The sequence below is a fragment of the Henckelia pumila genome, chromosome 2, assembly GCF_033568475.1.
Source record: "Henckelia pumila isolate YLH828 chromosome 2, ASM3356847v2, whole genome shotgun sequence".
Taxonomy (NCBI): Eukaryota; Viridiplantae; Streptophyta; class Magnoliopsida; order Lamiales; family Gesneriaceae; genus Henckelia; species Henckelia pumila.
Genome location: NC_133121.1, coordinates 8,155,004 through 8,299,182, shown reverse-complemented (window position 1 = coordinate 8,299,182; position 144,179 = coordinate 8,155,004). Strand labels below are relative to the sequence as shown.

The 144,179-nt window shown below is 32.5% G+C and overlaps 14 protein-coding genes, 1 long non-coding RNA gene and 1 pseudogene across 18 annotated transcripts; 7 read left to right on the top strand and 9 right to left on the bottom strand.

Moving 5' to 3' along the window:
- The first annotated feature begins 641 nt into the window (after nucleotides 1-641).
- On the top strand, nucleotides 642-1,530 carry LOC140877166 (uncharacterized). The gene is made up of 2 exons (XM_073280693.1): nucleotides 642-1,209; nucleotides 1,496-1,530. The coding sequence occupies exons 1-2, from the start codon at nucleotides 642-644 to the stop codon at nucleotides 1,528-1,530; spliced, it is 603 nt and encodes a 200-aa protein (XP_073136794.1).
- Nucleotides 1,531-15,268: 13,738 nt separating this feature from the next.
- On the top strand, nucleotides 15,269-17,370 carry LOC140882105 (calcium uniporter protein 2, mitochondrial-like). The gene is made up of 2 exons (XM_073287869.1): nucleotides 15,269-15,934; nucleotides 16,571-17,370. Exons 1-2 carry the CDS (start codon nucleotides 15,374-15,376, stop codon nucleotides 17,057-17,059), a joined length of 1,050 nt encoding a protein of 349 aa, XP_073143970.1. The 5' UTR covers nucleotides 15,269-15,373; the 3' UTR covers nucleotides 17,060-17,370.
- A 4,300-nt stretch (nucleotides 17,371-21,670) lies between these two features.
- On the bottom strand, nucleotides 21,671-22,914 carry LOC140883264 (fatty acid elongase 3-like). Its single transcript, XM_073289664.1, has one exon. The coding sequence runs from the start codon at nucleotides 22,732-22,734 to the stop codon at nucleotides 21,826-21,828; it is 909 nt and encodes a 302-aa protein (XP_073145765.1). The 5' UTR covers nucleotides 22,735-22,914; the 3' UTR covers nucleotides 21,671-21,825.
- An 8,531-nt stretch (nucleotides 22,915-31,445) lies between these two features.
- On the bottom strand, nucleotides 31,446-32,171 carry LOC140877165 (uncharacterized). The gene has a single exon (XM_073280692.1). The coding sequence runs from the start codon at nucleotides 32,169-32,171 to the stop codon at nucleotides 31,446-31,448; it is 726 nt and encodes a 241-aa protein (XP_073136793.1).
- Nucleotides 32,172-33,253: 1,082 nt separating this feature from the next.
- Nucleotides 33,254-35,887, bottom strand: LOC140884378 (vacuolar histidine transporter YPQ3). Its single transcript, XM_073291119.1, has 12 exons — nucleotides 35,581-35,887; nucleotides 35,460-35,502; nucleotides 35,339-35,365; nucleotides 35,150-35,248; nucleotides 34,972-35,078; nucleotides 34,725-34,896; nucleotides 34,085-34,186; nucleotides 33,918-34,010; nucleotides 33,807-33,827; nucleotides 33,665-33,723; nucleotides 33,476-33,566; nucleotides 33,254-33,388 (listed from the first exon to the last, which is right to left on the bottom strand). Exons 1-12 carry the CDS (start codon nucleotides 35,799-35,801, stop codon nucleotides 33,311-33,313), a joined length of 1,113 nt encoding a protein of 370 aa, XP_073147220.1. The 5' UTR covers nucleotides 35,802-35,887; the 3' UTR covers nucleotides 33,254-33,310.
- A 5,809-nt stretch (nucleotides 35,888-41,696) lies between these two features.
- Nucleotides 41,697-43,223, top strand: LOC140884314 (putative B3 domain-containing protein At5g66980). Its single transcript, XM_073291032.1, has 4 exons — nucleotides 41,697-41,830; nucleotides 41,926-42,229; nucleotides 42,449-42,594; nucleotides 42,688-43,223. The coding sequence occupies exons 1-4, from the start codon at nucleotides 41,759-41,761 to the stop codon at nucleotides 43,054-43,056; spliced, it is 891 nt and encodes a 296-aa protein (XP_073147133.1). The 5' UTR covers nucleotides 41,697-41,758; the 3' UTR covers nucleotides 43,057-43,223.
- A 981-nt stretch (nucleotides 43,224-44,204) lies between these two features.
- Nucleotides 44,205-46,031, bottom strand: LOC140877164 (serine/threonine receptor-like kinase NFP). Its single transcript, XM_073280690.1, has one exon. The coding sequence runs from the start codon at nucleotides 46,029-46,031 to the stop codon at nucleotides 44,205-44,207; it is 1,827 nt and encodes a 608-aa protein (XP_073136791.1).
- Nucleotides 46,032-52,584: 6,553 nt separating this feature from the next.
- Nucleotides 52,585-58,622, top strand: LOC140881327 (BEL1-like homeodomain protein 2). Its single transcript, XM_073286534.1, has 5 exons — nucleotides 52,585-52,926; nucleotides 53,034-54,237; nucleotides 55,077-55,465; nucleotides 56,657-56,717; nucleotides 58,017-58,622. The coding sequence occupies exons 2-5, from the start codon at nucleotides 53,173-53,175 to the stop codon at nucleotides 58,500-58,502; spliced, it is 2,001 nt and encodes a 666-aa protein (XP_073142635.1). The 5' UTR covers nucleotides 52,585-52,926; nucleotides 53,034-53,172; the 3' UTR covers nucleotides 58,503-58,622.
- A 3,699-nt stretch (nucleotides 58,623-62,321) lies between these two features.
- On the top strand, nucleotides 62,322-66,026 carry LOC140880558 (uncharacterized). The gene is made up of 11 exons (XM_073285115.1): nucleotides 62,322-62,841; nucleotides 63,179-63,239; nucleotides 63,489-63,572; nucleotides 63,663-63,776; nucleotides 63,865-64,242; nucleotides 64,349-64,752; nucleotides 64,842-64,941; nucleotides 65,031-65,090; nucleotides 65,179-65,265; nucleotides 65,371-65,499; nucleotides 65,588-66,026. The coding sequence occupies exons 1-11, from the start codon at nucleotides 62,777-62,779 to the stop codon at nucleotides 65,894-65,896; spliced, it is 1,791 nt and encodes a 596-aa protein (XP_073141216.1). The 5' UTR covers nucleotides 62,322-62,776; the 3' UTR covers nucleotides 65,897-66,026.
- Nucleotides 66,027-66,086: 60 nt separating this feature from the next.
- Nucleotides 66,087-66,794, bottom strand: LOC140880559 (STS14 protein). The gene has a single exon (XM_073285117.1). It carries the CDS (start codon nucleotides 66,750-66,752, stop codon nucleotides 66,207-66,209), a length of 546 nt encoding a protein of 181 aa, XP_073141218.1. The 5' UTR covers nucleotides 66,753-66,794; the 3' UTR covers nucleotides 66,087-66,206.
- Nucleotides 66,795-72,568: 5,774 nt separating this feature from the next.
- LOC140884868 (uncharacterized) lies at nucleotides 72,569-73,233 on the bottom strand. Its single transcript, XM_073291750.1, has one exon. It carries the CDS (start codon nucleotides 73,159-73,161, stop codon nucleotides 72,685-72,687), a length of 477 nt encoding a protein of 158 aa, XP_073147851.1. The 5' UTR covers nucleotides 73,162-73,233; the 3' UTR covers nucleotides 72,569-72,684.
- A 7,688-nt stretch (nucleotides 73,234-80,921) lies between these two features.
- On the bottom strand, nucleotides 80,922-86,622 carry LOC140881109 (pentatricopeptide repeat-containing protein At2g22410, mitochondrial-like). Of its 4 annotated transcripts, none has more exons than XM_073286155.1 (4): nucleotides 86,308-86,622; nucleotides 85,578-85,693; nucleotides 84,251-84,324; nucleotides 80,922-83,001 (listed from the first exon to the last, which is right to left on the bottom strand). In XM_073286155.1, the coding sequence occupies exon 4, from the start codon at nucleotides 82,957-82,959 to the stop codon at nucleotides 81,115-81,117; it is 1,845 nt and encodes a 614-aa protein (XP_073142256.1). In that variant the 5' UTR covers nucleotides 82,960-83,001; nucleotides 84,251-84,324; nucleotides 85,578-85,693; nucleotides 86,308-86,622; the 3' UTR covers nucleotides 80,922-81,114. The 4 variants fall into 4 exon arrangements, with proteins under 4 accessions (XP_073142256.1, XP_073142257.1, XP_073142255.1 ...); XM_073286156.1 differs by lacking the exon at nucleotides 85,578-85,693 and adding an exon at nucleotides 83,157-83,291; XM_073286154.1 differs by having other exon boundaries at nucleotides 85,578-86,622.
- Nucleotides 86,623-88,269: 1,647 nt separating this feature from the next.
- On the bottom strand, nucleotides 88,270-90,605 carry LOC140883542 (CASP-like protein ARALYDRAFT_485429). Its single transcript, XM_073290056.1, has 3 exons — nucleotides 90,155-90,605; nucleotides 88,859-88,991; nucleotides 88,270-88,777 (listed from the first exon to the last, which is right to left on the bottom strand). The coding sequence occupies exons 1-3, from the start codon at nucleotides 90,283-90,285 to the stop codon at nucleotides 88,586-88,588; spliced, it is 456 nt and encodes a 151-aa protein (XP_073146157.1). The 5' UTR covers nucleotides 90,286-90,605; the 3' UTR covers nucleotides 88,270-88,585.
- A 2,943-nt stretch (nucleotides 90,606-93,548) lies between these two features.
- Nucleotides 93,549-95,027, bottom strand: LOC140880851 (oxygen-evolving enhancer protein 1, chloroplastic). The gene is made up of 2 exons (XM_073285682.1): nucleotides 94,717-95,027; nucleotides 93,549-94,449 (listed from the first exon to the last, which is right to left on the bottom strand). Exons 1-2 carry the CDS (start codon nucleotides 94,948-94,950, stop codon nucleotides 93,694-93,696), a joined length of 990 nt encoding a protein of 329 aa, XP_073141783.1. The 5' UTR covers nucleotides 94,951-95,027; the 3' UTR covers nucleotides 93,549-93,693.
- Nucleotides 95,028-102,551: 7,524 nt separating this feature from the next.
- Nucleotides 102,552-106,788, top strand: LOC140882414 (probable F-box protein At4g22030; annotated as a pseudogene).
- Nucleotides 106,789-131,702: 24,914 nt separating this feature from the next.
- LOC140885525 (uncharacterized) lies at nucleotides 131,703-133,926 on the top strand. The gene is made up of 3 exons (XR_012150980.1): nucleotides 131,703-131,799; nucleotides 132,783-133,014; nucleotides 133,786-133,926. It is a non-coding gene; the product is annotated as an uncharacterized lncRNA (long non-coding RNA).
- Nucleotides 133,927-144,179: the final 10,253 nt, after the last annotated feature.

Genomic DNA, 144,179 nt, shown 5'->3' with positions numbered 1-144,179 from the left:
CCTGATGAACGTTGCTCTGTCTAAGAAGATAGGTTTTTAAAGAGGCCTCGCCCTACCTATCAACTGGAAGCACTCTTAGAAAGTGTCGATTATGTTACTAAGTAATTATTATTATAAAACATTAAGTGAAGCCAAAAATTTTTGTCCGGTGAACCGTATAATTTTAAATAATTAAGGTTTAGCCTCAGCACCTTTAATTATGCAAAATTATGCATTAAGTTGATTTGGATCACATAATGGACATAAATTGTAATTAATTGCATAAATATGATGAATTTTACCCCACAGGGATATTTATTATATTTATGTGATTAATTAGAATAAAATATCAAAATTATATTTTAGTTAATTTACCCACAGGAGTTAAGAAAAATTATTTTTGATAGTTTTATTATAAAGTTACAGAAAAATCTTATTGAATTAAAACTTTAGCCCACAGGCAAGTTTTATGTCACTAGATTTTTATGACATGTTTTTTAAACATGAAATTTACCTCAAAAAATTTTTAAGTTAATAAGCATGTATATTTTTATGCAGTTATGCAACCTGCGAGTTTTTCTGATATGAAATGTGATATTTCCGAACTAAAGGGCGATAATTATAAAATATAAAAAGAAATAATTCTTTTTCAATTAGTGTGGATGGATATTGATTATGCTATTTGGAAAGACGAATCACCTGCTATTACTGAAAAAAGAATTCCCGATGATGTTGATCTTTATGAAAAGTGGGAGCGATCTAATCGACTCTGTGTAATGTTCATAAAGACCAAGATCTCTGCTGGTATGCGTGGTTCTGTCGATCAGCATAATAATGTCAAAGAATTATTGAAGGCTCTTGATGAAAAATTTCAGTCTTCAGATAAGGCACTTGCCAACACCCTAATTATGGAATTCTCTTCATTAAGGTTCACCAATGTGAGAGGTGTGCGAGAGCACATCATGAAAATGCGGGATATAGCGGCTCGACTGAAGATACTTGAGGTGGATATATCTGAAACTTTCTTGGTGCATTACATTTTGAATACCCTTCCACAACAATACGGTCCTTTCAAAATTTCTTATAACACGCATAAAGATAAATGGTCAATTAATGAACTTATGACCATGTGTGTTCAAGAAGAAGGGAGATTGTTAATGAAATCGGGTGAAAATGCACTACTGACGATAAAAGAAAAGAATCAGAATCAGGCCAATAAGAAAGGGAAAGGTAAAATAACCCCCCCCCCCCCCCCCCCCCCGCCCCCGCCCCCCCCCCACCCCCCCCCCCCCCCCCGCGCAACCCAAATGAGGAATTAAAAAGGAATCCAAGTGTTTTTTCTGTAAAAAAAAAAAAAGGGCACATGAGGAAGGATTACTCTAAATTCCAGAAATGGCTTGAGAATAAAGGTATTTCAATCTCATTTGTCTGTTATGAATCTAATATGGTTGATATGATTTATAATACTTGGTGGATTGATTCTGGTTCTACAATTCATGTTACAAATACCTTGCAGGATATGCAAAACCTAATGAAACCTCTGGAAAATGAGCAGAACATCTATTTAGGAAACAAGATGTCTTCGCTTGTTGAGGCTATTGGGACTTGCTGCCTAGTTTTGGATAGTGGTTATATTTTGAAATTGGAAAAGACATTTTATGTTCCTGGTTTCTCTAGGAATTTAATTTTTGTTTCAAGACTTGTACCATTCGGTTATCCTTTCAGTTTTTTAATAACTCAATAAATTTATTTTATAAATCCAATCTTGTTGGGAATGGTACAATTATTGATGGTCTTTTCTATCTTTCTTTACAAAATAATACAAATACCACTATGCATATTCAGGAAGGTATTAAAAGATGTGTTATAAATGAAGATTCCTCTATATTATGGCATCGAAGATTGGGACATATCTCCATTGAAAGAGTAAAAAGATTAGTAAAAGATGAAGTACTTAGTACTTTAGATTTTGCTGATTTTGAAACTTGTATGGATTGCATTAAAGGAAAGCAAACCAACAAGTCTAAAAAAGGTGCCAAGAGGAGTACAGACATATTAAAAATCATACATTCAGATATATGTTGTTCAGACATGGACATGCAAAATCCGAAATATTTCATCTCTTTCATTGATGATTACTCACGATACATGTATATCTACTTGCTTCATCATAAAAACGAAGCTTTGGATGCCTTTAAGGTTTTCAAGGCCGAAGTGGAGAAGCAATGTGGAAAACATATTAAATTTGTGAGGACTGATAGAGGTGGAGAATATTATGGTAGATACACCGAGAATGGACAAGCACCTATTCCGTTTGCAAAGTTTCTTCAAGAACATGGGATTTTTGCCCAATATACTATGCCTGGTTCTCCAGACCAAAATGGCGTAGCGGAAAGGAGAAACCGAATATTATTGGACATGGTGCGGAGCATGTTTAGTAGCTCCAAACTTTCTAAATCTTTGTGGACTGAAGCTCTTAAGACAGCTGTGTATATATTAAACCGTGTTCCAACTAAGGCTGTTTCAAAAACTCCATTTGAATTGTTTAAAGGTTGGAAACCGAGTTTGCGACATATACGCATTTGGGGTTGTCCTTCTGAAGTAAGAGTTTACAACCCACAAGAAAAGAAGCTGGACCCAAGAACTATTAGTGGATATTTCATTGGATATGCCGAAAAATCCAAAGGGTACAGATTTTATTGTCCTTCTCATAGCACTAGAATTGTGGAATCAAGAAATGCAAAGTTTCTTGAAAATGACTTGAATAGTGGGAGTGATCCCTTTAATGACATATTTTTTAAAGAAGATCACATTAATGTGTAACCCTCTTATTCAGGTGAAAGAATGATTGTTGTTCACATCCCTCAAGCACAAACGGGTGTTAGACAACCGATCACTGAAGTTCCACAAATCGCTGATGATATTCCAATAGATCAAGTTGTTAATGAGGATCAACAAGAAATTGTTGATCAACCAGTTACTCAAAATAACAACCTAAGGAGATCTACTAGAATAAGAAGGTCGGCGATATCGAGTGATTATATTGTGTATCTACAAGAATCGGATTTTAACATCGGAGCCGAAAATGATCCTGAAACGTTTTCACAAGCCATGAGTTGTAACGAGTCAAAATTATGGTATGATGCTATGAAAGAAGAGATGAATTCTATGGCATTTAATGGAGTCTGGGATCTTGTTCAGTTGCCTGATGGTGTAAAAGTCATTGGATGTAAATGGATTTTCAAAACAAAGAAAGACTCATTGGGCAACATTGAAAGATATAAAGCAAGACTCGTCGCCAAAGGATTCAATCAAAGGGAAGGAATCGATTACAAGGAGACATTTTCTCCTATATCTAAGAAAGATTCTCTCTGTATCATTCTAGTATTAGTTGCACACTTTGACTTGGAATTACAACAAATGGATGTGAAAACAGCATTTCTCAATGGAAATCTAGAGGAAGAGGTTTATATGAAACAACCTGAAGGATTTTTCTCTAGTGGTGGTGAGCAATTGGTTTACAAATTAAAGAAATCTATATATGGATTGAAACAAGTTTCTTGCCAATGGTAGTTAAAATTTCATGATGTTATCTCTTCATTTGGATTCGTCGGGAACATCATGGATAATTGTATAAACCAGAAAGTCAGTGGGAGTAAGATTTGTTTCATTATTCTATATGTGGATGATATATTGCTTGAAACCAATGATATGGGTTTGTTGTATGAGGTGAAACAATTCCTCTCTAAACACTTTGATATGAAGGGTATGGGTGATGCATCTTATGTCATTGGCATTATTATACATAGAGACAGAATTCGAGGAATTCTAGGTCTGTCTCAAGAAACCTATATCAACAAGGTTTTAGAGAGATATCAGTTGAAAAATTGTTCACCAAGTGTAGCTCCCATTGTAAAATGTGACAGGTTCAATTTGAACCAATGCCCAAAGAATGATCTTGAACGGGAACAAATGAAAAACATTCCTTATGCTTCTGCTGTTGGAAGCTTAATGTATGCTCAGGTTTGTACTAGACCTGACATTGCATTTGTTGTTGGGATGTTAGGAAGATATCAGAGTAATCCAGGTTTAGACCACTGGAAAGCTGCAAAGAAAGTGATGAGGTACCTTCAAGGGACCAAAGACTATATGTTTATGTTCAGACGAACTGAGAATTTGGAATTAATTGGCTACTCTGATTCAGACTACGCTGGCTACATTGACTCTCAAAAATCCATTTTAGGATATATTTTCATGCTAGCTAGTGGAGCTGCATCTTGGAGAAGTGCAAAGCAGACATTGACTGCTACTTCCACTATGGAGGCTGAGTTCATATCTTATTTTGAGGCCACCTCACAAGGTGTTTGGTTGAAGAGTTTCATATCGGGGCTTAGAATTTTTGATTCTATATTTAGGCCATTACGGATATATTGTGACAATTCAACTGCTGTCTTTATGGCTAAAAATAACAAAAGTGGTAGTCGAAGTAAACACATCGACATTAAGTATTTAGCCATAAAAGAACGTGTTAAAGATAAAATAGTGGTTATCGAACACATTAGCACTGAATTGATGATTGCCGATTCTTTGACTAAAGACATGCCACCATTGAAATTTAAGGATCATACTGAAAGCATGGGACTTGGTTCCTATATGTAAATTTGTTGTAAAAACAAATTAATGAAACTCTGTTGAGATATTTTCTCATATTTGTTGTGTACACATTCATTGATTTGAGAAAAATATCAATAACGTTGGACCTCGAATAAACATACAGTAAAAGTTTATTCATAAAGCTTGAGAGACATAATACATTGTGATACATGAAAGATAATACTCGCTTATCAGAGGACTTATTGTCATGATTCATGTATTTTGTTTTCTTATATATATTGGCTTGTATGTGCCAAGTTCCTGTAAGAAAATATGGCACATAATTAAACGAGATATCTTCGATGACGGAAGCGGTGACGATCAATGCCGACATACTTGAACACTGTGCATATGGTGTCTCACATTCAGAAAAGTGAGACACGCAAAGCACACTTAGTTTGAATCTCGTGCTCCCGAACACTCATTGATGGTATGAGAATTTGCCTATAAATACCGAGGCTCTTGAGGTCCCTAAACACACAACTCATAACAACACAAATACACCATCTACGAGAGAGTTGGAGTGTTTAGAAGGCTTCAACTGGAGAGGAAAGCAGCACACTTACAAATTATTCCGATCAGACCGATCGAGGCCGCTTCCACCTCCCGACATGGCAGCTAGCGTGCTCTGGCATGAATTGAGTTGATTCATCCCACTTTCTAGATGCTTGGAGAACACGGCCACCCGCGGTCTCCGACGTGAGTGTGACAGCAGGCTCTGGCGATAATGGCGTCGTCGTAGGTTATAAGTTCGAAACAATTCGCATTGGAGGAAGTCGACGAATCCCAGGGCCTAACAGCACAACTTGTCCGATATGTTTGGAAGAATACAATCCAGCGGAGACCATGAAATTAAGCATTGTTAAGTGTGGGCATTGCTTCCACGAGAGCTGCGTAGACACATGGATGAGGAATCACGGTTCTTGGCCTTGAACGTACGTACATGTTATCTCACATTTTTTCTGTTCTTTCGTTTGTAATAAATGATACTTTTTTTTTTTACACTATTAAATAATCAGCATTTTTAATTTTTATTGCTTACTACTCATTTTTCTTATTTTATAATACTTCAGCATCTCATTATTTAAAAAATTAAAATAAAAATGATAGATGTACACCTTAGAGCATGTTTGATACGAGGGAATGAGGTGGGAATCGAACGAGCATTCTCATCTGATTCCCTATAGTACCCATGTTTGGTTTGGCATTGGAATGGAAATGCTCATTCCCATCGGAATGACTATTCTCATGTTATTTAAAATAATTTCATTACATTTTTTATTCATTTCGTTGGAATGGAATAAAACAACCATTTCATTCTCAATTTCATTCCATTCCAAAGTTAATTATATTCCTACTTTATTCTTTTTCAACGAACCAACCATGACCTTAGTGTACACTTTGGCTTACATTTTTCTTTGTTAATTACAAAACTTTTCTTGACCAACGAGATATTTATTTCTTATCATGAGTAGTTTTGTATTTAATGAAGAGATTGTAAATTAAGTGTACACTACAAGATGTACATATAGTATTTTTTCTTTCTAATTTAGTTACTCATTATAAATTGGTGATGATAAAATAGGCATCCACACAAAATAAAATCCAAAATTGAATTTGCCCCGAAGCTGATAGATAGAAATTAATTACATCACTTAATTAAGTTCTACTTTTTAAGATATCAACATACAAACAACAGGAGTGTTTTTCCAACAGTACCTAAGTCATTTTTTAGATGTTTTACTCGAATATACTAACATCAGCAATATAATATTTTATCTGCATATCATTGTCATTGTGCTTCACTCATTGAAGAATATATCCATTGTTGCTTTTTCATATGAAGAGATTTTACATAAATAAAGTGATTATATAGAGAAATGCATTCTGCATGCACAACCATGCAGCAGCCTGGCAACTTATAAAGATAGAATAAGAGCATAAGAAGAAACAATATTATTTTTGGTCATGTAATTTTGTCAGTTTATGAGTTTGGTTTTCCATGTTTTCAATTTTCAATTTTAATTCTGTATCTTACGATTTTTTTGTAATTTTGGTATTTTTCTATTGGGAATACTGATGTAGCACAGTAAACTCCACATCATTATTAATATTACATCGGTATCACATCAATGTCACGTTAGAAAAAAAAAAAAAAAAAAAAGACAAAAATTGCACACACACGAAAAAAAACATAACGAATTAAAACTAAAATCTCACAACACAGAGTATCGAAATTACAAATAGACAAACATATATACAAAATCGCAAAACTCAATTTTTCCGATGGAAAAATATATTTATATTTGAAATGCATGTTATCTTGTAAATACAATTTGCGTCCCACGACAAATTAATAAGGAAAAATTACAATTTTAGTTATGTTAATTCGCTTGATTTTTTTTTTTAGTTTTATATCTTTTGAAAGTTTGGTCTTAATAATTAGTCAAGTAACGTGATTTTTTTTTTTGGGGTTTTGGTCTTTTTTCAATCGGAATTCACTAAATTAAATTAATCGAATATTATTTATTTGACGTTAATGTTTTACTATTAGACTCTTGTAGTTAGAATTAAGCTCATATTATACATATTAAAATATACCTAATTAAAATTAAACAAAACGACATGTTTTTCCTCCGATTTGTGAATATATTGGGTGTCGTTTTTTTTATTATTTCTGCGTAATGTATTTTAATTTTTATAACATATGATTAATTCTTATCAAATGATTCATATAAAAAAGTATCGGTGTCAAATAAGCAATATTCGATTCATTTAGTAACTTATGGACCAACTTACAGGATTACAATTTTTCCAATTAATAATGATGGAGACATATACAATGAGAAGGTACAATATATGCGATATCACTTATAAGAATCAATTCACTTTCAACATATAGACGTGTCACGTGCGTACGAGGTTAATGGAACAAATTCTGGGATCAATCATGTTTCATATAATTCACTCTTTTAGATCAATCACTTATAAGAATCAATTCACTTTCAACATATAGACATATCGAATCGATCGATTTGCTGCGCACCATGGATCGGAGTCTAAAGTTCTTATCAATAATCCAAGTCCGGATAGAGTCGTATACTAAAGTGAGATCATATAATTCACTCTTTTAGATCAGTAACGGGTTCTTTGGAATTCGAACAACATCCTTTTAAAATCGAGCAAACACCTTAGCACGTATTTAAATCTATCGGACAGGTGCTTAGAGGAAACAATCCAACGTTAAATAATCGATTATTAGAAAAAAATATATATATATATTCTTTCCGTTAACCTATTGAATCGCTTATTGGAAAAAATAAATACTTTTCATTCGAGGTGATTACGATGCGATTTTGCGATTTTTTCTTTTAAAAAAACGAATTGCCCTTTGCGGGTCGGTTATATTTTATTTTTTCGATTAAGGTTTTACATATAAAATTGGTTTCACAGTTTTGAGCCGCTGCGGTCGGTTTGTTGTTTTTTTTGGAATGATAAGTTGAATGAAAAAAATACTCTAATTATTTAAAACAATAATAGAATAAAATAAAATAATAAATAGCGTATTTAAAGATAAAATACCATCCAAATAGGACAAAATATAATTAGATAAAATTAAAAAATCAAGCATCAAAATAATGTTGAAATAGATATTTACGTCAAAAAAATGTTGAAATAGATAAAATAGGATGTTTTAACTTTCATTTTTAGTCATGATTAATTGATTATAAAACCACTTTAAAAAATATTTATAGTATTAAGAAAGAAAAAAAGAGAAAGTATGTATCAAAAGAAGGTTGCGAGAGAAAGTGACTGAGTGTAAGAGAATATATTAAGGTACAGTTAATAACATTATTTATAACAACAAAATATACAAGAAAAAGCGGCGCGATGCGTGCGGTTTTGGGTAAAAAAAAATTTTAAAAAAAATCGCATCGTAGAAGCGGTGCGGTTTCATTTTAAAAAAAACGGTGGTTATTTATTTAAAAAATGAAAAAAAAACATGTAGTGCGGTGCGGTATGATCAGTTCGGACGGTTATTGAAAAATTTTGATCAGTTCTACTTTTTATTCTATTAAAATCAAAATTTGAACAATTAATATATATATATATGTATGTATGTATGTATGCGAACTCATATTTGTTGTTTAGAATTTTCCCTAAATTATAGCATTTATAAGACAAATATATCATGTAAATTAAGACTTAAGAGCGAGAGTGCGTGGGAGAAAGAAAATTTTGAAATAGTTAAGCATAGAATATAGTTAGGCATAGAATATTTCGAATATTGATCAATGGAATTTAATGTGGAAACAACATTAAGAATAATATAATAATTTCAACCGATTAATTAAAAATATACAACATTTAGATAATATAATAATTGGAACATATTTTTAAATAAAATATACGACATTAAGAATAATATAATAATTGGAATAGATTAAATCCAACTTTTATGCTCTTGCATAGTAGATTTACTGCCTTCTAAAATATAAAGTTGAATAAATCTATCGCCACACCATTGATTGAGCCATCAATGTTTGAAGTTAATTTTTAATATATCACTAGACTAATTTATTTTAAAAAATTCCGAATTTTTATGATATTGTGAGGAAGTTCGGGATAAAAAAATATTATACATAGGATAGGTTCAACCCGTGATTGAGTCATATTGGATGTGTGCCGATTTTTTGTGAAACAGTCTAATAGATCTTTATTCATTATATAAGTTGATATTGACCATACTCATATTTATAATAAAAAGTAATATTTTATCATAAAAAGTCGTATGTTTTCATGGATAACTCAAATAAGAAACTCATTTTATCAATTAACTCATGAAACCGTCTTACAAGAGTTTTTTTTTTTTTTTTTTGACATTGGATATATGGATTTGGGAGAGTAACTCAATACCAAATTGAATTGGGTTGGAACCAAATGTCAATCAATATATATAAAATGTCAATCAATTAATTATATATATATATGTATATGAGTTTTGTTATGCTGTCCAACAACTATGCCCAATTTCGTGCTCACCATGTACAAGTCAACTCACCTATTGTACTGGTCAACTCAGTTATTATACATGGTGGGCACGGAGTTGGGCATAGTTGTTGGGCAGCATAATAAAACTCTATATATATATATATATAGAGTTTTGATCACATGGGCAACCACCATGGGCAACTACGTGATCAACAGCTGACGTGACACCTTGAACATCCAATGAGTGATTGTCATGTAAGTTGTTGCTCACGTAGTTGCTCATGGTGGTTGCCCATGTGATCAAAACTCTATATATATATATATATATATATATATATATATATATATATAAAGACACACACGGAGGGATTATATAATATAGAGGGATGCTTATCGTATAATATCAATTTGTAAGAGGTCCAATGTAATCTGATCCGATCGAATCCAGTCAAATCTGTTTTGTTATGAACCAATCTAGCATCGATCTTGGATCAAAATTCAGTTGCTTGAAAATGGATCGGTTTATATATATATATATATATTATCAGTTTTATTATGCTATCCACCAACCGTGCCCACCATTGAAGTGTCACTCAACTATTGGATGTACAATTCATCACGTCCAATAGGTGAGTATCAGCACAATGGTAGGCACATTGGGTAGGCACAGTGAGTGGACAATATAACAAAATTATATATATATATATATATATATATATAAATAATTTTGTTCCCCTGCACACCAGTGTGCAGAGATTTTATGTACATCCTGTGATGTTCGCGAGAACATCTGAGATGTTCCCGCGAACATCTGATTTTTTTTTCAGATGTTCGCGCGAACATCACGCGGTGCACACAAAATTCCTGCACACTGGTATGCAGTGGATCATGACTATATATATATGTATTTGTATGTGTGTGTTGTGTGTGTCTAACAAAACGGATTTGGCAGTTTCGACCAGACCAGATTAAACTGGACCTATTACAGATTGATATTGTACGATAAGCATCTCTCTATATTATATATTCCCCCCGTCTCAATTATATAGGTCACATTTTCTTTTTTGTTTGTCTCAAATATATAGACATATACCATATTTAATAATATTTTTGTACACTTCTTTACTAATAATATACATCTATTAACTACGCTTTGAAAATTATACAATCATTTTTGAATATATTGAATATGATAAAATAGGAAGTTTGTACGAAATTCGTTTTCTCAATCATTTTTCTTAATCATGTGTTTTAAAAAAAACAGAACTATATAATCGAGACTGAGATAGAAGTATATTTAACGCAAGGATTTGGTAGATTTGTTTATTAAAAAATGGAAGAAAATTCTTTTAGTGTGCGGGTCAAATCCCCATTTATACGCCCCGAACTTCTTTCAACAGCAAAAGAATCCAAATAGTGAATGATAATTATAATAAAAAATAATAAAACCCATTTAAATACAACGGATTTCGTTCGGGTTTCGGATATATTTCGCCCCAATTGTGATGTGGCGACACGATTACGTTTACCCATTAATCGGACAACTTTTGCGACAACTGTCGAGTCAAAGCCTCTTTATTTAGATTGTGTTTTGGAAAGCTTTTACTTATTTAAAAGTGATTTTAATAGAAATTATTTTGAATTTGGTGAAAAACTAAAGTATGAAGTATTTGAAAATAGAAGGTGAAAGCTAATATAAGCTAAAATTTAGTGTTTGAATAATAATTGCGTTCAAGCTTAATTTTTTAACTAAATATCAATCAAACCCTCATTTGATTATTTAATTTTTGATACTCACGCTATAAAAAGTGAATTTATATATTATTATAACATTATGAATTTTATATCAAAAATATTTTATTTTTTATAATATGAATACTTGAAAAAATATATAAGATTAATAAAAATAAAAATATAAAAAATGGCAAAATTTGAATAAATATACAAGATATGTACAAAAAATTATAAAAATGCAATATTTATATATTTATTTAAATAAATGCTTGTAATAATAATGTAAAATTTTAAAATATATTTTTTTTTTTAAAATGCTTGTAATAATATATTAATAATGTAAAATTAAATAATATTTTTTTTAAAACGCTTGTAATAATAATGTAAAATGAAAATATATATATTTTTTAAAATAAAATCATACGTAATATGATAAGTTTATTAAGGGTATAAATGTCAACTTGTAATTTTATATTTTAAACAAAAAAACAGAAGTCAAAAAAATATCAAATTTTACTTTTTTATTTTGAGTAAAAGTTGTAGAAACTAAAGCAGAATAAAAAATTTACAAACACTCAAATACATTTCTATGTTGCTAGAAGCTAAAAAGTACTTTGTAGAAGTTCTACCAAACACTCCTTATTTATTAAGACTAAAATAGTTTAATTTGTATTTTTTGACTTACGTTTAAGTCTTGAGTAGGAGGAATAATATAATAATTAGAACATATATATCATGTAATTAAGACTTAAGAGCAAGAGTGCGTGGGTGAAAGAAAATTTTGAAATAGTTATGCATAGAATATTTCGAATATTGATTGGAACTTAATGTGGATACAACACTAAGAATAATATAATAATTAGAACAGATTAATTAAAATATACAACATTTAGATAATATAATAATTGGAACATATTTTTAAATAAAATATACAACATTAAGAATAATATAATTATTGGAATAGTTTAAATCCAACTTGAAAGGCTCTTGCATAGTAGATAAGTGATAACTGCCTTCTAATGTATAAAGTTGAATAAATATATCGCCGCACCATTGATTTAGCCATCAATGTGAATATTGAGTTGCCGTCCAAAAAAAATTGTTAATATTGAGTTTGAAATTAATTTTTAATATATCACTGGACTAATTTATTTTTAAAAAAATCCGAATTTTATGATATTGTGAGGAAGTTCGGCGGATAAAAAAAAATTATAGATAGGATAGGTTCAACCCTTAATTGAGTCATATTGGATATGCGCAATTTTTTTTGAAACGGTCTCACGAATATTTATTCATGAGATAAGTTAACCTTACTTATATTTATAATATGAAGTAATACTTTGCTATAAAAAGTCATATGTTTTCATGATTAACCCAAATAAGAGATTCGTTTCATCAAATTAACCCGTTAAACCGTCTCAAAAGAATTTTTTTTTTTGACATTGGATATGAATTTGGGAGAGTAACTCAAACACGGAGGGAGTATATAATATAGAGGGATGCTTATCGTATAATATCAATCTGTAATAGGTCTAATTTAATTTGATCCGATCGAAACCAATCAAACCCGTTTTGTTATGAACCAATCTAGCATCGATCTTGGATCAAAATTTAGTTGCTTGAAAATGGATATGTTTATATATATATATATATATATATATATATATATATATATATGACAGTGTTGATATGTTGCCCACCAACCATGCCCACTGTTGAGGTGTCATTCAACTATTGGATGTACAATCATCACATCGAATAGGTGAGTGTCACCTCAATGGTGGGCACATTAGGTAGGCACAGTGGGTGAGCTGGATAACAAAATTGAATATATATATATATACACATATAACAAAATGAATTTGACTGGTTTCGACCGGACACAGATTGATATTGTGCAATAAACATTCCTATATATTCTATACTCTCTCCGTCCCAATTATATAGGTCACGTTTTTTTTTTCCAAATATATAGACATATATCATATTTAATAATTTTTTTTTACATTTATTTACTAATATACATCTATTAAGAGGGTGTTTGGTTAAACTTATTAAAAAGATCTTATAAGCACTTAGATCTTAAAAGATGTTTTACGAGCTTATAAGCTGTTATAACTTATTTTAAAAATAAGTTGTTAAAGTGTTTGAGTAAACTTATTTTAAATAACTTAAAGATGCTGATGTGTTTGGTATTATAAAATATTTTTATTGTCAAAATTACCAAAAAGGATATAATTGTATGAAAATAATATTTCGAGTTATACATATATGAAAATAATTTTAGAATAAACTTATATTAAAAAATAAAATTGTTTTAATATTTAATATTAGAAAAATTTATGTGATTTGTAATTTTTTAAAATAATATTTAATATTTAATGGGTGGAGGATAAGATGGAGATTTATTAAAATATTCAAGGATATTTTAGAAAATTAAAATATTAAAATAAGATCTTTTTGAAAAAAATATATCTCCCTTACTTTTTTAAAAACAACTTATAAGCTGTCAAACAGCTTATTTTGACAGCTTATAAGGTGTTTTTAAAAAATATTTATCAAACATATTTTTAGAGCTTAAAAGCTCTAAAAAAGCTTATAAGCTGTTTGAAAGAACTTTTAAACTCTTCCAAACACCCTCTAAGTATACCTTAAAATTGTGAAATCATTTTTTAAATATATTAAATAGGAATAAAATAGAAATTTTGTACAAAATTTGTTTTCTCAATGAATTTTTTTAATGTGTGTGAAAAAGAAAAGTAGAACTATATAATCCAGACGGAGATAGTAGTATAATTAACCCAAAGAATTTTGTAGATTTGTTTATAAAAAAAATGGAAGAAAATTGGTTGAGTGTGCGGGTCAAATCCCCATTTATACGCCCCGAACTTCTTGCAACAGCAAATGAATCCAAGGTGAATGATAATATAATAAAGAATAATAAAGCCCATTTAAATACAACGGATTTGGTTCGGGTTTCGGATATGCTTCGCCCCAATTGTGATGTGGCGACACGGTTACGTTTACCCATTAATCGGACAACTTTTGCGACAACTGTTGAGTCAAAGCCTGTCCACTTATTCCGGGTTGTTAATAAATGATCCAGCCACGTCATCTCCAGGGAGTGATCCTCTGTGCGCCGTCCCATTTTATTACATTTGGCGCCGTCCTCTATAGTTACTTCTCACAATTAACACGTGTAAAGCGTATTTAAATTTCGGCGGCCAGGATCGTCTTTTCCAGGTCATCTACGGTCATTGGATCGCTTCGATTTTAGCCAACAACGTGGAAGGTGCTGTTTTTCAGCTGACTATTTATTAAGATTAAAATAGTTTAATTTGTTTTTTTTGACTTACGTTCAAGTATTGAATAGGAGGCCGTGATGTATTTGAATTTGAATGTAGAGTTTAAAATTTTATTAAATACAAAAACATAATTGAAACGGATAAGATATAAAATTTCGGTTATGTGCATTTTTATTTCATGTGTAGACAAATTTTACGTTACGGTTAATCAATAATTTAAGATTTATGTATTTTTATAGCACGGGAAACGTAACATATATAGTAGATTAATTAAGTTAAAAAAATAAATCTTGTATTTATGGAAATGAGGCATTATTTTGGAATAAAGATACATGATGTGGTGCAATTTTATGGTAAAGATTTGGACAAGAGTGAATAATGTTAAACGAATGAATGTTACCAATTTTATGCGAATATTCGGCTACGTATAGGGCTTCGCATGTAGCAACTAATTTCTCATTTTTTTAAAACCACTCGTTTTTATATATATTTATTTATAAATTCTCCTCTAAAAAAGTAATTAAATTACGATTATTCCTGATAATATCATAATACTACTAAATTTATATTTTTCTTGGTAAAAAAAAAATACAATTAAATTATTTATTGTAGGAGTAGCTATATATATAGCAATAAATCTATTCCAGGCAAACAGCAAGCCATTGTTGAAGCTATTCAAACGCAGCAGCAAACCCCTTCTACGATCATCAATGGCGTTCAAGAAATCATTAATCCAACGCCTTTTCAACGTTTCAAGAATCACCAGACCGGCCTCGGCGAATGGCCGGATTTCTTCGCCGCAGACGGCGGCGCTCAATCTTCACGAAACGCCGAACAAACTGGCCCATGATCCGGGAGATAACGGAGTTTTCAGGCGCTACTTTTACTCCCACTCGGCGGCTGCTTCTCCGCCGGCAATACGGCTCTTCCCCGCAGGGGAGAAGCTCCTGGAGAAGATTCGGGGGATTGATGTCGCGAGAGAAAGGATCAGGCTGGATGACCTACGGCCGCCGGTGGCGGAGGAGATGGAGGAGCAGCCGGGGGAGATGACGGTGGAGGATGCTAGGAAGATTCTTCTGCTGTCGCAGCTGGAGATGGTGAAGTCGAGGCTGCGGCAGATTGAGAAGAGCTGTGTTTCTTATTCGGAATTCTTGCAGATTTGTGTTGAGGAAGCATCGAATGAGGAACAGGGGATTGAGTTTTCTAAATTGTTGGATAAATCTGGGGCTGTTATTGTTCTTGGAAACACAGTGTTCCTCAGGCCTCAACAGGTTGGTTTCTCCTTATTTTTCATGCAAAAATCTCTGCTTGATGTTGGATTTTCTTCATCTTCCATGATTTAGTCTGGGCACAGAGTAATGGGTTTGGATTACAAAATTTTAGTTCTTGATTATTCGATATTTTTTAAAAAGAAATTTCATTTTATTAAGTACTGATAAGAATTTTTTTGATTGTGTGTGATGTGTTTGTTCTACAGGAAAACGAAACAAATGTTTCGCATCCAGAATTTGTGAATCCGCACCTTATTGCTTTGGCTTTATCACGAATCCAAAGTCCCTTCAAAAAAAGACATACTTTATGCAAATATACCAATTTATACGTATATTTCAGGGGAAAATATATGTTTTTAACCAAATTATACATCAAATTTTGATTTTTTTTTGTTGATTTAGGTCGGAGTTTGTAGTGACCTGATGGGAACGATTTTCCTCAACCACTTTTTTTTTTACTTATTCTTAAAAGTATTGGGTGAGATGGGAGTGAGAGTGAGAGAAGTCAAGAAGAACTGAAAAAATTTCGCGTGTGTTTTGTGTATAATCTTGATTCTAAACATGTAATCAGATGCAGATTCAATACTTGTAAATGCTTAAAAATGGCCATACAAGTAAAATTTCATTTGATTACAGGTGATGAAAGCCATCCAAGGCCTAATCCCTCTGCCCTCATTCCACAGTGCCCCCAATGATCCAACAATGCTCAAAGAATTTCAAGAAATGGAGCAGCAGAAATCAGCCATCGACAAGAAAGCAGAGTCCCTCGCCAAACGCGAGCTCTGGTGCGGGTTGGGCTTTCTGGTCGTCCAAACAGCAGCATTCATGAGGCTAACATTCTGGGAACTCACGTGGGATGTAATGGAACCTATATGCTTTTATGTTACGTCCATGTATTTCATGTCCGGTTACGCCTTCTTCCTAAGAACATCCAAGGAGCCCTCTTTCGAAGGGTTCTTCCAGAGCCGGTTTGACACGAAGCAGAAGCGTTTGATGAAGTTGCGGAATTTCGATTTGGAGAGGTATGATGAGCTGAAGAAAGCTTGTCGTTCCGATTCGTTTGCACCCCTGGAAAGAGGTGTGTCGCGTTCATGGATTCTTGATCATCCTCGGAGAACATTATAACATCTGATTTAACATGGACTTTGAGACTCTTTTTTTAAAAAAAACCTTGTTAGAGATGTAGTTTCTTGGCGGCTCATTTTGTACCATACAATTTTTTGAGGCCATTTGGCATTTGCATCGCATTTATTTTACTGTACCATTCTCTTGAAGTTGTAGATAACATATATATACTCGATCTCCTTTCGCAGATGCAAGAATACAAAAGCAGATGCGAAATATGAGATTATATCATTAAAGGAGATGTTGTAAAAGTGTAGAGAATTATGTGATATAGTTTGTATTGAAAGATTGCAGAAGAAATGCAAAACAAAATTTCCAGAACAAGATTCATTCCTTCAATTCAAGAGTTATCTTCATTATTTCATAAATATATATATATATATATATATATATATATATATATATATATATGAAATGAAGTTACACACGGATGCATATTACTTTTGAATGTGTGAACCTTTTTATTGTACCTAACTACATACAACTTATTTTATAAAGATTTGAGCCTTAGAAAAACCGGTTCGGTACATTATGTGACACCAAAAATTTCGTCCACGTTTCGGTTGCATCAATGGAGATTTCAAGTATCCCCTAAAATTTAATTTGGAACAAAATTCAACAGACAATAAGGCGCACATGTTTAACAATTATCCACGTTTTGGCTGTATCAGCATGAGAGGTCAATTCTTCCTTGAAAGTGAAACCAATTTCAAAGCTTTCCTGGAATTTGTTTCCAATGAACATTGTGCACGTGTTTCAAATACGGGTGCAAATGGACTATAAAGAGATCTTGTCTAAAACTTGACATCAAGGTAATATTTAGTGGACAATAAAAATTCCATCCATCCTCTTGGTTTTCCAACTAGTTTGGATATGTTGATTAATTCGATATGTTGTATACCTATTGCGAGCATCTAAATGAGCCCTGTTGATATGATATTCACCTATTAGATTTTATTAAATAAATGTACAATTCAATAAGTGGGTATTCCCTCAAGATGGTACTATCGACATTGATTTTATGAAAAATATATAGCCGTATCACTTAGTCTTAAATTATATTTATAAACCCGCTTACTAAATTCTTTGTTTTGTTTTTACCAACACGGCAACACGCTAAGAAAAACAATTTGGGTTTGGCTGATATTGAGTTTGGGCTGGACCATATCCCAATCAAATGCTCGTTGGATTAATTTCTTTAAAAATATAATAGATCAATTACCCATTTAAATTCGAGTTTAAAATATATTGATATATATGCAATATAATTCTTTTTAATTTTAATCTTCTTCGTTTTTTTTAATTAATGATCTTATCATTTTCATAAAAAAATAATAATTCTTTTTTAAAATGAAAAACATTTAATTCTACGTGAAGAATAATGCATGAAATTAGATAGGATCCAGATATTTATATCATATTCCCACATTTATATTTTTGTTTATCATATCTCCTCACCCATCATTTCAATTTTGGAAATCGGTAATTTCATTTTAATTTTGAATAGGTATTTTGTGAGAACTCTGATAATATTTACAATAAACAACAATAATTTTGACTTAAAAATAATAATTTTTTATTAATAACCCAAATAGAATATATGTATCATAAAATGACTTATGAGACTTCTCACGTGAGTTTTGTTGTGTTTAGTTTTTTTTATTAGAAAAAAAAATACTTTTTTCTCTTTTTTTTTTTTTTACGGATCACACACATCCCGTGTAAACCCCGCCAATATCTATACCATTTAAACCATTTAGTTGTGTGTTGGAATTTGAAAAAGCCCTGCCATTTTTATTCTCAATTTTCTCATTTCAACCTTCCCCTCTCTCTCAAATTTTTAATCGACAAACCAGATACACAAGTTATTTAATTCTTAACATAGTTATAAATATTATAGATTTTTGTTTTTGTTTTGTTCTACTTAAATTAATTATATATGATGAAAAAATGTTAATGAAAAATAATTATATATACGTATATGCTCAAGCTGTCATGCAACTCGTGTGTTGGAGGCTGGTATTAATTAAAAGAGAGAACTTAAAGAGTTTGTGAATTGTGGGAATAGTGAACTTTTTTGTTTGATCTAAAATACTCATTACTTTTGTATGAAAAGATTTCAAATATATAGATTTCGATTATATTTCATTGTTAATCATACATATAAGAATAGAACAAACCCTAAATTATGCACTATTTGTTTACACACTAGTTATATAAAGATTGTATCTATATCTATGGATTGAATTTTAAGAACCATAAAATTTGGAAGGTTCTAACCGTGATGCTTTCATTTCTTAAGCTCTTAGCCATGTGAAGTTCTTTTGAGGCTGCTCAAGTAGGATAAATTTTGTTTTTATCAGTGCCAAACAGTTGCATCTGCTCGTGTTTGTCTCCTTCTAGGAACTAGCTAGCCTTAGTTCAGTAGAAGTATTTTCTCTTAGGTCAGGCTTTGGTTTTGTCCATTGATGTAGTAACCTTTTTATTGTTTAGTTTTACTCAGATTGTAGTCCTTCAATTTTTGGGATTATTTTAATATCTCTTTTTTCCTTTGGTTTTGTTGTAATTTTAGATGGACCTCTGGATCAGTCGACCTTGTACAATACTATTTTTTTAATTTATAGTACTGAACTATCGTCCTTGAAAAAAAAAATTATTTGGCTAAAAAATTATTATATGTAAGCATGCATCGTGTGCTTAAAATCTCTAGTATATATAAATTAACCAACCAACTTACACGGAAATAAATAAATAATAGATTGCATCTCAATTTATCTAAGGAACGAAAAAACAAGCAAAAAATACAGTGATTAACTTACCAATAACCACCACACATTCTTGGAAGGAGATCAGGTTAATGATTTGATTTCAATGGCAAAAACATTATGTTAAAATATATTTATTCAACCACATGAAGCCAAATAATTATTGTGGAAAATGAAAGGATCTTTGGTGGATATTCGTGACGCACGCGCTCAACTTTATATTTTTATTTTAATATTAATATATTATATATGATGGAAAATGTGACAAAATAGATGTTTTTATCTCTAGTGATCTACAAATCCGAATAAATTATTTTTTCTTTGTTTTTTTCCCATTTTAAATTGCAAGTGGTAATATGTTAATTAATGGTTTTGTATTTTTTTCGAGTTGTTTATAATTTTCCATCAACTATCGTAATCAATCTATAATTTTTTAAAAAAGAAAAAGAATTACGGCAACAATAGATATAGGTATTAGAGGCTAGAGCCAATCATGTTTCTCTTATTTATATATACATATATGTATATATATGTTTTTTTAAAAAATTTGAAAACGCCACCGAAGACTAATGTGATCAGAAATCAGAATCCGAATCAAACCTTGGTCGGATATTAATTGAAAATCATAATTAATCTTAAATCTTTTGGCATATATAGAAACTTAATTTATTGATTAAACTAACTCATTTTAAAAGAATTTTGAAAGTAAAAAATAAATATAGATTTAATCCTTGCTATTTATTTTTTCTATTTATTAGTCGTATGAAGGATCTTTCGCGGTTTAGTCGACAATTAATTATTCAACTGTTTGTTTTCAAATTCCAATATCTGTAGACACTGAAATCCATATTGAACAACGTTAACTATGAGGAAATTTGTGTTCCCCGAGTGTAATTAAGTTTCGTCGGAAAGTGTCACGTTCTCGGAATCTTGATCTTAATTTTATCCACTTCAAATGGACTAATTTATAATAAAAAATTTCAGATAAACATAAAGAAAATTGTTTTTTCTTTGAAATATAGTTATTATAGATATTTTCAAGATTTATCATAATCCATCAACACAAAATTCTTTGAAATAATCTCACAGTTCAATTTCATAAGATGGAAAATGATTTCTTATTTGACCTGATTTATTGAAACGTAATTTTTTTTGGTGTTCCAAAGTTATTTGCTTATAGAGTAAAATATAATACCAAAAAAAAAAACATAAAAAGGGGTTCCAGTGGTGATTCCCATCAGGTCCAAAACTTGGATTATGAAGAAGCAGACAATTCTGACTTCAAAATCAATCAAAAGAAATATAAGAATCTAATTCATTCTTGCTTTCTTGCTAAGAAACTCAGTCAGCCGATAAATTTTAATTTTAATTTTTTTTTTAAAAAACTAATTTTATGTTTAGTTTGATATTCTTATACTAATCAACTTTGATAGAATTTTTATATAAAGACAAAAAATATATTTAATTTATTTTTGAGATAAAAAGCATATTATTGGAAATTAAAATTTTTATCTCACATGTCATCAGAAAATTATTTTTCAAAAAATCAAAATCATATTAATTAAATAATCTACATAATCTTTAGTTTTAAAAAATCAGTAATATCTTTGCACAGAAAATATTCTGTATATCTATATACATATAGCCAAGAAGACATATAAAAAATATACTATATATATATACCTTAAGATATATCATAAATCCAATATATTTTTTATTTTAATTAAACAAAATCAGAATGTTGTGAATAAATTTGTTACATAATAAAGTAATAAAAGCTTGCATTCAATATGTTTCCAATTTCAGGATCACTAGTACATTATACATAAACAACGGTTTAGCCCAAAGAAGAAAAAGGTCGCTTTGACGATTTTACCCCGAAATCATTTAAACTTAATTTACATGATATTATGAATAGTTTATTCTAATAACAATGTACCTACATCCCAAAGTTTTAGGGATAAAAATGGAAAATAAAAAAAAATAAAAAAATCTCAGACCTCAAATATCACGGCCTTTGATTAGCTCCAGCTTTTCTGCCTTCTCCACGGCGGCGCTTCGGTGGTCGCCGCCATTGCCGCCGCGGACCTTCTTTCCCCGACAATGCATTTTAACGTAGAAATTCAAGAAAAGAAACAGAATGGCTCCATTTAGGACAGAATTGAAGATCCAGGCCCCAATCCCATTGCATCCCCCTTTGATTATGTGCAAAAGGAGAACCCCAAAATGGCAGACCACATTGCAGCTGAGCAGCACCATCTGGCAATTCACCACGAACGGGAAACACGCGCTTCGCAGCCCAATCTCCGTCCAGAATCTGTACCCGTACACGACGGAGTAAACCAGCGTGGTGAGGAGAATGGCGAGCACTTGAAACGATTGCGAGAATTCGAGCCAGAGGAAGGACGTGCAAATTAGAATCGAATTGTTGAAAAGTTTGAACAAGGAAAGCCTCCGCCCCCGGATGATTGCGATCAACGTCCGCAGCGCGTGGAGGAATCGGGAGAGGTAGAAGATGTACGACCAGAAGAACACGCGCCCGGAGGGCCGAGTCCCCAGTGGGAAGCAGAGGAGCCACTGGAATGGGGTGGTGCGCGAACGCCGCCACGACCACCGCGTGTCGCGGATTTCCGCCGCGGAGGAGAGGAATGTACCGGAGAATATGGTGGCGGAGATGAGGGCCATGCAGAGAGAGTGCGCGGCGGGGATGGGGCCCATAGGGAGAGGGCGGCGGTGGCGGAAAAGGAGGAGGAGGAGGAGGTGGATGAAGGCGGAGGCGGCGACGTAAGCGGCGATGGAGGTGAAGAGGAACGACCAGGTGGAGCCCCATGATTGGGTGTGGCTCCACCGGAATCCGACGATCGACGGATGCTCCGAAAGGTAATACCTCAGGCTCTGCAACAACATCATCGGCGGAGGCGGCGTTGACCGGAAAATGAAATCTCGTCGCTGACCGGACGAGATAGGAAGCGGAAACCCCTCCCGGACTCCCAAAATTCTCGTGGTTGATTCTTATAGATTTTGTGTTGGTTGGCCCAACAAAGGAGATGAAAGCAACAATGGCCTTAGGAATTGGAAGACATTTTTTGGTTTATTTATTATTTTTTTTAACGAAATTTATCACTAAGCTGACCGGCAAACGCTATTTTATAATTTTAATATTAAAATATGGACGAAAGAGATGTTTGTGTGCATATATTTATTTATTTATATAAACTCATATATAAATATATATAGGCACATGAATTCATTTATTTTGGCTCTACCAAATATGCACGGATTAAATTCACAAGTTTATGTTTTTTTTTTGCCTTCTTTTTCAAGAAGTTATATCGTAGACGAAAAATTCTATGAGATGTAGTTAGAAATAAATTTCTAAATAGATATATTATTTGGGTCATCATGAAAAATATTTTTGTTGAAAATATTACTAACATTGATTCGTCTCATGAGCCATCTGACAAAGAATATACTCTAATATATTATAAAAATTTAAAAAATATTTTGGGGCATAGATATAAAAAAAAATTAACCTTGGGCTTATTGAACCAGTTAAAAAAAATTAAATGATATAAAAATTTAAAATTTAAATATAATATAACACTAATTTATAATCAATAAACACTTGCAAAATATTTAATTCTAAATAAAAAATTACATACTAACATGAAAAAAAAATAAATACTTAACATATAATGTTTCACATAAGCTGACTTCGAAAAATCTGGATAGTTAAAAAAATATAAGTTTTTCATATATAATATATAAATTTTCTCCTTATGTAAGTAAATCTTTATCTTTATAATGAAACAAAAAAAATGTATATATATGTTTCAAGTAATAAAACAAACCATAAAAAAATTTACACGCGAGCCACTAAAAAATCACCTCATTTCTGATTTTAAAAAAAAAAGAAAAAAAGAAAAAGTGAATGAACTTTAGAATGCAAATATTTTTATTTCCATTTTATAAATGAAACAAGTAATATTTATAACCATATAAGTGAATTACTCAAAAATACATTATTTATATTTTTCAATAAGGAAAATGCAAAATTTTCATAGAAAATTATAGGAACTAAACAAAACAATTTAAAAAATTATTAGAAAGTCACTTCACAATTCTTTTTAAGAAATTGACAAATGCACACATAAATTAATTCAAGCGGTTAAAAAAAGTATAATTTAAAAAACACACAAATCCAATTAATTAAAAATTAAAATTTTGTTGGGAATGAGAAGTAACCGAATAGAAAAATTATGTAAAGAAAGGGTTGTGCTTCATTTTCTTTTATTTTCTTTCAAAACCAATTTTATAAATGTAAGATCAAAAATATATTTCAGAAATAATCTGGACTAAATCTACATAAATAGATTTTAGAAAATGAGATTGAACAAAATCTTGGGCTGAATAAAAAAAATAATCTAAGCGATGATCATTTTTGGGTCTGAACAATTACATATATATTAATACTAATACCCAAAAAAAATGTTAAGACCGGATTGGAGCCCACCCGAGCCTTTGGGGGTGGCTCCGCCCATGAATATTAATAGAGATGTGATGAAATTTGTGAAGTCCTTGTGCGATAACAATGGGTAGCTAAGTTGATTACTATTACATGATTTGAAGAATAGCTCCACACGCCTCCACAATATCCTTTAAGAAATTTACAAGCAAACGAGGACAAATCTTCTTAAACATTTATAATACATGCCGATGAGGCCTCAGCTCAATGGCTGAGGTTGATGTCCTAAGGAGTCAGGTTCGATTTTTCCTTGTTGTGAGTAATTTTTCTAATATATTTAGGTGGATTTTAAATTTTTTTATTTTTTGAAATTATTCTGCTCGAGATAAACATGTATCGATTCCACGCTCAAGTCTCGTCTGTAGTTCGAACAGTTACCTATTTCATATCTTTGTAATTTAGATCAAGTTTGTAATTGTAATATAAAAAAAATTATAATATACCAACTCTCATAGAGAGTCTTCACTGGACAAGGAAACTATCTCCCAATTCACAACTAATGAAATCAAAATTCAATATAGATGCAAATCATGGTTCCATGAGCAAAAATACCTACATTTCGCTCATAGAGTATCGTACTCAGAGAAAATTCTAAGAGATTGTTCATATAGGATGGATCTTCACTGTTACGTTAAAACAAATACTATTTTATGTAAAAATTATTATTTTTAATTGCATATATGAATCGATTTCACTTATTTTACAAATATGTATTTGTGAAATCGTATTACAAGACATCTATTTTTCTATATCTATAGTGCAACCCTTTTTTTAATCGCTAGTTTCCGTCCTTCGCTTCAGGGCTTGTCCCATTCAGACCTCGAGATGTGGAATCGTCTTGAGACCTTACTTACTCCTGTATCCATTAAAACTTTATTAAAATAGCTTTTACCCTTTATTCGGGGCATTATTCAAAGATAGTAGGATTGCTTTGCCCTTAAGCGCAAAATAAAAAGGTTGATTTTTTTTGTCTAATACTAATTGATATGGCCAGTGGCCTCATTGTTCACTGCGACTTATTTGTCTCATTCAGTGTGTCTCCAACATTTTTATGCTGACAGTTCCCAACATCGATTGGCGGTATGATTTGGCTTCTCACAATGAGAGCAAACAGCTTGCTTCCCGAGACTTCGACTGCGAGATTTTTGGAACGGAGATTCTTTTAATTGAATGTCGACCGTAACGGATGTCAGCTCAATCTGAAGGAAATTATGCGGAAGCTTTACCTGATCGATAGTGTGCAATGAAGGATAAAAATGGATTTTTGTTCATCCTTTCCAATATATAGTATAAGATTAGTCAAAATATTAAGTAGCATCAATTGTTAAAGTTTTATTGTTGAAACACTTGATTTTTTTTAAAAAAAATTGAAATAGAAGCATATTTTGGTATTCAGGATGTCATTTTCAACGTTTCTTACGTGAGTGCTCTCTATATCAAAATTATTACAGTTATACGGGTCAACTCATGGCAGGGCGGGCCGGCCCACCAAAAAACATCCTTTTGGCGGGTCGAAGGTGGGCCGGTCCATCATCTTGACGAGCTGAAAATCTTCAACCCAACCCAACCCAAGGTAGGCTGCGGGTTAGGCAGGCCGACCCGCGGGTTGGCTCACTACAAATAAAAATAAATAAAAAATCATTATAATTAATTATAAAGTTCATTTCATAAATAAATATTAATAGAAACATATTAATAAAAATTTTAATTATTGATTTTATACGTGTAAATTTTATATGAAGTAATTAATACAAAAAAAATTCTCAACATTCATTAAAAATACATATATCATAATAAAAATAAAATAATAATTCTCCAGCTCCGCGGGCCAACCCGCGCGGGTCGCGGGCATAGATGGATTGACCCACCTTTAATTGAGTTGAAAAAATTTCAACTCAATCCACTTAAATTACTTGGCGGGACGGGTCGACCGGCGAACCTAACCTAAATTCACCACTCTATGTACACACACATATGTACGTATATGATATTTATTTTTATTTTTTTGTGACATGAGAACACACAGTCGCTACCTTTCGATGCGCTATGTGTAAACGTATATGATATTTATTTCTTGTTCAGTTGGGAGGCATCAGTTGTAAATGATTGATGACTATGCGGAGTTGGTAATAATTTCATACGTGGAGACTTCTGAATGGGCAGGGTGACCACCGATTGTTTTATTTAATTTTTTTAGGAATTTTACTTATTTATTTACTTTTAAATTCCAACATCATAAAGTCCTTTTCTTTTTTGAAATAGTATAAAATCATTCCTTTGTTTCTTGGGACTAAAGCTATGATTTCAACCTTTTTACCCTCGGATCTTTTGTCATTCATGAGAATGAGGAGAGAGTCGTCAATTTGATTAGGTCTATCCGAGTAATTCGATCTTATAGGCATGTGGGTTTCATATGATTTGATGTGAGTCTCATATAATTTGTATATGGGACCAATTGATGGTCACGCAACTAATAGCATCGAAATACCCATCTATCAGATTCAGCTCTTTATCTTACACAATCTAAGTGGATTGATTGAGAATCTTTTGTTTTTTCCACAAAAGATAATGACAAAAATTGGAGAATATTTTCATAAAGGGAGACAGTCATATATGGTATCAGAGTCTAGGTTGCTCTTTATTATGTAGAATTTGTTGAATATTGTAATGAGATCAATTTCTAACTGCGTGAAAAAATCGAAATCTCTCAACTTAATGGATGTTTTTGTCTAATTTTTGAAAAAATATTGTTGCCCATTTTCGAACAACATAATTTTTTTCAACTCATTTAAAAAAGGGTAAACCTGCTCAGGTCATGGGCCTAAGCAGTAAACCCGAAGCGAGTTGGGGTTGGCCCGTGGGCCTTGGAGTAATTTCTTTTTTTTAAAAATACATTATGAATTTATGTTACTATAAATATTCTTTTAACTAACTTTGTGTTTTTTGTATCAAAATTTTTACTTGTGAAATCAATAATTAAAAATTTTATCGACATTTTTTTTATAAATATTTATGAAATGGAAATTTTAATTAATAATAACAATTATTTATTTATTTTTATTTTTTATGAATTGATGGTGTTTAACTGCAACCCAACTAAGATCGCGTCGGAGATCTCCGACCAATCGAAATGACGGGCCGCCTCGCCCCACCATGAATTGAGTTTGACAACTCTCGCCTCTATGATAAGGCCCGCACAAAAATTAGTGAGGCTCATCCCAATGGATGATAATGTTGCACCGATATAGAATTGGCCGTAGCATTTCCAAAATAATAATAAAATAAGAATTTTAATAATATTAGCTGAATTTTGTCGGCCGATATCGACGTCATACGGTTCGTAAGCCTTTACTCCCACATGTACTTCGTTTATAATGTGTCGATATAAAATTTCGGGGGATAAGTTTTAGAGAACATTTGTTCCTTTAATTTTAATTTTGCGCGGTGTTTTTTTTGTAAATTACACTTTAAAGAACAAGAAATACAATTTTGATCGGAAAGTGTGATTTTTATGTTTAGCATTCGAGGTAAATTAAGCAACAAAAAAAAAAAACATGCATGATATTGTTCGCGATAAATTTTCTCACTATAAAAAGTTCACCGACCAAAAGATAAAATTTAATTAAATCTGGTCAAACTAACCAAAAACAAAATTTAAATAAAGCAGGTCAAAGATATTCATGATATTTTGTTCCTGCTCGAAGATTCTTGACCATTGCGCGTATAAAATTTATATAACTTTATAGGCTGTTTATCCAACAAAACTAACTGTATATTTTACATTTTAAACAAATATTTTGACACTACTGTTTAAAACTGAAAATTTTAATTCATATGCTTGCTGAAGTATGTAAGCAACCTGGTGAAGTAAGCGATAATTTGATCAGTGATAACGGGTTAGATTTATCAACACTGATTTCTGATCGAGTTCAAACTACTATGTCAACTTAAAAGTTTATCAAGCGCGTGCACTGAAAAAAATTGTTACGGATTTTATAAATATTTAAACAAAATGGCTTCATCTTATATCCTCTCCAATATAATACCCATGATAATGCACATTACTTCCAAAATTATTAAGATGCAAAAAATATTATGTTATTCTATTAGGTTGCGTTTGGATTGATTAATTTGAAATCAAATTATAATAGAAAAAAATTATATTTTTTTAATCTTTTATGTTTATCAAATTGCGATTTATATATTTTATATCGTCAAAATTCAGTTTTAGTATGTTATCTTAAGTGAAATCAAACATATGAGCTATTGGCTAAATGTTTACCAGCTCCATCGTCTTGAACGATTATGTGAACCTTGTATGCCGTATATATTTTGATTAAACTAAATATTATCCTCAAAAATTCAATATGATCGTGCAAAACATATCTAGGATTTAATTATCATATTATTCCATATAATTAGCCAAACAATTTGTTGTTCCAATTATACATACCTAAGTATAATAAATACAGATCTAAAAAAAAGTATAATAAATACCAAATATATGGAAATGAAACCATTACCACATTTTGTACTATATTTTCCATATATGTGTAAGAGGAAATATAATATAAAAATCATGAAGGAAAGACCTCGTGTGCTGTTGTGCTGTTGCAGTACCGCTGGAGAATAAGATATGTAGGCATATTAGCGGGCTCGTTCACGTGTGCTATCCCTAAATTTTAGGCCTAATATAAAATCGGGCCGCAACTCTGTAACGTTGACTTATGGGGGTAGAAAAGTCAATTGCTACGACGTCGCGACGGTGTTCTGTGACAGATGATTACGTTCCGTTCGGCATTCGTGATAATCCGAAGGGTTTCGATTTCCTGGATGATTATTGACAAACGGTGAGTTTTGGATAATTTATGTGCGAATGGTTTGGATTGATTTGAATTCTAATTCATAGAATCTACTGTCATAGCCAAAACATTTGCAGTTTGATTCGCTGATCTCTTAACAAAAATAAACAAACAAAAGTAAAAACCCTCGAGGAGGGATTTACGGTCATCGACGATCAAGCCTAGGTAGGACGAGTCAACATAAGATGAATTCAAAGACTTTATCACTAGTTGAGCGTCTAACCCAAAAATAATGTTTTGATAGTGAAGTCTTTGAACCATTTAAATATATAAGTCTGGTCTTTTTTTTAATTCAATAAAGAGACGCTTGACTTTTTAATTCAGTCAAAGAGTCTCAATTAAGGGTAGTTTGGTCTTTTTATTTTTTTGAAAAAAAATATTATGTCCAACCCTCATTTTCCCTTCCCTCCCTCCTCTCCAGGATTCTCAACCTGGCTCTCCTCTCTCCTCCTGAACTCTAACCATTAAACTACCAATATTTTTTATAATAATACTACACAATAAAATAGAGTTATTTGCATCAACCACTCCTGTGAAATATTAAAAATGCACATTTTTCCCCTGTGAAATTTTAATAGGCATCTTCAACCCTGACCTTTTAAAAAATTAGCACACTCGCCCCTTTAGATGAGTTATTGTTGCGTACGCGCCCCTCATGCGACTGGGCAAAGATTTTGATATTTTTTTTTGCACCAAATACCCCTGTGAAATATTAAAAATGCATATTTGACCCTTATGAAAATAATTTTTAAATTTATTCAACCCACAATACACAATTTTTATTAAAATCTAATTATAAAATATTTAGCAAACATTTTTCGTTTTATTAATTTTATTTTTTATTTTAAATTTATTATAATTATATAATTGTTTTCTAAAAAATATTATTATTTTATCTTATTATCATTATTTTATTAAAATTTCTTCTTGTTTCCAATTTTTCCATTAAAAATGCATTCATAAACGAGATTTAAATACCTAAAAGTACCAAAATATTAAATCAAAATGATAAGTAAGTGATAAATACCAAATATTTTTAATTTTATTTATTTTTATTTTTATTTTTAATTTATAATTTTTAAATAATTTATTTTAAAAAAATTAGTAATTTATCCCGTTATTATTATTTTATCAAATCACTTCTTGTTTTCAACTTTTCCATTAAACATGATTCATAAATAAGGATTTAAATATCTAAAAATACCAAAATATTTAACCAAATGATAAATTCATTAATGTTACTTTTTCGATTTAGAATTATATAAACATGTTTTTTTATTATTATTTATTACAAATTGTGCAATGCATATTCTCGAAAAATTTAAATTTTGGTTCAATAATATATAGTCATAAATCGAAAAAACAATATGTTTGAACTTATCAGTTTAGTTCAATATTTTAATACTTGAAATTATTTAAATACTTGTTTATGAATGCATGTTTAATGAAAAAATTAGAAATACAAAGTGAATTTAATAAAATAATGATAACAAGATAAAATAATAATATTTTTTTAAAAATAAATAATTAATGATAATACATTTAAAATAAAAAATAAAAATTAATAAAACAAAAAAATTTTTCTAAATATTTATAATTGGATTTTATTAAAAATTTTGTATTATGGGTTGAAAAGATTTAAAAATTATTTTCACATGGGTCAAATATGTATTTTTAATATTTCACAGGGGTATTTGGTGCAAAAAAAATATCAAAATCTTTGCCCAGTCGCATGAAGGGCGCGTGCGCGACAATCACTCATCTGAAGGGGCGAGTGTGCTAATTTTTTCAAAGGTCAGAGTTGAATATACCTATTAAAATTTCACAGAGAAGAAGTGTGCATTTTCAATATTTCACAGGGGTGGTTGGTGCAAATAACTTCAATAAAATATATATACAATGGTTTGAGTTGACCCAAGCGGTCGACCAAGCTGTCAAAGCGGTTGACCAAGCCAAAGCCTTGGTCGACCGCTTGGGCAGGGAAAGCGGTCGATCGAGCCCAAGCCTTGGTCGACCGCTTGGTGAATTTAACAAAAAAAAAAGAAGAAGAGGAGGAGGGAAATTGAGAAAGGAGAGAGAGAAAAGAAGATAAGGAAAAAAAAAAAAAACAACGAAAAAACCTGAAAGAAGAAGATGGAGGAGAGAGAAAACACTTAAAGCAGGGGTAATATAGTCTTTTCGATTAAAGGTCTATCTATTAAATTGAATTAAAAACAAGACCAAATCTATATGCCTTATTTTTCCCGCAAGTCTTTGATGCAACAAAGCGCTTCCCTTATCCCCAATGCCTTTGCTATTGTTGGGTTTTGAATGCCCCATGCATTGCCTCCACTACGCCACCATTTGAATTTCTTATCACGCATCCAAAACCCATAAGAAGAGGGATCAAGAAATAACGCTGCATCTACATTGCATTTAAGATGAGATTCTGGTGGCCTGCTCCAAAGTTGGAATGGTTGCTGTCTTTGAGGGATGTGAGAATGAATAGCTCGTTGATTAGTTAATCTCAATTGCGATTTAAAATCCAAAGCAGAGGACAAAATCTGTATTGCTGATCTACACTTCCCATTCCAAACCACTTCGTTCCGATTGTGCCAAATACTCCACAAAACCACAGCGGCCATCTCAATATCCGACGGTGTTCTAGTTCTGATGAGATTATTCCACCAATCCTCTAATGTGTCCACTGATCCATATTGCTTCCAAATTGAAGTGAGACACCATATACAACGCGCCGCTGGACAAGAAACCAGCGCATGAAGTCCATCTTCGGGCTCGCTATGACAAAGAGGACACCATTCAGGAACCTCCACTTGGCGATGCTGAAGTGCCTTCATAGTTGGCAGACTATTCGTTAAGCTTCTCCAAATAAAGTTTCGAACTTTAGCAAGGATATTCAATTCCCATACCTGCTGCCAGTTAACACCCACAGTAGCTTGGCTCTGAACTCGATTCTTCATGAGAGCTCTATATCCACTTTTAACTGTGTAGGTTCCTTTTCTTTCATCACCCCATATCCAACAATCATTACTAGGAAACCAACTCAAGGGAATAGAAAGGATTCATCATTGATCCCTCTCGTTAAAAAGATCCTTTTAAGAGATCCAAGTCCCAAAATCCATTTTCAGTTAGCCTTAGAGAACTAACAGTAGCCAACCTCAATTCTTGAGGACCCTCGGATTCAATCAAAGGATTATTCGAGTCTGCAAGTGACAACCATGAATCCCCCCAAATCTTCGTTTGAATGCTGGAACCGATACGTAGTCTTGCACCTTTTTGGATCAGCTCTTTCAAAGCTCGATAGTACTATCAACAAGGTAATTTTTTTTACTAATGGGATTTACCCCACTTGCATCTGCAACTTTTTAGTAACTTTGGTAGTGCCTGCTGGTCTTCTTGGAGGGGTGTTTTCTCCTCTTTTGTGTGCCCACTTTCATGGATTTTCGAATGCAAATAGGTTGTTCAGATAACCCCTAAGGTCATCACATGGCATATGAAGATTACCGAAAAGCGAACCCGGATCCCGGATAATCTGAGGGGAAACTCCTTCACATCAACACAAAAGCAACACGAAAGCAACGAGCTTGAAAAAGATAATGACCTAAAGAATCCTCGAATGGGTTGTTCAGATATCACCACGGATACCACGGTTCAGTTCGTGATCGTCGTATACTAAATCCAGAAACCAGTCAAGTTGCGCGGGCAGCCCACGAGAATTTGAAGAGGATTCTTTTGGTCGTTATCCTTTTCATGCACGTTGCTTTTGTGTTTGATGTGAAGGAGCTTCCCTTGTATTATCCGGGATCCATGTTTTTTTGGTAATCTTCACATGCACATACGCCTGACATGACCTGGTGTCATTTGAGTGAAAATATGTTCCCTCCCTTGTAAACTTGTAGTTTCTGTAGCATTGATATCGAGTTGTTTCCCCCATGGAAGGGGATTTATTCATGTTTGGATCATGCACAAAACTATTCTACTCCATCGACTGGTTTAACAGGTAAAGGAACAATTGAAATAAATAAAATATCTCTTGAATCTAACCGTTCAAAATTCTTTCTGAATAACTCGAAAAACTACAAATTGAGATAAGTAGGTTCTATTTCTTTTCTGGTTCATTGTAGTCTTCATGTTCTGCCTTGCGAAGGTACCTGTAATACACATACTGTAAAATTATCTGTTAACTGTAGTCAAGGAGCAACCTTTCTTTTCTCCCGTCTGTTTGAGAGAATATGTTTCTGAGTACAAGAATAATAAAGGATACGAATAAGTCGAGCACCACGCATACGATAGCATCCAGCAACCATGGCAAGTTTGCCTTGATTTTATGCCAAGCTGTTGATCTCACAAGAATGCTGCATCACATTTACGAAACGTATCATTAAAAACATTGCATAGGTTACAAATCTTAGCATAGATGAGTTTACCAAGTTCGCCTCTGGAGATGGTGTACCTTGCAACATAAGTAGCATTAGCAGCAAGTGCAAAGACAAACATGAAAGGATTCAATCCCTGTGACATTAGATCCCTGGAGTCACTTTTCAATTCATTTCTCAATGGAGAGAACCAGAAAGAAAAAGATAAGAATTAGTTACCTCAACACTTCCTCTTTTAATCTGCTCAATCAGAAAGCAAATACACAAGTCAGATACCCAGAGTTTCCAAGGGATCATTGACCTGAGATAAAGTTGCATAATAACACTTACATTGAGCCATATTTGAGGCAATCTACCACCCATGTAAATGGCAGCCATCATCCATCCCAATGACTGGCCTAACACGGTTTCTGATCCGCCTTCCTGCAATAGAAACACCCTAGCTGTTAATCCGAGGCAAACAAACTGGACTTAATCAACCTCGAATTAAATCGTACCTGCAACAACTTCCTCCCGGTTAATCCGACACAAACATGCATCAATGCATTGGCGTCCGGTGGCAGGCTGATTGATGTAGCTAAAAATGCCCCGTATCCCGCCTGATATAACACAATGCACAGTAATTGTAAGTATTCTTCTTTCACACAGAAACAAGAATACAAGAGAACTCGTTTCTCACTTATATCTCCAAAATATAATATTCATTCTGTTCAAATCATCTCACTTCCAAAAAATTCATATCAAAACACTTATCACCATGATATATTCTAATCCCACACTCAATACTCCAGATTCGTAAAGTTAATTTATCAAATTATTACTGATACAACTTCCAAAAAAAAAACCAAAAATACCAGCATCCTTGCTGGACTAGTCAGTCATTCGACCACTAGAATCCACATGTTGCACATCATAAACATGATATATTTAAACTGTGTAATAGTAATGTGAGATACTATTAAAACCACTCAGCTTCAAAGTTATGATGTGGAGTAACATGCAACACAATCAGAATAATTCCAATACAATTAAAAGGTGAGAGCAACTACACGACATTTTCCAGGCTGCACATCGAACAAGTGACAAGAAACATCCAAATCCATTCCATGTTCGATAGTAATAAACAAGAAAACTCACAGATCTCGGGATTCCCCTAGGCTTGCTGGAATATTTCTGGGGTATAATTGGAGTATCCTCGTCTTCTGAAGATGAGTCATGCTCCAGCCTCACGGCAGAAGGGCCACTCCTCACCGGGCCGAGATGCGATCGGACGGGCGGAGTCGTGCTACCGGCCATTGATCTTGCTGACCTGCAATAGCATATATTGTTGGTAGCAAATAAATATTTGAAAAAATTATGAAACGGGGATGAATAAGAAACCCACGTATAGTAATAGACTTCTCTAGGGGCAGAAGCTCTGCTTTTGCCAGGTATTGGGATGGCAGAATCAGATTGTGTCGCTGGTCTCAAAGGCTTTTTCAAGTCTTCAACCTACACGAGAGTTGAGTCAATATCTGTTCTTCAAATGATGGAGACATTAATTGCAAAGAAATGGGAAAAACCTCTTGGTTTGTTTTCTTTACGGATCTTTTCATCCATTTCTTGAAGTGGTCATAATATATGCTTTGCAGCACCAGTATCACTGTGCTTACTGTATAAAGCTGTTTGACAAATCCATTCAATGCGAAAAAAACAGAGAACTTCAGAGCTTGGAAAAAGTATATTTACAATACTACTATGAATTTTCTTACCACTGCGGTGTATAACTGGGTTGGCAACTGCATCATCCAAACACAAAATTACATTAATCCCCAAACATGTACATGAGTAAGACCATTGCATAAATTTAATAGAAATAGAAATAGAACACACCGTTGCTGGTTCAAGAAGGCAACCCACTAAGTTGAATACGTCACTGCCAAGAAAATTCATATCAAAAGTACTAAACAAGAAGAACCCACCCAGAAATTGAATCACAAACAATGAAACTAACCCAGCAATCCAAGTGAGAAGAAACAGAAGAGAAACTCCATGGCCGGATTTGGAGCGAAAATTAGTGATGATTTGCGGGATTTCTGCAACTCCCCAAAACACAAGGCTCATAAGCCCAAAAGCAAACGAGAATTCGTCTTTCACGTTGCATAGGCAATCGTTGAGGTATCTTTCCACCCAATATATGCATGGCTTCTGCTCTTTTACGCAGTAATTCGTCATGGGAGTGAAAATGGAGGAGGCGGCGAAACTTGTGCTAATGTGAAGATGGGCTAAGCACAGAGCTTGATTATTAAGTACTTTGAAGGATCCGCCGAGAGGCGACACTTGTGTGTTGTACGTGGAGTCGCTTCGTTTTATATATATTTTCTTTTTATAGACATACACACAGAGTAAATACTATTTTCAATTAAAGACATGTCATTTATTATTTATTTATAGATGGCACCTACACGGCTACACTCCATGCATTATTTAAAGATCGAGGAAATGAGGAATTATTCAATCGACGTAGAAGCATGGTTTTATGTGTAAATAATAATATGTTTTGGTTGGATGAGACGATAAATTACATATAATATAAAGACGATGAATCAATTAAAATAATGATACAATTTTTTATAGAATTGATCAGTCCAACGCTGATTAATAATCAATCAATGTCTTAGACTTTTATATATCATAGTAAATGATATAAATATTTATTATATTATATATGTATGGAAAAATAGTTATGCTATGATTTGCGTGCACAATCGTTTTCTTGGATATTGCCACAATCAATTTACTCCTACTTCATTTAGATGTCATTTGATTTATGAGGTGAATAAAGATCTATAATAGGAAGATAATAAATTGACATAGATGGATAGTATAATTACTTTTTAACTCTAATTCTTAGATCATGGTTGGAATATCGTAATGGAATAAGGTAAGAATGAAATAATTTTGGAATAAAATAAGAATAAGAATGGAATGATAAATCTATTAATGTTCAATAATTAATCATTAGAATTCAATATCGGGAGTGTGTTTCTCAAAAAAAAAAACGTGAGATCCATGTAATCCAATGATTTAGAAAAAGTTTTGGACAACTTTTGTTTATTTAAAAGTGATTTTTGTAAAGATTATTTGAATTTGGTTAGAAGTTAAGTATGGAGTGTTTGAAAAATAATTGCTTTTAAGCTTAAAATTTAGTTAAATGACAATCATACCATTAAAATATATAAAACTAATCTCTTTTAATTATTTAAATTTTGATAGTCACATAATCAAAAATGTATTGATATATTTATTATTATATATTATGAATGTTGTATCAAAATTTATTTATTTATTTATAATATGAATGTTTGAAAAAATATATAAGATTAATTAAAAATAAAATGACAAAATGACGAAATTCGTAAAAATACAACAAATATGTATAAAAACAATTTCAGGAAATGAAAATTATATAAAAATGTAATATATTATTTTAAAAATAAATTCTTGTAATAAAAATGATTAAAATTTTATAAATTCTATTAGAAACTACTAAACCCCACAAGGATAGAAAATTATGTCAAATTAATCAATGATATATAATGGTGTAATATGATAAATATTTTAAAATAGTGTTTAAGAGAGTTTTTAGGAAGGACTTCTTAGTCTTTGCGTCACAAAAATTTTGACTTATCCATAATTTTATGTGTCATGGAATATAATAAATATATATAGATTTATATATATATGTATATATGTAGGCCAAATATGAAAATTGTCAATGTAATTAAATTATGTTGAAAAATATAAAATTTAAAAAATATATATAAATTAGTTAATTAGAAAAAAGCATAAATTTTTTTAAAAAATAAAATAAAATAGAAGGATGTCTTTGAAAAAATCAAGAAAGTATATATGTCTGTTTGAAATGTTTGGGAATTGGGTGGACAAGGTGATAGATTTGATTGAATGAGTAAAAAGGAAAACACAGAAAACGAATGGGTCCAAAAGCGGCGACGTTGCGCCGCTGGAAGGAACTTGGGACGCGTGTGGAAATACTGCACACCACACATGGCTGTCATATCCGATCATCCCAAACAACCATGCAATGACTGACTCTCATCTTTATCCTCTCAACATGAATCTCATAGCCCATTCTCTCTTTTGTCCTAACTCACCAATATATATACATATTGCCTTGGAACGTGTCGATGTTGTTCCATATATACATTGTTCGAACATAGAAAATTAAATCGTTGGATTAATTAGCACACGAACAATGTGTATTTGTTAGCATCGGGCCTATAACCAATATATGATAGAGTCACACATATGCCCTCGCCGCTCTTCAACGCTTCACGGACTCTTGGATCCTCGTCCACATAAGGACATAGATTCAGGAAGCCAGACTAGTTACCTTTGGAAAGGCGAATTAATCCATGCCTCCACTTGTGATGAAAGCATACAAACTCATATCTTTCAAATTTAAACACAAGCATAATTAATTTATAATATGATGTTTCTCATATCTGATTCCTTCAACATCGAAGGCAAGGAAGAGACCAAATTTAAATAGGAAAGTAAAAATTAAAGTTTATTACATTTTGGTGGATCCATTTTTGAGTCTAAACAAATAAAATCAAATAGGCCTAGGCGCAAAGCCCATGGTATTTTGGATTATACACACATACAGACTTTGCAATGATTTTATTATGGGCCAAGAATATTTTTAGTCTCAATTTAGGAAAACTTATGGCCCAATATTTGGTGAATTCCCTTGAACAGCATAAAGAAATGCCATATGGTCATATTGTGGCCAAATATTTTCCTCAATTCTCGATCCAACTAATGTGAAATCAATTGAGTTACCTTTTCCTTACTTTAAAAAAAAAAAAAATTGAGTTACCTTTTCCTTTTTTAACCTAAGCATTTTATAAAGTCCGTGATTTAAAATTATGTGCTTCAAAACTACCAAAGTGGTGTTTTTCACGATAAATGGAATATAACAACGTTTTCTTAATTTTAACATGATCACAAAAGATTATCACCATAAATATAACACAATACCATTTAATTAATTGTTCTTATATTCATAAAATTAATTAATTAATATATTCATAAAATAAATATATCAAATACTAAATTAATTATATTAGATTTATCAGTACTCAAAACACACAATACATATTAACACTTTCTTTTAATCAAATTAAATACATTTTCATTTTTTCATTTCACCTTAATCAAACAATAATAACAATACTTATAAAAAATTAATCACGATAATTACGTTTTAACCGCGTGCGAAGTTAGATAAATCGACGAATTCAATTATGATCTCACAATATTTTAAAAAGTCATCATAAAAATTTATTAATTATAATATAATAAAAACTAAATTATACATAAAAAAACTTTCCGTAACTTGCCTACTTTGAGAAAATGAGAAGAAGAATGCGGGAAGAAAACGAGTGAACCAATATATATGTACATCAGTTAGACCATAAAGAGTGTCCAAGTTCATGGAGTAGGTGAATTCTTGGCCAAAGGTCATGAGTTCGTTTTCTTTTATCAATATTTTTTTGGACTAGTCTGTCACACAAAGTTTGCCTAGTGTGGTTTACCTGGCTAACGTAGTTTGCAGACTATTGCGTTTGTCTGAAGGTTAATCCAATGCGCATCGAAAATAGTAGATATATATGTATGTACATCAATCCATGGGAGGTGCCGAGGTGGCAGGTAAGCCAATAATAATTGGGGTAGGTAGGAATCCAATGAATTCAATAAGGGGTGGGTGGGTGTTAAGTTTAATCAATTAGACTTATTTATGAGTTCGGAGCAGTCTGCTAAGGATTCAGAGAGCTGTCGGTCAAAATTTGACCGGATTCTTTTTTATTTTTTTAAATAAAAAATCGACTTGCGTATTTTTGGTCCAGGTGATTTTTTTTAGCCTGATCGATCATTAATTTTGCTCATTTAAAAAATATTATTATTTTCTATATTTTGATTAATATTTTTCGTTATTTTTGTGGTTTGAATTTTAAAATTAATGAAAATTTAATCATTAATATAATATTTAATTTTTATTTATAATGATAAGGGTAAAAAAGTAATTTTTCAATTTATCATTATTCCAATTCCATTATTAATCATTCAAGTCAAACACATTATTATTTATTTCAATCCTATCAAATTCATCCAATTATCCCAATATACTTTATCCATACATTATCATATCCATTGAATCAAGCAGAGCCGTAAAGTTTTATAGAATGCAATATTTTAATTAATTTAATAAAAAAATCCGAATTCTACTTCTAATTTGAGTGTACCAAATATTACCTTACAAATAAATGAAATTTCCCTGAATATATCTGTTTAAAAAACCAATGTATAACCCAAAAAAAAAAAAAATTGATTTTCCAAATTTGCATCACACATATTGTATGTGGCGTGTGCTTATGTCACATGCTTGTATTAGTTATTATGGTAACGCGTGGTTGTTACTAAAAGGATATTTATTTATCTATATCTATATTATGTATAAAGTAAGAACATTTTATTGATCTTTTGGTATGGACGTATGGTATTTCTCCTGATTTTATCCTTGGATTGTTATGTAATTACAAAAATGTCATTTTTATTATATATATTTTTGTTTTTTATGAATATTTATTTACAAAAATTCCATTGTTTTATAAACCGTGGGGTATTTCGATAATTTTCATAAACTATAGGGGTGGTTTGGCAATTTCTACAATGCCACACCAAATTTAGTTGACATACCAAAAATCTATCTCTATTATCCACAATCTTAATATATACACAATATATATATATAATAATAGTAATGTATTTTGCAATTTTTATAAACCGTGGGGTATTTCGATAATTTTCATAAACTATAGGGGTGGTTTGGCAATTTCTACAATGCCACACCAAAAATATATATATATATATATATATATATATATATATATTATGTATAAAGTAAGAACATTTTATTGATCTTTTGGTATGGACGTATGGTATTTTTCATGATTTTATCCTTGGATTGTTATGTAATTACAAAAATGTCATTTTTATTATATATATATTTGTTTTTTATGAATATTTATTTACAAAAATTCCATTGTTTTATTTTGCTATTTTTTATTATTATCATTATTTTTTTATTTTTAATTTAAAAAAATAGACAATAAAAGTCACGCTTTTGCGTGCGTCGAGGTATTAGTATTAACTATTAATTATGTCAGGTAATATAATCATTAATCAAACATGCGACACAAAGAAATATTCCCTATTCAGAAAAATAAGTTAATAAATATTGATCCTTTGAAGAATTATAGAATAACCTTTTCAATAATTTTAAACAATCAACTTGATATTCTTTTCAAAAAAAATTAAAAGGAAAAATTGTTTTTTTGTCCTGTATATTTAGCACTTTGCGATTTCAGTCCTCTATATTTTTTTTCAGATTTTAGTTTTAGTCCGTTATCTTTGTTTTTTTTTTTTGGCAATTTTAGTCCCTTTTTTGATGTGGCGCTGATGTGACATCAATGTAGTACTGATGTGAAGCTGACGTGTATAGTGCCACGTAAGCATTTTCGAAAAAAGACTAAAATTGCAAAAAAAATCAGAACATACAGGACTAAAACTGAAATATGAAAACATAGAAAACTGAAATTGCAAAGTGACAAATATACATGATCAAAATTGCAGTTTTTCCAAATAAAAATAAAAATCGATATCAATATTGCTTTATCAAAGGATTATTGTACAAATCCCATTCCATTATATGGTCACGGATTTGGATTGCAATTTGGATTCTCCATCCCAATACATATATTAGTAATTGTAACACACGCGATGGATGTACACAAAATATAAAAGATGAATTTTTTTCTTAATAAAAAAATAATTATATGAAATTGAATGATTTATAGTTTTAACACAGTGAAACAAATTCAAACATTGTTTTTAAAAAAGAAAATAAACAAATGAAATTAAAAAAAATTAAAATAAAACAAAATTGAATAAAATACATCTGAAATATTTATTAAAAAAAAATATCACAAAAAATAGTTACTGTTGAGCCCCGTCTCTCAACTAGTATATAGATATACACGACAATGATATCTGAGAATAGTAGCATTCTATTCGAAGACACAATTTACAATACAGAGGTACGAACAATGGAGATGAAACAGAAATCAATGCCCTCGTTTTTCAAGGTTTTGATAAATGAAGACTTCAATCGCCAACTCGTAAGTGTTTAGATCCTTCGATTGAGTAATTTTGCTTGTAATTTTACACGGATGATTCGAATTTTACTGCAAATTTCACGGATTTTACGCTGCAGCGGTTGCCGCCTGCTTTCGTGAAAGAATGGGGAGAAACTTTACCCAAATCCTTCGCCCAACTCAGGACTAGTTCCGGGACAATGTGGGATGTGAAATTGGAGAAACGGGAGGATCAAAATTATTACTTTGCCGGAGGCTGGTCGAAGTTTTGTGAAGATGTAGGGCTTGCGATTGGAGAATTTTTGGTGTTCTGGTATAGCGAAAGGGCCGTATTTGATGTTTTGGTATATGGAATCAATGCCTATGTGAAGAAAATTACTGCAATTAAGAAACCGGTGGAAGATTCCGATCCTGATGAAGTCGGTGAGTTCGGTTAAGTTTGCGCATCGATATAATATGCATGTGGTTTGCTTCCCTATTGTTTTCGTTAGGGCTTATCTGTTGTTGTTTCTGTTTCACACAATTCAATTGGTGGCGTATAGGGATTATAAGCCCCCAATTGTAAGAACGAAAAGAAGTCACTTTTTATGTTAAAAAGAACCGATTAGCCTAATTCATGTGGGTTTTGCTGTTGATTTGCAGTGAATCGTGCTCCAGTGGCAAAAGATGTGGATGTAAAGATAAAAAGCGAGGATGAAGATTTTATTGATTCTGAAGATGAATTTGATGCTGCTGGCAAGATGGAACGTTTTTCCAAGAAACTGGATCATCGACACTCGACCAGACTGGTGAATATTCTGTCATATCCCTCCCAAGTTTCAATTTTCATTTTTATCGGCACTCAAACGTTACTTTTTTGCTGTCTTGACTGACCACAACAGGACATCCCCAAAGCTTTTGTGCTGTCGACTGGAATTGCTGGAGATAGAACCATACATTTGCAGGACTCAAAGTCGAGGCTGTGGCCGGTTCAGATGGCGTCTTTTCCCCGGCAGAAGGGGCAATATAGATTTGCATTGACGGGCGGGTGGAATGATTTCCTGGTGGGCAACAAGGTTGCCATTGGAAGCACGGTTCTGCTCAAATGTGAAGAGTCTGGTGGCAGCTTAGTGAAAGCCAAGGTTTTGAATGACGGCGCAAATGGTGGAAAACTTTTCAAGTTCCGTGGACAAAGGGGAAGACCTTCGAAACTTTGTACGTCCAATGACTTAGACGCCTCGCCATGTAAGGAGGAATGCGTTTTCTTTTGATTTTGTAGCCGTTTCGATCTTGGCAGAGGTTCGAACTCTTCAACTTTGATAAACTCTTTGGTGGTGTTATTTGGTTATTATCTAGGATCTGTAATATAAGTCGAATTGGTGGTGTTATTTACTTATTATCTAGGATCTGTAATATAAGTCGAATCTATGTTAACGTATGAGCATTGGTACCATCTCATGCCACTGGTAGTTGATAAAAAGCACTCGAGAACTAGAGAAGCAGAGCCAGATTTGATCAGTAAATTTTCTTGTTTGTGATGTGTCCATGGTTTGGAAATTTCTATGGTCTTGCTTTTTCTATAATATTTGTATTGGTGAGAGGCCCATCTGAACATAGAATAGTAGCATCAAATTGTTTGATGTGAATTGCTTGTGTATGCAACAATCTATCCCCAACAAAAAAAAATAAAAATCCAGCTCACTCCGAAGAAAATTATTCGTTGCGTCGATAATGATCATCTTTGAAATACAATGTTAATAACATAAATCTCAACAAATCGAGACATATATGTTGTCGTTCTTCAACGTTGTGTTAACCATTTGTTTCAGTTACATGCCCACCATCGATAAGTAGATCTCAAATATTACGGGATTTGTATGAAGCACCATTTGGTGCAAGTATAAAAATATTAGTTAATTACCCATCTTCGTTTTATATCTACCAATTGACTCGAGTTTTACAAATGAATAATCCACATTTATTCATTTATCATTCTTATATAATACATTTTTATCAAGCCGAATGATATATCTAAACAAGTTAAGATTTTAACAAGGTTAACCCAATATACACAAAAAAATTTAAGTTGTATTTGGACGGATGAATTTGAAGTTAGAGATTACTAATAAATTTATTTGTTAGACAAAATCCACTCGACAACGAATTTTAACTACCTTGTAACTATTTTCTGAATCCTTCCATTGGATTTCAAATGTCATCCACGTGGAGTCATTTCAAATTTCTCTTCAAATTCACTCTCAAATCAAAATCCTCTCGTCAAGAGACTGTTCCTGCCTGATCCATTGGTCCCCCTGACATTACCCATTCTTTATATGTCAAAAACTAATTTCGAAACATTTACAAATAATAAGTGAATTCCACATTCAAATTTATAATCCCATCCCATGTACCTATTAAATCAACGAGCTATGACCTGATTAACAGCTGGGAGTACTTCGTCTGCATCAAATCTTGAAATCACACATTTGTCATACATTTGAGGAGATGATTGAGTTAGAACACAGAGGCTGAAGACGATTTCCGCCATTTTCGGTCTGTCTGAAGAATTCTCAGACGTGCAAGCTCTTGCCAAAGTTGCTAAACTCATAGCATCATCAATAGGATAAGAGCCCCTCAACTTGGGATCCATCCATTCACTCAGACTCTGCTTCCTCTGTTCCTCCACTTCCAATATACCCTTGATTTCTTTCCACAACATCACCGCTTCCCCGTTATCCTTCCTCTCCGTGGCTTTCCTCCCGGAAAGAAGCTCCAGCACGACCACCCCGAAAGAGAATATGTCGATCTTTAGCATGATAGATGAGGTAGCAGTCCTCGCCGTAGAGAAATTTGAAATCTTGCCTTTCAAGTTGGAGTCGAGAAGAATGTTGCTTGCTCTGATATCCTTGTGGACTGTACTTGGTTGAGCATGTTCGTGCATGTATTGAATGCCATATGCGATGTCTAGAGCTATAAACAATCGTTGGTTCCAAGTGAGGGATCCGACGGAGCTTCTTAAAGAAGACGACTCATTCGGAAACAGCCATTTGTCAAGTGATCCATTCTCAGCATATTCACAGACCATGAAAAAGTTCCCAACGTTGTCTGAGGAGACTCCCATTAACCTCACTAAATTGGCGTGGTTTACTCTCTGCAAGATTTGAAGTTCCTCTGAGGCATCTCTTGTTTTTTTAATCGCGAAAACTTGATCGTCTATCGTGCCCTTGTACACCGATCCACTGATTCTACACCGTTCACTGAAGTTCACAGTGGCCTTCATAATCTCTTGCACATCATACATAACTGGCTTGCCAAGATATCCAGACACTCCAGGAAGTATTTTATCCTGAACGGATTTTGGCTCGAAGGAGTCTTGTTTAGATGCTTTGTTGGTTCTAATAAGATCACAAGTATCTAACCAAGCTCGGTTCTTATAGAAGTGGACATACGCAGATAGGCCAAACAGAACTAGCAAAAGAGCCATCACCGAACATGAAATTGCAACGAGTATCCGGTGATGTTGGGACTTACCATGTGTTGTTGGAGAAGGATATTGCTGCACAAGGATTGCGGATTTCACCGGTATCAACACCGGAAGGCATATTGCAGCGGTGAAGTTCCTGTTATTGTTCTCTGTCGCGATATCCGACGGTGAAGCCTGAAACATGGCACTCACAGGCACTATTTGATCACTGGGCTGCCATACGTATGTAACAAGGTATTGGATCCCTTTGTCTGAGTAAAATTTTTCGGGGCACTTGCAGAGCAGAGGAAACACAGCTTCCACACCAATGGTCAAGTTAGTTGGATGCAACAAAGGGTTCATATCCTGGACCATGACATAGTTCGTAAGGTTCTCGAAATGCTTGATTGAAACGGAGTAGAAGCTATCATCTCTCTTTATTCGATAGGTGACATTGGAAAAATAATGCGTGCCGTTGCAAGAACACTTGATTGGTATCATCAAGAGCTGTTCAGGAAAAAGTTTAGCATCCTCGGATGTAAGATTAGTGGCTGTCGCTATTTCCATTCGGCTGATACCGAACAGATCAGATATGCTTCCAAGATCCGAGTAAGGAGCTCTTACTCGGTAAGTTAGATATGTCTCGCAAAATTCCGTTGAGCCCGCCGAGCATGCGAAGTCCGTGCCTGCTGTGTTGTTAGGCGATTGAGCGGCAACTCGACAGACCGAAAAAACGAGAGAAAGAGAGAAGATTAGCAGTAAGGAATCAGTAGAGGCTGCCATTTTCTGTTTAATGGTTGTTGGCATGATCTTATTGAGGTTCATATGTAACTGAAGAGGCTCAATGCATGTATTTGACTTTTTTGTGTAGAGTAAAATATGGAGCCTTTGTTCCCTTCTTTGCTTGCAAATATCCTTCCTGTATCTACACCTGATGATTGATCAGTCAATTTAATAATACACATGTATTTAAGTAATCAAAAAGGGGCACTTAACTTGACACAACCGCTATCACCTTTTAATTGGAAGTATTCAATATTGGTTTAATTTTTTATTAAAAAAAAAAAAAAAACAAGTTCAGACGGCATGAAAATATGAAATAGTCAGTGCCAATAAATTATATGTGCAGATATCAGCATAACAATTCAAGAAACAGAAATATTCATAATTCATGTCCTAATCAACGTATTATTCAGTATAAAGTTGTAATGAAAATGCCAATAGTCAACATCAAGCTTGTCCTTTTGCCATAGGATCAAATAGAACCGACAAATTATGATGCTTTTTTTCCCCCTCATCATCAATAGCAACTTAACATACTTAACTAAATGTCTACTTCAAGTTCATAGATAAACCATTCGTTCACAATGTCTCACAAATATTGCCCAACAATTTCGCGACAAAGCATAAAAGTGGGAAGTGCTTCTTAGATTTAGGCAGTGTTTGGGAGAGCTTCTATGAAGCACTTCTCAGCTTCTCCTTAACAAAATTTCACAAAATTTCAAAATTTGTTAAGAAAAGCTGAGAATTGCTTCCTAGAAGCTCTCTCAAACACTACGTTACAAAAACAAGTAACGGTGTTTGTAATAGTTTATTTGCTTTCAAGCTGCAATCGCTACAGGAGAACATAGTTATTTTACAGCGAAAGTTTTACAGAGTCAAATGTAATTTTATGTATGGAGAAAAATAGTGCAAAATGTTATATGGGATAAAAATCAGACACCTTGAGTGGTTGAACTGGAAAAATAAAAAGTTCAAATAGAGCAAAGGAGAGAAAGAAGAGGAGTTATATTTGGGCCCGATAATGGATAATACTGAATTTGGGTCGGCCCATTCTTTTAAACATTTGGGCTTGTAGAGGCAAGCTTTTGGTTCTTAGAAACACATGTTTAATCCATTGGATCAGGCAGGCCCTCAACCTTGATCAAGTTTTTTAACGCCTACAAGCTTAAACAGTCGAACTATTCACATGTCGACTCGCATCATGTCACGCCTTCCTCTCTAAAAATAGCCTCCCTTTGTAAATTCTCTAGTATGTTAATTTTCAAATTTATAATAAGAGTTATTTTTCTAAATAATTGATACAACACTCCCTCATCCGATGTAAAAAAAAAAAAATCAATTTAACATTTCTAAATTGAATTTTCTGGCCGCTTGATTTGTTCAAACTATAAGTTTTGGTGTTCGATCTGAAACTGAAATGGATGATCAAATCAATATATGTAAACTAAGGTAGTGTTTGAGAAAGCTTTTAAGAAGTACTTCTCCAAACAATTATCATATTGTTATAAAATTTTGAAGAATGTTAAAAATTTAGGGTGCACTTGACCAGTTGGCCACAACAACAAAAACAGTCTGTCACTGTATATTTTCCCTGACACGTGTCGGGACATAAAAGCCCAGTGGGCGTGGACCACCGTGCCCAAGTGGCTGCGGCCTGTTTTGCGGTGGAGGACCACTTTACGGATCATTCACATATATATCCCCACTGGTCTCCTATCAATGATTCCGTGTCCTTATCTTCTTCATGGGCCCATATCACCTAAAGTTGCTCAGAGCCCATCTTGTATTTGATGCTTTCTCAGGTCCAACATTACTCCATTCTTATCTTTTTTTTAAAAAAAAAAAAATTATTTGCATATATATTTCACATTGGCTTCTCAATCTTGCTGGTTATAATCATAAAAAACAAAAAAAACAAGAAGCACACTCATCTTGTATAATTGAAAAAAAATACTTAGATATAAATAATTTTTTCCTTATGGTGGTTGTATTTTCGGGATTTGGATAGATATATATATCCTCTACCCGGTGAGTTTATCGAACTTTCTTATAATTATCACAAAAATTTATGTGAGATGATATTATTGATCAATTTTGTGAGATCGATTTTATATTTGATTTAACCCGTAAAAAACAAGAAGCACACTCATATTTTGAGAATTTTTCACTTCCACTTGTTTGAGAAGGAATTTAACTTTTCTCGCACATCAACAATCCAAAACTACCCTTTTACATTCGTTCAAATAAATATAGCAATAAATGTGTTCTCCAATAAGTGTTTGTTGTTTTATTAACAAGTAGTGTGATAATCATTTGTGTACCGTACTTTAAAAGAATATCAAGTTTTCATTTTTATTTTCAAATATTACCAACTTCTAATTTTTTCCCCATTTTTTCATATATAATATATAAATTTAATTACTTTTTGAAAAAAATATTTTTTTTTTCCAAACATTCCCGTAATTTATTGAATATCAAGTATAAACGAGCATACCAAGCAATCAATATCATATGCTCAACTGATTTTGCTTCTGAATGCTCGATTTCAATTCCTCGGATAAAATATTAGGAAGCTAAAATTATAAATCAAACGATGAGATTATATATTTAGTTAAATTATAGGCATACAATTAAGTACAAATGGCACTTTAAATACTCATGAGTCATGACATCTTATCAATTAGCTATGTACTTTTGATTTAAATACTCGGCCGGCGCTGGGATATCAAATAATATGTATTTTTTTTGGAGATATTAAATCATTTAGCAAGGCAAAACGTATGCATAATTAGGGAGTGTCAGCAAATCTAAAACTAAGTGCTTACAAATTATTTCTTTAAAAAAAATTTAAGAAAGAAACTATAATAATTTATTTTTAAAGTTTGCAGACACTATCTTAGTCGAACGCTCACACACACAAAGCTAATTGTTTGGACTATTTTTTTAAGAGAATGACCGTGACTTCTTTATAACAAAAAAAATAAAATAACATAGTATATATTTAATAATCCGAAATGATCGATACACACAAAAATTAAAATATATATATTCAAAGATATATTTTTTCCCCAGAAGCAGTGATATCATATGCTTGTGCGAGTGGAAATTCATATTGTAGTTAATTCGCCAATTTGGACTTTGAAGGATACTATTAATATATATCTAATAGAAAATAGGCAAGATTGATACTTTAAAAAAATTATGACAACTTGTATGAGATTATTGAATGTGTTAATTTGATAAAAGTATTATTTTATATGTTAAAAATATGATATTTTATTGCAAATATGAATATAATTGATTCATCTCATAGATATAATTTTTGAGACTGCGGAGACTTAGTTATATTTAAATAGGATATGTTTGATTTTTTTTTAAAAAAAATATGTTTGGATTGAATTATTTTTAATTCAGTTTTTCTGTTTTGGATGCTTTCTGTAGCTATGTAAATTTCGAATTCAAAATTACACAAGGAAAAAAATTTAATTTGTTTTCAATTTTTTTTTTCAAAAAAAATCATGGGATGAAATGACAGATGTACCCTCTCCAGACTCTAGTGTCTATAGCGATATGCTTATGTTACTTCAATATAGTCAAAGTAAGAAAGGAGAGACAGGTTGAATAAATGGAGATTGGTGTTGATGGATCCTCGTACAAGCAAGCACGGCTCAGCATATGTAGCTCTCATATACTTACCATTTTCACTTTACTTTTCAAGAATTCTCTTTTGTCACAAATAAATTAAAAGCGAAAAATTTTCAATGAATATTTTCTCACATATAAAATTGAATTTAATTTCTTGATATTTCTTACACGTTTTTTTTAATATATAATAATAGTTCTCTAAGGTTAAATATTGTAAACAAAAAAACCAAACGGTCGTTTTGCTACAACCTACAATGCATTAATTCCAATGGAAAATTAATAATGCATATGTAAAATTCATAGTTTTGCCATAAACATTAAGAAAATCACTGAATAAAATAAAGTTTAATTAAAAATAATTTTCCACATCCATGATTAGTTCAAATTCAACATATATTACTTTACAGGGATATATTAGTAAAAACAATTGCCAATAAATATAGAACATGGATTGTATATATATTTGAGGTTACCAAAAAAAAAATACAACATAGATGATAAAATTATAATTTTAGTCATGTACGTTGATCTGTTTTTGGTTTCAGTCCTATGATTTTTAAAAGTTCGGTCTTAATTCAGTAATTTGTATTTTTTTTTTGGGTTTTGGTCATTTTTTTATCGCAAGTCACTAAATCAATCGAATATTACTTATTTGACGTATAATATTCATGTGATTAGAATTAAACTTATGTTACACATATTAAAATATATCTTATCAAAATTAACCAAAACAACGAGTTTTTTTTCCCGATTTGTGTATTTGGTTTTGTTTTTTCTTTATTTTTCATTTTATTTTTGCGTAATGAATTTTAATTTATGTAACATGTGGTTAATTCTTACCAAATGAGCTATATAGGAGAGTATCGGTGACAAATAAATAATATTCGATTGATTTATTGATTTTCGATGAAAAAAACTTAAAACCATTTTTGATGAAAAAAAAACTTAAAATCAAAATTTGAAAAGTTATAAGACTAAAACAAAAAAACATACCAACTAATTACGTGACTAAAATTAAATTTTTTCCCAACCTATATATACTGGAACATAGAGAATGAATTAATACAGTATATTAATTTTCTTATCTACAAACTTTTGTTGGATATATTGCTCAATATCATGTATATAGAGGCAGTTGGGATATTTTATGACAACTTATCAAAACGGAATTTTTTAATCCTAGAAAAAAATTCCGAATTTAATTTCGTGAAATAAGACAAAATGTCTCCATGTGACTACAAAATGAAATGGGGTGTAATTATTATATCGTGCATATTTAATTTTTGATACTTCCCTTTTTCTTCCTACTTTTGAAACATGCCTTCACAATAAATGCCAATTTATTTTGGTCTCTACAATAATTTTATTATCCCCGACAAGAACCAATTATAATTCTTTGCATAAAACATTTTACTGCTATGATTCCGATAGTTAGACACTTCGGAGTAACATTTGGCTTGAGTTAAGAGATAACTGAAAGATGGGGCAAATTGCATTTATCAATTTTGTGAAATATTGAAAAAACATAAAATCTCATTTGTAAGATCAAACGTATAAAACCAAATTACCGAACCATGTGTTTTCAAAAGTTACACAGTTGTCAAGGGCTTTGCCACCTCCATTTTTTTCAAAAAAAAAAAAAAAGTATTTTTTTGTTTTCTCAATGCAAAATTTTAAAATATAATATCATTAATTTCATGCATGTTGTTATGTGTTCTTTTGTGTTTTCACCTGGGCTAAATCATTACTACAAAAACTTTCAATGAAACGATATCACCGTATGTCAATTTTGTGATATATATTTTTTATTTAACTTGTTATATGAAAAAATATTATTTTTATATACGACAAAAGTATTATTTGTCAATGTCGATATGAGTCGAATCGAACTGTATCACAAATATTGATCTTTACATGAGACCGACTCAAATTAATATTATTTGCCCCGAGAAGATGTGTACTCGAAGTGATCAAACATTTGATGAAAGAGATTTTTAAAAGAAAACTTTTTAAAAATTAACTACAAAACACCAAAATTTTATTCTACAATATCTTCCATTGACAAGAATTGAAAATTTCATCATGAAAATTGAAATGGTAATAGATAAACTTAAATTATAGAGACATTTAGATTTAGGCATTTCCAGCCGTGTGGCGTTTCTTTTCAAACTCAAAATGATTGAGCAAATAAAAATTGAATATTTGAGCGATATCTTTTTTCAAAACATACTAGTAATTACTGAAAAAGTCAAGATCAGAAAGTTTAACCGATGCTTTATAAATACTTTTTAATAAGTGAATTTTATTGGAATAAAAATTTCCAACAAGTTTAATTTTTCTGAATGATTTTCTTGGAAAATTCGGTGATTAATGGAAGAGTATGCATTAACCTAATAAGTTTGATCAGGCCTTAGCAAAAAAAGTGTATCATATTCGATACAACTTTATATATACATAACAGAAATTAAAATTACATGCTACCTTAAGATATTATTTTGAAGATAAAATCTCGTTAATTTTTTTTAAAGCATGTAGCACTGCTATTAACTTAAATTCGGTGAACTCGACGGGGAAAGGCTATTAAATAGAAAACTGAAAAGATATATATTCTGTCTTTTTTTCTATATTCTCTGAATATATATGTTTAAAAATTACATATTTGAAGAAAAAAAGAAATTAATTAAATATATAAAAGAAATCCAAATTATAATTTTTAACAAAATATAGTAAATATTAGCAATCACTATATATGTCAAACCCGAAGTCGTTTTCTTTCAAATTTTTGAACACAGTGATTTAAATAAAATATTTAATTACTTATAAAAAATTAAATCTCATCAATTTAAATCAATTTTATACCAATAAAATTAGTTTATGGTATAACAATGAAATCATGCTTAGTGAATTCAGCCATGGGAGCAGCGCAACAAAGAAATTATAGAGAGAGATATTCCAATTTTATCTTTATTATTATATTATTAAAAGAAGAAGTTCTTTATCATTCTCTCTTTCAAAAAGGCGACCGCAGAGAAGAAAAGCACTCTTACAGAGGACAAAGAGATAGAAAAAGGAAGGAACGAAAGGGATAAAAAGAGAATAATTAATCAAGGGCCACTGTTTCTTCAAGAATTCCATATAATTTTTTTTTTTTGGATTAATATTCTACAGGAGAAAGAAGAAGAAGAAGAAGAAAACGATGCGTGAGGGGTTCACTTCACACCCTTTTCTTTACAGTCTGCAACTATAACAGGTAATGTCCATGTTTACATAAATAAATAAAGCTGATCTTTTTGTATATATATATGTATGAATGAAAATGATGTTTTCAAAATTCTTGGATCAATTTTCTTGAACCAGAAAAAATATACAAAATTCCCAGATTGAGCTGATGCACTGAGTGAAGTGTTTGACTGAACAAGAGATTGCCATGATGATGAAGATGGAGAATTAAGAAGATAGTACTAATTATTGCTAAATAAAAATAGTACTAAATTCTATGTCCCAAGATTATCATCAAGGTGTTTTTAGTTTCTTCAATGGATTCGAGAGACCATCAGTACCACCACAACAGGATAAGCAGCTTATAAGGGTTCAAGAATTCGGACACTGCAGTATGGAGGAAGAAGAAGGATCAGGTGGAATTCCGGCGTACGAAACAGGCGGCGGCGGGGGGATGCTCGCGGAGATGTTCAAATACTTCCCACCAGGCGAAACCACCACGAGGCCGGCTACCGATCAATTCCTGGAGAATCATTCGCTCGCCGGAGATTGGTTTCTGAACCGCCAAGAAGTGGCGGTGGGCGGTGGTGGTTTAGTTACCCATTTGTTGGATTCCAAGAATCAGATTTCGACCAATATTAACCCGGATCCGGCGGCAGTACTCATGCAGCTTTTCGCCATGAATCCACAACAACAACAACAACAACAAAGGTCACCTTCCTCTTCTCCTTCTGAACCTCCCACTGTCACAGCTTCTTCTTCTTCTTCCACTCTCCACATGCTTGGATTTCACGACGCGGCCGCCGGAGGCGCTTTTGGTCAAATGACATGGGGACAAGTACAACACAGCCGGAATGGAATCGACCCGAATCACAATCCAGGAGTTTTGGAAGGGAGAGGGCTCTCTTTATCCCTATCCTCTTCATTACAGCACTTGGAGGCGGCGTCCAAAGGTGACTTGATCCTCACCGGAGTACTGTCATCAGCTCCTCCACATTATCAGCTCAAGAACCCCGCCGCCGGCGGTGTGTACCACTTGCACGGCGGAGTCGATCAGACCCGTGGCCAGATGAACGTAGGATTGGGCTCCTCTTTTGGGGCATTCCATATACTGAAAAATTCCAAGTACACGAGGTCGGCGCAAGAGCTGTTACAAGAGTTCTGCAGCGTCGGTTTTGGTCATCTCAAGAAAAACAAACGCAGCAAACAGAGTAACAATAGTTCCGACCAAACCGCCGGAGCCGCCAGCGACGGCGGCGGGAGAAATCATCCTCCTCCGTCAGCTTCTGACAGGCTCGAGCACCAGAGAAGAAAGGTCAAACTATTATCCATGCTTGACGAGGTATATAATCCTTTAATCTATTCTTTGACTCATTATTGGCCAATCATGATTGCTCATTTAGTCCTTAATTAATCCATTGTTTTTTTGTTAATTAAACCAATCAGGAAACTCAAAAGAAATAACCAAGAAGTTTAATTACTACCATATTTAATTGCCGGCCGTTGAATCAGGCCACCAATATATTACAATAAATTAAATTGAAATGTTTCCCATTATTTAATTTCGAAGACGTATTGAGTATGCATCGGATATTATATTATAATACAATAAAGTACGTAGAGTCAAATGCTAAAACCAAAAAAAAAAGAAAAGAAAACACGCACACACACTCTTTAATTTGATATGGTAATTCTATTTCTGGTACCTATTGAATATATATCTTGTTGTTTGTATGGGGAAAAGACACCATATCAGCCACGGATGGACAAGGATATTCTTCCTTGGCAACGACAATCATTTCAATGTACCTTGCTTTTATTCAATTATTTCTCGGATCTTGATTCTGAATTTATATAAAATAAGCCATCGTGCAATTAGGGGACGTGAAAGATATTTTAAAATAAGTTCGACTTCTACTTTCTTCTAGGTGTTTTAATTATTCCTATTATATATTGTTTCTACTTGTTTTTCTTTCAATAACTTGTTTTTTTTTCATCGAAACAAAAAACAAATAATTTTCCTTTTTTTTATGGTCATTTCTTGAATTTGGTATCAAATAGAATAATTTGTTTCAAAAGTTAGAGCTAAAAAATGACAGTATAATTAATAATTTTATACCTTAACAAATCTGGTATTTAACAACAGTGTTATTAACAAGTACATGATATAATTAATTACAGGTGGATAGAAAGTACAGCAATTACTGCGACCAAATGCAAATGGTCATGAATTCCTTCGACACCGTGATGGGCTCCGGCGCGGCGGCGCCGTACACTTCCCTGGCGCAAAAAGCCATGTCGAAACATTTCCGAGGGCTGAAGGAAGCCATTTCAGCTCAGGTAAAGCTGAGCTGCGAGATTCTAGGTGAGAAAGACGGCGCCGCCGCCGCATCGGGGCTGACGAAAGGCGAAACCCCGAGGTTGAGGATCCTGGAACACAGCCTGAGGCAGCACCGTGGGATTCATCAGATGGGTTTGGTGGAACAAGAAGCCTGGAGGCCTCAACGTGGCTTGCCCGATCGATCGGTCAATGTTTTGAGGGCTTGGCTTTTCGAACATTTTCTCAACCCGTAAGTTCTCTTTTCCATTTCTGTCCAATTTTAATACACATTATCGAATGAATTAAAATTTTAATCCTTGTAGTAAAAGTTAATTATAATGTGCATCAAAATAATTATGAACATTATATATATGTACGTGATATATGCAATTTATAAATAAACCCTCAAATTATTTTATTTTATTGATACGAAAATTAAACCCCAACTTCTTGAATAGTGATAAATTGTCCTTCGAGTCAGGAAATTTCATTTCCTGGATCTGTTTTTTCCCATCAGTCTGATTCTGATATCTCACCTGGGATTAATGTTTCTGATATAGCCCTGTAAAAGTACAGCTGACCTATGCATGTTACTATTCTAACATAATACAGTAGTAATATTAATTAATTAATATATAGCATTCTACTAAAATATTTATTCCTAATAAATGTTTTCCAGAGTTTCTCATTGACCGTGAATTTTTATTTTTGACCCAAATCCATGCAAAAAAAGTCTATTTGATCCTACGGCGGGAGTAATGCAAATCTGATGGTCTACGACAGGCCACATATCCCCAAATTAAATATCATGTATATGTGATATTATATTCTTTTTAGTAAGGATTAAGGAATCTAATTAAGTTACTGTTAGGCTATAAACCGTACGTTCCAAAAGGCTTGCCTATTGGGTGGGATTGTCCCAAGGATTTATAATCAACTCTTTATTAGCTTAGTATTTCAATGTGGGATATTGTAATATTGTCCACATTGAAATACTAAACTAATAAAAAGTTGATTATAAACCCTTGAGGCAATCCCACCCAATAAACAAGCTTTTTGGAATGAACATTTCATGGTTTATAACCTAACAGTTACACTGTGACAAATAGTAATAATGTAAATCATTTCTTCAAATTAAAATTATGAGCTTATAATTATTTCATTATCATTAAAATAGAAAAGATAAAACAGGCATGCATGCAGCTGTCCCATTTCACTTCTGCATCTGCTGCAGCATATGCTGCTTCGTACTGCCCTGTGATCTATCATAGATCGTCACGCCCACAACTAAAGTTACTGTTTTCTTGGGAAAAAAAAGGGAAAAAGCTTGAAATAATGAAGTATATATTCGAAAAGATATGGTGTAGATTGTACAATTTAGACACGTAGTGATCCTTTTTCTTAGCAGTTTTTGTATTTTATCGTCAAAATGTTTGAACAGGTACCCAAGCGATGCAGATAAGCATCTGTTGGCTCGACAAACTGGTCTCTCTCGAAACCAGGTTAACTTTTTTTTTTTTTTTTTTCATCATTTTTTTTGCTCTTTTTTCACGGGACAGGTCTGTCTTACGTCACGCGAGTCTCTCACATTTTAATTGAAATTGACATGCATCGTGTTTGTCACGATCCAAACGCTACGTGATACTTGATAAAGATACATACGGGCTAACATTACTTCACTGATTTAATCATTGTTAATAAAAATTAGTTACACTTTTTAAGTTGTTTAATGTGTTTTATCTAGGTAACCTTGGTACTGTAATTAAATAATTAATTATCCAAAAAATAATTGTAATTTTCAACATATGAGATTGACAAGTACTTATAAAATGTTTTTGTAAAAGTAGTTTTTACAAAAAAAATTATAAAATGTTTTAATTTTTTTTAAAAAAATAAGGGCAATTTGCTCAAAAATCCCCAAATGCAAACATGTTTTGCTTTGGGGTCCCTAGTCATAAAATGTGATACAAAACAATATAATATGTGGTACAAAACCATACAAGATGTGGTACAAATTAACAAAAAATGTGGTACAAAAAAGTGGCTAGGGAGTGCAGAGCAAAACATGTTTGCATTGGGGATTTTTGAGCAATTTGCACAAAAAATAATATGTTTTCAGACAAATACTCCATAAAAATGTTTTTAAATTTAAAAATGAAAAATTAATATGTTTTGATTTCATTAGTACATTAATTCTAAACTAAAGATACGTACAGACACTTGAGTTTTAGTGAGATCACCAAAAAATGTCTTATGTTGTATATAGTCGTCTTAAACTTTTGGTAGCGACCTTATGAAACACCAATATCAACTACATGGTGTCTAGAATCAAGGATGAAGGACATTTTGAAAGGGTCGGGTAAAACTATGTTTTAAGGCCATTTTTTGTCATTTGTCATGCAAATTGTCAAATTTCAATTTTAGTAGTCTTATATCGTATTGCATGTTTGATAGATTTAGTCATTTGATAACAAAAATACTGACATAGCACTGCACACATCGATACTAGCTATGGTGGCATCATATCATGAACATTACATGCATTGAAAAAATAACTAAATCTTCTAAAACAAATTGGTGGAAACATATGAAGATAAAAAATAATAATTCTTCCCGAGATTGCTCTATACAAGAGCTCGAAAAGCATCGACAATGTTTTAAAACATAACCGTCATATTTTTTTACATCTTTTTTTTGTGATCAACATCATTAAAATTTCTATGAGATAACCTTAAGGTAATTTAATGGGCTTAATTATATTAATCTCATCATATGTTACGATTTTTTATTTTTTTTTTCAGGTTTCGAATTGGTTCATTAATGCTAGAGTCCGATTGTGGAAACCCATGGTTGAAGAAATGTACCAGAAAGAATCCAAAGGGGAGTCAGAAGAACAAGAGCAAGACCAAAGCAGCAATAGCCCAATCAACGACAATATTGTAAAAAATCCAACACCGCACGGTGACTGCTCCTCCTCCGCTGCCGTGACGGCTCCTCCCCTCCCTTCAGCCACTACCCTCGCCTCCACTTCTTTGTCGGAAATATCATTGCCGGCGGTTAACATTCCTGCACGCACATGCCACCACGCCGGCGTCGTCGTTAGCAGCGCCGCTGATTATGGCACTAGTGGTCATCCCTTTAACAATGGTGGCATTGAATCTACGCTTATGAGGTTAGGGACAAGTGCAGGTGACGTCGTTTCACTCACACTGGGACTACGTCACGCCGGAAACTTGCCGGAGAAAACACGTTTTCAGTTAGAGACGTTGGGGGATATTGTTAATTGATTTAATAAATATATATAGTAGGCAACTCGGAATAATTAAGTACTATATCATGGCCACATTTCTTGGTATTTTGTGATCAGGTGCTTCAATAAGTTCTAATTAAGCGTATATGTATTGATATTGCATGATAATAGTAAATGTATAGTTTATGATATATAGATTTTGCATGCCTGATCAGTTCGAACAATTAGATTCATATTTAGATAACATGCCTTTGTAAAATCTTCCGATTCTAAATATATATATATATATATATATATATATATATATATATATATATATATATATATATATGCAATTTTTTTTTTTTACACCCATATTTAATATTGCGTATCGGCAAAGATATGGAAACGGCCCGATTGAGATGATTTAGGCAAAGGATCAAAAGCTCCAATGAAAATGAATATTTCAAGCGTAGGGATGTGCGTATATATCTTTACGTTGGTTGCATGGGGAAATTTTACTTACCTTTGAAATAATATTCTAAGGTTGAATATAAAAGTGGATATTAGTGATCATTACACATGAGTCCAGTAAAAAAATTGTGGACCTCATATATATATATATATACAAACATCTAGACTAAGATGCACGATATATCATATGCGTTAAATCGATTAAAGTATATATGTATTTTCGAAGTACTTGAGATAAATATATGATTCTTCATTCTTGAGTGCTATGAATTTCAAAATTAATAAATCAAATGGTGTGAATTAAATATTTCAAATAATGCGGCCGGCTGATTATAGTTTTGCGTTTAGATTCGCTGGGCATGATTCATGACATATGTTGTAAATCACGTACTGTTTTAATTATTTAATAATTAAAAAATAAAAAAATATATGTGTTTTATGACAATTAAATATATTTTGTAGTCATAACATATTTTTTATGACCGATATAATTATTATGTTAATTTTTACTTAAATCATGTAGGTGTTTCGTATTTCTATAAAATAATAAATACAATACAATAATTGACAAGAATACAGCACCTTGATCATTCCGGACCACAGTTGACGTGCTCCATGTGAGATATAGCTACATGGACCACATTAATCTTCACAAAACTAGGCTGAGCGAGGATCGGACCAAGTTACGTATATGGGTCATATATATACTCATATATGGATACATATATAATTGCATTGATTATATTCTTGAAAAATTCTAGAACTAAGTCGACCCAGTACCAAAAATAAAATAAAATGGTATTCTAACGCATAATTTCGATTCACAAATTTGGACTCGATGTCTCGGAATAAAACTCGTACAGAAGAAAAAGCCTTTTTTATTTTTAAATTTTTTTTTACCGGAACATGTAAGTTGCATGTAACCGTTAATTATCGGGCTCGACCGAATAAAACTTCTAGTTTAAAGCAGTAGCTTGCGAACCTCGAACTACGCTAGCTAGTCTAATCAGTGGCGGAACCAAGTAGAAGCTCACCCGCCTGATTTTTTTTTAAATTTTGTATATAAAATTTTGAATAATTTTTGTTTAATTTGGTGTTAGTCCAGGTAGTTCAATTCAAAATATTAAAAAATACGAGAGCTTAATTAAATTTTAGCCCGGATGGATTAAAAATTCTGGATCCGTCATTGAGTCTAATACCTACGCTCGATCAACAAAATAGAGGTAAACAAGTTCGTGACCTTTTGATCTCATATTTACCTGATACACCAACTTCAACGTCCCTACGAAATACCTTTTTTATGTTTTCCTTTTTGAACCTAGCTATACAATATTTCTCTACAAGATAACTACATAAATAAAATAAAATTAAATAAAATAAATAAAATAGGAGGCCTAATTCCTAAGAACCTACCTCCGCAATCATCCTTTTCTTTTGTATGGATCTAGAAAAAGGTCAACCCACGTACATATTAACATATTAATTTATTCACTGATTCTTTGACAAACGAGACACTCTTTTGTACCAAAGACAACGTGGGTATCTCACATTTTTCTTAATTTTCAAGTAAAGATTTAGACAAAGGGAAACCCACAAAATTTCATATACTTTCAAAGTATCCAATGTACCCTTTTTAGAGCCAATTAACTTTCGTTCCTTTTGAGGTAACACGCTTTAATTATTTTTCTTTTCTATATCAATTTAAGTCAGTACTCTAGCATCTCTAATTCATTCAACTTTGTAAAATGGGCATGAATCGTTCCAACCCTCAACAAATATTCAAGATACAATTTTTCTTTCGATTATAAATATATATTGTGGTTTTTTATAACTGCTCTGATTAAATGTTTCCGGTCCAAGTTTATAGATTTATAATTTTTTAATCTAGCGCCATTTACGTGGAGATTTCTAAAGAATTCATCCCGTTATTTTAGCATTGAAAAATGCTATTATTATGTTTAAAAAAACATATATATCTTTTGAGTTTTGATTCTCTCGACTCTTTTGTTTTATGGTGCATTTCTAAACAACGTACCTTTATTTTTTTTAGATGAGAAAATAAAATATGATTCCTCAGCCAGTTTGAGTTAGCCCTCGAATTTCCAATACTTTTACATACACCTTTTCGCTTTTTGTTGACCTCATAATTTATAACTTCTTTTGAGTAGGCTAGCTTGCTTTTGTTTGTATAATATAATAGACTAGCTTTTGTTTTCATTTTAGGGATAATCATAAACTGTTAAAAAAATTATCAAGATAGGTTAAAAGATAATAATTTTAATCAATTATACATCAAATAAAACCTCCAAAATGTGATATCCTTACCCGAGATGAAAAAAATAAAAAATTTAAAATGAATTTATAATGAGCTGCAATAGAGTTTTATAGTTACTTGGTTTAATCATTTTCATAAAGCGATTACGAATATGAAATAGTTGTTATTGGGGCCCAATGTGCAGTCGCAGGTGCGGGATTAGGCCCAAAGCATGACAGAACCGTATCAGAGATGGGCGCGGGCTTACGCTTAGAGCGTGACAGAACCGTATTAAAAACGGTCACCAGTCGGTTGACCCCAAAATGAGTGACATAAGTGCTGCCTAGCTCAAGTGGTACTAGAATTGAGGGAACTTTGCATTTAAGACATGGATGTGCATGCTCGAATCGGTCAAAAACTCCCCATTAGAGGAAAGATCATGAGAGAGACATATGTCTTTTTTTTTTGTAATGGACTGGGCTGGCCCAGCCATTCTTGCACTCATGGTCTTCTCCCCTGGTGGGGAGTTTTTGCCCTCCCCAGAAATCGAACCTTGTACCCCAGGTTTAAATACAAAATTTTATGACTTATGATACCATTGAGCTAGATGAGTTTATAATGAGCTATAATCCACTTCTAAATACGAAATGGTAGAAAAGATATTATACTGATTTTTAAATTACTTGTGTTAGAGAAACGTGTGATGCATGCATATCACAAATTTAATTTTTGTGGTACCGAAAACATCACAACTCACCTCTACAAGTATAAGTTTTTATTATTAAAGTGATTGATTGATAGCAAGAAAATTTGGACCATATTTATACATTTGTCGGTATATACTTTATCTTTCTATGTTGTCTTCATGAAAACTCGTCAGTTATCTCTCAATATGCATGAATAAATTAACATCCGATTAACACGATAATATGTAAATTATATTAACCAGCTAAACTTTATCGACGAAGCCTACACAATATTCGTTTTAAAAAATATTGATAAAAAGAATTGAACTTTTAATCAAACACTCTCTTATGCTTGTACAACTAAAACATAACACAATAATATCAAGATTACTTTATTTGTATATGTATATATAATGCTCATTTTCCATCCTATATCATTTTTTTGCTTGAAAATGGTCAACTTTCTGTGCACTACTGCTCTCTCACCACTTTGACATTAACAGTAAACTTTCTTCACCAAAAGCAAACAAAGTCTGATTTCTTCTTTCGACGCCAAACGGAAAGTCCCTCCATTGCAATAAAGCCTAGTTTTCGCAGCAAAAAGATCACAGAAAATGGTAATGGGAGCTGCTTTTCTTTAACAAAGAAGGCGCCTTATGGTCAAAAGGGCTTCCTTTTCTCAGCCATTTTTGTGTGCGCACATGAGCCTCTGTGGTGTTCAGACTCTGTAATTAGGAAGTCATTGCCTGGTTTAGCGCTGAATGATAGACAAATATAGAACAAGACAATTGCGAGCCTTGACTCCAAGCTGCGTTTTTTCGGGACCATTTTCTACCCTAAAAGTCCTTTCTTGATGATCATTTTCTTCTAAATAGAGCTCGCGAGTTAGTTTGCCACTTCATCCTCGTTCGTTTAGCTATGGCTTTCGAAGGGTTTCGCAGCAGCAAGTTGCCTGCGCTGGTTAAACACAGGCGTTCCAAGAGGTTCTTTTTTACTCGGTTATTTTACTGCACTACGCGGTTTTCTATAATGGGTTTGTGTTCAGCTTTGTCTTCATTTGGTTTTATCAGTTGTTTTTGGAGAGCTTTTAAGAATTTGTTTAATTTTTGGAGTGGAGATTGGAGTCGGTGTGAGCTATGTGAAATCTTGATTCCTGGGTTCATGTTTTGAGGCTTTTAATTTTTGGTTATGTTCTTATTTCCTCATTCAGTTTTCTTAAGTTGTTTTGGTATTTAGATGAATGGACAGATAGAGTTGGCAAGTTTGATGTTCATATGTTGAGTTAAAACTCTGTTTCCTGTCACTCTTCTGTAATGGCAGCTTCCCACACAACAGAGAACCTGAGGAAGGTAATTTGGAACAATCTCATCAACAAAAGCTGGTAAGTTATGTTTGTAGTATACATATTTCGATAGAAACTTTTCAAATTCAGATTATCAACCCTTTCTCCATTCATTCTGGATTCAGATTATTCCGAAATGTCGAAACCATCTGTATTCGACTTTTGTTTATTCCTTTTCTTGCAAAAGCACTTTCCAAATCCCACACAAATCATTTGTTATCAATTTAGTAGATATAACTCGGCAGTTATTTCAAAGGTATGTATTAGACTTTTATTTTCGGATTCCAGGATACAGGACACCTAAATGGCTGTTTCAGCAGCTATACGAATCATTTATCGAAATCTGAAATTCAAGATTCTTTGAGTCGAGAGGTATGCGAAAAAAGAACATGTTCTGCTTTCTGGTTTGTTGGTAGTTCTGTTAAATCCTTGGAGGCTTTGTAATTTTTATTTTCAATGCAGATGCTGCAGCTCGAAAAAAGATTGCAGGATCAAGTATCAGTTCGCTGTGCCATGGAAAAGGCACTTGGTCACAAGGCGTCGTCCCACTATATAAACGAAACCGCCGTTCCTAAGGTATAGCATCTATCGGTTTCACGCTTGTAAGTTTTGAAATCATCTGTAGTTGAAGTGTAATAAAGAAAGATTTGCTGCCAAATTCTAGCCAGCTGCAGAACTCATCAAAGAAATTGCAATATTGGAGCTAGAAGTCGAGCATTTAGAGCATCATCTTCTGTCAATGTATCGAAAAGCCTTTGATCCTCAAACGACCTCCTTAACCCCATCCAAGAAATATGAAGTAAAGTCGCAACTACCGGCCTCCCGAAGGAAGCGATTAGATTTTTCAAGAGCAGATACTTCGTCAGAGAAAGAGAAATTAGTGCCTGAAAGTAATGTTCAATCATTATATAAGGAAAACAAAGAAGATAATCTTGTTGAGTCGGTAGTTCAACGCTCCCACTCTTCACTCTCTCAACGTACAGGGCCGTCGAGCAAAACTTCTCTTCGTACATGTTATTCTCAGCCATTGTCCATGATGGAGGTATTCATCATTTTAGGCTTGGTTTATGAAAACAAGGACTTACTGTATAGGACTCTACTCATTGTAAATTTTTCGAATGACTTGAAATGTTTTGAACTTTTTACAGTATTCTCAGAACAAGTCTTCGAATGTAATTAGTCTGGCGGAGCATCTTGGAACCAGTATTTCGGATCTTTTACCAGAGACCACGAACAAGCTTTCGGAAGAAATGGTCAGGTGTATGTGCAATATATATTACAAGCTTGCTGATCCTCCATTGGTACACCAAAGCTACTCGTCGCCCACTTCATCTTTTTCATCTGTGGGTGCATTTTCTCCAAAGTTTCAGACTGACTTGTGGAGTCCTGCATTTAGAAACGATTTCTCCTTTGATGTTCGTCTGGATAACCCGTTTCATACAGAAGGGCTGAAAGATTTTAGTGGACCTTACAGCACAATGGTTGAAGTAAACTGTATATACAGAAGTAGAGAGAAATTAAATGATATCGAATACTTACTAAGGGACTTTAGGTGAGGATACTGTGATTGTATAGAGCTTTTTCTGTAGACGTATTCAGCTCGATCAAGCCTGATATGATAATTGAATTTATACTTCGCAGGTCACTTATTTCTCGATTGGAAGAGATAGATCCCGGAAAGATGACACACGAGGAGAAGCTGGCATTCTGGATCAATGTACACAATGCTTTGGTGATGCATGTATAAACTCGACTGAATAATATTGTTACAGCATGACTAATCTTGTAAATATTACAAGTTATGCATACTTTGTTTTTTTATTTTTACAGGCGTTTTTGGCGTATGGCATCCCGGAAAACAATATGAAGCGGATGTTTCTACTAATGAAGGTAAGAAAACAAGAAATTAATCATTTACATCTCCCATAAAAGGCTTGGCTGGAAAAACTTGATCTTACAGTAGTACTTCATTACATAGGCTGCCTACAATGTTGGAGGTCAAATAGTGAGTGCAGATGTGATACAGAATTCTATCCTCGGATGCCGAATGTCGCATCCTGGACAGGTATATCACCTGGATTGAACCTTAGCACATGTTTACATCATTCTTTCTGTACAAGTTAACCGTAGAACATTCGTTTTATGCTGACGAAATTTGCTCTTTATTCAGTGGCTTAGGTTACTATTTTCATCCAGAACAAAATTCAAATCAAGTGATGCACGGCAAGCATATGCTATTGTACAATCCGAGCCACTTCTACATTTTGCTCTCTCAACCGGGAGCCACTCCGATCCAGCGGTAATCAATCATCCATGCCCTTTTTCTTAAACCTTATCATGTTCAAGCTTTCTTGATCTAACAGGCTGCTTGTGTTTGTATGCTATAGGTTCGTACATACACGCCAAAACGGGTATATCATCAACTGGAAGCTGCAAAAGAAGAGTACATTCGAGCTACATTTGGTATACGAAAGGATAAAAAGATCGTCCTGCCGAAGATAGTGGAGTACTTCGCCAAGGAGTCCGGTCTCTGTACTGGTGACATAGTACAGATGATCCAACAATCTTTACCCGAGTCTCTGAGGAAAACCATTAGGAGAAGATCCAAGCTTGCTCAATCTTCGCGCAAAAACATCGAATGGGTTCCACATAATTTTTCTTTCAGGTATCTGATATTGAAAGAGCTGGTAAAGTGAAGATTGGCGCGGGTTCATTCTTTATACTTGTTACATTCTTCAGTTGAATGATCTGGTTTTGTACTGTATATAGGTGAAATCTCAGTTTTACGCATACAATTGCATACAATTGTTTAAGAATGATCTAAAATCTCGACAGCACGTGCAATAAAGTTGATGTCTTGAAGAAATTGAGCTCTAAACAAGAAGATATGAAATGGAAACCATATATCAAGAACCAAAATCAGAGACAAAATACATAGCAAAAACGATTATTTAACAACTCCAAAAAGCATGATCATTTGCTGCATAACATTCATAGTAGTTGAATCTAGTACGGTTTCTCTCCTATTACATTTCCAGGGGGATTATAGAAACAAATGGTTAAACTAGCATGTTCTTTGGGACAAACAGCCTGGGCACACCCCAGTTCCAAAGAATTCCTCCACACAACCTGCGTGTAAACCCCACAACGGTGGTCCGGCGCGCAAGAATTGTTAGCATAAGTGTAGAACTTCTTCTCCGCCACCCACGCCTCCACTGCGATGCGCGGCGTGACGGTGAAGCCACCGGCCCACAGCTGGTTTCCGCCGTACTTGCTGTTGCTCAAGTCAGCGAAGCTGCAGTTCTGTTTATCCCTCTGGAGCCTCACCGTGAGGCTGGCGGATTTGGCTAGTGTCTCGCTCCACGCGAGGGGGCCGACACCTACTTCGGCCCTGGGTTGGTTGTGGGCATCTAGATACTCTTGGGTCGTGTTGGGTAGAGCCGCCGGTGGAGCCGGGAGCGCTGCCGCCGGAGGAGGCGGCGGCTGAGCTTGGGCGGAGGCTTGGGAGATGAGCAGTAGAGAAGTGAGCAGCATTGGCAAGAGAAGGACCATCTTCGTCTTCTTCAAACTATTTTGAGGGAGAGTACTGAATGCTCTGTATTCTGTAAAACGTTCTTATATAAAAATATCTTATTTTATTATTAATAATTATATTCAAATTTTATTAAAAAAAATTACTTTGAATTATGCCGTGAAAATTCCGATTATTTATTTTATTTATGACTTTTGTGTGGGATTCTATTTCTGGGAAATGCATGAAGATTTGTTTTGACTTGTTGATTAATGGGACGATGTGTCGTCCCAACTCCAAGCACGTGAATTATTGGAACCCACACGTGACATTTATTATTAATTTTTTTTTTTGAAACTAACTTTTATTAATTTTTGAAAATTCATAACAAATTTATGAGATTATATCCTCCTCTTCTCGATTATATAATTTTACTTTTTTTCATACATATTAATAAAAATTATTGAAAAAACAAATTTTATATAAAATTCTTATTTTATCCCTATTTAATGTATTAAAAAATGATTGCATAATTTTCAATGTGTAGTTAATAAAAATATATTAATAAAATAGTGTAAAAAATATTGTTAAATTTTATATATGACTATATATTTAAGATAAATAAAAAAACATGGATTATATAATTAAAAGGAAGAGATTAAAATTTTAATTTTATAATATAAATGTCTTCTCCATTAAAATAAATATTATTATAAATAATGAATAAGAAGAATTAAATGAAAATTGAGGACGGGGCCACGTGCACCAACTATATGTGGTGGCGAAGAAATAAATCGGGGTCATTAAATTATTGGAACCGACGCAACAAAGTTCTTAATTATCTTTGCTATTACTTCATAATTTATTGTACATTCTCTCTCTTTTTCTCTTCTATCCAAATATGATAAATATTCACCCTAAAGATTAATTTCTTATTCTTCATCTATTGTTTATTTCATTAATCTTATAAAGCATACTAAAAAATAACTAATATGATCTATTTGGCCCATAAAAAAAAATTTCAAACAATTGACAAATTAGTGATGGAAACAAAAAGCTAGCCCTATCTTTTCATGTAGATCCCATGTGATTTTGGATCGATAGTTAGAGGCTTATCCGAATGATAGCTTCAATTCGTTTTTTCTTTTTCTGGCTATTACTCTGATATGGGAAGACATATAAAAAAAGTTAAAAACCACCCAAGTTTCCCTTGGCATTCTAGTTACTATCCAAGTTGGAAATAATTGATTTTTTTGGAGCATCACTCAAATATAGAAATTCTTGTTAATTATTGTAGAGTGAGTAGCTTTGAATGTAGCCTGATGATGATGATTTTTCAACCGTTTTGAAGAAAAAAAAAATTAAACTAATTAATGAGATTCATGTTACGTTGTAGATAACTAATTCGTAGGGTTTTTTTTTTAATATCTTTGTAGTAGGTTGACTTCGCACCATATCACCATATGATTTGTTGGTTGTCTTAAGAAGCCCAGTATATCAAATCGGGCCACTTTACAAAACCCAAGTTTGGGCTTGAGATCTTTATATAACAGTATCCGATTTTTTTTTCGGAGTTTGAAAAAATCTTGTAAGTAGTTGGATTCATATATATTTTTTTTTTGAAGGAAAGTTGGATTCATATACTAAAATAAGGTAATGTCACGATTATCAACATTTACAAGGATAAATTTGGTAAAGTATCAAAATATATACATAAGAGTAAATTTGATGTCGATAAAATTTATCATGACACCGAGTTACAGTTTTTATTAAGCTCGAGTATATATATAATATATAGTAGTATGACGAGATATATAATTTTGCACATGATCTGTGTGCATACAATAAATTATTCGGAGATTATATTGAAATTAAAAAAGATAAATTTTTCAAAAGTGTTTTATTAAAAAAATATGTAATATTAATTTATTACGAAATTCGTTGATGAGTGATATGATTATTCAGAAAAACTCATGTGAGATGGTCTCACGTGTTAAAATTTGTGAAATGAGTCTTCTATTTGCATGTGTTACCATGGAGAGTATTAATTTTTATGTTAAAATTACCACTTTTAATTGTAAATATGAGTATGATTGACCCGTAGTGAGACCGTCTCACAAGTGACCTACCGTTGATTATTTCACTTTGGATAAAAATTGGATATTTTTTCAGCTTAATTATAAATTAATGATAAAAATTCTTTAACGTATAATATTATTAAATGAAATATTAAAAATATTGTAGAATAATCTTACATGTTAATTTTATGAGACAGTTCTCTTATACAGATTGTGAAAACCTTAGCTTAACCCACCAAGGGTTGTGGGTTAGATTCGCCAATTTTTTTAAAAAAAAATACTAATTTTTTTAATAAAAAATCATGCATAAATTATTATAAATAATATAAATCTTTCAAAAATTAATAATTTTTTTATAAAAATATTGTGCATAAATTATAATAAATAATATAAATCTTTCTAAAATTAATAAACCAGTAACCTTACATAAATCATTATAAATAACATAAATATTTCAAAATAAATAAATCATGCGTAAAATGTTATAAATAATATAAATAATTCAAAACTCGTAAATCATACATAAATCAATGAAATAATATATAAAAAAATGTCAAAGAAAACTAGCGAGTCCGCTAGTTTTGTTTAGAACTTTAGATTCAACTTCAAAGGAGTCACTTTATTAGTAACTCAACGAGTTACAAGCCTATTTTTCATAACAAGGTAGCTAGGTTAGCTCAATGGAACTCCATTTTGACGACTCTACTTTTTGATTCGGTAATTAGCTGACCAAAGAAATAGTTTATCATAATCTCTGTAGTAGAATCTTCATGTCTATCATGATTGTAAAATCTTCGTAGTAGAGTATCATTCACCGATATGTTTACTTGATGAATGTATAACAACTTGAAAAAGAAGTAATTATTTTATGTTCGCGTGTAGATACCAAATTATAAATAATTAGAATTATTCAAATCATTTATGTGGTTGTTCCCAGCCTAGCTCGTTTCCGACTTCAGGTATGTATAGCTTACACACACATCGAATATTGTAGAAAAGTGTTGGAACATAGTTTGGTAATGGTGTGTTTATAGTTTAATTACACTGTTATTCAAACCACTAATTTGATCATTTAAAGAGTGTCAACCACATATTACTCCATTATTTAACGTAAATGTATTATCATTACAAAAATAGTCTGTTCTAAAATAGAATTCTTGGCGTGTAAAATTATATATTTGCTCCTACTAAAAACTATAAGTGAGACAAATATTGCCAACTACCACTCGTATTTATGGTTTTTTCTTCATGTCTAAGGTGAGTTATACCCTAATTTACCATATTGAATTATAATTTTGGCTCCTAAGCTTATCTGCCGTTGTGGACTCTATATTTAATCATTTCATAATTCAATAATAATAAATGAATTTGAGTGTGTGATAAAAATGGTGGCAAGAAATTTTTGGCTCCCTGTAATTTAAAAATGGGAAAATTACAATGAGAAATAACATCAGATTTTCGATGAAATAGAATTGAAAGGGAAAATAAACGAGCTCAAATTTTCAAAACCCTATGGCTATATATACTACCTTACCAAAGAATTAACTAGTTTCCTTTATAAATAAATAAATAAAAGAACCCGACGATTTTGGTATACAATGTGACTGGATGGTGACAACACGGTCCTTGACGTTTATAAATTTTATGAACAAAATTCTCAGCCACCAATTTTTTTTTATTTTATTAGTTGTATCATTTATGATTTGTAATTGTATAATGAATTTAGGTTGCCATATATATGTTGACGCCAGGCACTTGAAGTGAATAATTAGGCATAGATTTAGTTGGTTAATTTCATTGTACTTTTACTGGTAGCATCTCAATGATATATTTAAGAGTAAAAATTTATTAATATTTGCGACGTCCACTAAAAAAATAGTAAAACACACTTATATTGATAAATCTCAACCCTTAAATCTGTATTGAAGCAGTACCTATACAGGCAAGATCCTATTTACCGATTTAGTGAGAAAAGAGTATACAAACACCACGTTGTACGTTTTTTATTTAATAACTTGAGCTTGATGTTAACTTCTTTTGGATTGAATTTGTGTTCGAATCCGCGAAATTTCATAACCATGATCACGTAAGTACACTCTTGAATTTTATGAATTCTTTTTTTTTTTTTAAAAAAAAACAGAAAATAAAATCTAGAATAGCATATTTGGGAGTTCACACTTGATCTTTATGGGGTGAAAAAATCAGCACTCTTGAATTTGATAACATTATTGTGTTTATTTATTTAACCCGTAGGTCAATAAGTCATCGGGTAGTGCCATCACCAAATGTACCTACACTACACACGCATTGTGTGGTTCAAACTCTAAAGCCCTTCGTATCGTATACCCAACCTACATATGCTATTTCCCTACCCAATTTGAATGGCAAAGAATTAACAATTGGAAATAAATAACACTTTATTATATTTTTCGTGCGATTTTTAAATTGCACTATGGTAGTATTTGCAAATTGCATTTTTTTTAAAAAAATGATTATGAACTTTTAAAATTTTGTAAAGAAAAATTCATGATCATTTTTCTTATGCATTTCCAAATAATACCTATATATGTTAAGATTCCAGATTACTCTAACAACTAAACCATCACCTCATTAATAAAATACCGAAATTCGAAAACTTTCATCTGAAGCCTACAAAAAGTCCAATGCACAAAAATAATCTTCCAAAGCATTATCCACTCACGAAAAGTCGAAAACTACATTATTTCAGTCAAGGTTTATAATCTACTGTATATATGCCTCCTTTAATATAATTCATGGGCTACACAAAATCTCTTATAGGAAAACAATACTTGCTCATCACGCTTGTCTTTTTATATCGTTTGAAATATTTGACTGTCGAAATAATTAGTTTTATATATAACAAATCGTATGTGTATTTGACCATATTAAATTATTTACAATACGTAAGTTTAATGTGAGACGGTCGGCATAATCCATATTTAATGTTTTTCATAAGTCGGGTCAAACATGATCAGTGAGATCGTCTCATATATAAAATTTTTATTCTATAATATACTGATAACATTTCTCGATCAAAACTTAATTGACTCACGAAGTTGTAAATATAATTTAAGATAAGTACCGTACATCATGTTGGCAAGTAGTAATTGTTTTTGTAGTTGGGCCGGCGTTTATAAATGTTAGTCTCGCAAAGTCACAATACAAGCAGCGTACAAGGTCAAATAACAATGGCTTGTAATGAGTTAAGCACACCTTTTACTTGTCCTATCTCATATTCAAATATGATTATGATTCACGTCAAATAGGTGTCTATCTAATTAAATATTTAGTTTCAAACTTTATATTATATACATTTACCACAATTATAATGTTGGTTGTAAATTAAGTATTAGATTTTATATACACTACAAACTGAATAATCTTTTTTTTAAGGGAGAAGTTAATTCATTAAACTAAATCCGAAGTATTACATTATCAATAAAAGAAGGTGTCGGAGAAATCCGACCTTCAAAACCAGTCGGGGAACCAATTTTTCAAGCCAGAGAATGAATTACTTGATTCGTTGAGCAAAAGCAAAAGAACATGTGTCGGTTTTACAATCATAAAAAACTAAACCAAAACTAGAGTGATCTAAAGTCTGTATTATTCAAAGCACTCACAACTAGCATCGTACTCTATATTGATCAGTCCTTGTATATCTATTGTTTGCATAAAACAATCGACATATCTCTTATCTGATCGAGCCATAAAATGATAGAGTTGAGATCGGATGATTAATGATTTTAAAGAGGACAAAATTGTAATATGAAGATCTCGAATTCGAGTACTTTTCAAATTTGGCCCAATTAATCATACAAACTATATATATATATTTACAACAATGAATATTCCTAGCACTATTCCCAAAACACCCCTACTCAGGGATCGCACTCAATTGCGCCGAGAACTTCCCACCACGCCTCCCGCCGCTCCGCCTCCTGGATCCACCGTCTCCCGCTGCCGGAACATTCCTAGGCCGTACGCCGCCGCCATTCTCCTCTGCGAACAGCCAAACATTCCCCCTATGCCCGCATTTCTCCCCACTCTTGGTGAGGGCAGAACTGGCCTTCACCGCCAACGCAGCCATCTCCTCCGCCTGAAGCCTGCGCTGCAACCGGCTCAACGGCAGCGCGAAGTAGAGCTGACCCGGCTGCAGCTCCTCGTCGTCGCTCACCGCCGATACGACGTCGTCGAAATCCATCTCATCGGAATTACAGATGAAGCACGACGGATTCTTCTGCAACACATAGGAGACCTTAACAGGGTGATGGAACTCCTGCAATCTCCCATCGTACAATATCAATTTAGCCGTGGCCACTGAAGTCGCCTCGCAAGAACTGCAAACACCCATTTGAAAATGATAATATGATCTGTAATTTCTTAAATTTCTACTTCTTTTTCTCTTTTTCTTCGCTTTTTTGCTTTGATCGATATTTGTGAGATAATAAAGCAAAGCTGGAACGCGTGGGCATATTTAAATACAGAGTTGAGGGGTATTATGGTAATTACACGAGGCGTGCATGCCAAAAAAATATATTAAGGATACAGTAGTTTTCATTTCTATATTAAATTTAATAATAATTCTCCGATGTAGAAGTACTCGATTTGAGAGCTGGGATTGGTATTGAAATATATTAGTAGAAACTATCAAAGTTGTATATACAAAAAAAATTAATTTGGTTCTTGGATTTCCGGTTAATTAGATGATCATAAATAATTGCATTTGAAGTTAGAGTAATAGTGTGTGTAATACCTTTGAAAAATGTTGAACTATACGGTCATTCTCATATTTGATTTGAGTTTTTGTAAGTTTTCAATTTAAATATAAAATAACAATATAAGGTTTCATTTGGATGTGTACTTATAAAATATTTTTTTAAAAATTGTTTATAAAATGTTTTAAAAGTTGTTTTAAAAATAAATATGTGTTTTGACAAACCATTTTATAAAAAATTTCAACATTTCAAAAATAATGTTATTAATCTTTGTCTTTCATATTTTATTCTAAAAACACGTCTCTAATGTTCTTTAAAAATTATACATGGATAACGTTTTTTAAAAAATAATTTTCAAAAATATTTAACAAAAATGTTATCCAAACAAATACTTTAAGTTCTTTCAACTTATAAAACACTAAAAACATTTGTAAAATACACGAGCAAACGGAATCTAAGTTTTGATGACCATGTACTATGATGAAAATTGAACTAGATGCGTAAAAACAAACGAGTTGTCATATGCGATTACTACTAGCTAGCTAAAAACCCATATATATAAACCAATTTATCTACGTAGTGAAGAATAATTGAAATTGAAATTAAATCTCCGCGTGGAGTGGGTATAATGGGGAATTAATACATGGATCACAGTGTTGAAAAAAATATTAGTAGAAACTATCAAAGTTATACCAAAAAAAAAAATTTAATTTGGTTATTGGATTTCCGGTTAATTAGATGATCATAAATCATTACATTTGAAGTTAGAGTAATAGTGTGTGTAATACCTTTGAAAAATGTTGAACCATACCGTCATTCTCATATTTGATTTGAGTTTTTGTAAGTTCTTAATTTAAATAATTTTCAAAAACATTTCACAAAAATGTTATCCAAACAAATACTTCCCAAACAAATACTTCAGTTCTTTACACTTATAAAACACTAAAAACATTTGTAAAATGCATATCCAAAAATAGAACCTAAGTCTCTATGACCATGTATCAACATTGTGGTGAAAATTGAACTAGATGCGTAAAAACAAACGAGTTTTATGAGATTACTACTATCTAAAAACCCATATATATAAACCAATTTTATCTACGTAGTGAACAATAATTGAAATTGAAACTGAAATTGAATTAAATCTCCGCGTGGAGTGGGTATAATGGGGAATTTAATACAAGGATCACAGTGTTGAAAATAATTAATAAAGCAATGGGCGCAAGGCGAGGGCGAGGATGCCAACCTGTAAAGTCATGCGTGACAGGTTGTATGAGAGAATACTGTTTCCTACTTAAACTATTATTATCCACGTTTTTCCATCAAATTTACGGACAGAGGGACCGGTAAAAAGCCTTACTCTTGTCTTCTTCTTTCTTTGTTTTTTTCGCCCTAGGGAAATGAAAAATTATTATCGTTTTCATACGATTTTTTTAAACAAAATTAATTTGCTCAAAAAAAAAATTAATTTATTCATGCCCACAATAAATTTAAAAATCCTACACTCGACAAAGAACGTCCTGAATTAGTGTTACCCGCGTCACCGATTCGACGTTAATGATCCGGCGAAAACCTTTCGACATTTACTTATTGAATTGGAAAGTGCTAGAATTAATGAGAAATGAAGTCATATCTCATGGGTTTATTTTTTTTAAAAAAAACTAAAAGTTTAATTGATTGTAGTTTATCAAAAATTTAAAATATCTGGTGTAATACTAATAAAGAGAAAATTCCAACCTATCTTACCTCATGAAACAGGGACACGTGGATGTATTTTATTTGTTTAAATCATGTAAGGTCCGAGTAATTCGATACTGCAGTGGGGGTAATACCCATGAGGTAGCAAAACCATGATCATGTATTTTATTTGTTCAAATCATATAATTCATTGAGACCCACATGATTTAAACCAACCAGTGATTGTCAACTATCCATAGGGTAGGATCGAAGCTAACCTAAAAAAGATAAATGAAGGTCAGATTAATAAATGTGATGGTTGGGGATTGGTTGCTTCACTGGCGGGCTCTTTAATTCTATTTGCTTTACCTAACGAAGCCCTAAAAAATTTCTTTATATGGCAAAACAAAATTTCGTTATCATATTTTGTGATCATCCCCAATCCCATATATACTCTCATGTCAAAATTAATTCCCACTAACAAAATGGTGGGGTTTCATGTTAGCAAAACCATGATCATTCATATGACCATTCAGCAATTTCACAGTCTTTCTTTCCTTTCCAAGTGGTATTATTTTTGGATTTTACCCATAGTTTTTCACATTCATTCATGTTCAAAAATGCCCAAAACATTAATCTTTGAAAATAATTTGAGGTAACCTTTTTTTTTTTTTTTTTCTCAAATAGCTCATAAACCATCAACAACTATTTTGATATATATATATATATATATATATATTAGATAATTTATAAGCTATTTGATCAAATTTCTATCAAACAAATTTGAAAAACTCACGAGTAATTCCTAACACACTATAATTTCGACTAATGATCAAACACTTAATTTCCCCTAGATTATTGATTTGTCGTAAATATACATATCATACTTTTATGTATGCAATGACAAAAACAAAACCAAATTTTGCATTCATTTTTAGTCCATAGTGAGATCATAGATAAATATTTGAGTTTTAATATTTAATGCATATATTGTTATAATTAAAAATATTTACTATTTTTACTTTGTTTTGGTAGATTAAATTTTATTGAACCGATAGCGCATGCAATCACATGATTCTTGTCCTAGGATGAACAAATACGCAAGTAGCTTGTAGGAAATATTTTTTTTTTATCTAAGTTGTTTGACTTTATTTTTGTCCACATATATAATTATTTAGTGGTCAAAGGCGACCAAAAGTTAAAGGTGTTACTAGCTGGAATACTGGCTATGGAGTTATGTTCGAATTTTGAATCATAAATTTGATTTTATTTTTATTATACATTCCGTGCTATATAATAATTATAACTTAAAGTCGGTTGCTTTTTATATATGAGATGCATAGTATTTCAATGATTTAATTGTGCGAATTTTTTTTAATTATTATTGAAATTTAAACTAAAAGTAATATAATATATGTTAAATTTGTAAAAGAAGTGATGTAGTACTATTTCATTTTTTTTTTTGTGGGAATAAAAAAGAAATATATATAAGCAAATGAATCAAGAATCATACTCAAGGGACTCCCCCGAAGTTTTTCAACTGGGGACACAAATTATTCCTGTCCGATGTATATGGACTAAACAGTGGATTAATTATTAGGTAAATGTCGTGTGCGGGTCCATATCTTAATATTAACATCATTACAGTGTTCATTTTAATATTCTATAGTTGGAAAAACATGATATCAATTAAAGTTGAAACAAAATATTATAAAGAGACTTGGTAATTATTTATTCTCAATAAAATATTGAATGACAATGAACCGTATGCCTTTACAAAATTATCTTCCAAGAATTCAACCACAGTACGTATTAATTCCACAACAAAATTATATTAAAAAGCTAGCATACATATTGAGCGAGCATGCATGTGATAGTGGATCTATAAAAATTCACATGCACTCTAATAAATTAATAGAAATAAATTTCAATAAAACGAATCGTAGCTGGAAAATAAGATTTATTTTATGAACGGGACAAGCTGGAGCCTGGCAACTCCCACGAAGCTGCGCTGCAAAACATGCACATATATAGCCACGTACGTAGAGAATATTATTCCCATTTTATTTCGTAATAATTTATCAGACAAAGCAATAATATTTGTAATTGGTAGGTTTTTGTTTTAGGACATTAGCTTTCGCAACAACCAGAAAAAAGAGGTTCAAATGTAAGCTGACCATGGGGACTCAATTATACGATATATATATATATATACAAGTTGGCGCATCACGCTGGCAAATTGTCTGATATCAAGATTTTGAAATTAAAACAATCTGTCGAGTTCAATACTCAATTGTGTATAAACCGAAAACAAAGTTAAATAAAAATAATATAAAGATATCACGACTCTCACTCGACATCTAATAATACTTGATCCGACTCCAAAATTAGCTTGTAAGCCAGATTGATTCGTTCTTATCTTTCTCACGAAACGACTGAATTTAATTGAGATATCGTCTTATTTTTAATTTCGTTCGTACGTATGATGTATAGTTATGTACATATGCATATATTATATGTACACACGCATACATACATACACATGCTGGTTAATTAAAAATCAACATTATATTTGATATTTCCAAATCTGAGGCAATATTTAATAGCTTAAGCGTCCTTTTTGTCCAACAATTTCTGAATTTTTTTTGTCTTAATATTTTGGCTTAATCCCCGACAGATTAAACTTATACCAATATGATATCCTTAAATTCCAAACTTAATATGATGCTGTCTGTTGAAATTAATTAAATTAATTATCATCATAGAAAAATGGAGGATCGATATGATTAATTTGGAGCTTCCTCGACATGAAATGTAATTAAATATAAATCATGTTTTTAATTAATATTATTATGATTCGTTAACTAACTGCCTAGATCGCGTTATATATTATTAATCAAAATATATATATGCTTATGCATGTGCTTCAGATCCATTGAGTAGAAAATAATCATGCAATTCATAATTTTGAATTTCTTAAGTACATACTTGGGTTAAGATGTTGCACAATTAGGTAGTGTTTGAGAGAGATTCTAAAAAACACTTCTCGGCTTTTTTTAACAAAATTTTGAAGTTTTATAAAATTTTGTTAAGAAAAAACTGAAAAGTGCTTCCTGTAAGCTCTTCCAAACACTAACTTAAAATCATACTTAATTGAAAATATTTTCTATTGGCGGTTTAATTCAATATTTGATGTTACAAAAATTAATTATTCCAGCTATAGGGTTTTGTGTGTGTGTGTGTAATGTATATAGCACTTGATGGATGTACATTTGCGTGCCAATTGTTGGTGTATTAATGAATAAATAAATTACTTGTAAAGACTGCAATTCTGGAATTGATTTTTTTTTTTGGACAACATATATATATATTTTATGTACCATAAACTTCATGTATAATATAAAATAATGTGCCCACGGGGGCATAGGCGAGTTGGTAAGGCCTGAGGTGACGTGGAAAAAAATTCCCCAGCGTTGCGGGTTCGATCCTCGTGTGGAGCATATTCCTTGCTGAAATATTGTTGGGGGTATGCTCTGGGGATTGGGCCATGTGCTCCCTCCTTCAGGTCCCTGTCGTTCGTACACATATCCCCTTCGGAACAACCCTTTTTAAAGAAAAAAATATAAAATAATGCTATGTACTTTTTTCCGGACAGATCAGAGTGAATTATATGATAGGTATGTATATATATATATATATATATATATATATATGTTATGTAAATACACGTACACACATGTGAAATTTAAATGTCGTCGTTTACTATTTAATTCTTGTAGATTGCAAACACTACATGACAATATTTTGAGTGAACAATTTGATGGATACAGCATCAGAAATTAAGGCCGCACACACACATTATGTGTGTGTGTGTATATATATATGTATTATGAATTATATCCCAATTGATTGTAACGAGCTAGTATATTATACATATGTGGGTATCGAATTTGGGGAAGGCGTCACCCATCGGCAAGATAACGTTTAGTATATCAATGAAAATTTGTTCAAAGAAATAAAGGTAAAAATAAAATATACCTACACGATTTAATTATTGGTTTAATAATTTCATTCAGTGTTACCTATTGTGTCGCCACGTCTCCTTGATCATACGAATTACAAGTGATTTTTGGAAAGTATTATACAATTTTTTTAAGGGGAAATTGCATATATCACCCTTGTGAAATTTCGGGTTTGCTGATAACCCTTTATGAAAATTTTTTAAGCTAATAACCCACTGTGATTCTAGATTTGTAGCATACACACCCTTTTCAGCTAAAAAATGACGAAAATACCCCTACATAAAATAAATGATAAATTAAAGAGTACATAAAAGTCAAGGGTATTTTCGTCTTTTTTAATCAGAAGGGATGTTCATGCTATAAATCTAGAATCATAGGGGGTTATTAGCTTAAAAATATTTCATAGGGGTATCAGCAAACCCAAGATTTCACAAGGGTGATATATGAAATTTCTTTTTTTTTAATAAATAGTTCAATTAATATTTGAAGAAAAGTAATATTGTAAATGTAAAAAATAGGGAGAGATCGTATGGTAATTTGAAATAATTGTAACTAAATGAAATAAATCACTTGTAAAAATTAATAAGACAAAACTGTGATTTGAAATATTCAAATAAAAGAAAGTTAAAAAACCAAAAAAAAAAAAAAAAAAAACTAAACTACAATTTAAAATGACGAATAAAAGAAGCAACAAAAAAACCGACAAAAAATGGCTCTAAATTTTATCTTTATTAAACAGCCTTGTGCTTAATATGTAAAAAGGGTTGACTCTGAAGGGGTTCCATTCTACATGAGTTAGAGGCTCATTGGTTCATGCGAAGCTTAAATCGAGGGATATGCACGAACGACAGGGACCTAAAAAAGGGAGCAACATGGCTAACCCTCAGAGCATACCTCACAATATTTCAGCAGGAAATATACGCTACACGAAGATCGAACCCGGGTAGCTATTAGACTCCAATTTAATTCATGCAAATTGTACAATCAACTTTTTTTTTTTTCTAAGGGCAAGAACTTGTAATTTATTGCAAATAAAAGATGTCCTTATTTATAAGATTCATCCATCAAAAAGAAAAATTTTCATCCTCTCAAACAAAAGAAATGGGGAATAAACAAAAAAACAAAACTGTGTTCCACCGCATTTGTCGTTCTTCTATTGTGTGTTAACATAATTCGTGGCCAACAATTGAGAAGATAACTAACTTCTGCAACAATGGCACCGATGTAGCTAAGATCATCTTCTGGTTAGCGAGTGCTTGCATCTCAAAAAAAAAAACCAATATATCTCGTGGATCTCCAGTCTTGCACTAGTTTTAAACCCTCTTTATAGTGTACAATCAACTTTAATGTAGATAGAGATGTGAAGCCACTTTATTTGTAGTGCAGTGATATCAATTATACAGTTAACTAATAGAATCGCACCAGCTAAACACCTTCAAATACAGCAAAAACGGGGGAAAAAAAGGAAAGAAAATCATGATAATAAAATAAAAGATTAATAAACAAACAAAATATTTCCTATAAAAACAATCAACGAAACATATGATGGAAAATACATGTCGACGAAGTAAATAAAAAATGTACCACACCTATTTCGCTTTCTCCATAAAACTGAATTTCATTTTTTAAAAATAGATTTATCCGATTTAACCAAATAAATCTAATAATAACCAAAATCGAAAAAACAAAACTGAATTTTCAAAATGGGTCAAAAGGGTTAAACTTCAGAATTACATATACAATTTTTGGCTTTCAAATGGGTCAAATGGAACCAAATTTCCGATTTAGTTGCCATTTTGGCGTATAAAAATTTTCCTCCACCCGAGGAGACAGGGGGTAAAGGGATCAAACTTTAACTACATGTATAATTTTTTTACACTCAGCATTAGCTTAACAAGAATGTGCAGATAACACAAGACTAGAATCATACGGTTCGGATTTTAAGTGATCCATCAGTTGACTGAGCACATTGTATACAAGATCAGACATTTGATGTTTCTTGTCATCAACCATGAATCCAGAAAGCCGGCCACCGATTTCAATCGTGCTGACAGCTTCATGCTTTTGCACACCATAATCCTTCATTAGTTTCCACATCTTCTTTGTGTCATTCCATTGTTGAGCTTCGCAGAAAATGTTTGACATGAGAACGTACAACCCCCCTGTATAAGGTTCCAGTTCCAAAATATGCTTTAATACTAATTTTGCAATTAGAACATTTTTATGTATTCTGCAAGCACCAAGCAAAGCACCCCAAATAACTCTATCCGGCCTCATTTCCATTTTCCCAACCAACGAGACAGCCTCTTCAAGGCATCCTCCACGGCCAAGAATGTCAATCATACACGCATAATGTTCAATATCATGATGTATTTTGTATATATGACTCATTTTGTTAAAGAAATATCTACCAAGATCAATTAGGCCACAATGAGAACAAGCAGAAAGCAAGCCAGTGAAAGTTATTGCATCAGGCTGTATCCCAGAAGTTTCCATCTCTTGAAAAAGTTCGATCGCTTTATATCCAAAGCCATGTAATGCAAGGGAACTAATCATTATATTCCACGAGACGATATTTTTCTCCGGCATTTTCAGAAAGACATCGAAAGCTAGTTCTGTTGAACCACATTTTGCATACATGTCTACAAGGGAATTAAACAAAGTGACCGTAGATTTCACCTCATTATCATGGCAGTAGACATGCAGTTTCTTTCCTGTAACCAAATCACCTAGTTGACCACAAGCCGAAAGGGCACTAACCATGGTTGTCTCATCAGGAAGTACACCAGTATCACACATTTGGAAGAAGAGTTCTAATGATTTCTTGTATTGACCATTTTGGAGATAACACGAAATCATTGAATTCCAAGAAACAACATTTTTCACAGGCATTTGGTCAAAAACATTCTCAGCTAATTCAACAAATCCATGTTTAGCATATGCACTAACCATGGAAGTCCAAGAAACCACATTTTTATCAACCATTCGTATAAAAACTGCTCCAGCCTTAAGCAATTGCCCACACTTGGCATACATATCCAAAAGCGCATTTTGCACATAAACATCGATATGGAGCCCAGTAATCTCAATATACCAATGAACAAACCTCCCCAGCTTCATATCGTAAATTCTCGAGCAAAGTGAGAGCAGACTAACAATGGTATGCCCATTAGGCTCGAAGCCTGCATCCCTCATCTCATGGAAAAGACAAAATGCTTCTTCCCAACTACCCATTTTCGCATATCCACCGATCATCGAGTTCCATGACACTAAATTCCTGATCTCAATGCTATCAAAGACTTTCCTGGCACACTCAATCTTCCCACAACAAACGTACAAATTGATCAAGGCATTTTGCACAAATACATAAACTTCAGAAAAACCCAATTTTAGAGCAAACCCATGAACCAAAGTCCCTTCCAGGTATGCCTTCTGAACTCCACACGCTTTCAGTATAAACGGAAAGGTAAACTCATTCGGAAAAATCCCAGAATTAACCATTTGTCCATATAGAGAGAAAGCCTTTTCCGACTGCTGGCCATTCAAAGAGGCCCTTATTAATATGTTGTACATGTATCGGTTCGGATTGGGAATTTTTCCGAACAAATAGTGCGCATATTGAAGATTCCCGAATGGATCCAAAGCGCAGAAGGAAATGAGCTTGCTGAGAGTGATGTTATCGTGTGTGAGACCTCGAAGGATTATTTGGCCGTGAATGACTTTCAGTTGGCTCATGAAAGATAAAGCATCCAACTTGACAATATTTGTACCTGGTTACTGCATTATGAAGCATACCAATTTATTTGTAGGAATTTAATAATCTATTGGTGGGCTCAATTATGGCACACATTAAAATGCAATTATGCAACCTAAATTATTATTAATCAACGTGTGTACGAAAATTTAAAGAAAAATATATTAAAAAAACATACAGAGATAGCGGCTCAAAAGTGCTTGAAAAACAAATCACTGCTTCCTCTCAAATGAATGATTGAGAGGTTACTTCATCTCTTGAAAGAAAAGTGTCTTGAGTTTCTCATCATTGCCACATTACTTCTCTTGAAAATCTATATGAATAAATAAATGCTTGAGCTTCCCCACAGCTTTAAATTTAAGAAACTTTTTGCCAATTTTTTTTTTTTAAAAAAATAGTATCACAATCAAGTACTCGATCCATTATTCTAATAGTGAGCCATCCCTTAAATTAGAAGCTACTCAAAACACACATTTCCAGTAAGAGTAACAAATAATACAAAAAGTGCATATTTAATTTCCCATGAAATTGGGCATATTTTTCATTTGATACCGAGCAAAAAAATCCAAGATTTTGGGACTTTTAACGTTCTCGAATCTGAATAGGGGCATTCAGCATGAGTAGGAGGTAAAACTCAATCAACCGAAATTCAGAACAAATTAATATCATCATTATGCCCCTCGAAAACAAGAACTCGGAGGAATGCCCAAATGACCCAAAAAAAAACAGACGAAGAAAACGAAAAGTGAAATGTTGCGAACTTGTCGCACAATTTTAAAAAAAGGAATTCAATCGAGTAGCACAAGCAATCTGTTCGCAACAAACACGCATCGCGAAAAAATTCTCGTTATGTCATCTAGACGAAATTAATTTTTTAAAAAATGCTTAAGATAATATTGAAAAGACAGTATGGGTCAACAGAGGAAGATTAATGATTGAGAAAATGAATTGATTGATGATTCTTTCACCTGAAACCCCCAAATGGTAATTATTTTGTTTACATATTTATCTGATGATTGTGAGAAAAAAAGTATATATCTTTACCCTTTCTAAAAAATTTGTATGGTGAAACGCAATGTATTTGCCAGCAACTCTCATTTTCTCAAATTTAACAAACACTGCTACATTTCAAAGGTTAGAAGGAAGAATGAAAAGGTTGACATCATCTACTGTTGTAAATGGCAAGATACAGAAAAGAAAAATACCAAACGGTAATCTTTTCATTTCATGCTTTTATTTTAGATTCATATGGAGTAGTGTGTTGTAGCATACCTTCTTTTGTAAGTTCTTCCAACTGTTTTATTTTCACCTCATGCTACAATTTGACTCCTTTTTCAAAAATGCGCCTGAGTATTGTATAGATAGATACATGCATTAGCTTAGAGACATGAATATAAGAAATGCACCGATAATCAAATGTATAACAAATAGGAAATAAATACTTTTAAAAAAAGTAGAAGATATAGATTAGCTAATCTATGTAAAAATCTAACTAAAGCAGTTGTAACAAAAATAGTTATTGAATTATCTAATCTATGTGAAAAAACTAACTAGAACAACACTAACTAAATGAGATATCGAATTAGCTCAGATATGTGAAGAGCTAACTAATGCAGATAAAAAAACATATGATTTGAAATAAGCAACAGATAATGAATTCTTTTATGTATGTAAGTACTTCATTATCCTATCAAGTTTAACTAAACAAAGTCGGGATTAAAGTTTAATCACCTTCTTAATATCAGCTAATAATCGTTAGCTTGCGAATGATTTAAAATCATAAACAAATATTGAATTCTTAACCAAAATCAGTGACAGTTTTTATAACACCATCGCTGATTTATATGTTTTTTAAAAACCGTCTCTAAGTAGATCAGATTGGTCACCTTCGCGAAATTCATATGTTATGTTCATTCCAAAAAAAAAATACCGCTGCTAAAACTAAAAACTGTCTCTAAGTTTAGAGACGTTTTTAGAAAACACCAGTTTCTAATAAGTACCAAGAACTCAGGATTAGTACCTGGTATTCTTAATTTTTTAATTAAAAATATAAAATAATAATTGATTCGGAGGACTCATATTTTCATTTTTATTTTTTGGATGAACAGGTACAGGTGTTCCACACAGAAAATCAGGAGACACTTGACCCCGGATTGTAATGCAAGGTAATACTGATACACCTACTTTTGTCACATTTGAATAAATTATGTTATTTTTAATAATATTTAATTAAGCAAGCATAACCAATAGATTAATCTCGCCAAAAGTGACAAACGCAATACAAAAAAAAAAGAATAGAGAGAGGATCATTAATTTATCAGCTCAACTCCACTAACCACAACATAAAGCATCCAACTTTGACAATATCTGTGCCTACTTATTGCATTATGAAGCATACCAATTTACTTGTAGGAATTTAATAATTTATTGGTGGGCTCAATTATGGTACACATTATAATGTAACAGCCTAAATTATTATTAATCAACATGTTTATGAAACTTTAAAGAAGAGTATATTAAAAAAATACAGAGATAGTGGCTCAAAAGTGCTTGAAAAACAAATCATAGCTTCCTCTCAAATGAATGTTTGAGAGGTTACCTCATCTCTTGAAAGAAAAGAGTCGTGAGTTTCTCATCATTGCCACATTTCTTCTCTTGAAAATCTATATGAATAAATAAATGCTCGAGCTTCCCCACAGCTTTAAATTTATGAAACTTTTTGCCATTTTTCACAAATCACAAGCAAGTATCAATCCATTATTGCTAATAATGAGACATCGATTAAATCACAAGCTACTCAAAAAACACATTTCCAGTAAGAGTAATAAATAATACAAAAAGTGCATATTTAATTTCCCATGAAATTGGGCATATTTTTCTTTTGATACCAAGCGAAAATATCCAAGATTTTGGGACTTTTCCTCAAATCTAAATAGGGGCATTCAGCATGAGTAGGAGGTAAAACTCAATCAACCGAAATTCAGAACAAATTATTATCATCATTATGCCCCTCGAAAACAAGAGCTCAGAGGAATGCTCAAATGACCAAAAAAGAACAAAAAAAACAATGAAGAACGAGAGGTGAAATGACGCGATTTGTCGAACGATTTAAAAAAAAAAAGCGTCGCAAAGATGCATTGCGAAAAATATTCGTTATTTCATCCAGAAAAAATTTAAAAATAGCATAAGACAATATTGAAAAAGACACAGAGAGACATTTCCAACAAAAAAAAAAAAAAAAAGACACAAGAAAGTATGGGTCGACGGAAGAAATATCATCAGAAACGGTGACTAATGATTGAGAAAATTAATTGACAGATTTTTTTTACCTGAAATCCCCAAATGGTAATGATTGATCGTGGAGGCAGCAGCAGGATCCAAGCAGACGTACTTATAATCGCTTCATTTGCGAATTTCGAATTTAGGGTTTATGGCCTCGACGCCGCAAATGTAATTGACTATAAATTGCCTTCGGCTGTATTTGGGATGGACTCTTTGGGCTCCAAATCAAACTCAACTTTCTACAAAGACATAATGAGTGACATCTTGACCCAATCCAAGTGTTTGGATTTTTATTCAAAAAATAATTAATGTATGTATGTATGTCTCTTCAATTGAATTAATAAACAATAAAAATCTGATTTTTCTTTGAAATACGAGTCATGTTTATAAATGCTTTCCAGTTGATAAACAATAAAAATCTGATTTTTCTTTGAAATACGAGTCATGTTTATAAATGCTTTCCAGTATGTATCTGGGAAATTAGCTCTCTTCTATTTCGCATAAGCAACAGACTCTTCTCACATAACAAATGTGTGTATTCCGAGTTTTGTCGATGCTACTCCATTCGGCAGTACAATGGAATATCCGATTCTCATGATCCATTTTTTTTTCACGCGAACATCTCGCACATATAAAAAGATGAGTCGTTAGATCTAGCATATGAACAATGCTCATATATAATGCTCATATATACTAATATCAACAAAACTTGTATTCTGATGTCAAGGATGCAAAAGCAAATTAACGCTCGTGAACCAAAGTTGTGTGAAGTTCAAAGCTATAGCACTAAGAGCAACTCAAACGCTACACCAAAATAGTGCTTTTGTGCAAGAGTTGCTCCAAGCTATTTTGTGTACCAAAATAGTGCCCTCCATTCCTGCGCCAAATTTGGCGCAGGAAAAGGGGTGCACCAAATTTTTTTTAAAATTTTTTATTACTTTTTTTAATTATTATATTTATTAAATATTTATTTTATTGTTTGAATAATTAAATATTAGAACAAATTTTTTTATTATAATAATTCAGTTAATTTAATCAATAAATATTCAATTATTAATTTAATATATATTTATCAAAATAAATAGTAAACAATTTAAATTTAAAAATTTTAGTATATTATTTACATTTATTAATAATAAAATATTATTTATATAATAAAAATATTAATTATTTTGTTAAATTTGTAAAAAGATATTAAATAAATTATAAGAACTATTATATGTAAAATTTGATGTAAATGGGTTGGAGATGAATTTTGTGTTTAGTGCAATTTAGTGCACAACTTGCACAACAGTGATGTTTGTGATTGGAGATGACCTAAAAAAATCAAGAATCCAATGTCATCAACCAATTAATTCACCGAGATGGATCAAACGTGATGTTTGTGATTGGAGATGACCTAAAAAAATCAAGAATCTCATGTCATCAACCAATTAATTCACCGAGATGGATCAAACGACAGAAGACAACACCAGTAAGTGAACAAAATTAGCACAATCCCCAAAAGACGGTACAAACTAGCTAGTTGTGAGATGGGGTTGAAATAAAAAGCTGAAATTTCCACCATCTTATGAGTATGCTGACTTGTTTAGGTGTGCGTTTAGATTTTGAATAGCCCTTCATCCTTCTATCATTGGAATAAAATTGAGAGCAATCACTTTCTTTGAATTGCCATCTATTTGAATTGTCCTATTATGATTAGATATAACATTTAGATAAATCGTTACCATTTGATGCACCAGTAGAGGGTGAGTTAAAATCATTTGTTCGAGTAATATAATGTTTGGATTGTTATATATTTTTTTAAAATTTTGATTGGACAGTTACCATCAACTACATTAACATCATTTAATAAAACAATTAAGATTCGATATCATATCCAAAATTATGCGTTCAAAATCTATAAATTGCAAGTCGATGTAACATTGAGAGGAGGATTCATTGGAACCAACAAATACCTTTGTTGGATGACTGATCCTGAAACTGACAGACACTACCATAATTTCCAGTGATACAATTTACACCTCCAATGCCTATTTTTCGAAAAATATCACAAATAATATTTTACATACCTTACATCCACGTTGAGAGGTTTTATGATTGAGACTTGAGAGTGCCTCGTAAAATAATAAAACAATAATTCAACTTCAATTTCACTTTCTACATGTTTCTTTCCGAAGTATAAACTTCATCTATAAAAACAATCAACCAAAAATTTTTTTGCCTACAATGAACAACACTATAATTTGACATGTATAATCTAAAAATCACTGCATGCCTAACCCGGATACAGTAGAAATGGAAAATGCAAGGTGTATAGATGAGCTATAGAGAAGGAAGCAGCCAAAGATTGAAGAGAGATGAGGCAAATAGCAGAAACCAGGACAAGAATGCCATAGCAGCCGAGAGCTGATATCGTGTGCATAACTTTAAGCCGCAGAAGCCACCGGCAGAAAGCAAAAGATTGGTCACACTGGCTGTTGAACAGGACGCACCAAGCGATAGAAATGATAGGACCTGCAGAAATTTTTGTTTTGGGGACGTTATTGTGTTGTTTCTGTTAGATGCAAAAATGTGTTTGATGAGGCTTTTAGTTACCCAATCTCCCATGAGGACAATGGCGAGTATGCTGACTTGATTAGGTGCGCGTTTGAAGAAGACAAGGTATATGTCTACGACCGCCAAAGTCAAGCTCCATGGAATCGTTAAGCCCATGATAGTAACCAAGAAGCTGCAAGCAGAAAATTTTATCACAAATATGTGAAAAAAAGCAATCACTCACGCGTGCAAGAACAATACAGAAGTGTCCATATCTTAACAAACGTGAAGGATTTTTCTGTGGACAATGCAGCAGCAAAGAATCACGGAAAAGATGAAAATAAATATGATATAGATTGCCTAATGTATATATAAGATAAGATACAACTTTTATGTCTATTTCTATACCTACTATTTAACTTATTACCTCTTCAAAGGTTGTTAAATGAAAAAACCAAATTTCCCATCTTCTGTTGTCTCCTAATGAAGAAAGCAGTTCCATCCATGAGAGCCGACTAATTATTAGAGTAATATATGAGAAAACCACTCTAAATAACTGAATTTTCCCATTCTTCACCTTCTCATTACAAGACAGAGAAACAGGGCATGCATGATATCCACCATAAGAAACTAATCATGCATATTCTTTCTTCAACCATTTATCAATGTTTAAGTGTCACGTTCATTTATTATCCATAACAAAAAACATCACATAATCCCTCCTCGTCTTTAACTGAAGTCCAAAAAACCGAGATGAGTCGAATCAGAAGCAAAACCAAATCTTACGACACGACATATATTATCTTTACTGATCCTCTTGCATAACAATGGAAGCACAACATTCTCTGCCAAGATTCATAATTCAATCCACCACAAACACAAACAATTATCCTTCCATATATATTTGCAACTTACCAAGCTCCATAGCCCAAAACCACTCGTTTGCATTCAACATATTAAAATGCAACTCTTTGATCTCCCTTCTTAATTTAAAAAGGTTGCGATATTTACTTATTCTCTGCACGCATCGTATTCTGGATTCTACTAATGCCACTAAAAAATGTCAAACAAAAGATGTTATGTCTTAACCACTCACAACCACCAATGATTAAGAGAGGAAGGTAGCTTAAAATTTGTTAATATGGAATCGGTGTGATCCCTTCGCCCCGTTGACGATCAACCCAATTTTATATACGCAAGAAACTCAAAAACAAAAGCAATCAAATAGTAAAAAGAAAACAAAAGGCAAGGTTGTTATAATCAATTTACAAAGAATCTGTATCCAATAACCTACAAGAAAAGATTCATTACCTAGAATTATTTTACAAAAATTTAACATTTAAGATTTAGGATTACCAGAAAGCAGTGTAACTGTAGAACTCAACATCTAAACACATGAAAAGCAATGAAGCAACAGCAAACATGGCTTGTCCCAATCTCAAGGCCAAGCTCGCGCTTGTCCCCAGAGAACCCGGCAATTCTTCCATCCAAACCAATCATAATAATCCCTTTTCCTCAGTTTTTAGATATGAAATTCGTATTGATCGCACAGCTTCCTCGATCATGGCCATTCAATTCCTTTCACCGGCCACGCCACGTTTTCCCATCAAAAGACAATAAGGGATTCAAGGGATTCCAAAAAATAATAAGAAGAAGAAGAAGAATAAAATTCTCCGGAATCGTAAAGGGAGAAGTTGGGGAAAAATAGAAAATCTTCTTCCTGCGTTGATTATAGAAAATGGAATGGCAATAGTTTTTGGACAAATGAAGAAGAGTGGTTACGGAGGAAATGTGGAGCTGGGTAGAAGACTTTTTCTGTCCTTTTCAGTGAATATGGTCATATAAATTTAATTTAATTTAATGTTATTTACTATCTCAACTTTATTTATTTTAAAATATAAATCGAAGCTTCCTGATGATTTAATATAAAGTCACACCCGTTAAAAATTGCATTAATTTATTGCTTTCACGTTGTTTTAAAACATCGTCGTGTATGCATGAGTGTGTTATCTTCGGAATTAAATATTCTCTTCTTATTAGCAAAGTTCTAAAAAAAACGTGAAGTGTAGTTCTAAAAAAAACGTGAAGTGTATTGAAAAATGAGAGTCAAACTTCAAGCTTTTTAAGTTTAAGCGTGATTACTATGATTTTAAGTGTACGTTTAAGCCTAAAAAACGTTTTAATTTAAACTATAATTATAATCATCTCAAACAAATTAACGGAGTAAATAATGAATAAATATAATATGTTCAATTGTAATGCATTAATTTTTTGTGAGATTTTAATTCAATTAATTTCATCATTCATTAAAAATCCTCTGTCATCGAATATAAACTAAATTAATTGGTCTAATTTAAAGCATTAGCTGTAAAATCTCTCAATATATACCGCATTTACATCATCGTCATACTTAACCATACAATATTGTACATTTGTAACATTGCTAACAATCATCACTAATAAAATCGCTAATTTATGATCTATTTTCGTCTTATTAATCAATTTTGGTTTTTAGAAAAGTTACATTTAAGAGTATTTAACGACACTTGGCATGGTCAACTTATGTCTGACCGCTTTTTTACTGTTTTTTGCCAAAGCGAAGCGTTTTGGTGAAACTTCAAGCTTAAGCGAGGCTTAATCAAGCTTTTTAGAATACTGATTATTAGATGTATTAAAACGGATCAGTGGGTTGAGCTGACTCACAACTCGTGGCAATCCATTGTTATGAGGGGGAAAGTGGGTTGGAAAAACAGCAATTCAACTCATCTATTTTTAAGTGGTAGTAGGATGGGCTAATCAGGCTAACTTATGTGTAATTTGGTAAATTTGGTGGATGGGTCCACCTTTTAAGCAGATTAGAAAATTTACCAACCTAATATTAGAGTTGTCAAAACTCAACTCAACCCATCAACCTGACACGAGTCGACTCGAAAAATATCAGGTTAGGATTGAGGGTTTTTGGGTTTGGGTCGAATCGGGTTGACCCGAAAGCTAACCCGAAAAATTAATCGGGTTCGGGTTGGATTCGGATCAACCCGAGTTGACCTGAAATGACCCGAAACTTTTAATTATTATTATTATTATTTATATAAAATTAATATAGATTAACCAAATGTTTATACGTTGCATGTTTGAAAAAAAATATCGTATATTGATATAATAGATTTTTGTCATTTAATGTTTATTTTGTACAATTTTTATTTTTTAAAATAATTTTTTATTTCTTATAATAAGTATACTTTAAATTTTCTACAACTAAAAGTTTAAATTTAAATTATATATAAGATTAGATTTTGTTATTATGTGATTAAATTAAATATTAATGTTATTATTGTGTGTTTTAAATTTTTATTTAATTATTTTGTTACAAATAAATAAATAAAATCGGGTTGTTCGGGTTAAGTGGGTTACCAGGGTTCGTGTTGACGACTTTTTTAGAATTATTTTTGTCAATCCGACTTGACCCGAACCCACCTGACCCACCTGAATTGACACCCCTATCTATAATCTAATATACTTATTTTGTATGACGGAGTGGGTCAACTCGACAAACTTAACTCATTTTGACACGTCTACTTGTTATAGGAATGAATATATAGGTGTGTGTATGTAATTGGCCATCGATATGAATTGTTTGACTATATTAATTTTTATCACAAAAACTATTCAAAGGTGAATTTTATTAAACTGATTCGACTCATAAAAAATTATTATTTTTATATAAAATATATTAATTTTCACTATATGTGTAAACCAAATTAATTCATATCACAAATATAGATCTACGAGATGATTTTACGCAAAACTTACTCGATTTTTATATAGCTATCTCCTATAGTTTTGTAACGGAGAAGGGGATTTCGTCATGAGAGTTTCTGTTCTTTATTTATTTGAATATTAAATTAATATGTTCTAATTATTTTTTTTTGAACCAATATGTTCTAATTATTCACTACAATCGATTTAGTGGTTTATCTATTGAAACATCAAATATAATGGTGTAAATATGTAATCATGACCGTGTTTAGTTGTTTTGTTTATTAAAGTAAAAAAATTAGTATTGACATTTCTATTGTTAGCTAATTTTATTACTTGTTACTAGCAATATATAATCAGTAAATTAGTCAATTTTTTAAGAGCCTAAAAAAAATCTGATTGATTGATTCAATTATAAAAAAATTATTTTTCATTTAATAAAAACTAAAATCGATTATCTTAATAGTTAAAGTACCAATTTTGCTAAGAAACAAAATGGACTAAGATAATAATAATCAGTTACATGGTTAATTTTTTATAATTAATAAATGAAAAGATCAAAGTTAACAATAATTGTGAGGACAAATTTTGATATTTTGGTAAAACATATCACCACAAACAAAAACTTAAATTTTGCCAACGACATTATCCCTTCCCAACCATGTACACTTCAATGACAACTAGCAAAATAGCAACTTTTCTCAGAAAAAAAGCTAAAAGAATTAGTAAAGAAGAAAGGGAGGATCCTCCAAATTGGCTTATATATATAGTGTAAGGTGCTCTTAAACAATTAGCTGGTTATTTATTTCTGAAAATCAGATACTTTTGGAAGCATGTGCAAGTCCTCGAAGAAACAATCTTCTTGAACATCGATTTGAACAGGAGGCCGTGAAGTTTTTGTGATAGAAAAATAGGTAGCTATTTCCCCCTTTCTTGAAAACAAACTGAAAGAGTGGTTTCAGATTGAGTGCTCCGTGATATGTATGACAGGTGCTTATTTCAAAGAGACATATCATTAAAACCACAATAATATACAAGAATTGTAATAGTGTTTTTTAGTGCAACTTCACTAGGAGCTCAGTGGCCTTTTAAAGGTACAAGACAACTCAACCAAGAAACAGCATAGGTTAGCCTAAGACTCACTCCAGCTGACCATACCAGATGCCTTGAATCTTGACATCCTTGGGAGCCTTGGACCCTAAATCGGTATCAGATGGCTGGATGCTCTCAAACACTCCAATCACCTCACCGGTCTCGGGTTTCGATTGGGTCACGCTCAATGTAATCTTCCCCGTCAAAGAACCCACGTTCTTTATGTTCTCCTTCTCCAGCTCCTCCTCGTCTCCCCTTCCTCCAGCAGGCAAAGCCACAGCGTTGTCATAACCAGTAGATCCACCCCTGCCCTTTGGGTCAAGGAAAGAGGAACCTCTGTATGATGGCACCAAAAATTCACCGCTGAAGCCATTTGGTTTGCCAGTTGCCACGAGCTGTTTGATGGTAAAAAGGAAAGGCACACGCTCACCACCGGGGAGCTGAACCGTGACAGCAGCGTAGTCGATCCCGTCCTTCTCCTCGAATTTGACGGAGCCGTCTTGAGATACTTCGAATGGCCCCTCGATCTCGTCTAGGGTGTAGGTGAGACGGGTCATGAGCTTGGTCTTTTGGAACGCGGGTGGTGCGTTCTTGCTCACACCTTCTGCCTTGACAGTGAATGATGTGGGCTCTAGGCAGAATTTCTGAGCTTTGTATTTGCCTGCTTTGAAGGCAAATCCATCGACACCACCTGCAATTGTCGGGCACTGATTAGCGGTTCCTGATCCTTTCACTTCTGTGTAGGTCTGGCTCTGGATTTCGTCGAATGTTAGCCGCTTTGGAACACCTTCAGCATTAGCCCCCTGTGCAAATACAATCAGACAAACACATTCAAGGTGAATTTTTGCATCCATACTTACATAATAAAAATGAGAGACTTGCTGAAATTCTACTGAACTGTAAGAAAAAGTTTAATCTTGGGAAATAGCTAGCGCGCGCTTCGATTAACTCTACATATATACCCACTTGGATTATTTCAAACAAATTCATATACCAGATTCAAGTTCATCTCAAGATACTCATTCAAGAAAGAACCCGAAAAGCTAAACAAGATTGAATGAAATCCATACCGAGACGACGAGTGCGGAAGTAGCGAGAGCAAAGCCAGCAATCTTGGCAGCATCGGTGAACTTCTGAGCCAACTCCTTGACATCAAGAGAGCATGTCAGCCTAGCGCCGCCGGGTTCAACTCCGAAAGCCTTGCCGACACTCTGAACTGGCCGCAGCTGGGAGGTGTTCCGGGCCGAGACACCAACCTTGGTTGGTTGCATAAGAGTGGCAGCCGCCTGTAGTGTGGTGGCCATTTTTCTTGATTTCAAGACTCTAATCGCGTCTCTGGTCCTCCTTATTACAGAGGGGGAGTAGTGGATGATGGAGGACAAGTTATTTTGGTGGCTTTGATTGGAGAGGGATAAGATATCAGATAAGGTGTTCTTCCATTGGTTGGTTTGAGTTTTTGTTACTGGTTTTCTGGGCTGCCACGTGGCAAACTTGGTGTTTTGGATAAAAATATCCTCTTAAACTCTTCAAAGTTAAATCAGGGTATCAGACAATTTTGCGTTGATCACTTAATTGGATATTTACGGGTATAATTTTATGTGAATTAATATATCGTTGCAATCAAAATGGTTTAAATTAAAATACACATTTCATAAAAAATATAATTTTTATTAATTAAAATTTATAAATTTTTTAGATTTGTATTATTAGATGTATTTTATCATTGATCTATTTAAAAAAATTAAACGGCTAGTTTAAGAAAAAAATATTAGAAAAACTACATGGCTATAAACACAATTTAATTTAAAAAAATAAAAGCACAAAAAACAAATGAAAGTAATAATTATAATAAAAATGAAAACATAAAACAAAAAAACAAATGAAAAAAAGCCACGATCAAATCATTAATAATTTATCTTACATCAATCAAATTATTGAATTTAAATTACGATATTATTCCTTTTAAATAATTTTTTTTATATTTTATTTATTGTTAAAAGGAAAAAAAGGGTCATTTAATATTTATATATAAAGTTTAATCAATCAAATCAAATCAACTATAATCTATCAATCAAATACTATATTAACTATTATTATTTATTTATTTTTTATTACATTATATTAATTATTTATGTATTACTTATATCATCATTCAAACCAAACGGTATATATGAGTATTTAATACTTTAAAGTATAATTTATATATATTTACAATATCTTACGTGTAGAAAATTAGAGTTTTGGAGGGTTGAAAAGAATGGTTGTAAATGTTGAAAATAAGTGTGCGATGATATATAAATAGTAAAATTATTAAATGTGTATTTTTGGACTCTTTTCAAATGAGGTTCTATAAATATATCTTTCTATTTGTGGAGAATGACACAATTGCGTGAAGAAAATTTTATAAAGTGTGTAGTTTGATATATTTTAAGATTTTGAAATTTTTACTTTTCACCGTAATTTTTAATTTTTTACAACACGTTACAACACGAAGCTATAAGGTTCTCCATATTTTTACAAGCTCCAAAACACAACGAGGGGGTAAGAATATTTAACAAGTAAGAATATTTATTTTACTGTTTATATATTTTTATTGCGTATATACTTTAATATATAATATCATATTATTATATAAAAAAGTCACTAAGAACTCATTATAATAACGTGATATGATTATATTGTATATTATTTTACCGTTTATATATTTTTATTGTGTTTATGTTTTAATATGTAATATCATGTGCAAATTGCTCAAAAATCCCCAATGCAAACATGTTGTGCTCTGCACTCCCTAGCCACTTTTTTGTACCACATTTTTTGTTAATTTGTACCACATCTTGTATGGTTTTGTACCACATCTTGTATTGTTTTGTACCACATTTTATGACTAGGGATCCCAAAGCAAAACATGTTTGCATTTGGGGATTTTTGAGCAAATTGCCCTAATATCATGTTATATAATGAATATATATATATATATATATATATATATAAATAATATCACATTATTATAGTCACTGACACCTCATTATAATAATGTGATGTGATATACAATATTTCACTATATATTAACTATATGTGTATAATGTCACATTATTATATAAAATGAGTCACTGACACCTCATTATAATAACGTGATGTGATATACATAATTATTTAACTGTTATTAACATTATATACATCACATTATTACCGTAAAATTATGCAAATACATACATTTATTCTTAGTATAAAAAATAGAATAATTGTAGTAATCTGTACCCGAAATTTTTGATTTATTTTTAATTAATGAATGATCATGTTTATATTAAGTAAAACATGATTAAGAGATTTTCAAATAGGTCTAAGGAGTTCATAAATGGATCCTGAATACTCGAAAATAGCCAGAAGAGTTTCAAGTTTTCGGCAGGATTGGAGGCTCCGAACTTGAGGATCGGATGGTCCGAAGTGGGTGAGTTCGGAGGCCCTGAACCAGTTTGGATGGACAAAGTTCGAACGCTCCGAACTAGGATCGGACGGTTTGATCGCCATCAAATAAAATAAGATGAGGAATGATTTTTGATCGGCTAAAATTAGACTCCGGACAGTTCGAAGTAGAGCTTCGGACGGTTCGAACAATACTCAAGACAGGTGTCCGAGTTTGTGACATCATGGATGACGTAATATCGATATCGGACGATTTGAAGTGCCTCTTCAGACGGTCCAAAGTGTTGGCAGTGACACTTGTCAAGCATGCAGAGATCGGACGATCCGAAAGTGGGATCAGACAATCCGAACTCACTGTATAAATAGGGATGTCGAGGCTTACACTTGAGTGCACCGTCTTCTTTCCCTCTCCCCAATTATTGCCTATATTAGGGGTTTATAGGCGTCATACTGAAGGGCCGGAGAAAGATTTATTCGATTGGGTTGTATATCGAATTGATTTATTAGTCGGTTGTACTCTGCCGACCAATATTTATTTAAGCTTCTGCGTATTTTTTATTAACGTTAATTGCATGCTTAATTAAGTTCTAATATCTGATTAGTAGTGGATCCGGATTGAGTCGTTACATTTATTGATATCGGAGCATGCAATAAGATTTTTGGGACATAGTGCTAAAATTTACTAATCCTTGTAGGACGGATGAGACTTTAAATGAGATGATGATGAGGCAATTCGATGGCCCGAAGAATATCATCATCGACAGGATTTTTAAAAACTTGGAATATGGGATTTCAGCTAGATCGGGGCATGAGTGAAGGATCGTATCCGAGACAACAAGATTTCAACTCATGTTGATCCTAAATTTGGATCAATTACCAGACACCAGAGGTAGTGTCAAAGGATTGGTTGGGACACGTGTGATGCTTACATCCATTTCGTTTGAACGAGATAAGCACTCCTCTGAAAATTCTTCACAAGCAGTTGGAGAGATTGTCATAAAGATCTTAACTCATCCATCGGGGTTCACCATAGATCAGTGATGCACCTGGTAGATTAGTGAAATCTTTTCGGGAATATATGTATGTCGGAGTATGCAAGTATCGATGTGTTCAAATGACAAATGAGAAACTTCACGTTCAAGATGAATAAACGGAATGAAAAATTTCCACATGTACGTGGTTTTAAAATACTGTCTTAAGTTTTGTTGTAAACATCATTTCAGTTGTAAGTATGAAATCATCAGATATTTGTTGTATTATTTCAAGTTGAGTGGTACATTTTCAGCGTATTTGGATTTTAATGATTTTATTACATGAGATTGTAATAAAAAATCGCACATAACTTGAAACAATGATACTGGTGTATTTATTTTGAGAATTTCTTGAGGATAATCCGGTGTTTAGTTGATTTTGCGCTCAAACTATAGAGGATTGCTGAGATTATTGTTGATACTTTCCTATGATGGCTTAGTTAATTGGTTGACTATGTCTAGTGTCAGGGATAAGGTGATTCAGCATAAGCAGGGGTATCGTTCTAGGAGTGTCCTTCTTTAGAACGGTTGGTTATTTTAACCTTATTAGGTTGTTGCCTCATGATGATAGGTTTTCACCGGGATACTAGGTCAAGATAATACCAAGAGTTATGAATTGTTACTGGGACTAGACGTGAGGATACACGACCCTTAGTCGGTAATTTTTTGGAAGTTTCATACTTCAAAGATTATTGGAGGCCTTTCGGGATACTAGGTCAAGATAATACCAACAGTCGCAATGGGGTATGACTTTAGTATGGATAGATACCAAATGTGGTATTTAGGATGTAGTTATCGTTTGACTTCTTATCAGATATGCGATATTTTGGAATTCTGCTGTCAGAATCAGTCTTGGAAGGATTTTCTTGACGAGTGATTGTTCTGAGCAGATAGGTTTTGACATTTTGGGATATTACTAGATGAGTAGATCTAGTAGGTAGACGAATTTCTACCAGTGACCACACGGGGTATCGCCCGATTCCTTCGGATAGGAGAGTAGGATTTCCTTGGGATAGGATGATCCAGGCTATTGGATTGTAAATTATCTTGGGATTAGTTCGCCTTGGTGTTCGTTTCGTATGGATAAAACATGGGATATTAGTTATGGAATGACACGAGACTTGTGCCAATGGATGGTTCTTAGTTATCGTCTATTTTCCGGGGATAGGAAAGCGAATCGAGTGTGATTCTTTCCAAATGTTTGGGTATTAGCAACTTGTGGCAGTAAGATCAGGGTCATTGATCAAGCCATAAGAGGCTATCATTAAATTGGCAAGTAATTGCCTAGACTGCTTGAATTGAACAGACTGAGCATAGGTAGTGGAGGATCAGTGCTATCACTGGTTTAGTCCAATTCGTGTTGATTGGGGGTATAGTGAATCAAGAAGTACGTGAGACAAGTATTATAAGCTGGTATACTTAGGAATTTGATTCTTGGGAATACCTCGCAATAGTAGTGCGACGTAAAGGCACTCAGAATTCATTAATCGTTTTGGGATTCTCTAGAAATGATAGAGACGAGAATTTCTTGTAATCAGGGGTGATTGCAAGTTGAATTGTGTGGTCTGGATTAGATGATAACTTGGTTAATAGTTATCAGCAGTAAGAACTGACATGGGAATTAGTATCTTTTCAGAGTAGTACCTTTTTGTTAAAAAGATATGTAATTTGATCCAAGCAGTTGCTTAGCATTAGCAACGGAATTCTCCAATTGCTGAGATGAGATCGAGTAGTTGCTCCATGACGTTAGTGGACGACATTTTTCGAGGGCTATTAGCCAAATATTTGCTGAGGTGTTCCAGCGAGAATATTTGATTGCACCGTTGGATTGGGATTCAAGTAATATTGGGAATTTTAATAGGCATTAACAAGTGAATATCAGTTGTTTGGTCGTAAGACGAGACAACAGCTGGAGATGACATGTTCATTAGGAATTTTAGTATTTTCAATTCATTGTCAGGACTGATGCATTTCAGCAGGGACATGAATTAGCGAAATCATAAAATTCATGTTTATTAGTGCTAGAGATGACATGTTCATCAGGAATTTAGTATTTTCAATTCATTGTCAGGACTGATGCATTTCAGCAGGGACATGAATTAGCGAAATCATAAAATTCATTGGAATTAGTTTTCATTAGGGACTCGAGAATGATTGACCTTGCGAGGTTGCGAATAACGATGATAGTATTCATCAGGGACTCGAGAATGAGTCATACCAGGATGCTGATGACTGTCGGATTTCGAGATGGTATAGTAAGTTCGACCTTATGCCGGTGTACGCTGGAATGATTATTTTGTTCTAGTTTGGCATTATAGGGGAGACTTACCTCAGCCTCGGTGTATGCACAGTCATAACAATGCGTGTAACTACTAGGAAGAATGATCAGGTTTTATTTGAGTCTTATAAAAGTAAATATTGGTACTGGGTTAGTGCCAAAAGAGATTTGACTAGACCAGTGATTGAGAATCATAGATGAACATCCTGAAATTGAGACGACGTAGTTCATCAGAGGTGCAATTTTACCATTTCAGTGCATATTTACCTATCCGGTTCTCTTGGACAAATGTTTAAGGATTGAACTTACAAACATGGTTGTCAAGTGATGACAAGTTTTCATCAGGACACAGTGTTGGGTTATACTGAGAAACGTAAACTGTGATTAATACTAGATGTGGTGAATTGAATTTCCCAACGTTGCTCTAGAAGCTTGTTTGTGCTTTAAGGATTTCGGGAAGGTTACCTAGTGTAGAAATCGTTGTAAACAGTTACGTTGAAGTATATCTTAATGCTAGTTGGATTCTCTTGTAGAGAGATTCCTAATTCAAAACAATGTTGGGATGAGTGTTTCCTGACTGTGGGTATTATGTACCAATAATATATTATTTTTTAATTTTAGTTAATTTTTTGTGTCAAAAAATATATGTGAAAATTTCATAAAATTTATATTTGATTGTATAAAAATTTTATATTCAAAATTTAAAATTTTATCAGATGTTATCACTAATTTTAAATTTCAATTAATTTTTTTTTTTCAAATATATCTGAATACTTTCATAAATGCTACATAAAATATTTATCAATTTTTTTATTCAGAATTTGAATTTTTATTGGATGATATAAATATTTTTTCGAGTTTATATATATATATATATCCGAAAATTTTCATAAATGCTATTAATAATTCACCAATTTTTTATTCAAAATTTGAAAATTTGTCAAATGTTATAACTACTTTTTAATTTTATTTAATTTTTTGTATCAAATGAAAGTGAAAATTTTTATACAATACACACACCAATTACAGATAAAATTTTAAAATTTAATCGGATATTATCAACTTTTTTAAAAAATTTCAATTAATTTTTTGTTTATATATATATATACGATTCAATTTTCATAAATGATATATATATGATAATGTACACATATTTTATTTAAATTTGAACGATTATTATGGCTAATCTAATTTCATTAAAAAATAAGTAAAATTTTAATCAAACATATTTATCTACAAAGACAAAAAAATTAATTTTTATTCTTTAGATATCTATTTATCTTTATATCACTAACAATTTCACACTGTTATCCATATTTATGATTTATTTAAAATATTATAAATATTTTTTATACAACAATATTTTAAATTCTAATAAACTTATTTTTCATATAAATCATTTCAGATAAAATTTCAAATACAAATTTTTTCATTAATACTAATTGATATATAAAAAGAAAGGTTTTGTATTTGAATTTTTAGTTAAAATCAAAATTCTATTATTTAATAAAAATCATTTTTTTTTCCGGCAAAAATCAAGAACGTGGGTAAAAATGAAAATTTAAAATGAGTTTAAAATGAGCTACAATGACTTCTATATCAACTTGGATTAATAATTTTCGTAAAGCCATGACAAATACGAACTAGTTTTATAAGGGTTCATTGTGTACAGTCGCAAAAGAGCAGGCCTGAGGCGTGACAGAATGGTATCGGAGCCGATCACCAATTGGCTGACCCCGGGAAATAAGTGTTATGCGAGCAAAGTGCTACGTGTGTGGGATCCACCTCTTGAACCTGCGGGACAAAGTGATACATGACGGGAGCCACCTCTTGAACCCGTAGGAGCCAACTTTAGATTTTCGGTACTGGTAGATCGAGGAGTCAGGTCGCGACGAGGATGTCGCGTTCTGAAGGAAGAGGTATTGCCCTGTCCCATACAGAAAAAATGGAAGATTTAAAATGAGTTTATAATGGACAACAATAGACTTCTATAACAACTTGGGTTAATCATTTGCGTAAAACAAGGATGAATACGAAGTAGTTGCTATAAAGGTCCATTGTAAATGAGCTACAATCATAACATTTTTATTTCAAGAAAGATTTACTTTAAATTTGATTATACTAGATTTTAAAATATTATGATTTGTAAATTTACTCAATGAGCATATAAATGACTAAACAAGTCAAGTTTGAGAAACCATATAAACTAATATATATTCACGATCAAAAAATGACCCGAGACCAATCCAGAATCCGAGCTCAATCTAACTAGCCAGTGAACGAGCCGAGGCCGAGCTCAAACTGGCGAGCCCGAGCCCGATCTAACGAGCCACTAAACAAGCCGAGTCTGAGCCCGAGCTAACGAGCTTGAGATCCCGAGCCTATTAACGAACATGTTCGCGAGCTAACGAGCCGAACATGTCCTTATTGTTTCCCTGTTTTCCCATTTATGTCCTTCAAAACATTTCGGTGTAATTTATATCCCTAATTCAAACTTTAATTCCAATATACATTCCTGTTGTCAACTACTCCGTTAATAGGTAACGGATCACTCACGTGGAAACACCCAAATTAAAATAAGAGCCCTCCATTCTTTCAAAGTAATCGGAATATTTGTGAGCAGAGATCGAACTGGAACAACCTTCTTTTGACATCTATCAACGGTTTGATCCTCGTCGCGCTACCATGGTGGGGATAGTCTCCGTCAGCGGCGGTGCTCCAGCGGCTGTGCTGAAGCTTTCTTCCACCATCTTGTACGTTGGGGCAATTGGGCTTCGCTCGATTATGAATAAGATCCAGCTGTCTCAGCTAGCGGAGGAACAAAGAAACGCTACGAGATTGTTCAAATAGCTTTAGAATCAGATTACCACTGTTTTGTCGATGGGGAATTTCACTAGCTTTGATGTGAAGGAGTTGATGGAGAAAGTGTTGGCTTTGGATAAGGCGTACCCGTTTCCTCATCAAGGCGCCATGTTCAACAACTTCCCGGAGCATGTCGAGCTCGAATTCTAATGGAACCGAAAACTGGAGGAATAAATGAGAGAGAGAGTAAATATCATGGACAGAAAAGATGGACGAGATTACTTGAGATTGAGTGAGAAAGCACTGAAACTCAACAAGTTTCTCGTCGTGGCCGCGCCTGTGTTAACAGGTCTCGCCGCCGTGGGGTCTGCTCTCTTGGGCTCCCCTTCTCACGACAGTTGGGTGGCGGTGGTGAGAGTTGCCGGCGACGCTTTGGCGAGTGTGATGAACACGGTGGAGCACGGAGGCCAAGTTGGGATGGTGTTTGAGATATCGGAGTAACGCTAGGTTCTTCAAGATGATGGAAGATACGATTGCACTTTGAAACAATTGGGCGTTTCTCGAATGCACGTGAGTGATCCGTTACCAATAAACGGAGTAGTTGGCCGCAAGTATGTATATTGAAAATTAAAGTCCGAATTAGGATATAAATAGCACCGAAATGTTTTGAGGAACATAAATGGGAAAACACGAAAACAATAGGGACATTTAAAGGTTTTATCTCAGCCGAACATCTTTAAGCTCAAACTCGAATCGTGAAAATTTCTGAGCTCTAAATTAAGGTCGGGCTCGGCTCGATAAACTTAACAAACGAGTTTTTTCACGAGCCGAACTCCGAATAACTCGCAAACAGTTCGATTCGTTTACATTCCTAGTATATACAATATTAATGAATTGGGATTTTGGGATATACATTTCTTCATGTATTCGTTTGATTCAGTATGTATTTGTTCAACTTTGATTTGTTTTGGTATTTTTGGTTCATATTTCTTGGGATCAAATTAGTTGTTCTGTATTTTTTTTAGTTGTTCTGCACATAAATAGCAGTAACAATGCTTTTTCAAAATTTAAACTTTGATAATAGATTAGATACTCTGTGTTCTTTTGTTTTTGGTTAAAAAATTCTAGCCCGGATGGATTTGAAATCATGGTTCCTCCATTGATCCTAGGTATTGTTATGATCCCACACATTACGGGGGCTAATCATAATTCTTAAAAAGTCGTTACTGAAAAAATATAAATGTGTGGGGCAAAAGAAAGGAAAAGATAAGAACATTAGGTGGGAAGGCTACACATATGTAGTCTGTCCAATACGCCTCAAATTGGACTATTAAAATTTTCTTCTTTCAATTTTAAGATAAAACTATATCAATATTATACTTAAAATACTCGTACAATCATTTTCTTAAACCTCATTCGCAGGTCAATCTCATTCCTTCAATCCAGAATTAATCTCATCATGAAAACATTAAACTATCTTTGCAAAACATTAAAATATAACATACATATTTATAACGTCACATAAACATAACTTTCAAATAAATAACAAAAAATTATTTAAAATCTTCGTGAATGAATTTGTGGATTTTTGGACCTCACATTATCAATCTGTCATGCCTACGAATGATATCACCAAAAAATTGGATATTCAAATCAAGAGAAGTTTTATCGTTTGTTGGACATCTGAAAATTTATATTCAAATCAAATTAGATACTAGCATGGGTATGCTCCTCCAACTATACTATCCATGTAAACCCAATCTGCCATTTCTTTGGCAGCTCATCAGCCTCTCCCTAACCACAAGAGTCTCTTTTCTTGCAGCTCGTGACTCTCCAAAAGTTTGCAAGTACTGGCAGCCTCTCCCTAACCCATATCATCTTATGTGAACTCTACCTGAATCTTCGTCTAAAAATAATTTATTTCTACATTTCGTAGGGTTAAAAGGAGAAGCAATACTCCCTTGAACATCATTATGGATGCATTTTCACAAACCCGCTGATTTATAAGTTTTTTTTAAAACCGTCTCTATGCAGATCAGATCGGTCACCTTCACGAATTTGAATTTTCTGTTCCTTACCTAAAAATTTAATTAAAAAAAACACCACTCCTCAAACTAAAACTCTCTCTTAGTTTAGAGATGTTTTTCGAAAAGACCAGTCTCTAAATAGTACCAAGATTTCAGGATTTGTACCTGGTATTCTTAATTGTTTAATTAAAAATAACTATTCGTATTTTTATTTTTATTTTTTGGATGAACTGGTACAGGTGTGTTCCACACAGAAAATTCGGGTACATTTGACAATAGATTGTAATGTAGGGTGATACTTCTACTCTTGACACATTTGGATAAATTATGTTATTTTTTATAATATTTAATTAACAAATCATAACCAATAGATTAAGCTAGCCGAAAGTAACAAACGCAATACAAACATAAGCACAGAGGTATGATCATTAGTTTATCAGCTCAACTCCACTAACCACAAGATAAAGCATCAACTTCACAATATCTGTGCCTGCTTATCGCATTATGAAGCATACCAATTTACTTGTAGGAATTTAATAATCTATTGCTGGGCTCGATTATGGTACACATTATAATTTAACAACCTAAATTATTATTAATCAGCATGTGTATGAAAATTTAAAGAAAAATATATTAAAAAATACAGAGATAGTGGCTCAAAAGTGCTTGAAAAACAAATCATAGCTTCCTCTCAAATGAATGATTGAGAGGTTACTTCATCACTTGAAAGAAAAGTCTTGAGCTTTTCATCATTGCCACATTTCTTCTCTTGAAAATATATACGAATAAATAAATGCTCGGGATTCCCCACAGCTTTAAATGTATGAAATTTTTTGCCATTTTCGACAAGCAAGTACTCAATCCATTATTTGCTGATAATGAGCCATCCCTTAATTACAAGCTACTCAAAAAACACATTTCCAGTAAGAGTATTAAATAAATAATACAAAAAGTGCATATTTAATTTCCCATTAAATCGGGCATATTTTTACTTTTTTGATGCCAAGTAATAAAAAAAACCAAGATTTTGGGACTTTTAAGGTTCTCAAATCTAAATAGGGGCATTCAGCATGAGTAGGAGGTAAAACTCAATCAACCGAAATTCAGAACAATTTATTATCATCATTATTGCCCCTCAAAAAACAATAATTAAGAGAAATGCGCAGATGACAAAAAAAAAAAAAAAACAGATGAAGAAAAGAAAAAAACGAGAAAAAGTGAAATGTTGCTATCTGTCTCACAATTTCAAACAAACAAACGGAAACCAATCGGAGTAGTGCGAGCAGTCTGTTCGTCACAATGATGAATCGCGAAAAAAACTCTCGTTATTTCATCCAGAAAAAAAATTGAATTTTGATTAGATAATATTGTAAAAGAGACAGTATAGGTCGACGGAGGAAATATCATCAGAAATGGAGACCAATGATTGAGAAAATTAATTAATTGATTGGTGATTTTTTACCTGAAATCCACAAATGGTAACAGCTGATCGTGGTGGCGGACGAGCAGTGTGGCAAGCACAGGATCCTTAAAAACGGCTTCAGTTGCGAATTTTGAATTTAGGGTTTTAGGTTTAGGTTTTAGGTTATCGTAAATTGCCTTCGGTCCTATTTGGGCTGGACACTTTGGGCTCATATAATGAGTGGGATCTTGACCCGTCCAAGTGTTCGAACTTGGACATATGCTAATTGAAGTTAATTTACTTTATAATAAAAAATTAACATGAAATATATTTATTTATATATTAAAAAAGACAGTAAATTTTCTATTGAATTTAATTAATAAACAATAAAAATCTGAAAAATATTCTTTAAATGCGGGTCATGTTTATAAATGTTTTCAAGTATGTATTTTGCCAATTCCTTCGGACTAACGCAATAACCTGCAAACTACGTTAGTCAGGTAAACCACACTAGGCAAGTCATGCGTGACAGACTAGTCCAAAAAGGTGTTGGTAGGGGAATCGAACTCCAGACCTCAGGCCAAGTGTTCACCTACTCCACCAACTTGGACACCCCTTAAGGGTATTAGTCATCTTCTATCTAGCGTAAGCAACACTTTCCTGACCTAACAAATATCTATATTCCGATTCCAAAGGGGTGCAAAAATCAATTGATTCGCATGAACTAAATTTGCGGGGACGAAATCCTCTTCTACATTTGGTGCTACAAACCATGCTACACTTTGTTAAAAAAAAACCCCGTTTGCACAAATTATTAAAATTAAATTCACTAAACAATGTGGATGAACAAAATATAATTAATTATTAATAAAACTTTTGATTCACCTATTTTTTCAATTAAAAATATCATTAATACATTGTTTTACTCATTTATCGTACTCGGGATACAATTTATTACCCATTTTAATTGAAAAATAGGTGAATCGCGTTGTGAAAAAGTAAAAATTTATGGTATAAAATAAAAACTCCAAAACTCAAAATATGTCAAACTCTACACTTTATAATATTTTTCTCTCAACTCAATTGTATTTTTCATCACAAATGAAGACCTATTTATAGATCCACATTTGATATTAGTCCAAAAATTAATATATCATCATCTACATCATCACACACTAATTTTTAACATTTTACAACTCAATATTCAACATTCAACATTCAACTTTAAATAATAATAATAATAATAATAATAACATATTTTCAACACTCCCCCTTGTGATGATGATCGTGATATGATGATTGCCTTCATTACGTGTTTTATACCGTCTCGTTAAAAACTTTACTAGGAAAAACCCAGTGGGATAAAAACCATAGCAAGAAAAAAAGAGTGCAGCCACGTAAACTCTCCCTCATGTTAACACGAGTGATTTTTCACATATTCCGTAGATTGCGCATTCCAATGTTATATATATGCTTTCTGAATATTGCCGTAGGAAGCGCCTTTGTGAAGAGGTCTGATGAGTTATCACTTAATTGAATGTAACAGATATCAATATCTTTATTCTTCTCAAGCTCTTGAGTGTAGGCAAAGAACTTTGGGGGGATATGTTGAAAGAGTGGGTGCCCGGTTAGCCAACTTGTGGCTAAGGGCTTTTGTGACTCTATGTATAAACAATATTTTGTTTAATATAATTTACACTTTTATAATGGCATTGACTTTATCTTTCTTCATAATGTTATATTATGATATACTATTGTTGTTTTGATAAATACCTTGAATATACTATAGTGTATGTAAGATGTGGTAGCACATGGGGATGACTATCATGAAACACATCTTATAGTTACTGTATATTCTAAACAGTTCCTAGTCAATTGAGCCATCCGCAAATAAGGATAAGGATCGCTCGAGATTGAGACTAGCATTTGCGATGCCGAGTACCACGTTTCATTGGTATGGAACATAGAGATGTTCAAAGCATGCAAATGGATATTCATATGATGAATGATCGAACTACCCTATTCGGACTTTCCAAGTGGTTATCACTTATCGAGTGGATAAAGTTTGCGGTTTTGGTTGTACACCATTAGTCCTTATTACTTGAAACATCATTGAGACTCTATATGCTAGTACTGTACTTTGACTCGTTTACCGACTCTATTGGGGTCATCAGGTGTCGGGATTGGGTACAGTTACAACACATATAAGAGTCGATGCTTTGTTGTCAAGGATTCACCACATACTCGCGAGTGGGGATATCCTATGCGATCTGAGGAGATATTAGTGTGACGAATCTCTGGCCAGAGTACATGATGTGTTTTAGGTTACTTGGTGTTCCTAGTAATACATGCGATGTCACTAATAGATCTCCAAGATGTTATGCATAGTTATCGAATCTCGAACGACTCTCGATGCACCAATGGTTGTTGATTCGATCGGGATATTTGGTTGAAGGGACCGTACTGTATGCTAACCAAAATCTACTGGTTCTTGCAGGCACTATCAGTAATACCTAGGGAATCATGGGGCGATGTTGCTAGGCGCTCTTACCATGACTCGATGGGTAAGTCGGAAATTGTTGTTCCGAGTCACAAGGAGTTGTGAGCCCACGGCTAGCTGTATTCCTGAACCATTGAGGGTTACACAAGTAATGGATTACTAAAACCCCTTAGAGATAGTTAAATTTAAAGAGTTAAATTTAATGAAAGAGAAGTTAGACTTCTTAATTAAAAGGGAGTGAGATTTTCTAAAATGACATAGGGATGGGCATTTTTGGAAATCACTGAATTCGGATTCAGAAAAATTATCTTGACTTTAAAAGATGCAGAAATGGTTTCTGTGCACATTGGTGAAATCAGTTTATCAATCGGAGTCACGATGAATTTTATATTAATTTCTAGAACAACGGGCTTGGCTTGTTGGACTAAGTTATGGATTGTGGGCCCTAAGGAGTTAGAGTCCTAATATAATTATAACTTAATCTAGTCTAGAAATTATCTATAAATATGTAAGCAGTGTTCAAAATTCATAAGAGAATTCAGTCTAGAAATTTCGAACACTACATATAATTTTCAAGAGGATTTTCGAAAATTTCTCTATCCCTTTTGGAGAAAATTCGACTTGTGATTTTTGTGAAAAATTACAAATCAAATTAACAGATCATATCTGTTTATTCTCTACGTAAAACTTCTGATTGATTTCTAGTGCAGTCAATCAGAGGGTTTCTGTTTTTCATTCGTGGACCTAATTCCGGAGTTAGATCGTGACTGTCATCGATTCCCGGGATTTACAAGAAGAGCAGATTAAATTCTGTTGGAGTCCACAATCAAGCCTTTGCTTAACGAGGTAAAAATTTAACTGTGTTTTATTTTTACTTGAACAAATTTAATCGTAAAAGTTTTGATACCCATATATGGAATCGTTCCATATAATAAAATAAATTTTTTAAACTTTCGCTGCACCGGGTATCAATTCTTAATTGATCTGAACACGTTTTCCAACAGTGGTATCAGAGACAGGTTGCTCAGATCAAACGATTAAATTAATCAATTGTACAAAATTTTTAAGCCTCGGTTTTTGAAACAAAACGAAAATTTTAAAATTGAATTTTAATGGGCAAATCGGGCAGCGATCATCGCTGCCCGGGGTAGCGATTGTCGCTGCCCAAGGGCAGCGATTGGATCGCTTCCCATGGGCAGCGAACGTCGCTGCCCAGGGCAGCGATCGTCGCTGCCCAAGGAGCAGCGATGGGCTGCCCTGCCCGGGCCCCTCTTTGGGGCGCGGTCTGCCCGGGATTGTCCCGGGCAGCCCGGAAAAATTATTTTTAATTTTTAATTAAAATTTTAATTTTTTTTTGAAATTCTAGTTTTTGATCCGATCGAAAATTGTTTTCGATTGGTTCACGAGGCATCGAATCGAATTGTTCGAGTCCAAAAATTTTAAAATTGATTTTTGGATAAATTTGAATTTTTGGAAAATTTATAAATTTTATCCGTTAAATTAAATTTTATAAAATTAATTATTTTGGTATAATTGATGATAAGATATGATCTTATGATTGGATAAGATAAAATATGATTTTATCTTTTAAATTATGATGCCTTTGCATGTTTATCCAATTATTTAATTATTGAATTAATTATTGGATAAAGGATGATCGATTACCATGACCAATGTTTTAGGTGTATGTTAGATAATTTACATTTGTCTTATTGTTGTTGGATTTTATTAATGAGCTTGGTTTATAGCCCAATATGATTGTCATATGTAATAAAAGTGGGCCTGGTTTATAGGCCGTTTCCACCCCTAAAATATATCACATATTTGTAATCGAAATTTATTGTAAATTTATTAGACTTAGTGGGAGACAAAGATTTGAAAAAATGGTGGGCCCAGCAGACAATGAAGACCGAAGAAATGTAAATTGGAAGCTCAATGTAATAGGATTGCATTGCATACTTGCATATCACCTAGGATTGGACTTAGACTCGTGATTGGCAACCACGGATCGATTAGTTAATGGGATCGATCATCCTTAAATAATATATGATATTATTGATGTATGCATGTTTAGACTAAATTGTATGAATCCCGTAAGCATACATAAATTGCATGATGAGACAAATTTTCAAAATTTAAAATCCCTTATTTTAAATATGATTTAAAATTGATATCAAGATTAATAAAAAGGGAATTTAAATATTGTTTAAATATTCCTACCTTCCATCAACGATCAATGTATGAGATGCTACCCGCGGATACGGTCCGGCTCATATTATTGGGGGGGCCCGTTCGTCGGAAAGCTGTACATTGGATCGACACATGTTGTAAGTTGGGTGGAACTCCCATGGGATTGGCTCATATTATTGGGGATCCACATGCCGACCGTCCATCACAACTTAATATTGATGGGTTATCTTGACATGTCACAATAAACGACGTCATATTATTGGGCCCTTATTGGACATGAGGTAAAAACATGGGGGTTACTTTGGAAGTAATTGGGCTCTACCTTTTGAAAATTATGGTTGACTGATATTATTCGGGATCATGATTTGTCAATTGGACTCCATGTTCTCACTAAGAAAAACAGTTTCCCGTTTTCACTAGAGGGTAGTGAAATCGTTAAAATAGTGGGAGTGTAATTCATAAAATTAAAATTCGCCATATTTTATGTCTTAGTAAATTAATTAAACAATCATTGATTATTGTATGTTTCCTTTTCAGTATACTATTACAATGACTTCTCGCAATCCACTATTTTCAATTCTCGAACAAAACAAATTGACTGGCGCAAACTATACGGAATGGTTCCGTAAGTTGAAAATTATTCTTACTTCGGAAAAAGCTTTCTACGTGTTAGAGAAGCCGCCTCCGAAGGAAGCCCCGGCTAATACAAGTCCGGAAGAGTTGGCCAAACTTGATTTATGGTGGGACCATGATATCAAGGCCAAATGCTACATGCAGGCTTCGATGTCTGATGAGCTTCAAAGGAGATTCGAGGATGCCGTGAATGCTGCTGACATTCACAAGAACCTCAAGGAACTCTTTGGAGCTCAGTCAAGGTCGGAGAGGTATGCCACCGTCAGAGAGCTCATGACGAGCCGCATGCGAGATGGGACTTCGGTCCGTGAGCATGGGGTGCATTTGATTGGGCTCATTGAAAAGTTGGTAACAATCGACTTGACTTTGGAGCATGAACTTAGCACAGACTTGTTGCTTCTATCACTTCCTTCATCGTTTGACGGTTTTGTGATGAACTTCAATATGAACAAGATAGAGGCCACCCTTGAAGAGATGGTCAATATTCTTGTCACATATGAAGCCACACTAAAGAAGGATAAATCGGTACTCTTGGTTGGCTCCTCTTCTAACTCTAAGAAAGGACCAAGTGGAAAGGGTAAGAAACGTTCTGCCCCGCCCAAGAAGATTGTACCAAATAAGAAGGGAAAGGCCAAGGCTTCAATTGGGATAAAAGATGAAAACGTTTGCCATTACTGCAAGAAACCCGGTCATTGGAAACGTAACTGCAAGGAATACCTCGAACAGTTGCGAGCTGCAAAGGGTATGTTTTACATTGAAATAAATGTTTCGCTTAATACTTCTTCTTGGGTATTGGATACCGGATGTGGATCTCACATTTGCAATGATTTGCAGGTGATGACAAGAAGTCGTAAGCTAAGGATGGGTGAGACCCAGCTAAGGCTCGAGAATGGTTCTAGAGTCGAAGCCAAAGCTATAGGAGACATATATTTAGTTTTGCAGAACAATTTTAAGTTATTTTTTAGAGATGTTTTATATGTTCCGGATTAGGTCAAAAACATTATATCTATTTCTATGCTTGATAGAGATGGTTTTTCTTGCAATTTTGTGAATGAGATTTGCAATATTTACAAGAATGAATGTTTGATTGGAAATGAACAACTTGAAAACGATCTATATAGCTTAAAATTAAAAGACGTTCCAATTAATTATGTTGATAAACCGGTAACAACAATTAAAAAGAAAAACGATAGTCAAAACCCAGCAAACCTTTGGCATGCTAGGCTAGGTCATATTTCCTCAAGGAGGATGAACAAGCTAGTGGGAGAGGGCATGTTTGATATTTCTGATATTAACTCTCTACCTACTTGTGAGTCCTGCCTAAAGGGAAAAATGACTAAATCTCCTTTCAAAGGGAAACCTGAGCGTAGTCAAAATCTGTTGGATTTGATCCATATAGATGTTTGCGGTCTATTTAGGATTGTTACTAAATGTGGCAACACCTACTTCATTACCTTTACCGATGATCATTCTAGGTATGGGTATTTATATTTAATGAAATATAAGTCTGAAGCATTTGAAAGGTTCAAAGAATTCAAGGCTGAAGTAGAAAACAAACTAGGTAAAAGTATTAAGGCACTTCGATCGGATCGAGGTGGAGAATACTTAAGTACCGAGTTTTTGGACTATCTAAAAGAGAATGAGATTCTCTCTTAGTGGACTCCTCCGATGACACCTCAGCTGAATGGTGTTTCGGAGCGTCGCAATCGAACTTTGTTGGACATGGCTCGATCCATGATGAGCTTCACTGAGCTCCCACCTTTGTTTTGGGGCTACGCGCTTGAAACGAAGGTATTGTTGTTAAACAACGTCCACACTAAAGCAGTAGATAAAACACCATACGAGTTATGGAATGGCAAAGCTCCTAAGTATTCGTACTTGAGGATTTGGGGATGTCCTGCTTACGTGAAGGAGACAGTGGGAGATAAGTTGGATAGTCGATCCACCTTATGTTATTTTGTAGGGTATCCAAAGAATTCAATCGGATATTATTTCTATCATCCTGCTGAAACAAAAGTGTTTGTTTCAAGGAATGTCACCTTCTTGGAGAAGGAGTTCTTATTGGATAATAAAAACAAGATGATGGAACTCGAAGAAATTCGAGAAGAACCCGAGATACAAAATAGCGATCCTACACCTCAAGAATCATCACAAGACACGCCTATTACTAGGAGATCCGAGAGGACTTCTAGGCCTCCTATTAGATATGGTCTTCTTCTTGAAGGGGATCAAAGTGAACCCGACATTGGATGTGATCCAAGAAACTTCAAGGAAGCAATTTCTGATGCGGATTCGAATTTATGGCTTGAAGCTATGCAATCGGAAATAGACTCGATGCATTCTAACCAAGTTTGGTCTTTAGTAGATCCTCCCGATGGAATTGTTCCAATTGGGTGCAAATGGATCTACAAGAGAAAGCTTGGGCCTGATGGAAAGGTATTGACCTACAAGGCACGATTGGTGGCAAAAGGTTGTACTCAAAGTCAAGGAGTTGACTATGATGAAACCTTTTCACCAGTCGCAATGTTCAAGTCCATAAGAATCCTTATTGCCATAGCAGCATGGTATGACTATGAGATATGACAAATGGATGTAAAGACTGCATTTCTTAATGAAAACATTAAGGAAGAGATCTATATTACGCAGCCTGAGGGATACACATCCATGGGAAGCGAGCATAAGGTATGCAAGCTTCAGAGATCAATTTATGGTCTCAAACAAGCATCAAGAAGTTGGAACCAGAAATTTGATGAAACGATAAAGGATTTTGGTTTTTATCAAGAACCCGGAGGAACCATGCGTGTACAAGAAAGTAGTTAAGAATGCGGTAACATTCTTAGTACTTTATGTTGATGACATCCTACTCATGGGGAATGATGTAGGGATGTTGCAGTCAACAAAGATATGGTTATCAGGTAGATTCTTGATGAAGGATTTAGGTGAGACATCCTATATTCTAGGAATTAAGATCTATAGAGATAGATCTAAAAGAATGATAGGACTCACTCAATCAACCTACATCGACACCATATTGAAATGTTTTCAATGGATGGGTCCAAGAGAGGACATCTACCTATGTGTTATGGAGTTTCTATATCCAAGTCGATGTGTCCCAAGACTGACGAAGAGATAGAGAAGATGACATACGTGCCATATGTGTCAGCCATAGGTAGTATCATGTATGGGATGATATCTACCAGACCGGATGTGGCCTATGCTCTGAGCGTCACGAGCAGATACCAAGCCAATCCCGTTCAAATGCATTGGAAAGCCATGAAGGATATTCTTAAGTACTTGCGAAGGACTAAGAATTTCTTCATGGTTTATGGAGGGAGAGAATTGAAGTTGAAAGGCTATACCGACTCTAGCTTCCAATGTGACGTGGATGACTCGAAATCAACCTCTGGATTTGTATTCGTGCTCAATGGCGGTGCTGTCTCTTGGAAGAGTTCCAAGCAGGACACCACAACGGATTCCACCACTGAGTCAGAATACATTGCAGCATCAGCTGCTGCTAAAGAGGCGGTTTGGATAAGGAAATTCATCCAAGAGTTGGGTGTAATTTTTGAAGCTGTTGGTCCAGTCCCGGTGTACTGTGACAACACAGGTGCCGTTGCTCAGGAAAATGAACCAAGGTCTCATCAGAAGTCCAAACACGTACTGAGGAAATACCACATCATCCGGGAGATCGTGGAAAGAGGAGACATCAGTGTCGAGAGAGTGGCCTCTACAGACAATATTGCTGATCCGCTTACTAAGCCCTTGCCAGGACCATTGTTTGACAAACATCGCGAAGCAATGGGATTGCGTAGTGTGACTAGTTGGCTTTAGGGCAAGTGGGAGATTGAAAGAGTGGGTGCCCGGTTAGCCAACTTGTGGCTAAGGGCTTTTGTGACTCTATGTATAAACAATCTTTTGTTTAATATAATTTACACTTTTATAATGGCATTGACTTTATCTTTCTTCATAATGTTATACTATGATATACTATTGTTGTTTTGATAAAGACCTTGAATATACTATAGTGTATGTAAGATGTGGTAGCACATGGGGATGACTATCATGAAACACATCTTATAGTCACTGTATATTCTAAACAGTTCCTAGTCAATTGAGCCGTCCGCAAATAAGGATAAGGATCGCTCGAGATTGAGACTAGCATTTGCGATGCCGAGTACCACGTTTCATTGGTATGGAACATAGAGATGTTCAAAGCATGCAAATGGATATTCATATGATGAATGATCGAACTACCCTATTCGGAATTTCCAAGTGGTTATCACTTATCGAGTGGATAAAGTCCGCGGTTTTGGTTGTACACCATTAGTCCTTATTACTTGAAACATCATTGAGACTCTATATGCTAGTACTATACTTTGACTCGTTTACCGACTCTATTGGGGTCATCAGGTGTCGGGATTGGGTACAGTTATGACACATATAGGAGTCGATGCTTTGTTGTCAAGGATTCACCACATACTCGCGAGTGTGGATATCATATGCGATCTGAGGAGATATTAGTGTAACGAATCTCTGGCCAGAGTACATGATGTGTTTTAGGTTACTTGGTGTTCCTAGTAACACATGCGATGTCACTAATAGATCTCCAAGATGTTATGCATAGTTATCGAATCTCGAACGACTCTCGATGCACCAATGGTTGTTGATTCGATCGGGATATTTGGTTGAAGGGACCGTACTGTATGCTAACCAAAATCTACTGGTTCTTGCAGACACTATCAGTAATACCTAGGGAATCATCGGGCGATGTTGCTAGGCGCTCTTACCATGACTCGATGGGTAAGTCGGAAATTGTTGTTCCGAGTCACAAGGAGTTGTGAGCCCACGGCTAGCTGTATTCCTGAACCATTGAGGGTTACACAAGTAATGGATTACTAAAACCCCTTAGAGATAGTTAAATTTAAAGAGTTAAATTTAATGAAAGAGAAGTTGGACTTCTTAATTAAAAGGGAGTGAGATTTCCTAAAATGACATAGGGATGGGCATTTTTGGAAATCACTGAATTCGGATTCAGAAAAATTATCTTGACTTTAAAAGATGCAGAAATGGTTTCTGTGCACATTGGTGAAATCAGTTTATCAATCGGAGTCACGATGAATTTTATATTAATTTCTAGAACAACGGGCTTGGCTTGTTGGACTAAGTTATGGATTGTGGGCCCTAAGGAGTTAGAGTCCTAATATAATTATAACTTAATCTAGTCTAGAAATTATCTATAAATATGTAAGCAGTGCTCGAAATTCATAAGAGAATTCAGTCTAGAAATTTCGAACACTACATATAATTTTCAAGAGGATTTTCGAAAATTCCTCTATCCCTTTTGGAGAAAATTCGACTTGTGATTTTTGTGAAAAATTACAAATCAAATTAACAGATCATATCTGTTTATTCTCTACGTAAAACTTTTGATTGATTTCTAGTGCAGTCAATCAGAGGGTTTCTGTTTTTCATTCGTGGACCTAATTCCGGAGTTAGATCGTGACTGTCATCGATTCCCGGGATTTACAAGAAGAGTAGATTAAATTCTGTTGGAGTCCACAATCAAGCATTTGCTTGACGAGGTAAAAATTTAACTGTGTTTTATTTTTACTTGAACAAATTTAATCGTAAAAATTTTGATACCCATATATGGAATCGTTCCATATAATAAAATAAAATTTTTAAACTTCCGCTGCACCGGGTATCAATTCTTAATTGATCTGAACACGTTTTCCAACATATGTTTTGTTCTGTCATTTTTTATGTATCCTTCTTTCATTTGAGCAATACATGCAGCATTGTCTTCATATAACGTCACAGGCTTCTTGTCTACTGATAATCCACAAGAAGTTTGGATATGTTGTGTCATTGATTTTATCCAAACACATTCACGACTTGCTTCATGTAGCGCAATAATCTCAGCGTGATTTAATGAAGTTGTTACGAGTGTTTGCTTCTGCGAACGCCAAGAAATCGCGGTGCCTCCACGAGTAAATACATATCCGGTTTGGGAACGTGCCTTGTGCGGATCAGATAAATATCCAGCATCAGCATAACCAATGATACTTTGATTGGTGTCTTTTGAGTACAAAAGTCCCAAATCTGTCGTTCATCGTAGATAACGTAATATATGTTTAATTCCGTTCCAGTGCCTCTTTGTTGGATATGAACTGAATCTTGCCAATAAATTTACAGCAAAAGATATATCAGGTCTAGTGCAATTTGCAAGATACATAAGGGCACCAATGACACTTAGATATGGTACTTCTGGACCAAGAATAACTTCATCATCTTCACATGGATGGAATGGATCATTTTCTATGTTTAATGATCTTACAACCATTGGAGTACTTAATGGATTTGATTTATCCATATTAAAACGTTTAAGGATCTTTTTTGTATAATTTGCCTGGTGAACAAAAATTCCACATTCTTTTTGTTCGATTTGCAAACCCAGACAGTACTTGGTTTTTCCAAGATCCTTCATTTCGAATTCTTCCTTCAAGTACATCATAACTTCTTGAATTTCTTTATTCGTTCCAATGATATTTAAATCATCAACATATACAACAATAATTACACATCCGGATGTTGTTTTTTTGATGAAAACACAAGGGCATATTGGATCATTTACATATCCCTTTTTCATCAAGTGCTCACTTAGCCGATTATACCACATTCGGCCGGATTGCTTCAACCCATATAATGATCTTTGCAATTTTACAAAATAAAATTCTCTGGGTTTTGAACTTTGTGCTTCATGCATCTTAAATCCTTCAGGGATTTTCATGTATATATCACTATCAAGTGATCCGTATAAGTAAGCTGTAACAACATCCATAAGACACATTTCCAAATTTTCAGACACTGCCAAACTAATCAAATATCGAAACGTAATTGCATCGATAACAGGAGAATACGTTTCTTCATAATCAATTTCAGGCCTTTGAGAAAAACCATGTGCAACAAGTCTAGCTTTATATCTTACTATTTCATTTTTCTCATTTTGCTTTCGAATAAAAACCCATTTGTATGCAACAGGTTTTACACCTTCAGGTGTGAGGACTATAGGTCCAAAAACATTGCGTTTATTTAGCGAATCCAATTCAACCTGGATGACTTCTTTCCATTTTGCCCAATCATGACGAGTTTTACATTCACCAAAAGATTTTGGTTCATGATCCTCATTTTCATTTATGATGTCACATGCCACATTATAAGAAAATATCTCATCAATATCTTCTATATCTTTTCGGTTCCATATTTTTCCAGTATTAATATAATTGATAGAGATTTCAAGAAAGGCTGGAACACTCTATTCATAAGATCCATGAATACTGCCGGTGGATTGGTAACTCCAAACGGCATTACTAAGAACTCGTAATGGCCATAACGAGTTCTGAAAGCCGTTTTCTGAACATCTCTCTCTTTAACCTTCAACTGATGGTAATCCGATCTCAAATCAATCTTAGAGAACACCACTGCCCCTTTCAACTGATCAAACAAATCATCAATTCTCGGCAATTGGTATTTGTTCTTCACCGTTACACAGTTCAATTCCCTGTAATCGATGCATAACCTCATTGACACATCTTTCTTCTTGATAAATAACACTAGTGCACCCCAAGACGATACACTTGGTCTGATGAAGCCTTTATCGAATAGCTCTTGTAACTGCTCCTTTAATTTTTTTTTATTTCAGTTGGTGCTAACCTGTACGGTGCTTTGGAAACCGGTTGGATTCCGGGCATCAACTCAATCCCAAATTCTACCTCCCTAGCTGGAGGTAATCCTGCAATATACTCAGGGAATACTTCCGGGAAATTTTCACTACCTCAACTTCTTCAAGTTTTGGTCGGGATAATTCTTGATCACAATTAACATTTGCTATAAAACCTGTACACCCTTTGTCTAACAATTTCCAGGCTTTATTTGATGAAATAATAAGGGAAGAACTCTTCCTCGGTGAGGCATAAAACAGAAACGGTTCGCCATTCTTAATTTTTAAAGAAACCGTCCTCCGTTTACAGTCTGTGGTAGCCTCGTGTCGAGAAAACCATCCATCCCAACTATCACGTCAAATTCAACCATATTCAGGAAAATAAGATCAGCATGCAACTCATGATCGTGCATCTGTATGCTGCATTCTTTGATAATCAAGTTACTACTCAATTCTTCTCCTGAAGGCAAGGAGACACTAAACCTCGAAACTGATTTATCCGGTTTAACTCCAAATTTATTCATAAAATCAACATATATGAAGGAATGTGTGGCTCCAGTATCAATCAAAATATGAGCAGGAATACTGGAAACATTAACCATACCTGTGACTATGGCGGAGTTCGGGTCCACTTGGTCGTGTGTCATTGCAAAGACTCGGCCTTTGACTGGTTCTTTTGATTGAGAACACTCCCTTGAAAAATTTCTCGGCTTTTTGCAAAGGTAACACACGCATTGTCCTTGCAAACACTGACCTGAGTGAGGCTTCCCATATTTTGGACACAATACTGGCATATTAGTTGGCTTTGGAGCAGTGATGGACAACTGCTTCTGTCCTTGCGTTCTAGGTTGTTGTTGCTGGTATGGTCGGTAATGGGGTGGGGGCCCGGTCCTGCCTTTTTCCTGCTAGGTCCTTGATGGTCTCTACCTTGGTAGTTGGTCCTCTTTGCTTGAGACTCTTTGATTATATTGTTTTCGTATTTTTCAGACAACATAGCTTGGTCCACAACATCCTTGTAAGTGGCAGCCCCACTTTCCCTTACATCTCGACAAATGGAGGCGTTCAATCCTTCACTAAAGTGTTTTAATTCCTCAGCTGGATCCCCTAAAATCATAGGCACAAAGTACCTCCCTCTTTCGAACTTTTTACATACTCAACAATAGAAATGTTTCCTTGGCGAAGCTCCAAGAATTTTCTCGCCAATCTTGTCGTGGTACTCACCGTAAAATATTTCCCATTGAATACATTCTTGAATACATTCCAAGACAGAGTTTTTAGATTTAATGCAGATTTGGCTCCATTTCACCATATTCGGGCATCATCTCGGAACATGTAGGTGGCACACCTCGCACAGTCCGTGTCTGTGACCTGCATAAATTCAAAGGCAGTCTCCATAGCCTGAAACCATTGTTTAGACAATAAAGGATCAGTTTCTCTTTTGAACTCGGGTGGTCCTAATTCCAAGAACTGTTTGTAGATTAGGTTCTGAACCATTTCTGAGGGATTATTACCAGCATTTGGTCACTTGGGCTTGGAGAAGCTGCTGAATTTGTGATCCCTGAATACGACTCTCCTCTTGTAGCAAAGTATTTAATCCCGCCAAGAATTGGTTGTTCTGATTGTTTTGATTATTTGGTTCACATTCGTCATGGTTGTTGTTGTTGTTGGTGGTGTTTTACCTAAGAGAAGCCATATTATAAAGTCCAAAATTATCCACACCACTCAGTCATGATTTACAACATAGATAAACTTAATATACATTCGTACACATATAACTCATCACATTATTATGCACATAATCACATAAAAACTCATAACTTACAAACATGAAGATGGAGTGTTGGAGTCGTGGCGAGTATGCATGAGAGTGTCAAAAAAAGACCCAGAGCCAACTGCTCTGATACCAAACTGTAACACCCTCAACCGATTGGGGCATTACTCAACTAACATGACCTTAATATAAACACGGAAAAGAATTTTTTTTTTTTTTTGAAGATGTATGAATACATCAAGCCTTACATAAAAAATTTCAAATAGTTTACAAACCTAGTCACGATAATTTCAAACATAAAACTTGTTTTCTTCACTCAAACATAATAATATTTAGTTTCATTAAACTCAACACAAACACACTCATGCATATCCCGCCGGCTCGACTCTTGGTTCCTCCTCATGTCCGGCATCAAACTCATCGACGTAAGCATAAATGTCATCCTCATTACCTGCACCATTCAAGAATAGTGAGTCTAAAGACTCAGCAAGATTATGCTATAAAAATCAAAAGTTTTAAAAATTCTTTTAAATATAATATGACATAACATAAACATGAACATAAACATAAACTCATTCTTAATTGACGAATTTTGTGAAATTTGTGGCAACCATCTGATAGGTCTGATCTCATCATTCATGTTGATCAACAAGTAATTGAAAAGGCCTATCCGGAGCTTATCCCGATGTGTCAGTCTCGTGTCTTTCCATCTCTTAACTCATAATTGGAAAGGCTCCTCCGAAGCTTATCCCGAAATGTAAGTCCCGTGTCAGTCTCGTGTCTTTCTATCTCTTAACTCATAAAAGCAATACACGTTGCTTAATTTTTTGGGCTCACAATTTCATATTATTTGGGCCCATAAACTATTATAGATTATGTATTCAAATTAATTTTCTAGAGATATTAATTTAAATTTATTTTTTATTGTAGTTTTTATTGAGTCAATATAAATTTAATTGTGTAAAAAAATTTGTATTTTCTCACGCGGGAAGTGGTTTTTTTAATTAGCGGTTGATTTACATGCCTACTAAGCAGTTGATAAAGTTTAGGAGGAAAATACTGGTGAACACAAACCTAAATATTTTTAGGGTAAGTTGCATATATCACCCCTGTGAAATCGCGTGTTTGCTGATAACCCCCTATGAAAAGTTTTTGAGCTAGAAGCCCCTTATCATTTTAAATTTGTAGCATACACCCCCTTCTGGCTAAAAAATGACTAAAATGACCTTAATGTTATAATATAATTTATTATTAAAATATATTTCGTGTATGACAAATATTATGATAAAATAATTATATATAATTTTAATAGATATTTAAATAAAATTTGATTATTTTACTCAATTAAATATAGAATTATAAAACAAAATTAATTTAATTATTTATTTAAGCAAGGGTATTTTTGTCAATTTTTAACTGAAAAGGGTGTGTATGCTACAAATTTAGAATCACAGGGGGTTATTAGCTTAAAAAAATTTCATAGGGAGTTATTAGCAAACTCGGGATTTCACAGGGATGATATATGCAATTTTCCCATATTTTTACTTCTAAGCGTAACAGAAAATACAAAGTACAATACAGTCTAGTGGATATGGTTAGTGGTTGAGGTTTTTTCTTTAAAAAGTCTGTAACAAAATATAGACAAAAAAATTTCGACCTGGTTATGCTCTAGTTCAAGATGTTTAACGGTTGATGATGAAAGTACGTTTTAATATAGAACAAGGTTAGCTACTTAAACACTGTAATTGAATATAAATCCGGTAAAATATTTACATATATACAAAACATATTGTCGTAATAAAATTGACAATAAAAGCTGAACCTGTATGCTGGTCCAATCGAAGATTCACGACATTTCTTTCACTGTTCAACTTTTGTCCATTATGGCACATAGAATTTCATAAATCAAGTATTCCTAGTACAACATGCATGCAAATCGTCAGAAAAAGTGATGAAAATAATTTATATTATAAATTGACGGCTAGTGGTACTAATAGTTAACTGTGGAAAGCGTAGTCAAAGATAGGATAGAAAAATAGTCAATATGTCATTATTTCACGGTATAATTTCAGAATTGAAATGTGGATAGTAAAATATATATGTATGTTCGTGTAATATATCATGTAAATAAGCAAAGTTTTATATTTTATTTTAATCTCATACAAAAGCAGTTAAGATTTTGTTATTTAACAGTTTTTTTAATTTTGGAATTGAAATATGTAAAATGACAGAGACAATTAAATGCTAATTGGATATGTCATATGCATGTGTGGTTATACTTATGCTGTCATATATATATTTTATTTCTATCCCAAGCTTAAAATAAAATTCATTGATTCTTCATTTTATTCACACATGCTATAAGTTAAGTATTTCAAAGTATCCTATTTGAATCAAACAGGTGGAACTAATGTTTTGCATCTAAAAACCTAAGAAATTTAATTGCAAAAATTTAAGAGGCATGAGAAGAAACAGAGCAATATAAATCCAAAGGTAAAATATCAATCGAGAATCCAGCTGTGGAAATACAGTGTTTTTATCAAATACAACAAGCTGATTGATCCTAAAAATGAATGTAAAATCTCATCAATTGAATTTATAAAAATATAAATAACTAAAAATCCAAATGAATTTTCTTTTCAACTGATGAGATTTTAAACTCATACTTACGTTATCGCTAATTATAATGATTGAAAACAGTAGGGAAAAAGAAGGGAAAATTATTTTTTTGGTCCTGTATGTTTGTCACTTTGCGATTTCAGTCCTTTATATTTTCAGATTTCAGTTTTAGTCCGCTATCTTTATTTTTTTTGCAATTTTAGTCCTTTTTCGACGTGGCGCTGACGTGACACCAATTCAGTGCTGATGTGGAGCTGACATGTACAGTGCCACGTAAGCATTTTTGGATAAAAAAGACCGAAATTGCCAAAAATCAGAACATGCAGGACTAAAACTGAAATGTGAAAACATAGAGGACCAAAACCGCAAAGTGACAAACATAGAGGACTAAATTTGCAATTTTTCCGGAAAAAGAATTACTGATCCACTTTTACTTGATTGAAAACAGTAGGGAAAAAGAATTACTAAAACCCGTATGGAAATTTCCACTTCTGGTTTCCACTCGAAATCGGAAGCCTCAAGACTTGAAAAGATTGGAGGACAAGAGGATATATAGTGAGCGATTGGTTCATAGTAAACACTTGCGGAAGAAAAAAAACACAGAACGCGGCCCGATTCATGGCAGAGAAAACAACGAGCAGCAAAAGCAGAACCCGAGCATAAGAGTCGGAGCACAGGACGATCGGAAGAGAGAAGAATGATAATCGTATGATTTAAAACACGAGAGAAGCTGTAAGCACGTTGATTTTAGTTAGGTGGTATAAAAGAAAGAGAGGTCGCGTGTTTTTTTTTTTTACAACGAGCAAGAAACTGGTCACTTTGAACTTATACATGATATAGATGTAGATAGTTGTCCATAAATCAATTATTGTGTATTATTTTAATTCTAAAATATATTTAGATCGTTCAAAATTTGATATTCTAAAATATTGTATTTAAATATTTTTGTAATTTATTTGACATAAATAAATATTTTAATCTAATATCTCAAAAATAAATCTAATTGTGTCAAATTACCGGATAATTAACATCGGAATCCTACATTAACACTCCTATACCAACTCAATAACATAAACGATCAACTTAAATTCTCAGAACTTTGGCCTACCACACATTTAAAAATACAAGGGTTAAAAATATTCATGCCGCAAAGTTATAAAATATCATTCAACATAATAGTTCTAATGATCACATAATAAACATCATATTATTTAACAAGCGTGATTTATAGTTTTAAGTTTTAATCATATTAAAATAAGGTTTTAGAGTTTATGTGGTCATTACAAGCAATTTTCAAAACACCGATCCAGTTTAGGACTTAGACACTACCTAAACAAGGACTTCCAGTACAACACTTTAGTTTCAGTCCTAGACTGATGATAGAACAAAGTGAATACAACTCAAAATCTTTAGCACAAAAATTGATCCTACAACGATCAGAATAACACTTCGGCGTTTGTGCTTCGAGTTCCTTGATCAAATCTTGAGCGTGTAAAGCTTTGAGTATTATCGTAAAATAGCAAGAGCGTTTTTTGTGTGAGTTGCATACTTTGATCGATCAAGATCTCTATTTATACCCTTTGGATTGCCAACGGTCATAAATTCAAATTTTTCTTCAGATAGGGTTTAAATTATTCCCGTTGAATTTGTCACTATCACCAACGAATTCTGGAGCCGACATTGCCCTTGATATTGCGGCACTTCCTTCTGCAGAGTGTGTCAGAGTACGGATGATCTTATCCAAAAATGGCAAGGTAGAAGACTGATGCGGGTAAACTGATGTAGTCAGTTTGGCGAGTGTAAACTGATGGGGTTAGTTTATCATCTCTTAACCAGTTGAGCGCGGTCGTTGATCGTGACGTATTTTAGTTCCGAATATCAGTTTAGCGCTTCTTAGTTGCTCAATTAGTTTGGCTTTCTTTTAAACTTTGTAAACACCAAATCTAAATTTTCCATCATAACTATTTAATTAGTTTTTCAAAATATATTACTTCTCAATTATATAAACTTAGTTTTTTCACACAGAGAAATAAATTATTTAAAAAATATATATAAAAATTTTATTTTATTCATGTATTTAATATATATATATATTTTTGTTAATATCAACAAAGTATATCATAATCATAACATCTAAAATAAAAGAATTATTGATATTAAATTTTAATATATTTTTTATTTTATCTCAAACTCGATAAAATTTTGATTAAACAAAATTAAAGTTTAAGTTTTTATTATTAAAACTTTGAATTATATATATACATATTAATTTATTTTTCAAAACGTAATTATCAAATAAAGAAATAATGATAATAATAAAATATATATAATAATTTTTTGCGAAAACCTAATTATCAGAAAAATAAATAATGATAATCAAATATATATATGAATTATCATTGTTTATTTTAATTCGTCCTTTGTTCAAAAATATTCACAACCTATATAGAGCTGTCAAACGGGCCAATCCATGCCGGGCGGGCCGGCCCACCAAAAACTCATCTTTTGAAGGGTCGATGGCGGGTCGACACACCATCCTCGCGGGCTGGAAATCCTCAACCCAACCCAACCCAACCCAAGGTGGGTTGCGGGTTAGGCGGGTCGGCCCGCGGATTGGATCACGGCAAATAAAAATAAATAAAAAATATTATAATTAATTATAAATATCATTTCATAAATAAATATTAATAGAAACATATTAATAAAAATTTTAATTATTGATTTCATGTGTGTAAATTTTATATAAAGTAATAAATACAAAAAAAAATCACAACTTTTATTAAAAATACATATATAACAATAAAAATAAAAATAAACTATTAATTTTTCAGGACCGCGGGCCAACCCAGGCCCGCGACGGGCCAACCCACGCGGGTCGCGGGCCTAGGCGGGTTGGCCCATCTAGGCCCACCTTTTGTTGGGTTGAAAAAATTTCAACCCAACCCACTTAAATTGTGTGGCGGGCCGGACCAACCCGGCGGGCCTAACCCAAATTGACGGCTTTAAACCTATATACATAATAATGTACGTATTTTTCGTTCAAAATTTTAAATTTTATTTAATGTTATAATTATTTTTAAATTTCACATAATTTTTTTGTATTCACATGTATGTGCAAATATCCATAAAAAATTCTATCTGTAGTGATATTCTGAATTTTAGTTCAAAATTATGAAATTTGATCGAATGTTATGACTAATGTTTTATTTTAATTTTGTGTCCGCGTATCATAAACATTTTTATAAATGATATGTATGATAACATAAAAAATTTCAGTTCTATATTTGATTGAATTTTATCACTACCTTTCTCTGTATTATAATTATAATAATATACTAATTTTCGTATTAAAATTGAAATTTTGATAAGATGTTATCACAATTTTTTTAATTTCAAATACATTTCTGGTGAGCATATAGATATGAAAACTATCACAAATGATATATATAATAATATATTATTTTTTTAATTTCAATTAATTTTTTGTGTTCAAAAATATATGTGCAAATTTCATAAAATTTATATTTGATAGTAAGAGGGTGTTTGGGAGAGTTTAAAAGCTCTTTCAAGCAGCTTATAAGCTGTTTTAGAGCTTTTAAGCTCTCAAATTTCGTTTGGCAAAATTTTTTAAAAACAGCTTATAAGCTGTCAAAGTAAGCTGTTTGACAGCTTATAAGCTGTTTTTAAAAAAGTATGGGGGGAGGTACTTTTTTCAAAAAGATCTTATTTTAATATTCTATCTCTCTAAAATATCCTTGACTATTTTCATAAATCTCCATCATATCCTCCTATCATTAAATATTAAATATTATTTTTTAAAAAAATTACAAATCGCATAAATTTTTCTAAAATAAAATATTAAATAATTTTATATTTTAATATAGGTTTATTCTAAAATAGTTTTGTATATGTGTAACTCGAAACATTATTTTCATATAATTATACCTTTTTGGTAATTTTGACAATAAAAAGATCTTATAATACCAAACAGATCAACAACTTTAAGTTGTTTAAAATAAGTTTACCAAAACACTTTAACAACTTATTTTTAAAATAAGTTCTAACAGCTTATAAGATCTTAAAACAACTTTTAAGCTCTAAAAGTTTATAAGCTCTTTTTAATAAGTTTAGCCAAACATCCTCTAAGAATATTTTTTATTCAAAATTTACAACTTGAATATATGTTATCACTAATTTTAAATTTCAATTAAAATTTTTTCCATATATATCAAAATACTTTCATAAATGCTACATAAGATAATGTATCAATTTTTTTAATTCAGAATTTGAATTTTGATCGGATAATATCAATACTTTTTTGAGTATATATATATATATATATATATATATATATATATATATATATATATATATATGAGTTTCTTTCAAGTGCCTACCTACCATGCCCACCACCATGCCTACCAATGATGTGACACTATTCTATTGGATTTGATAAAGATGTGATAAATTGTAGGTCCAATAGAATAGTGCCACATCATTGGTGGGCATTGTGGTGGACATGGTAGGTGGGCATTTGAAAGAAACTCTATATATATATATATATATATATTCAAAAAAATTCATAAATGTTATTAATAACTCACCAATTTTTTATTCAAAATTTCAAATTTTATCAAATGTTATAACTACTTTTTAATTTGAATTAATTTTTGTATCACGTGTACGTGGAAATTTTTATACACTACACAAGTACACACACACATACACACACACACACACACACACACATATATATATATACACCAATTTACAGATAAAATTTTGAAATGTCATCAAATATTATCAATTTTTAAAAAAAAATTAGTTAATTTTTTGTTTATATATATGCGTTATAATTTCCATATATGATATATATGATAATGTACTAATTTTTTATTTAATTTGAACGATTATTATGATTGATCTAATTTCATATAAATAAATAAAAATTTTAATCAAATATATTTATCTGTGATGACAAAAAAAATTGATATGTATTCTTTAAATATCTATTTATCTTTATAGGTATTCTTTAAATATCTATTTATCTTTATGTCACTAAAAATTTCACATTGTTATCCATATTTATGATTTATCTAAAACTAGTATAATCGCACACACGCGTTACGTGTTTATAAAATCATATAATATATTCAATATTGTATGTTATATATAAATATTATTTTTGATAATATTTAATTTTATTTTTTCATTTATAAAATAATATAAAAATAAATTTAAAATTTATTTATCAATTTATGTTATCTATAATGTTTAGTTGAGAAAAATATGGAAATTTGAAATATATAAATTTTAAAAAAAAACAAATAAAAATAAAAATATAATATTTATATCACATAAGGACAATTTCGAAAAATAAAAAAATGGTGTATAAGGGACAAATTCTTTATATATAGAGAGATAATATAAATATTTTTCATACATTAATATTTTTAATTCTAATAAATTTATTTTTCATATAAATAATTCAGATAAAATTTTAAATACAAAGTTTTTCGTTAATACTAGTTGACATGTAAAAAAAAAGATTTTGTATTTGAATTTTGGGCAAATCTATCTATATATAAAAGCAAAAAAATATTCTAAAATAAGAAAACAAACATTTTTCTCGCCCAATTCATTTTATGTTTCGTTAATACTAGTTACCAATTCATTATGTTTCGAATCCATTATAAAATCTGTTTTTTTTAGATTTGTTAGTTCAATGATTTGATTAGTACCTGTTTAATCTCTTTTCTTTTTATTAGTATTAAAATCTCATTTCATTGATTTTATCTATATACCCTTTATTGAGATTATGTTTAATCTATATTTTCTTCGGGTTGCTAACTCAACGGTAGAGTACTCGGCTTTTAAGTGCGGCTAGAATCTTTTACACATTTGGATGAAGTGAAGAATTCGTCCATACCATTGGTAAAGTTTGGAAGACCCCGACTGATCCTGAAAGGGAATGAATGGAAAAAAAAGCATGTCGTATCAATGGAGAGTTCTGAGGATATTTTATTCTTATCGGATAGGTACAAAACCTTGTTCGAATTCTTGGAACGGAACGAGCTTGGTCAAATGAATAAATGGATAGGGCCCTGTGGCTTCAATTAATTATCAGAAAGAAAAAGGAACCAGCTTATGTTCTAACTTTGAATAAGTTCCCGATCTAATTAGACGTTAAAAATAGATTAGTACTTGATACGGGAAGGACGTCTCCCCACGAGGGGATTCTATATTTTTGTAATGAATCCTAACTATTTATATTCTTAATATGGAATCGAGGTGTGTGTAAAAGAAGAAGTATATTGATAAAGAAAGTTTTTTCCGAAATCAAAAGAGCAATTAGGTTTAAAAGATAAAGGATTTCTAACCATCTTGTTATCCTATAACATAGACGAATTAAATGAAATGGAAAAAAGAGAGGGTAGAGAATCTGTTGATAAGTTTACTTGTCTCCGGGGTATCTATTCTTACTAGAATACCCTGTTTTGACTGTATTGCACTATGGCCCCGTTTGGTTTCAAAAGCCAGGCCAAAAAAGTACTTTTTTAAGTGCTTTTCATTTAATAAAGTGTTTGGTTGACCATAAAAGTGCTTAAATAAGCACTTTTTTAAGTCAAAATTAGAGCTTTTTCAAAAGCAAAAAATTATAGCTTAAAAAAGTGCTTTTTTTAAAAAAATGTCTACTAAATCCAAACGGGGCCTATGTCTTATTTGTTAACCCTCAAAATTTTCTACCCTTTGGCTCAAATTGAAATTCAAATGGAGGAAATCAAAAGATATTTACAGCTAGAGAGATTTCAACAACATGACTTCCTATATCCACTTATCTTTCAGGAGTATATTTATGCATTGACTCACGATCATGGTTTCAATAGATCGATCTTTTCGGCAAATCCGGGTTATGACAATAAATCCAGTTTTCTGCTTGTGAAACGGTTAATTACTCGAATGTATCAACAGAATTATTTGATTATTTCTCCTAATGATTCTAATAAGAATTCCTTTTTGGGACGCAACAATAATTTGTATTCTCAAATCATATCAGAGGGGTTAGGGTTTATTGTGGAAATTCCATTTTCTCTACGATTAATATTTTCTCTAGAAGGCAAAACGAAAAAGATAGTAAAATCTCAGAATTTACGATCAATTCATTCAATATTTCCCTTTTTAGAGGACAATTTTTCACATTTCATATTAAGAGAATCTCCATATCACTTACTTGAAGATAATACTCAAATCATGCATCTAATGATTTTTATCTCTACACATAGGCGTAATTAATGAGATATTGTTGACGTGACAAATCATACGACATTTGATCTACCATTGGGGTAATACCCGTAAAGTAAATTGAATAAAATCCATTTTATTTTTAAAAGTTGCAAATACTACCTAAAATTTTGTAATAAAGCTTAATTAATTACAAAAAAATATTGAATAAGATGTAATCAAGCATAATCTGCGAATATATTTTCATATAATTGTTTCAATATTATAAACATATTCATGGATATAGTAAATTAATACGGTAGTCATAGATATAATATCATTTATTATTTCGGATTCACGAATTTGAAAAGATCTGTGCCATTAAATTTCACAAATCTTTTTTTTTAGCTATATAACATGCTATTCTTTAACAACACATTCATGTAAGAAAAATGACCAATAAAATTGTTTTTTCCCTTTTTGTTTCAATCTTTTTCGCATTGACTGGACATAGATGTTATGCCGATGTACAAGTAAGTTTATTGTTTATTGGCGGTTTCTTTCGTTGAATCCACCAAAGCCAAAAGCTCGATATGTTAAGGGAGTGTTTGCAATAGATTGTGCTTTTGTAGAATTGATTAATTTATTAATTATAAAAAAGCTAAGAAAAATCAAAAGTTGGTAGTGTTTGAAAACAAATGTGAAAATCTAAAAATCAAAGTTTGGTAGTGTTTGATAAATAAGTGATTAGAATGATTTTAACAATGACCTTCTTATTAGAATCACTTTTGAAAAATCATAATCACCACATGACTAGCTTTTGAATTTCAATTAAGTTAAGCATAAGCTAACACATAATCTGGGTTTAAGAAACACACAAAAATGATTTTTTTTAAGCCAAAAGCTAACAATCACTTTTTTTTAGTGATTGCAAACACTCCCTAAGAGATTCTTCTTATCTTGAAAGACATGAACAAAATTAATCCCGTCTTTTTCTTTATTTCCTTTTTTTCAATCCTTTTGCTATTAGATTTTTTATATAATAGCGTATATATGTGTGTATACATATAAATATTAGTGTGTATATATATTAGTTTGGATCCCCGCACCCGGGGTACGAAGGATCCATGTGCACCTTGTCCAAAACAATTCCGATTACCTTGAAATTTTTACGGTAGGATCGTTTTGAAAATGCAAATACAACGATATATCATATGATATATATTCCAATCTCGGTGGTCGGAGATTTAAAGATGACCAGAAATTAGGTTAAATGTGCAATTTCTGTCATTTTCGCATTTTTGACCACCGAAATTGAAATTTGTATCATATGATATATCGTTGAATTCGCATTTTCTAGACGACTCTCCCTTGAAAATTTCAAGATAATCGAAGTTGTTTGGAACATGGGTGCACGTGGAACCCCGCACCCTAGGTTGCGTGGGTAAAAACTTATATATATATATATATTAGTTTATGGTGGTAATACTAATATTTATTTAAATTTTTATTTCAGCCACAAAAATATTGGTGCCTTGTGTACAATTTTGTCTCTCAAAAACGTAATATGTTGAAATTTATGAATTTCGCATGTTCCTCAATTGTCGATTGTGGACCGATTAAGCCTGGAGGTACGTGCTATAAGGCTGGTGACTTTGCCTGGGCGGCATCGTTCATTCTTAATTCCTACTATCGTTTGACGGGCATTTGTTGGAATGAATTGGGGGTTTTGTGGCCTTTTGATCCATGTAAGAAAACAATTTTTTTTCCAATTTATTATTATATACCGTATATACATGTGTATACTGGAATTTTTTAAAAAATATATGTGGATTTTTTTTAAACAAATTATAATATCACATACATTTTATATCTTACTTTTTAAATATATGAAAATTTGAATAGTTTAATGGTTAAATTTTTTTAGTTTAATGAATTTAGTATCTGTTAATTTTTTGTGAACTAATATATAATTATATATGATATTTGTACAAATTTTTTAAAAAAGTTTCTTGACTTTGAATAGTTCTGTACGTACAATTTTTTAAAAAAGTTTCTCTCTCTATTTTGTTAATGTATTTGATATCATATATGGTGATTTTAAAATGATTATTATATTGCATACATTTTATATCATTTTTTTCTTGAAATTTTTTATATATTTATTTTAAAATATAAAGAAAATGAAAAATATTGAATTCAAGAGTTTTATAAAATTTAGTTTCATGGACTCTAGTATATGTTTGTGAATTAGTATATATAATATTTATACAAAATTTTCGTGTAAGTGAATTGAAAATTTATTGAGTTCGAATAATGTGATGGTCAAATTTTTTAATATATATATATATATTTGGGTATATTAAATATATTGTGTAAATTAGCATATATTATATTTTCATCATGAATAACACAATTTTATTTTACTAATTTTATATATTATGAGTTTTTTTAATTTAAGTTATATATTATGAGTTTTTCAGAGATCCTAATTTTATCTTTATGTTTATGTGTTGCAGCTTTCGAACATTGTCATTATTTGTAAAAGTGAGATGGGATTTAATTGTTCCCATATAATAATATTCGTCATTATTTGTAAAAGTGAGATGGAATTTAATTGTTCCCATATAATAATATTTGTTTTCTAAAAATTGATATGATTCCGATATTTTTTTTTATGGTTTTTAGAAGCTATTTCGTACATATTTGTACTTAATTATTTTAACTGAGAATGAATGAATATATATATATATATATATATATATATATATATATATATATTAATACTCAAATGCGCGTGTTGCATGTTTGTATAGTTCATATATTAACAAAAAATAAAAAATAAATATTGAAAAAAAAGACAAACGGACATTTTTGTATATATAAAGGCATCTATAGTAATAAACCACTACAAATGGTTTAGTTTGTGCGACATCACTGTCACATCAAAAGCTGAAAGCCCATTGATGGGATCGAAACCTTTGTGTCGAGGGAAAGGAGAAGTACACACTTTAAAATATCTTTAGCTACATTAGCTCGTCCTTGAAATATTCAAAAATAAATCGAACACCGAGAGAATATATCGAGTTCGGTTTCAAACAGAGCAAAAGACACTCAAAATACTCTCTATTAAAACCGATTAACATTCTAGAATCGTTTGAAAAGAATGTATGTTGATATGAAAAAAAACAGTTTGGTGGAAGCATTTTTATCAAATACTTTGTATGCAATATTTTACAATGCAATCCAAAACAGTTCAATACAGAAAAGGGACACAATTTTTTTTTTTTTTTTTTCTGGAATTTTGAAGGTTAATCCTTCTACATTTCCCTTCTTTTCCAGTTTTTGGAAGCATTCCACTAGAAAACTTTGAATTATACAAACTCGTTGTACAATCCCGATCCAACCAGCGTCACTCTCTTGACTGGTACTCCTAGCACACTCTCAATGTTCTTGACAAATCAACAACCAATTAGAATTTCTTTAATTTTTTTGTGCAAAGACTCTTACTCAACTTATCTATAAAATACAATTTTCATTTGTGTGTGATTGAGCTCTCTTCTGCTGATATACAAAGATATTAAACATGAAAGAGTGATCTATGAACTGTTTTTTGTATGAAGAGGTTGATTGTGAAAGCTCAAGACTCTGTTTGTTCTTCACACATTTGCTTTACTCTTAACTTAGCTGAATAATTTGTTTCGTCGCCCTCTCCCCCTTTGCTTTTCTTGATGATGTTGTGTTTATAGCCTTCAAGAATAATATGAACTTTAGATTCAAGAATATGACCGTTTTTAAAGTTTTTGTACGATTTTTGGTGTTGAAACGGTCATATTAAGTTGATGGAAATTTTCTTAAATTGAACTAATTTTAATGTTCATCGGACTGGTTTGACTGAGCTAGTTATGATCTGATTAAATTTTGATCTAGTCTGTTCGAACTGATCTGGTCCATTCAAACTGACTTGGTCCAATTTGAGCTGGAACCTGTCTGATTCAGATTGAGTGTATCTGTTTACTTGATTATAACTCTTGATTCACTGATCTGGGCAAATCGATGAACAAATCCGTTGTAGCACTTTGTCTTGTCCTTTCAAATAATCAAGAATCACTTGATTTTTGATATATATATATATATATATATATATATATATATATATGGAATTCTTTATGAATATATTTTATAATTTAAGGTTTGTTAATAACTAAATTTTATATGTTTTCTAATAAATTTTATATAATATTTATGATTTGTTAATAATAAATTTTATATGTTTTATAATAAATTGTATAAAATTTAAGTTGTGTAATTGTAATGTTTTACTCTTTTTACGTGTTCGAAAAAACATAACTTTGGCTTTGAAAATGAGAATGTGATAAAAATCTATTTAGAAAGTTGATTCTAGGATATAAAATATATTGGTGAAATACATGAGATAAAATTCTACTCACAACTGGGATCAAATTAAGCAACAAGTAAAAGTTATACCGATAGAATTATAGCTTTACCATGCTCAAGTAACTTGACCATATTTGTCAATTTACTTGGTCAAATGGTACAAACAAATTATTAGAATTCAGAAAACCCAATTATCTATAAGTTTTGTTTGATGTAAAAGTTTAAAATTAGATGGATAGATGGTAAAATGTGATCATATAAATGATTGGACAATAAACAGGGATATGTTGATGTATAAATATAACCCTCATTTTATGAACTAAACTTTGATTTCATATTTATTTTTTTTTATTCTCTCTTGATGTTCTTCAGTTAAATATAATTATCAAGTCAATTACATGTTTCAAGTGCTACACTTATGATTAGATAATCTTCCTAATTCGAGATAAGAAAAGCTTAAGCTCTTGGTATGATAATAAATTTATTAGAAGATAATAATATATGCTTAATGTTATTTAATGTTTAATGTTATACTTAATTTCTTTTATTTAGACTTGATTAAATATTAGTTTGGTTTTACAAACCATTTAAAGTAGAAATCATTATTTATTATATATGAATTATATCATAATATTAAATTTTCGGTACCATTTAAATGCTTGCCATTTCTTACCAGTCGTTTAAAGTGGAACCTTGGTTTGGTGCTGATAAATGCAATTTATGCACTACATTGTTATATGATTTAACTTGGTTTTTGTAATGACTCCAGCGGTATTATGCGTATTTCACACTTATTTTTGTGGAATGTATAAGTGCACAACATATGAATTATATGAAAGAGGGTTGTTTAGGATTTTTTTTTTTTAAAAAAAAAAAGTGGAATAAGAAGTAAGGTATGGTTTTGGAGCACAAAATAAGAGTCTAAGCATCAAAAAGAGGCGCTAAAAAAAAGCAGCGAGTGTCTAGAACTAATTGGAAACCCTGAAAAGATTCAAATCTAATCTCCACCGTTTAGAATGTAGCATAAAATGTGATAAATAAGTTGTCCAAATTTAAGCCAGATCCAACGGCTATAGTCCTGGATGTGATTTTACAAGTATTTTGCACATATATAAAAATAGGGGGCTCAAGGTTGTGCCTAGGCGCTGATGGTTTGAAAGAGAGGTGCTTAGTATTAAGAGATAATCACCATACAGATTAAATAATCATCTTATAGATTCAAATGTTCAGCTACTCTAGTTTGTATATACTTACTGTTATTCGTTTCCTCTATCCAAAAAAATATATATATATATATATATCAGGGATTTTGTGTGCACCGCGGGATGTTCGCAGGGATTTTGTATGCACCGCGGGATGTTCGCACGAACATCTAAAAAAAAATCAGATGTTCGCGAGAACATCTCAGATGTTCACTCGAACATCACAGGGTGCACACAAAATCGTGTGCAGGGGAACAAGATTATATATATATATATATACATATATATATATATATACATATATATATATATATATATATATATATATATATATATATATAGGTCAAGAATTATTAGAGGAGTGCAGCCATTTGTTTTTTTTTTTAGCCCAACCCACATGACAAAGACACTTACCCAGGTTCAATCAATTTAATTTTAATTGGGTCTTTTATTGCAGGCTTCAACATGTTGGAATTGGGTTTTTTAATTGAAACATTCTATCTTACTACGGGCACGACAAATTTGGGATCGAATGAAAACTTCGTCGCACGACATAGGCGCACAACTGCTCTAAATTCTTATATTTCTTTGAAGACCGAGATTGACAATATCACCCGTTCTACGCCTATTACTCTCCTGCTTTTATTCTAGATCTTGCTTTTTATTTAGGTATGTAAAAACATATGTGTCCAATTTATTTTGTTAATGAGATATTATGTTTCAAATTGAAACTCTTGTTTAGACTTCAATCATTCAATGATTTTCTTTTCCAAAAAATAATAGTAATCGAACATGAATTTGACAATATTTTGGGTGCGTTTACTTGGTTTGATAAACATAAGATGAACTTATTTGTCCAATCACATCCATTGTTACTTACAAAAAAATTCAAATTTTCTGAAATCTCAAGGCTCGTCACTATACCAGATTTCATGGCATTTCTCATCCTTAATTAATTACATATGTCGTTTCTCAAGATTTATGCTTTTTTTCTTGCATTAATTGTGATAATTTTTAGGAGTTATTTGCATCAAATATCCCTGTGAAATATTGAAAATGCATATTTTTCTCCTGTGAAATTTTAATAGGCATCTTCAACTCTAACCTTTTATAAAATTAGCACACTTGCCCCTTCAGATGAGTGATTGTTGCGCACGCGCCCCTCATGCGACTAGACAAACCTTTTGATATTTTTTTTGCACCAGATACCCATTTGAAATAATAAAAATGAATATTTGACCTCCTGAGAGTATAATTTTTAAATCTATTTAACCCATAATACATATTTTTTTTATTAAAATCCAATTATAAAATATTTAGCAAACACTTTTTGTTTTATTATTTTTAATCTTAATTTTAAATTTATTATGATTAATTAATTGTTTTTTAAAAATATTATTACTTTATCTTGCTATCATTATTTTATTAAATTCATTTCGTGTTTTCAACTTCTCCATTAAACATGCATTCATAAACGAGATTTAAATACCTAAAAGTAACAAAATATTAAACCAAAATAATAAGTTCATGCATATTACTTTTCAATTTAGGACTATATATTTTTTAACCAAAATATAATTTTTTTAAACTGCATTGTAGAATTTGCATTAAAAATTAATACACAATATTAATTAAGATCCAATATAAAATATTTTTCAAATATTTTTTATTTTATTATTTTATTATTTTTTTATTTTAAATTTATAATTATTAATTAATTTGTTGAAATTATTTAAATCTCTGTTTATGAATAAATGTTTAATGGAAAAGTTGAAAATACGTTTGCTAAAGGGGTCAATATGTATTTTTTAATATTTCACATGAGTATTTGGTGCAAAAAAATATCAAAATTTTTGCCCAGTCGCATAAAGAGCGTGTGCGCAACAATCACTCATATAAAGGGACGAGTGTGCTAATTTTATAAAAAGTCAGGGTTGAATATGCCTATTAAAATTTTACATAAGATAAGTGTGCATTTTCAATATTTCACAGAGATATTTGGTGTAAATAATTCTAATTTTTAGAGTTTAAAAAACATTTTTATATTATTAAATAGATTATACCTTTCAACAAGAAATTACTGGATGGATTAAATTAAGTATTAAAATATATTGCATGGATTAATTATTTTTATATAGCTAAATTTTTTTAATATATTTTTGAATACATATGATCTTTAATAGTTTGAAACATATTAAATAAATAGTGGTTGTGATAAAAAGAAATTATATAATTAGTTACGTAGATATTCATCGAACATATTTTTTCATAAAATTATTAAGTTATAATTTATCACAAGATTATTATATCTTTTATTAATCAAAATTTGGTCAAAATCGGAGTGAATATATCTATCAATTAGACGATTAATACTAATTGACAATTAATCGATCCTAACGTTCCAAATTAAGTTTTATCATTTTTCTTCCTTGGACGACCTTTTAACCCGTTCTAATCCAATATACGCAGCTAGGCCGATCGTATTTTAATATGTTAGATTTGATTAATCAATAAAATCAGCAAATTTAGTCACTGATTTTTTTACCCTAAAAACATTCAAAATTATATTTTAGCTTGATTTAAACCAGTGTTTATTGCACTGGTTTATTGCACGTGTATATAAATTTCTTTCATGTTAATTATTATTTATTCATTTATTTATTTATAAATTTTCATAAAGATTCAAGAGTGTATTTACATTATGGTTATGAAATTTCGCGGATTTGACCCCAAATTTAATCCAAAGGAAGTTCGCCTCGAGTTTAAATTATTAAATTAAAAAAAAACGCATTGTTAGTAGACTCTTCTCTCACTAAATCTATACTTTTTTATTTTTTACTTTTCTGAGGAGTAAAACTATGCCTATTTATTCACTTCAAAATTTCAAATGTCTAGGCGTCAACATAATATATATACGGCAAACAAATCATATATCATATATAAAAAAATATAAAAATAATAAATAATAAATAATAAAACTAAAATAAAAAAATATCCCTGGCTGAGAATTTTGTTCATCAGCGTTGTCACCATCCATTACATTATGACGACCAAAATCGTGTACGTTAGGGCTTTTTCCCATATTCTTAAGGAAACTATTAAATTTCTTTGGTAAGTTAGTATATATAGGGTTTTGAATATTTGATATTGTTGTAAAAAAAAAAAATTGATCTCTGTTTTTTATTGCTTTTTTCTAACTTTCAGTTTTATTTTATAAAGATATGATGTTATGTCATTTCTTAATTATATTTACACGGAGCCAAAATTTCATGCCACCATTTTTATCATTCTCACTCAAATTCATTTATTATTAATGGATTATAAAATGATTAAATATGAAATCCACAAAGGTGGATAAGTTTGTGATCCAAAAATTATAATTCAATATGGTAAATAAGAACATAACTCACCTTAGACATTAAGAATTAAGAAACAACCATAAATAAGAGTAGTAGTTGGAAATATTTGTCTAGCTTATAGTTTTTTTATTTGTCGAACCAATATATATATATATATATATATATATATATAATTTTACGCAAAGAATTCTGTTTTTGCAATGATAATACATGTACGTTAAATATTGGAGTAATTTGTGGTTGAGACTTTTTAAATGATCAGATTAGTGGTTTGAGTGACAGTGTAAACTGTAAACACACTATTACTAAACTATGTTCCAACACAATTCGATGTGTGTGTAATATATAGCTATACATACCTGAAATCGGAAACAAGCTAGGTTGGAACAACAACATAAATGGTTTGAATTATTTTAATTATTTGTTATCTACACGCGGCCATAAAATAATTAATTCATTTTCAAGTTGTTATACATTCATCTCGGTGAATGAGATTCTACTAGCCACGGAGGTTATGATAAACTATTTTTTGGTCAGTTAATCTCCTAAACGGACTAGTCGACTCGCTAGTTTTTTTGACAATTTTTTAAAAAATATTTCTTTGATTTATGTATGGTTTATGAGTTTTGAATTATATATATTATATGTACGTTTTATGTATGATGATTGATTTATTTTGAAATATTTATGTTATTTATAATGATTTATGTGAGATTGCTGATTTATTAATTTTAAAAATATTTATATTATTTATAATAATTTATGCACGATTTTTTTTATAAAAAAATTATCAAACCTAACTCGCAAGCCTTGGTGGCCCGACTCACCACTCGTGCGCAAATACGGGACAATCGAGAAAACATAATATTAAGATGTTCTTGGGCCGCCTCTTCATTTTCTAAAATTCCCTTCGAGTCCCAATATTTAATATATTGGCCTATTGTTTGATAGTCCATGCTTATGCTAATTGGGCTATCCCAACTAGATCTGCTGGAGAAGAAATAAATCGGGTCATTCAATTCTTTCTTGGAACCCACGCAACAAAGTTCTTAATTACCATTGCTATTATTATTGAGATGATTTACTTTCCCACTTCATAATTTATTGTACATATCTCTCTTTTCCTGTACTATCTATATATTATAAATCACCCTAAAGATACCTTTCAAAAAAATAAATAAATCACCCTAAAGATAAATTTCTAATTCTTCATCTATTGTTTATTTTATTAATCTTATAAAGCTTACTAAAAAATAACTACTATTATCTATTTGGCCCATAATTTTTTTTATCAACAATTGACCCTTGGAAATTAGTGAAAGAAACAAAAAACACTATCTTTTCATGTAGATCCCATGCGACCAAAAGATTTTGGGTCGATAATTGAAAGCTTATCCAAATGATAGCTTGAATTATATTCAACTTTTTTTTCTGGTTATTACTTTCATGGGTGATGCTACACGTACACAGAGGGTCATACATTGGATTACACGTTACACTTGACATTACATAAATATCCTTGATGTATTTTGAAAAGAATTTTTTCAAATAAAGTGGAGAGATAATTTTGTAATTTCATGTGGAGTGTGTAAACCAATGTGTAGCCTTCCATGTACATGTATCATTTCCCTACTTTGATATGGAAAGACGTACAACAAAAGTTGGAAATAATTTAATTTTTGGAGCATCGCTAAAAAAATAGAAATTCTTGCTAATTATTGTAGAGTGAGTATCTTTGAATGTAGCCTAATCATGATATTTTTTCAACAGTTTCGAAAAAAAAAATACTTTATCATAATTTAATGTTTAACGTTACACACCCAAAGTATTTGGATCGACTCAAATTATTATAAATAAAGTTATCTCATATAAAAAATAAAATTAAATACCTTATTTGATAGAGTTAATGTCAAACAAATGGACCGTGTCCTTTTGTTTTGGCCCATAAATAAATGGACGAGGTGAGTCGGGCCACCAAGGCTTGTGAGTTAGGTTAATTTTTTTTTTTTAAAAAAATTCGTGCATAAATTATTATAAATAATATAAATCTTTATAAAATTAATTTTTTTTTAAAATTCAACCAAAGATAATATTAACCATAATGATCAAGGTCATTACATAACTGATTCAAACAATAAAAAATAAAAGTTGGAGGCTCCAAATCATGGGACTAGCATATGAACAAGATGCTTTTGCTAAAGAATGAGCACACTCGTTCACTTGTCGCCGAATAAAACCAATAGAAAAATGTTGCTCGCTATTGAAAATATTTGCATTGTTGAATTATCGAACTAAATTCAGAGATGCCAACGTATGAAGATTTGACCGCGTCCACTACTCCTTTTGCATCTAGTTTAAAACTAACCTTCTTATACCCCAAACTTTGTACCCAACATAGAGCTTCAAGCAGACACATTGCTTCTCCTTCCTTTACTTCAAGTCTTCAACCAAACCATTTATAATACTTGTTCTACATCATAACTCCCTTCCTTCTTCATCCCTCAATATGCATCCATTCCCTATCTTTTGTTCCTCACCGAAGAAAGTTGCGTCAACGTTGCACTTGAGGACAGAGTTTTCTGGTTTATGCCATAGTCTGCATGTTTTCTCTATAGTTTGATGATTGTTAAGCTCCTGCATCATTTGTTTTTCTCCCATCCAGTCACACAAATACTCTTGTGCCATTTTATAGGTCTTCCTTGGATTGATGTTGCTCTGATTCCACACTTTTCATTTTTTTGTCGCCAAATACTCCACAAGATCATGCAAAACTTAGCTCTTTCATACCCTCTAATTTCTGCCAATAAATTGAAGAAAATTTCCAAGAATGTTTCTGCCCTGTATGCACCAACTTCAATTTTGTCATGTAAATTTGCATGTCGCCAACAATCTTGTGCGAAGGGGCAAGAGATGAATAAATGCCATCGATTATCTATTCCTGCATTGCATATATCGCATACCAGTGGCACTAATATTCGTCTTCTCTGTAGCTGCTCCTTTAACGGTATGTAATTTATGGCAAATCTCATATGAAAATTTTTACCTTCGGTGGAAGTTTAAGTTCCCAAAATAATTTCCAATCTCTTTGGATGTGTGCTTCCTCATTTGTCCCCAATGAACATGCAAGACGATATCATGTTTTGACTATCACCCATTGTCTGAGTGATGCCAAATAATTGTGTCTTTTTTGGTTTGAAACACCCAGAGGTATGCTTGTAATATGTGCTATGTCTCTTGCATTGAAAATTTCCTGCAGCAATTCAATATCCCATTCCTTGTGACCTAGCACCATAAGCTCATTCACTTTTATGTTTGATAATTCTACAATAAGAGGCGATTCCAGCTTCTTATTTTTTGAGTCTCTCAGCCACGGGTCATCCCAAACTTTTATATTTTTTCTATCTCCAATTTTCCATCGAATTCCTTTTTCTAGCAAAACTCGTGAACTCCAGATGCTCCTCCAAACAAAACTTGGATTATGCCCAAGTTTGGCATTTAAGAAATCTCCATTCGGATAGTATTTGGCTTTGAAAACTTTACACAAAAAGCATCAGGATCAAAGATTAATCTCCAGCCTTGTTTCCCAAGCATGGCTAGATTGAAATTTGAAAACTCTCGGAATCCCAACCCTCCCTCTTCCTTAGCAGTGCACATCTTATTCTATTTAATCCAATTCATAATCCTCCCACCATCCCTCTTTGATCCCCACCAAAATGAGTTTAACATTCTTTGTAACTCACCAGCTAACGATGTTGGAAGTAGAAAAGTGCTCATGCAATAAGATGGAATTGCTTGCGCTGCTGATTTTATAAGCACTGATCTTCTGCCTGTAAAACAAAGGTCTTCCTTGCCAAGATTGAATCTTCTTCCACATCCGATCCTTGAGGTACTGGAAAATAGCTCTTTTTCTCCTTCTTATCAATGATGGAAGGCCCTGATATCTTCCAGTATCAA

Coding starts and splice junctions, on each gene's coding strand:
- LOC140884314 (XM_073291032.1), top strand. CDS start 41,759: ATGGAGATGAAACAGAAATCAATGCCCTCGTTTTTCAAGGTTTTGATA. Junction 42,230..42,448: donor TTCCGATCCTGATGAAGTCG/GTGAGTTCGGTT, acceptor GTTGATTTGCAG/TGAATCGTGCTCCAGTGGCA. Junction 42,595..42,687: donor ATCGACACTCGACCAGACTG/GTGAATATTCTG, acceptor TGACCACAACAG/GACATCCCCAAAGCTTTTGT.
- LOC140880558 (XM_073285115.1), top strand. CDS start 62,777: ATGGCTTTCGAAGGGTTTCGCAGCAGCAAGTTGCCTGCGCTGGTTAAA. Junction 63,777..63,864: donor ACGAAACCGCCGTTCCTAAG/GTATAGCATCTA, acceptor GCCAAATTCTAG/CCAGCTGCAGAACTCATCAA. Junction 65,266..65,370: donor GAATGTCGCATCCTGGACAG/GTATATCACCTG, acceptor CTCTTTATTCAG/TGGCTTAGGTTACTATTTTC.
- LOC140881109 (XM_073286154.1), bottom strand. CDS start 82,959: ATGAGCCAACTGAAAGTCATTCACGGCCAAATAATCCTTCGAGGTCTC.
- LOC140881327 (XM_073286534.1), top strand. CDS start 53,173: ATGTCCCAAGATTATCATCAAGGTGTTTTTAGTTTCTTCAATGGATTC. Junction 55,466..56,656: donor TTCGAACATTTTCTCAACCC/GTAAGTTCTCTT, acceptor ATGTTTGAACAG/GTACCCAAGCGATGCAGATA. Junction 56,718..58,016: donor CTGGTCTCTCTCGAAACCAG/GTTAACTTTTTT, acceptor TTTTTTTTTCAG/GTTTCGAATTGGTTCATTAA.
- LOC140877164 (XM_073280690.1), bottom strand. CDS start 46,031: ATGGCAGCCTCTACTGATTCCTTACTGCTAATCTTCTCTCTTTCTCTC.
- LOC140877165 (XM_073280692.1), bottom strand. CDS start 32,171: ATGAAGAATCGAGTTCAGAGCCAAGCTACTGTGGGTGTTAACTGGCAG.
- LOC140884378 (XM_073291119.1), bottom strand. CDS start 35,801: ATGACGAATTACTGCGTAAAAGAGCAGAAGCCATGCATATATTGGGTG. Junction 35,503..35,580: donor CTTCTCACTTGGATTGCTGG/GTTAGTTTCATT, acceptor TTTTCTTGGCAG/TGACGTATTCAACTTAGTGG. Junction 35,249..35,338: donor CCCAGTTATACACCGCAGTG/GTAAGAAAATTC, acceptor TTTGTCAAACAG/CTTTATACAGTAAGCACAGT.
- LOC140882105 (XM_073287869.1), top strand. CDS start 15,374: ATGGCGTTCAAGAAATCATTAATCCAACGCCTTTTCAACGTTTCAAGA. Junction 15,935..16,570: donor TGTTCCTCAGGCCTCAACAG/GTTGGTTTCTCC, acceptor ATTTGATTACAG/GTGATGAAAGCCATCCAAGG.
- LOC140880559 (XM_073285117.1), bottom strand. CDS start 66,752: ATGGTCCTTCTCTTGCCAATGCTGCTCACTTCTCTACTGCTCATCTCC.
- LOC140884868 (XM_073291750.1), bottom strand. CDS start 73,161: ATGGGTGTTTGCAGTTCTTGCGAGGCGACTTCAGTGGCCACGGCTAAA.
- LOC140877166 (XM_073280693.1), top strand. CDS start 642: ATGGATATTGATTATGCTATTTGGAAAGACGAATCACCTGCTATTACT. Junction 1,210..1,495: donor GGCCAATAAGAAAGGGAAAG/GTAAAATAACCC, acceptor AATACCTTGCAG/GATATGCAAAACCTAATGAA.
- LOC140883264 (XM_073289664.1), bottom strand. CDS start 22,734: ATGATGTTGTTGCAGAGCCTGAGGTATTACCTTTCGGAGCATCCGTCG.
- LOC140880851 (XM_073285682.1), bottom strand. CDS start 94,950: ATGGCCACCACACTACAGGCGGCTGCCACTCTTATGCAACCAACCAAG. Junction 94,450..94,716: donor CTTCCGCACTCGTCGTCTCG/GTATGGATTTCA, acceptor GTATTTGCACAG/GGGGCTAATGCTGAAGGTGT.
- LOC140883542 (XM_073290056.1), bottom strand. CDS start 90,285: ATGGAAGAATTGCCGGGTTCTCTGGGGACAAGCGCGAGCTTGGCCTTG. Junction 88,992..90,154: donor TACAGTTACACTGCTTTCTG/GTAATCCTAAAT, acceptor TTCTGCTTGCAG/CTTCTTGGTTACTATCATGG. Junction 88,778..88,858: donor TTGTCCTCATGGGAGATTGG/GTAACTAAAAGC, acceptor AAATTTCTGCAG/GTCCTATCATTTCTATCGCT.